Genomic DNA, 144,179 nt, shown 5'->3' with positions numbered 1-144,179 from the left:
GGAGTCCTAGATCCTAAGGGGTCGCTGAGGGGTTGTCAAAGGCAATGGGTAAAGACTTGCTTTGCGTGAGATGTCACAATCCGGGAAATATAGCCCCCATTTTCCCTTGTCCTCCAAAAAGATGGACTGCAGCCTAGGGAGGCGCTGCTCCTATTATGCCTATCCCGCCTGCAGTGTGGATAATGAGCCAGGTGATGGGCTACAGCCGTATCCCGTGACAATAAATGGAGTACTGGTGTCAGGACTCTTGGTCACAGGGAGTTTGGTGACCCTGATAAGGGCCACACTCCCCTACCCGTTGATTCCAGGGAAACATGTAGGTGTCTGCTGTATCCATGGGGATGCCAAGGACTATCCTGCTGCCAGAGTGATTAACTGTGGGGCTGAATCGCATGAGGTCAGACTGATTAAGGAATTGCTACACTCGGTGATAATAGGGCTGGGTTTTAGCCTGTTCTGGGACTAATGGGGGAGTTCCCCTGGTGTGTTCTGGCTGGTGACGAGGATGAGACTGTAACCAGTGAGGTCGAGATTCCTGAACTGGGGGTTTCTGGTGGAAATTTTGGGACTGCTCAAATGCAGGCTCTTACCCTAATAGGGGCATTGGAAAATGTGACTATGATAAATGGGGTTGCCCAAGAGCTGAGGACTGACACCAGCTTTCCACATTTTGTTTTAAATGGAGAGCTGCTATATTGGGTCACTAAGTTGAGAGAGAAAGTGATAGAGCAGTTGTTAGTACCAGGACCCTATAGGCGTAGGGTATTAGACCTGGCCCATTCCCACATCTTGGGTGGACATCTGGGAGTAGACAAAACACAAGAGTGAGTCCTTAGGAGGTTCCACTGGCCTGGGTGTCACAGAGAGTGCCATTACCCATTATAGAGGTCCCATTTGACCGAATTGCCATGGACCTTGTAGGGCCCCTTGCTAAGTCCGCCAGAGGGCACAATACATTCTAGTGGTGATGGACTATGTAACACAGTACCCTTAGAAACTCCTCCTCCAGGAGCATAGCATAGCCCGAGAGTAAGTCCTTAATTTTTCTCGGACGGGCCTGCCAAAGAAGATCCTGACAGACCAAGGCACACCATTTATGTCCAAAGTGATGAGGGATTTGTATAAGGCTCTCCAGGTTACACAACTCCACACGTTGGTGTATCATCCGCAGACGGACGGCCTGGTGTAGAGATTCAATAAAATATTGAAGTCCATGCTTAAGAAAGTCATGGAGAGGGATGGGCGAGACTAGGATTGCCTACTGCTGTTATTCTCTATCAGGGAAGCCCCGCAGGTCTCTACAGGGCTCTTACCGTTTGAGCTGTTATACGTACGACACCCTCTAGGACTTTTAGCTGTTGCACAGGAAACCTGGAAAGCAAAAGTTAAGACCCACCAGAGCATCATTGAGCATGTGGCCCAAACGCAGGACAGGATCGCAAGGGTGATGCCAATTGTGAAGGAGAGCCTCCTTCAAGCACAAGAAGCCCGGGCGGGGGGTTACAACCGAGCCACAAGGCTAAGACAGTTTATCCCTGGAGACCAAGTGTCGATATTGATCCCCACCATGGAAAGTAAGTTCCTGGCCAAGTGGCAAGGGCCATACTAGGTGGTTGAGAAGTTGAGTGATGTCATCTACAAGGTCCACCAACCGGGAAGAAGAAAACTGTACCAGGGTGAACATCATCAACCTGATCAAACAGTGGTGAGACCGGAAACTGGGGGAGGCTGCATGCCTTGGAGCCAGTCCTGAAAGACAGGGTGGAGGATATCACAGAGGCAGAGACACTGTCGCCAGCCCAGAAACAACACTGCCATGAGCTGCTTCAGTGGAATCGGGACCTGTTTACAGAGCTACCAGGTTGTACTCAGGTTGTGAAGCACGAAATCCTGACTGAACCGTATATAAGGGTGAATCAAAAGCCTATCGGAATTCTGAAGCCTACTTCAAGGTGATCCTTAAGGAGGTGAGGAGAATGATGAGCCTAGGCGTCATCGCAGAGTCGAAGTGCGGTTGGTCCAGCCATATTGTCCTTGTGCCAAAGCTGAATGGAGAGTGGCGCTTCTGCAAGGATTACAGAAAGCTAAATGAGGTGTTCAAGCTTGACATGTATCCAGTGCCCTGAGTTGATGAGGTCATTGAGAATCTAGGGTCAGGCAGATATATCACCACCCTGGACCTAACAAAAGGGTACTGGCAGATTCTTCTGTCCCCAAGTGCCAAAGAGAATGTCCCCAAGTGCCAATGACAGCCTTCTCTACACCTGATGGATGCTTCCAGTATACCTGGATGCCGTTCGGATTACAAAGAGCCCTAGCTACCTTCCAAAGGACTATCGACCGGATACTAGTCCTTCACAAGAAGTACGCCGCCGCTTACTTGGACGACATTGTGTTCTTCAGCCCGGATTGAGGAAGGCACCTGCATAAGGTCAAAGCAGTACTGGATGCGCTGAGGAAGGCAGGGTTTACTATAAACCCAAAGAAGTGCGCCCTTGGGAAAGAAGAGGCAAAGTATTTGGGCTACATCATTGGAAGGGGCGAGATAAAGCCAGATAGACAAAGTGGAGGTAATTCAAAAATGGCCCCAGCCAGTCCCCAAAAGGCAATCAGGGTGTTTCTGGGAATTGTGGGATATTATCAGCAATTTATCTTGAATTTCACCATGATAGCCACCCCCTGACAGATGTTCTCAAAGGTGCAAAGTCATCGATGGTCAAATGGCTCTCTGAAGCTGAGATGTCATGCCAGGAGTTGAAACTGGTCGTGTGCAGATAGCCGGTCTTGGTCGCACCAGACTTCACTAAACAGTTTGTGCTCCAGACATACACCTCCGAGTTTGGTTTGGGAGCTGTGTTGTCCTAGGAAATAGATGGGAACGAACATCCGATACTATACCTGAGTAAGAAACTCTCCTCCTGTGAGAAGAACTATGCCATCGAAGAAAAAGAGTGCTTGGCCATAAAGTGGGCAATTGACTCCCTGAGATACTACCTGTTAGGCAGAAAGTTCAGGCTAGTGCTGGATCATGCGCCCCTGAGATGGATGAGGGAAAAGAAGGGGAACTAGGTGGTTTCTGATGCTACTTTTCATGTGGAGCACAGGCCAGGGACGTTGCATGGGAATTCAGATGAACTGTCCTGAGTCCCCTGTTTAGCCAGTGAAGGTGCCAAAAACCCTGACTTTGGGCAGAGAGGGGGATAAGTGATAAAGTCACTGGTAAAGTACTGGAGGGGAGATACAGTATGTGTCACTATGCTTAATGGCATCAGTGATGTAAAACCCAGAGTATTTTCCTCCAGCACACTATGTGCTGTGAGGTTTAAACCAAGTTGCAAAATTGCAGGTTTTTATGCTGACATCCATAGAGTGGGTGGAAGGATGTCCACCTTATCTCAGCCTGCAGAGCCGGCACCGTCGTGTGCTGACAGGACGTATGTGGTGTCAGTCATGTGATCAGTCACATGGGCGGAGGAGTCACATCATCTAGGGCTTATGTAGCTGGCCTCCGAAGGCAGATGGGTGTCAGTAGCTGGAAAGGAACACTCCACAAAAGGGGTTTGTGTTTTGTTTATGCCTGAACTGTGCGTCTTACTAACCCTGGTTGCACTAATGCAAGGACTGTATCTAGTGCTACAGTTTTGTTTTGCTGTTTTACCCAGAGGGCAGTGTTTATTTTTGTGCTTAAACTTGGTTTATGACGTGTCTAATAAACCAAGTGCATCTTTATCCCCTTAACGACCGCCAATACGTCTTTCAGCTGACCTGAGATATAAGAGAATAGCATCTCCATACAGGTGACAATCCTGCAGCTGTTGACTGTACACTATAGCTGACAACTTGCTGCATCAGCCACGACCAGTGTTGGCACCATCCATATCTGTTTAACCCCTTAGATGCTGCTGTCAATAATGACTATATCATATAAATGGTTAAGAGTGTGGGGGCTTACTATTTATCCCCACTGGCACCCTGAGATCATGATTGTGTGGTCCTGATGTTTGCAATGGCAGTTCACGGCCAAGTAGTGGCCCTAGAATCTGCCGGCTACCATGGCCTGTTCAAAAGTTAGCAACATTTAGGTGGTAAAAATACACATTTTCATTCCCATCGTGCTACTTTGTATTAATTCCTGAAAAGCACCTGAAGGGTTAATAAACTACCTGACAGCAGTTTTCAGTGTGTCAGGGGATGTTGTTTTTAAAATGGCATCACTTTTGGGGGGTTTTACAATATACAGGACCCTTAAGGTCACTTCAAACCTGGATAGGTCCCTAAAAAATAAATTTTGTAAATTTCCATGAAAAAAAATGAAAAATTGCTGCTACAGTTTTAAACCTCCTAAAACGCTAACAAAATAAAATTAAATTTCACAAATGGTACTGATTTATAGCAGACATGAGGAAAATGTTATTTATTAATGTTTTGTGTGGTATAACTATCTGAATTAAAGGGATAATCATTCAAAGTTTGAAAATTGCAAATGTTTTTACATTTGTCAAATTTGTGATATTTTTTATAAATAAACACAAAAAATGTCAACCTAAATTTATCATTATCATAAAGGTATAATGTGCCATGAAAAAACAATCTCAAAATCACTGGGATTTGTTGAAGCATTCCTGAGTTATTACTACATAAATTGACACTGTATTACCAACAGTATATTAGCTCTACCACAAAAGATACACAATGCAACCGAAAAGGGAAAGAGGCCTTAGAGCAATTGAAAATTAATAAGTAATCACTTTATTAAACAATGTACAAACATATACAACGAATAATCATTAAAATAAGTGCAATTAGCAGGGATAGTGACTCCTGAGTACCACGTCCTGTGAGGTTGGTATATAATGCAAAAAACAATGTTGTAAAGCGTCCCAGTAAAACGATAGTCAAAAGACTCATAGGAACCTTTCAGATATTAGAGATGTCAATAAACAAAGTGGCCAAGCAGTAAACAGAGTAATATAGGAATGGCAAAAATAAGGCTGAATGGAGGCTATAAAAAGTGCAAGTTCATGAGGTAGTATTATAAACAGATAAGTGCAAAACCAGTCAGCACAAAAAACCTTATTGAGAGCCACAATCAAGTTGCCAAATGCCTGTAATAAATCCATTGCTGTGAAACGCCATCTTAGCAAGAGAGGCACACACATACACTCACCGGCCACTTTATTAGGTACACCATGCTAGTAACGGGTTGGACCCCTTTTGCCTTCAGAACTGCCTCAATTCTTCGTGGCATAGATTCAACAAGGAGCTGGAAGCATTCCTCAGAGATTTTGGTCCATATTGACATGATGGCATCACACAGTTGCCGCAGATTTGTCGGCTGCACATCCCAAAGATGCTCCATACAAGGCAGGATGGATCCATGCTTTCATGTTGTTTATGCCAAATTCTGACCCTACCATCCGAATGTCGCAGCAGAAATCGAGACTCATCAGACCAAGCAACGTTTTTCCAATCTTCTACTGTCCAATTTCGATGAGCTTGTGCAAATTGTAGCCTCAGTTTCCTGTTCTTAGCTGAAAGGAGTGGTACCCGGTGTGGTCTTCTGCTGCTGTAGCCCATCTGCCTCAAAGTTCGACGCACTGTGCGTTCAGAGATGCTCTTAGGCCTACCTTGGTTGTAACGGGTGGCGATTTGAGTCACTGTTGCCTTTCTATCAGCTCGAACCAGTCTGCCCATTCTCCTCTGACCTCTGGCATCAACAAGGCATTTCCGCCCACAGAACTGCCGCTCACTGGATTTTTTTTCTTTTTCGGGCCATTCTCTGTAAACCCTAGAGATGGTTGTGCGTGAAAATCCCAGTAGATCAGCAGTTTCAGACCAGCCCTTCTGGCACCAACAACCATGCCACGTTCAAAGGCACTCAAATCACCTTTCTTCCCCATACTGATGCTCGGTTTGAACTGCAGGAGATTGTCTTGACCATGTCTACATGCCTAAATGCACTGAGTTGCCGCCATGTGATTGGCTGATTAGAAATTAAGTGTTAACAAGAAGTTGGACAGGTGTACCTAATAAAGTGGCCAGTGAGTGTATAATGTGGGTAAGGAACGAAGAACTATATACTGAATGAATGAAAGCAGAACCAACCTGAAGGCCGAACGTGGAAGAGAAACCCCAACGTGCGTTTCGCTATAGTGCTTCTTCAGGGGGCATGGTGTCAAAGTGTGCATTGCAGGTATATACGTGTGTGCACGTATAATAAAGTGATTAGTTATTGATTTTCAATTGCTCTAAAGCCTTTTTCCCTTTTCGGTTGCATAAAGTGACACTGGTAAGATTTTAACTCAAATTCTCCAAAAAGTTTGGATGCTATGTAATTTGTAAACAAAACTAGAATGTAATGATCTGGAAATAATTATAGCCATATTTTATTTATATATATTTCAACCACTAGGGGCAGCACCTGCATGTAGCGTAGTCAGGGATAGCCAAGGAGTCGGTACACAGGAACAGCAATGTAGTTTGAAGGAATAAGCAGGAATCGTAGTCAGTGAAGTCAGAGGTTGTTACCAGGAACAGCAATGGTGTTTGAAGGAGTAAGCAGGTATCATAGTGAGGGAAGCCAGAGGTCGTTACCAGCAGTAGCAATGTGGTTTGATGAAGCAGCAGGTGGAAGGAAGCTTGACTAGAGGTTGGTAGCTCAATAATCACGCAAGGAAAGGAGAGCACGGCCATGCTTAAATAGGGTGTTCAATCAGGACAGAGCTAATCAGAAATTCAGGGTGGTGGCCAACAGGAACTTAGGGTGAATACATCTGCAACAACATAGGTACATGTATTTGGGTTAGAACAGACCTGTCCAGCAAGCTGAATAGCTCATAGGAAAGAGCTGCTGTCTGGTGCACAGGAGTTGCTGGGTTCGAATCCTGACAGTTGGTGACATATTGCAATATTTATCTTTTCTATTCTTTCAATATAGAGCAGTGTAGCTCAATCACACCACCAGCACTCATGCAGCCCCACATAAGTATACTGCCACCTCCATGGTTGACTGCATTTTATTTTCTATGCCTAAACTTTGCCATAACATACAGTTTTGAAGTGCACGTGATTCATGGGCCTACTGTGCCACGGGTCCGGGCTTACTTGGCTAAGCAGCTACCTGATGTTTACTGGAGTTCCTGATGGTGAAGTCAGGTTTGAGCTGCAGTTAGCCACCAGGTACCACTCCTAAGCAGTCCCCAATTCTGCAGCTGCTGACCCCAAGGGTCACGCAGGCAGACACAAACTCAGACTCATGCTCTGTTCAGACTGCGCAGGTTCGGGATTCTCAGGCAGAGAGATACTGATACAGAGTCACAGACAGGACTGAATTCAGACAATGGTTTTAGCAGTCCAGACATTCAGAGTACACATTCAGGCACTGGCCACACAAGGACCAGGGGAGCAGATTCAGGAACTGGCCACATATGGACCAGGGGAGGGAATTCAGGCTCTCACCACACATGGACCAGGGACTCAGGTTCAGGCACAGTAATCAGGAACCAGGGGAGCAGGTTCAGGCACTGGCCACACACACACCAGGGATTCGGGTCCAGACATTGGCTACAAACCCACCAGGAGAGCAGGTTCAGACACTGGCCACACATGGGCCAAGGGTTAGGGTACAGAACATGGACAAAACACAATTGATCATCTTTCCCTCATCTCACTCTAGCCCTCCACCAGACCTATCCATCAAGGTCAATGGCTGCTCACTTTCCCCAGTCCCGCATGCTCGGTGCCTCGGGGTGATCCTCGACTCTGCCCCGACTATGCCACATATCCAAGCCCTTGCATCTTCCTGCCATCTCAAACTCAAAAATATTACCAGGATCCGCGCATTCCTCGACAACAAAACCACAAAAACACTAGTGAACACCCTTATCATCTCCCGCCTTGACTACTGCAACCTCCAACGCTCTGGCCTCCCCTCTAGCACTCTGGCATCACTCCAATCCGTCCTACACTCTGCTGCCCGACTAATCTACCCGTCTCCCCACTATTCCCCAGCCTCTCCCCTATGCCTAGCCCTTCACTGGCTTCCTATCGTCCAGAGACTCCAGTTCAAAACCCTTACTATGACATACAAAGCCATCCACAACCAGTCTCCTCCATACATCTGTGACATGGTCTCCCGGTACTTACCTACACACAACCTTTGATCCTCACAAGATCTCCTTCTCTACTCCCCTCTTATCTCTACTTCCCACAGCCGCATCCAAGACTTCTCCCGTGCTTCCCCCATACTCTGGAACTCTCTACCCCAACACGAGACGCTTACCTACCATAATAACCTTCAAAAAGAACCTGAAGACTCACCTCATCAGACAAGCCTACAGCCTGCAGTGATCCTCAACCTACTGAACCGCTGCATAACCAGCTCTACCCTCCCTAGTGTATCCTCACCCATCTCCTGCAGACTGTGAGCCCTCGCGGCAGGGTCCTGCCTCTTTCTGTACTTGTTATTGCCTTGTTTTTTGCTCATGTTTATTGTATTTGTATATATGTATGTATGTATTTGTATTCCTCTCGCTTCCTCAAACTCAATGTGGACAAATCTGAACATCATCTTTCCTCCATCCCATAGATTTCCTTACCTCACCTATCTACCGCAATCAATGACATCATGCTTTCCCCCGTACCGGAAGTCCGCTGCCTCGGAGTAACCTTCGACTATGCCCTGTCCTTCAAACCACACATACAAGCTCTTTCCACCTCCTGTCGCCTCCAGCTCAAAAACATCTCCAGAATCCATCCTTTCCTGAACAGTCAATCTACTAAAATGCTTGCGCATGCCCTCATCATCTCCCGCCTTGACTACTGCAACATCCTTTTCTGCGGCCTCCCTGCTAACACCTTTGCACCTCTCCAGTCCATCCTTAACTCTGCTGCCCGACTAATTCATCTCTCTCCTTGCTACTCCTCTGCTTCCCCCCTCTGCAAATCTCTTCACTGGCTCCCATTACCTCTGCATATCCAGTTCAAATTACTAATACTCACCTACAAAGCCATCCATAACCTGTCTCCTCCATATATCTCTGAACTAATCTCCCGATATCTTCCCTCACGTAATCTCCGGACCTCCCAAGACCTCCTTCTCTCCTCCACACTTATTCGCTCCTCATCCAATCGCCTCCAAGACTTTTCACGAATATCCCCCATCCTCTGGAATTCTTTGCCCCAACACGTCCGACTATCAACCACATTCGGATCCTTCAGACGGAACCTGAAAACCCATCTCTTCAGGAAAGCCTACACCCTGCACTGACCCCGCTGCCTCCTCATCACTACTGAAGCTACCGCCTCACCAGAGGCTGGAGCTGCAGCAACCCTCAACCTATTGTCTCCTTCCCCATAATCCTGTAGAATGTAAGCCCGCAAGGGCAGGGTCCTCGCCGCTCTGTATCAGTCTGTCATTGTTAGTTTGTTTACTGTAAGTGATATCTGTAATGTGTATGTAACCCCTTCTCATGTACAGCACCATGGAATCAATGGTGCTATATAAATACATAATAATAATAATAATTTGTCTATATTTGCCCCCTCCTTCACATGTAAAGCGCCATGGAATAAATGGCACTATAAAAATGTATAATAATAACCCTAGCCTAACTCACAAGTAGCACACCAACTCACTAATAGTGGTGAGTACATCAGCATCCCTGAATGGAGGGGGAAGAGGAACAATTGCAGGGACCTGGCATAAGTGGTACAGTATCCCCACCTTACGCCCCCTCTTCTTCAAACCCATTAGGATTCTCTGCAGAGAAATTAGAACCCGATTTTTCTTCACGGACTCCCACAATTTCTCTTCAGGACCGCATTTTTTCCAGTCTACTGGAAGCAAAATTACATCTCTCACCTTCTTAATCACTAGGATGCTTCTCACCATCAGGACATCTCCTGAGCAGACCGAAGCGGGCATGTAACCAAGAATCTAGGCATCACCGTAGAGCAGTGTTCCCCAACTCCGGTCCTCAACAGCCACCAACAGGTCATATTTTCAGGATTTCCTTAGTATTGCAGAGGTGATGATTGCATTACCTGGACAGGCAATAATTCCATCACCTGTACAATACTAAGAAAATCCTGAAAACATGACCTGTTGGTGGCTCTTGAGGATTGGAGTTGGAGAACACTGCCCTAGAGGATTCAAAGACCAACTGATGTTCCTCCGCCTGCTTGGTGGACAGCATAAACTTGGAAGATTCCCCTGCCTTAATGCTCTCAACATCTGACCACCTAGAAACTGAAGATACCTTCTCTGGGTCAATCTTCAAACTATTCTCCATGAAGACATGTCCTCGAGGTGGGGAGGTTTCTGGGAACAAGTCATTGAAACAATCGTTGAGACTGTGTGAGGACATTGCCTTTGCTTCACCTTACTATGGAGATGCCAGCACTCAGAGAGTCGGCAACTAGCAGACCTAGCAGAGAAGATGGCAACACTGGTGGCCGAACTGGATGTATAGGGACCAAACACCTATTGTGACTCATCTGTCCCCAGTGAAATACCTCTAGAACAATTCTGAGCTCCAGACGATCTAAGAGAAGTGGATGAAATAAACCAGACAGCACATGGAAGGCAATTTTCTCCTTATGCAGCACTCCTATCTGGAGGTCTAGTTGTTCAGAAATGACTTGACTATTTTCGAGCAAGGCTTATCCCACTCTGGACAACACCCCTACTGGATTCTGAAGTTGTGTGTTAGGGAATCTGACTTTCCCGCTGAACCAAAGTCTCCACTTGATACAGATATAATTAAAGTCATAGGTGAAGAGGGACTTTTCAAACTTTTTAGGACAAAACCAGGGGAGATATTCCACATAACTGCAGCAATACCACTCCCAGCACTGAAAAATGACAATAAATCAATATCTCCATTTATCAGATAAGAGTCACTCTCACATACCTTCCCTTGGTGATCTGAGATGGGGCTAGTCAATGGAATGTGGCTTAGGTCCCCCAAAAATTAGGAGATCCCCAACCTTGAGGATATTTACCCGATGGAGGTCCCAGGGGGAGATATTAATGCCATATTTCCTATCATGATTTTAGCTTTCGAAATAAATATAGGAAACATGGCATACATAACATTATCCATTGGACATATATTCATTTGGAGCTGATGCGCAGACCACACAGTGATGTAAGTAAATGCTTTACTCTCGCCACTTTGTCACAACATTAAAAATACAGTGGGTACGGAAAGTATTCAGACCCCTTTACATTTTTCACTTTTTGTTTCATTGCAACCTTCAAAAAAGTTCATTTTTTTATCATTAATGTACATTCTGCACTTCATCTTGACTAAAAAAAAAACAGAAAAGTAGAAATTTTTGCAAATTTATAAAACTGAAATATCACATGGTCATAAATATTCAGACCCTTTGCTCAGTATTAAGTAGAAGCACCCTTTTGAGCTAGTACAGCCATGAGTCTTCTTGGGAATGATGAAACAAGTTGCCTGGATTTGGGGATCCTCTGCCGTTCTTTCTTGCAGATCCTCTCCAGTTCCGTCAGGTTGGATGGTGAGCGTTGATGGACAGCCATTTTCAGGTCTCTCCCGAGATGCTCAATTGGGTTTAGGCAGTTGGAGCGCCCCCACACCGCCGCAGGGCCGAGGGGTACCCGGAGACGGGCCTCTGAGTCTCAGTTCTGGGGTTGTCACGGTGGCTAGACCCGGTCCGTGGCCCTGTCTGTCAGTGGGGGACGTCCGGTGCAATAAGTGGTGTTGTAACGGTGCAGTTGTGGGGTGCAGGTCGCGGTAAATAACGAGGACACCAGGTTGCAGTCTCTTTACCTCTTTACTGGAGATCTCTGAGTCCTCAGTCCAGAGTACGGCTCACCAGGCTGCGCAAGTCCGGCCGGTCCAATGGCACCTCCAGAGTCCTCTTCACAGGTGGAAATCGGTGCCTTCCTTCTTAGCGCTATGTGTTGTAGTCCTCCCCTGCTGTGCTTACGGAAAGTACCCCACAACTGTTGTGTCTATTTCTTAAGTTCCCTCACAACTCGATTAAATGATGTTCTTCTAATCGTTCGTCCCTCCCTGATGTTACGGTTAGAACGGCACCCGTTTGTCGGGTAGGCCTGGAGTTCTTCCGGGACCCTAGAGACGCCCCTCTCCCGCAATTGCCTCCCAAGACTTCATAGGTGATATGTGTTAGACAGCCCGCCTTAAACTGACTGTCCTGCCGCTGTTTAGAGTATTGCTTGAAGCTGAATGTTATAATACTCCCTCGGCGTTCTGGCCACCGGTAGTGCGCCTCAGTAGGGTGTTGCTTCGGTCTTACAGCACGACCCCTGCTGGAATTCTCCTATCGCTTGATCTCGTTTCTCACTCAGCACAATCTATCTCGCTTCTAGTCCTTTCTTGGATCCCGCCGCTTCCCGGAGCTGGCGCGGACCCGTTACGTTCTTTCCAATGCCAAGCCTCTGTCAGGATCCCACCCCTGACAGAGACCCTACTGTCTCTTCCTCCACAACACCCTCTGCCACTGAGTGTTGCTTCGTCCAATCCAGTCAGCTTTCTGATCTAACTTCCTGCCTGACCCCCAGTTTACCCACTATGGTGGGGAGTGGCCTAATGAATAGAACCCTTAGCTCCCCCCGGAGGCCCGGCTGTGAAATGTATTGGTGTCTGTGATACCTGATCAGATGAACTCCTTCAGTGCCATCGGACGCACCATGGCTCCCCATAGTGGCGGAGCCACAGTACTGCAACGACCAGGACTCTGGGGCACTGCACTCCCCCCTGGTTAAACACAGTACTCCGGGACTGGGAAGAAAACAACAATACAAGTTAGCAAAAAGACATACAATTTTTGTTGAGTGTAATAACAATAAGCATATTTAAACAGGCTTCCCTTTATGGGAGGTAAGGACACTTGAACGTTACAAACATGGTTAACATTATAAATTACAGGCTATAAATAACTCCTGTTACCCAACCGGGTATTCTACTAAGTGCAAACATTATTGAACAATAATTTAACTTTGCCTTTAAGGATATACACTCTTAGTCCATTAAAGACCTTCCTATAGTCACATTATAAGGTATTTCAACTTTTTTCATTCTCCTTCTTTAAATCTGCAGGACCGCCTGTCCTATCGGCACCAGACCTACTGCCTCTCCTTTCAGTTACAGGACCGCCCCGTTCAGCCAGGGCCTACTGCCTTTTCAACTACTATACACAGTATAGAACATAACTTTTCTTTCAGTTCGAGAACACTGAGCCGGCTCTACTTGGCTCCTATAAGGACTCACCCACTAACCCTTACAGGTTCACTTTCTGTCCTTAGTAACACATTACTAACTTTCGATGGGGAACGCAGGGTTTACCTTCTATCCCCCCCCCTTTTTCTTATCAACATTATCAGCTATCTTCTTTTCACAACATTAAACTTTCTCATTATCTTTCTTCCTTTCTTGCATGCTGGACACCCCATCTATCTCTACGGGCCCACTGCATCCTTCTTCTATCTTTCACCTTTCACTTCTCAGAGCACATTATCAATACTTCTTCACATTTAACCAGTTAAACACATATAACTTTTCTCATATAAACATTATCATCATTTCCTTTGGTCAAGACATTATTGCTACTCATCTTAAAGCAATATCACCATTTACGTGCATCAGATGAACATCCCCTTTAAGAGAGGACCAAGTCTCTGTGAGGTAGCACATCTTCGCAAGCTACCAGTCCATACTCAGCAAAGGTTCCAGTGCGGTATCTTCGCAAAGAGTCCTTGTTTAAGTAAAACCAGTAGGGAGCGCCATTAATAAGGTGCAAACTATGTACAAAGAAGTTCCGATCATGCACTGTTCATGATTTCTCAGTTTTTGAATAATCATAGAAAAAATAGAAAAATAACCAAAAACAATAGGGATCCCGGGTAAACAAAGGGATCCCTTTTAGAGTTAGCCCTTTACGGGTATAGCAACAAAGTAGTGGAACAGTAACTATTTACAAATTCAGGGTATCGAGGTTTATTCTTCCAGGTCTGGGGCGGTCTCCCCCCCGGTGGAGGCAGCTCCTGAGCTGGTAGTTGGTCTCTCAGGCGACCTCAGATCAGCCGGTGCCTGAATTTGAAGGCTAATCCTGCTTGCAAGTTCTGGAGCCGTTACGAGGCGTACGGTGGTGATAGGAATAAGATCTGGCAAATCGGGATCATTCATGATCGGAGCAACAGGGGGCGCTCTTTCAAGCCCACACCGTCGAACGTTCCGGGCACACCATCCTTGTGCACTCCGATGGCGGGTGTAGGTCACCTGATCTCCCCTCTGTAACGGATCACCATTTCGGCTGCAGCAGGGGGTCTTCACGTTATAGCTAGTAACAAAAACATCAATTGGTAGCCCCGGTTCTTGTATGGAACCCCATCCCCTCTTCGGGTGGTAGGCCAGCACGGTTCCCCGCTTTACCACGTCTTTCCTACCGGGACTAGACTTCTTACGTTGTGTGTCAGGCGATTCGGTCTCCTCTCGATCTTTCCAGTGTTGAATTAAACATTGCTTATACTGTTCCCAGGTAAGTACCGCAAGGGTGAGGCCCTCTTCCCGGGTCCCATCCGGCCCGGTCCAGGGGGTGTCCCACCGAAGGATCACCCCGTCTAGGCCCACATCTAGGGGTTCTCCCATCTTGGTTGGTAGTGGGGGCACTAGCTTCCCCATCGCGTTAGAGGTGAGGATCACCCGCTCCACCAAGAAGGAACGATCATTGCTAGGGTGAGGAGCGGTCACAGGAGCGGGATCGATCGGAGGAACCGGATCGGTCGGGGGAGCAGAATCGACCGGGGGAGTAGGGGCGCTTTCCATACCTGCGCCTGATGTGATTCCACCGGTGTCGATCCGTTCCGCCGACAAGGACACTGGAGTCAGCTGCTGCTCGGACCGCGGCTCCTCCAATGCGGTCCTCGGACGCGGCTCCGCTCGCTGTGGTTCCTCCTCCGCTGGCTCCGAGGACGGGATGGGTAAGCTCAGCTCCGCGGCCGGTTCCAACGAATTCAGATCTTTCCGCTGCATTGGACATAGGTCCGCCTCTGTTGAAGGAGGGCAAGCCGGAACCGCTTCTTCCTCGTTCAGGCACTTGCTGCTCGTCGTCGCGGCCTGATAGTTGGTGGCAGTGCATGCACCTGACTCCGCCATTTCTCCAGGGATGGGCTTCCCCATCTCCTGCTTCCCGCCGTTGCAAATCAGGGTGTGGTCTTGTACTCCGAGGCAGGTCATCGCTTTGCAGCCAGAAACACAGGGGGCAGTAGCCATTTCTCGCGCCACTCTGATAGTCTCCTCCCATGGCACGCCCTTCTTCTTCTCTGGCGTAGCAATGGCGGCGGCTTTTGGCGGGAACTTCCCTTGGTCAATGGCAATACACAGTCCCTCAATAAAGTACAGTCCAAGCACAACAAATCACAGTTCCAAGGCACACATGACCTGATTCTTCAGGCTTAAGTAGATCCTGTTCGTGACGCCAAGTTGGAGCGCCCCCACACCGCCGCAGGGCCGAGGGGTACCCGGAGCCGGGCCTCTGAGTCTCAGTTCTGGGGTTGTCACGGTGGCTAGACCCGGTCCGTGGCCCTGTCTGTCAGTGGGGGACGTCCGGTGCAATAAGTGGTGTTGTAACGGTGCAGTTGTGGGGTGCAGGTCGCGGTAAATAACGAGGACACCAGGTTGCAGTCTCTTTACCTCTTTACTGGAGATCTCTGAGTCCTCAGTCCAGAGTACGGCTCACCAGGCTGCGCAAGTCCGGCCGGTCCAATGGCACCTCCAGAGTCCTCTTCACAGGTGGAAATCGGTGCCTTCCTTCTTAGCGCTATGTGTTGTAGTCCTCCCCTGCTGTGCTTACGGAAAGTACCCCACAACTGTTGTGTCTATTTCTTAAGTTCCCTCACAACTCGATTAAATGATGTTCTTCTAATCGTCCGTCCCTCCCTGATGTTACGGTTAGAACGGCACCCGTTTGTCGGGTAGGCCTGGAGTTCTTCCGGGACCCTAGAGACACCCCTCTCCCGCAATTGCCTCCCAAGACTTCATAGGTGATATGTGTTAGACAGCCCGCCTTAAACTGACTGTCCTGCCGCTGTTTAGAGTATTGCTTGAAGCTGAATGTTATAATACTCCCTCGGCGTTCCGGCCACCGGTAGTGCGCCTCAGTAAGGTGTTGCTTCGGTCTTACAGCACGACCCCTGCTGGAATTCTCCTATCGCTTGATCTCGTTTCTCACTCAGCACAATCTATCTCGCTTCTAGTCCTTTCTTGGATCCCGCCGCTTCCCGGAGCTGGCGCGGACCCGTTACGTTCTTTCCAATGCCAAGCCTCTGTCAGGATCCCACCCCTGACAGAGACCCTACTGTCTCTTCCTCCACAACACCCTCTGCCACTGAGTGTTGCTTCGTCCAATCCAGTCAGCTTTCTGATCTAACTTCCTGCCTGACCCCCAGTTTACCCACTATGGTGGGGAGTGGCCTAATGAATAGAACCCTTAGCTCCCCCCGGAGGCCCGGCTGTGAAATGTATTGGTGTCTGTGATACCTGATCAGATGAACTCCTTCAGTGCCATCGGACGCACCATGGCTCCCCATAGTGGCGGAGCCACAGTACTGCAACGACCAGGACTCTGGGGCGCTGCACTATAGATCTGGCTGGGCCAGTCAAGAATGGTAACAGAGTTGTTCTGAAGCCACTCTTTTGTTATTTTAGCTGTGTGCTTAGGGTCATTGTCTTGTTGGAAGGTGAACCTTCGGCCAAGTCTGAGGTCCAGAGGACTTTGGAAGAGGTTTTCATCCAGGATATCTCTGTACTTGGCCGCATTCATGTTTCCTTCAATGGCAACCAGTCGTCCTGTCCCTGCAGCTGATAAACACCCCCATAGCATGATGCTGCCATCACCATGTTTCACTGTTGGGATTATATTGGGCAGGTGATGAGCAGTATCTGGTTTTCTCCACACATACTGCTTAGAATTATCACCAAAAAGGTCTATTTTTGTCTCATCAGACCAGACAATCTTATTTCTTATAGTCTGGGAGTCCTTCATGTGTTTTTAAGCAAACTCTTTGCGGGCTTTCATGTGTCTTGCACTGAGGAGAAACTTCTGTTGGGCCACTGTGCCATAAAGGCCCGACTGGTGGAGGGCTGCAGTGATAGTTGGCTTTGTGTAATTTCTCCAATCTCCCTACTGCATCTCTGGAGCTCAGCCACAGTGATCTAGGGGTTCTTCTTTACCTCTCTCACCAAGGCTCTTCTCCCACGATTGCTCAGTTTGGCTGGACGGCCAGGTCTAGGAAGACTTCTGGTGGTCCCAAACTTCTTCCATTTAAGGATTATGGAGGCCACTGTGCTCTTCGGAAACCTTGAGTACTGCAGAAATTCTTCTGTAACCTTGGCCAGATCTGTGCCTTGCCACAATTCGGTCTCTGAGATCCTTGGTCTGACATGCACTGTGAACTGTGAGGTCTTAGGCCGGGGTCACACTAGACCGTAATACGGACGAGTGCTATGCGATAAAAAATCGCATAACACTCGGCCCAATGTTAATCTATGGTTCAGCTCCCATCATCCGATATTTTCTCCACCGTATTTCGGATCCGAGGGAACTCGCAGCAGGCTGCGATTGTCAGCGTATCTCGGCCGAGACTCGCCAATGCAAGTCTATGGGTGCGAGAAAAAATCGGATTCCACACGGACCATGCGTGTGCATTGCGAGAAATACGCAGCGCTGCTCTATAGAAAAGCCGGTAATTGAATTGCCGGCTTTGCATTTCTCCTTCACAAACCCGACAGGATATGAGACATGGTTTTCATACAGTAAACCATCTCATATCCCCATTTTTTTTGCATATTCCACACTACTAATGTTAGTAGTGTGTGTATGCAAAATTTCAGCGCTGTAGCTGCTGAAATAAAGGGTTAAATGGCGGAAAAAATTGGCGTGGGCTCCCGCGCAATTTTCTCCGCCAGAATGGTAAAGCCAGTGACTGAGGGCAGATATTAATAGCCAGGAGAGGGTCCATGGTTATTGGCCCCCCCGTGGCTACAAACATCTGCCCCCAGCCACCCCAGAAAAGGCACATCTGGAAGATGCGCCTATTCTGGCACTTGGCCACTCTCTTCCCACTCCCTGTAGCGGTGGGATATGGGGTAATGAAGGGTTAATGCCACCTTGCTATTGGAAGGTGACATTAAGCCAGATTAATAATGGAGAGGCGTCAATTATGACACCTATCCATTATTAATCCAATTGTTGGAAAGGGTTAAAAAACACACACACACATGATTTAAAAGTAGTTTAATGAAATAAACACAGCGGTTGTTGTAATAATTTATTGTTCTCTTAATCCATCAGGAACACCCTCGCTTGGAAAAATAATAAACGCACAAGATACATACCTTCTGGTGAACCGTCTCGTCCCACGAAGTAATCCATCTGAAGGGGTTAACTAATATTACAGGCAGGAGCCCTGCTAATGCAGCTGTGCTCCGTGCCTGTAATCCCCGGCGAATGAATGAAATGTAGGTCATTGACCTACATTTCCTTCAGTCGCGGTGATGCGCCCCCTGGTGGATGTCCTCATCTGACCTGGAGCGTGGGAAAAAGTTCCCAGGCTGCAGTTCATGAGAACATCCACCAGAGGGAGCCTCACCGCAACTCAATGTAAGTACAGATCACTGCTTTCCTTTCAGCACCCGGGGATTACAGGTACGAGCCAGTGGATTATCGCAGCTCTGCCTGTAATATTAGTTAACCCCTTCTGATGGATTACTTCGTGGGACGTGACAGTTCATCAGAGAGGGTAAGTATCTTGTGTGTTTATTGTTTTGCCAAGCGAGGGTATGAAAATGGAATGAGAGAGCAATAAATTATTAAAACAACCGCTGTGCTTATTTCATTAAAATACTTTTTAATCATGTGTGTGTTTGTTTTTTAACCCTTTCCAACAATTGGATTAATAATGGATAGGTGTCATAATTGACGCCTCTCCATTATTAATCTGGCTTAATGTCACCTTCCAATAGCAAGGTGGCATTAACCCTTCATTACCCCATATCCCACCGCTACAGGGAGTGGGAAGAGAGTGGCCAAGTGCCAGAATAGGCGCATCTTCCAGATGTGCCTTTTCTGGGGTGGCTGGGGGCAGATGTTTGTAGCCAGGGGGGGCCAATAACCATGGACCCTCTCCTGGCTATTAATATCTGCCCTCAGTCACTGGCTTTACCATTCTGGCGGAGAAAATTGCGCGGGAGCCCACGCCAATTTTTTCCGCCATTTAACCCTTTATTTTAGCAGCTACAGCGCTGAAATTTTGCACATACACACTACTAACATTAGTAGTGTGGAATATGCAAAAAAAATGGGGATATGAGATGGTTTACTGTATGTAAACCATGTCTCATATCCTGTCGGGTTTGTGAAGGAGAAATGCAAAGCCGGCAATTGAATTACCGGCTTTTCACAGAGATCGCGCTGAATGAAATATAAATACAGAATATATATATATGTGTCTCAATGACATATATATATATATATACTGTATATATGTTTTCCCGAACATTTGAGCACATAAATCCATTAGATGTCGGTTTTGCAAGCCTGCGAGAAAATCTCCGCATACGGATGCCATACGGATGTCACACGGATGTCACACGGATCATTTGATGCGAGGAAATCGCATCCTCGCACTGCACACGGATCACTGTTTTTGAAACATTTGTGCGATTCTCGGCCGTGAAAAACGGACCGTTTTTTTATACGTTAAGTGTGTCCCCGGCCTTATATAGACAGGTGTGTGCCTTTCCAAATCAAGTCCTATCAGTTTAATTAAAAACAGCTGGCTTCCAATGAAGGAGTAGAACCATCTTAAGGAGGATCACAAGGAAATGGACAGCATGTGACTTAAATATGAGTGTATTATATTTCAGTTTTTCTTTTTAATAAATATGCAACATTTTCAACATTTGTTTTTTTTCAGTCAAGATGGGGTGCAGAATGTACATGAATGAGAAAAAAAATGAACTTTTTTTTAATTTACCAAATGGCGGCAATGAAACAAAGAGTGACAAATGTAAAGGGGTCTGAGTACTTTACGCACCCACTGTATGCCTCCCATTACTATAGGACCAACGCCTGTCCTAAAAAAACAATATTCATAACAGGACATTGGTGCCAGAGCATCTGAAATCCTTACCCCAATGTTGCTTTGAAGAGAGGAAACTTATTCACCCAGGTGAGGAAAGTGTCACCTCTCAGCCTCTGTGTCCTGACCTCATGTCTGCTCTCCATCAGATTACCTACTTCAAATACCTGTTCACAGCAGGAGATCATCGCTGAACAGATGTCAGATGGAGTGTTTAGAGTGCTAGCTCTTTTTACCTTTCCAAGTTATAATGAAGCCATATTTCAATCCTCATTATGAGGTTGAAACATCCTCTCACAAAAGATGATTTTAGAGAGTGGTCCAATTTTACCATTACATTTATGACAGAGATCTATTTAGTAATGGTTGCAGTATGTATTGCTTTTAAATTGTAGTGGGCACACCAGTATTCAAGTGATGAAATTAGAGAACTGATACCATTCAGCACTTGAGTATGTGCATATCATTATTAAAATATACACGTATGCTCCTATAATTACAATTTCCCTTCACCTCATACTTTGAATAGGCTAGAAAACGTGTTGCCGCTTTCTATTCAGAAATAATTTGGTCAAAACATCTCTCTGTTAAGCCATAGTATAGAAAATTACGGAAAAACTTATTTTTCATAATAACACGCACTAGTGGTGTAACTCTGACGCCCCTCACCCCATCCCCCCAAACGAAAAAAAAAAGATCCTATAAAATTACATGACAGACATCAGTATCTGTTCTCTTCGGGCTACACGATGGCTGATGACAGATCCTTTAGGCGAGGAATTAGGACACATAAAAACATATTATTTTTTATCTCCTGCCAAGTATATTGCTGACTTTTCAAGCTGCATCAATGCAGAGTGCAGATCAATGAGCAGCATTGACCAATGGTAAATGAAGTGTGGAAACGTTCACTTTCTGAGCTGAGCTTCTCTTTTAACACCTACTAATGTAGTCCATTTTCACATTGCAGTCATGATCATTATCAAAATATCACATTGAAGGAAACATGATATGTTTAGCTCAGCGGGACCTCTATTACCATTCCAAATTTATAAATGAAGTTGTGGTATAGTTACTGAAAGTTGAAAATTGGCAAACTACTGAAACTATTTACAGTGGTTTATCTGGAAAACCAGCACGCAATCTACACAACTAAAAGTGTGAATTTGGCTATGAATATATATATATCACAGTCACATACACATATACAGTTGTGGCCGAAAGTGTTGGCACCCTTGAAATTGTTCTGGAAAATGAAGTATTTCTCACAGAACATTATTGCAATTACACATGTTTAGTTATACACATATTATTTTGTGCGTATTGGAACATCACAAAAAAAACAGAGGGAAAAAAGGCAAATTGGACATAATTTCATACAAAACCCCAAAAATGGGTGGGACAAAATTATTGGTACCCTCTTGCCACCTCCTGTCGCCTCCAGCTCAAAAATATTTCCAGAATCTGTCCTTTCCTCAACCCTCACTCTACCAAAATGCTTGTGCATGCCCTGATCATCTCTCGCCTCGACTAGCGCAACATCCTCCTTTGTGGCCTACCCTCTAACACTCTCGCACCCCTCCAGTCCGTCCTTAACTCTGCTGCCCGACTAATTAATCTCTCTCCTTGCTACACTCCTGCTTCCCCTCTTTGCAAATCCCTTCACTGGCTCCCAATTTTTTAGCGTATCCAGTTTAAACTACTAACAATGACCTACAAAGCCATCCATAACCTTTCTCCTCCATATATTTCCAAACTAATCTCTCAATATCTTCCCTCACGTAATCTCCGGTCCTCCCAAGACCTCCTTCTCTCCTCCACGCTTATTCGCTCCTCACCCAGTTGCCTCCAGACCTCTCCCGAATATCCTCATCATCTGGAATTCTGTGCCCCAACACATCCGGTTATCCACCACATTTGAATCAATCTGAAAACCCAACTCTTTAAAGAAGCTTACAACCTGTAATGACCACACGGCCACCTTAATACCATCGGAGCTACCGCAACCCCTGACCTACTGTCTCCTTCCCCACAATACTGTAGAATGTAAGCCCGCAAGGGCAGGTTCATCTCCCCTCTGTATCAGTCTGTCATTGTTAGTTTTGTTTACTGTAAGTGATATTTGTATTTTGATGTAACCCCTTCTCATGTACAGCACCATGGAATTAATAATAATAATATTTGGTTGCACACCCTTTGTAATAAATAACTGCAATCAATAGCTTCCTTTAACCATCAACAAGCTTTTTATACCTCTCAACTGGTTAACTGGAACTTCAGACAGCTCTTCTTTTGCAAACTGCTCCAGGTCTCTCATATTGGAAGGGTGCCTTCGCCCAACAGCAATTTTAAGATGTCTCCACAGGTGTTGAATAGGATTTAGATCCAGACTCATTGCTGGCTACTTCAGAACTCTCCAGCGCTATGTTTTCATCCATTTCCTGTTGCTTTTTGAATTATGTTTGGGGTTATTGTTCTGCTGGAAAACCCATGACCTAGGATGCAAACCCAGCTTTCTGACACTGGGCAATCCAAAATCCTTTGGTAATCTTCAGATTTCATGATGTCATGCACAAAGTAAAGGCACCCAGTGCCCGAGGCAGCAAAGCAACCCCAAATCATCTTTAAACCATCAGCGTCTTTTACTGCAGGAGCTGTTTTCTTTTCTTTGTTGGCGTCATTCTGTTTTCGGTAAACAGTAGAATGATGTGCTTTACGAAAGAGCTCTATCTTGGTCTCATTTGTCCACAAACACTTTCCCAGAAGGATTTTGGCTCACTCACATACATTTTGGCAGGCTGCATTCTAGCTTTTTAGTTTCAACAAGTTTTTATTTTCAAGATAAATCCAGAAAGCTTTACAACAAAATCCCGCGCAGGGGAATATACTTAAATATTATCAAATTCCAGAATAACTTTAATGGTATTTAAACAATACAAATAAACACATAGACAAAGACAGGTAAATGGAAAAAACAAGAAGGAAAGGGGGGAAATAAGAGATCCATAACTGCATCATAGTGGTACCGATCAAACAATCAATGGTCAGGTATAAGGGGCAAGTCTAATAGAAACCATCGGATATTAGATTAGCCTCATAGGGATAATGCTAAAATTTGATCAAGATTACTGTTAGGATTCCTTTCAATCCATGGTCTCCACATTTTATAATATGTCTCCCAGGAGTCTTCTCTTGTAGCTTGTATTCGTTCACATAGCATGATATTGTTCATCTTGTCAATTACTGGGGAGAGAGATAGGGTAGCTGTTTTCCATTTCGCTGCAATGTGCAGCTTAGCAGCAAGAAATAGTTGATTAACTAAATTATGAAGCTTGTTGGAGAAGCCCGGATATCTGGCCCCCAGTAGGAACACTGTTATTTCTAACTGGATCGCTCCACCATACAGCTCTTCTACAATAGATTTGATTTTTGACCAAAAGGCGGACACAACCGGGCAATCCCACCACGTATGCCTCAGGTCTCCCAGAGCGCCACATCCTCTAAAACACCGATCTGATATGTTTGAAAAGATAGCATGAAGCTTGCTCGGGACCAGATATGTTCTATGTAGAAGTTTGATAGACGTCTCAACTATAGAAGTCTGGAGACTGCCCTTAGTGAGGGAGCAACAACATTTTTGCCAATCTGATGGGGACATTATCTTATTGAAGTCATTTTCCCACTGTACCATATATTTCAGTTTTACATCTTCTGGTATTGCATTTAGGTTCGAATAAATTAAAGAGATAGCTCCCCCGCCCAGTGGGTCACTTAAGCATATTTGTTCATAACCCGATGGGCGGTGTGTGGTACCATGTCCCAGAATCTGTTCAGCAAAATGAAAAATTTGGATGATACGCAATATTTCAGAGCTAGGTGGAGAGTATTTTTGGATGAACTCTTGCTTAGTGAGTAGAGTGTTAAATGGAGAGGTAAGCTGTTTGAGGGTAATTAAACCTCTAGATGTCCACCAACTGAAAGGACGAGGATCCAACCCCGGGGAGAAAGCCGGATTGTGAAAAATATGTGTCATTAAGGAGGACCCAGATTGCAGGGAATGTTTAAATCTCTCCTTCCTCCACAGCATCAGGGAGTGTGCTGTAAAAGGAGCTGACTTATGAATCCCTTTCGGGAGTCTCTGCAGCGTCCACATGAGGCCCGGAAGGGTAAATGAGGAAAGGAGGTGTGATTCGAGATTCACCCATCTGGGTGTGCTGTGTTTATCTGCATTAGCACCTATTAGCTGGGCTAGTTGGGCCGCTCTATAATATAAGGTGAAGTTGGGTAGAGACAGATCCCCCCGTCTCCTGTTGATAAACATAGTCTTAAGCCTTATTCTAGGCTTCTTCCCCTGCCAAATGAATTTAGAAATCGTGTTGTGGATATCAAGCAACGTTTTGGCGGGGAGAGGAATGGGCAAGGATCGAAAAACATACAGAAAACGTGGTAAGGAAACCATCTTGATGGCATGGAGTCTACCTAACCAGGATAAGGGCATGGATGACCATCTGGCAAGGTCCGATTTGAGGTTAGGAATTAAGGGAGCATAGTTCCATTTAAATAAAGTCGACCTATGGGAAGTTAGATTAATGCCGAGATAGGTTAAGTATTGCTCATTTCTGGTAAATTTGAATTGCGCTGTTATGTTGTTTTGTGTGTCCTTGGGAGTGTTAATAAACAGGGCTTCAGATTTATCTACATTAATCTTGAGGCCTGAGACCAATTCAAATTCATGGAGAGCGACAAAAAGATTTGGGAGTGTAATTATGGGATTGACTAAGGATAAAAGCAGATCATCTGCAAAGAGGCTAGCCTTGTAGTGGTCACCTTTAATTGTAGGTCCATTAATGTTAGGGTTAGTTCTGATGGCTTCCGCTAATGGCTCCATGGCTAGGGCGAATAAAGCTGGGGAAAGCGGGCATCCTTGCCTGGTGCCACGTTGGATGTTAATAGGGGTAGGCTGATTTGAGGGTAACTTTAGGTAAGCCGTGGGGCGGTCGTATAGGAGTTTAAGGCAGGAAGTGAAACCGCTTGGAAAGCCAAATTTCGCAAGGACTTCGAACAAGTACGACCACGACACCGAATCAAAGGCTTTCTCTATATCGAGTGCTAACAAGAGTAGGGGCTGTTTGGAGTGATTAGCTAAATGTATTAAATTAAGGTTCCTCCTAATATTGTCTGGACCCTGTCTTCTGGGAATGAACCCCACTTGATCCCGATGAATTAGGGTAGGCAGTATTTTATTTATTCTGGCTGTGATTATAGATGTAAAAATTTTTAAGTCTATGTTTAATAGTGAGATAGGCCTGTAGTTTTTGGGGTAAAGGTGATCTTTCTTCGGTTTTGGAATTACAGTGACGTGGGCGACGTAAAATTCAGATGGCATTTGGGCTCCATTTAATAAAGCGTTACAGAAGTTTTGTATATGAGGTATAAGTATGCTGTCCAATTTTTTGTAATACTGCGCTGTGAGCCCGTCAGGCCCTGGAGCCTTATTTTTTTAAAAATTTTTGATCGTTGTTTTTATTTCTTCAGAGTCGATTGGAGCTTGAAGATGTGCTATATCAGAATTTGGGACTTTAGGTAACGTCAGGTCTTTGAGGAAATTCTGGATGCGAGTTGGAGAAGGAGGCCGTGGGAGGGAGTAAAGATTTTGATAAAATTGGTGGAACGTTTTATATATTGCATCAGGGTGGGCTGTGATACGGCCTGAAGAATCTTTAATGTGGGGGATATTATTCAGGAGCTCTCTACTCTTAAGTTTACGGGCCAGCATACTGCTTGGTTTGTTTGCATGTTTGTGAAAAGTAGATTTAGTCCAAGCCAGGGCTCTTTCTGATCTATTTGTTAGAATGGTATTGAGTTGTAATTTAGTTTCACAAATTTTCTTAATTAGATAAAGTGAGGGGAGGTTTTGGTTTGCCTGTTCTAATTTTGAGAGTTTATTTTCTAATTGTGATTGTAGCTCGGACCTTTGCTTTTTTTTGCTGGAAGCAATTTTAATTAGGGTCCCTGTTATAAATTTTTTGTGTGCCATCCACACATTTCCTGGGGACACCTCTGCAGTATTGTTGGTTTGGAAATATAGATTCAGCTCGTCCTTTATGGAAGACAAAACCGATGGGTCTACTAGTAGGGATTCGTTCAGTCTCCACCTGAAGAGTCTAGAAGAGGTAATGGCAAAGTTAAATGCAGACAGGACAGCATCGTGGTCTGACCAAGACGATACTATATGTCGGGAGAATAAAACCGAAGGGAGTGTTCTGGAGGATGTGAGGTGTAGGTCAATTCTGGAATATGATTTTTGTGCAGGTGAAAAGTATGTATACCCCCTCTGAGGGCCATTTTGTTCTCGCCAGATATCGGCTAGACAATTCACTTTCAGCATTTGTAGGATCTTTTTCCTGTCTATTTTTGATATGTCTACTCGATTCAGTGAACTGCTGTCGAGCGACGGGCTGAGAGTGAGATTAAAGTCGCCACACCAGATAAGGTGATGATATGAGAGTGAGGCTAACTTTGATAAGATTAAACGCATGACCCGAGTCTGAGTGGCCGTTGGCAGGTAACTATTAACAATGCATATATTTAGACCTTGCAGGGTTCCCATCAAGATAATGAATCTGCCCTCAGGGTCGGAATACGTGTTGGTGGGTTGGAATGGAAGGCTGTTTTTGATTAAAATAGTCACACCCCTTGTTTTACGGTCCCAAGTTGAAAGGAAAAATTTTGAATAGTGTGTGTCCAGGAATTTGGGTTGGGATGAATTGGAAAAATGGGTTTCCTGAATGCAGATTACATCCGGATTGTGCTTCTGATAGTCTAGAAAGGCTTTTTTGCGTTTTACAGGTGAGTTGAAGCCCCTGACATTATGGGAGAGCACTCTACACATGTTTGGTTAAGTGAGCATTGCTAAAAGAAGGCAAACCATCATCCCCCACCCGACCTCGGCCTACGAATTCACCATCACAGCCAAAATCTCTAAGTAGAAACAAAGGGAAAGAGACAAACAGGGGGAGGACGTCGACACAAAACATAACATAAGTTTTCCAAAGGGCATTGAGCCCACAAAATATGGCGATCTGGGGTCCCATATTAAAAGGGACGCCAAAAATCACCAGGGTTGGGCAGCATGATACAACCCTTAGAACCCCAACCCTTGAATCATATAAGGTTGACTGTATAATAAGGGGATGGAGGGGGAGAGAAGGGGAAGGGAAGAGGGATGGGAGAGGAAAGAGAAAAAAAAAAAAAAGGGAGAAGAGGGAGGAAGGGGGGGAAGAGGATAAGAAGGGGGGAGAGAGAGGAGGGGGGGAAGAGGATAAGAGGGGGAAGGGGAGAGGGGGGATAAGAGGGTGAGAAGGAAAGGGGATAAGAGGAGGGGAGGGGAGGGGGGGGAGGGAAGGGGGATGGGAAAGGGGGAGGGGGGAAGGATGGGGAGGGAGGGGGAATTACAAAAGAAGGAGGGGTAGGGAAAAGGGAACTGAATAATGCATTAGTAGGTAATACAACTGTAGATAGACCGAACATTAACTGCTAGGTGGTTAATTTAAATTCAGAGCAGGGCAAGTTCAGCAACAGGCCCCATAAACATAACCTAGAAAAACATGAATGATTTTGGGGATATCAAATCTTGAGTTATGCAGATCAGGTAATCTGAGTGTCTTGACTTCTTGTTCTGGGATGGGCTGTCCATTCCCTTGTTGGCCTGGGTTTTCTTTGCGGAAGCGAGGGAGTCTCTGAAGATAGTGGAATACTAGCCTTGATCAAAGCCTGGGTTCCTTCCTCTAGTGACCGGCATGTATAGAGCTGAGACTTGAAAGTGAAGATAAGAGCGAATGGAAAACCCCACTTGTATTTAATCTGAGCCTCTTGTAGGGAGGTAGTAATTGGCCTGAGGGCCCTTCTTCTGGCCAATGTAGTGGGCGCAATGTCTGCGTAAATGTGCACTGAGTCTGGTAGGCCAGGTAGGGTAGGTTGGTTTCTAGCCGCTGGCAAGATCTGATCACGGGTCTCCTCATAGTGCATCTTTAGTATTACATCTCTGGGCATAACAGTAGATCTTGGTTTACCCAGTGCCCTGTGTATTCTTGTAATATGGAGAAGGGCCGGGTCTAGGTCAGGCAGGAGGGCTGTAAAAAGGGCTGCTGCTGTATCTTTAAGGGCAACCACATGTTCAGGAAGTCCTCTAATTCGAATGTTGCTTCTTCTGGACCTATTCTCATAATCCTCACATCTCAATTCCAACTCAGTAATACGGTCAGTATGTCGTTTGAGGGTCTCCTGGTCCTCCTCTAGTGCGTCAGAGACAACGTCCATTTTTTCCTCCAAATTGTTTGTGCGCTGTGCCAGGTCTTGCAGCTGGGATGAGATACCCTGCATGGCGGTGGTAAGCTCCTCTCTAAAGGTTTCCTGTAAGGACCTCGTGAGGGCGGCCGTTGAAATCATTGCTTCAGAGTGTGAGGAAGTATTGTCCCGCTCTGTGCCCCCGTTACCCTGAGTTGCAGAGGCAGACGGAGGATTAGTTGCTGCAGCCATTTTGGAGGGGGTGCCGTTCGTAAAGAGGTCTGGGATGGTGCGGCCCGTCGGCTGTGCTGCGCCCCCTTTTTTCGGCATTACGGATTGCCCTGCTCTTAAAGACAGACCGCCCCCGAGAGGGGAGTTTTTAGAATGCTTCGGTCGTTGGAAAGGGTTGAATGGGGTCCGTCGGGTAGCGGAGCTCAGCACAACATGTCTGTCATTGCCGTACTCTGCACATGCGCCCCGTCAATAAAGTTTTATCTATTTGCTGATTTCACTTATTTGCAAGATGAGCCTCATGTAGGGGATGGCCGCGTGGACTGGAAGCTACTGTTACAGCTCTCAGTGCGGTCAGTCCCGGCTATAGCGCCCACTGCTTTCTGCTGAATTGAAGAGCCTCGTTCTCAGAGCAGCAGTAGGATTCTGGGGGTCTCACACTAATTAGTTTGTGTTTGTGACTAAGCAACAGTAATTTCAGGGGGGAGGATCGCGTCACCTCTTCCTATAGCTGTATCATCAGAGCCCACAGGGACTTATACCTCCCAAAATTGCACACCCCTGCTGAGAAGTGAGCCAAGCCCCCGAAATCAGGGATATGATATACAGAGTGCAGGGGCTCCGGTGTGCTGGATCCGGGACCTCTTACCTCCGGCACCTCTGATCTGGTCTGCAGCACTGAGGTGGCGCTTGGTGCAGTCTATGGGCCCTCAAGGAACTTCACCTTCCTCTGTTAATGCCCCCTGTGAGTAGCTGCTCAGCCGTATCAGGTCACAGAGCGGTCAGGGAGACTCTTTTTTTTTTTTTTTTCCTCTCGTCGGTATGCTGTGTAGGAGGAGGGAGGGGGGATGTCTGCGGCCGCGATCGTTCTCTCTGGGTCTTCTATGCTTGACCACTCTGCCGTGTCAGGCCACAGTGCAGGCAGGGAGATTCTTTACTTTCGCGGGGTGTTATGGAGGAGGGGGAGGGGGCGCTCCTGCTTGTAATGGCGGCGATTGGCGCCAAAATACAGTCCTAGAGACGGGGGAGGGACCAGCACCGCCGCCGCTCTGATTCCCCGCAGGCTTCCCTTCCTCACCCACGTCTGACAGGGCTGGGATGGAGGAGGTGAGGGTGGGGGGACGATAGGGACGGGCGGCGTGGTAGTCCTCCCCTGGGTGAGTGGACCGGACTGCTGCAGCCTCTGTGTAATGCTGGCTGCTGGAGGACGGGCGGTCTCCCCCCGCGCCGCTAATGATTTCCTACTCACCGGACCTGCCGTTAGGTGCCGCGATCCCCCTCCCCGCCTCACGACTTTGTGCTCGCCTCCGGGGCTCTGCGGTGTGGTGCTCTTCTGCTGATGGAGCTCCTTCACTGTAGGGGCTGCAGAGGGAAACAATGATGGCGCCGTCTGACTGCGGCGCCGCGTGTTCCTGCTTGCGCCTTCTCTGTGAAGTGCTGAGCTTCTCTCAGCGCTGGGTTCAGGTGGCGTCTCTTCACAGACACCCTGGGCTCTCGGTGGTGGAATTTCCAGGGGCTGGAACACGATTTTGGGGTCCCTAGGTACAAAATACTAGGGAGCTCTTGCCACACACGTCTGCTCCTCTCAAGCTCCAGGCCACACCCCCACATTCTAGCTTTTTAATGTTTCTGTGTCAGCAGTGGGGTCCTCCTGGACCTCCTGCCATAGCATTTCATTTAAATGTCAGCTGATAGTTCACACTGACATTGATGCACCCAGGGCCTGCAGGATAGCTTGAATTTCTTTGGAACTTGATTGGGGCTGCTTATCCACCATCCAAACTATCCTGTGTTGCAACCTTTCAGCAATTTTTCTCTGCTGTCTAAGTCCACAGAGATTAGCTACAGTGCCATCGGTTGTAAACTGTGGACAAAGGAACATAAAGATCTTTGGAGATGTACTTGTAACCTTGAGATTGTTGATATTTTTCAATAATTTTGGTTCTCAAGTTCTCAGACAGTTCTCTTTTCTTTCTGTTTTCCTTGCTTAATGTGGCACACACAGACACACAAAGCAAAGATTGAGTCAACTTCTCCCCTTGTTATCTGGTTTCATGTGTGATTTTCTTATTGCCCAAACCTGTTACTTGCCACAGGTGAGTGTGAATGAGCATCAGTTGTTTGAAACAAAGTTGTTTACCCACAATTTTGGAAAGATGCCAACAATTTTGTCGGGCTCTGAAAATATGTCCAATTTGAAGTACACACAAAGTAAATAAGCATGTGTATAACAAAACAAGTATAATTGCAATAATTTTCTGAGAGAAATACATTTTCTGGAAAACTTTCAAGAATGCCAACATTTTCGGCCATGACTGTATATGGAAAATACAGATGTTTTTATGGAACCTTAAAAAGATTCACAATATAATCTGCACAGAAATTATTAAATAGATCTCTCAGACCAGACGAAGCTGGAGTACTTACTGTTTGATTACATGTTAGAATAGCTGTCTAATTATTTTTTTTTTACGTTTTCTTTTCTGATATTAAAATAAGCATTTTGTGAATCCAGGATTTAAAATGTTTATAATAACCTAAGGGTTAAGCAACTGTTTTGGCGTGGTTTTTTAAAAAAAAGTACAACAGCCTCATCAAATCTAAGAGATCTATAAAATATATGCAATTGGTATCTAGTTTTTATTGTGAAGTATGGCATTTCATAAGACATTGGGAAAAATAAAGAAACATTTCTAGCCTACCTAGGACTTACATATGACACATATTGTAATTAGCTCCAGGAAATGGAAAATTAAAATTTTCTTTGGGCTTTCATTATTCATCAACCCCCATTCCTCTAGAGGTTTTCTCACAACTCACTTTTCCATATACATAAGAGCAGTTCAATGGAACATAACAATGAAATTAAAGGAAGCTTTAAATGATAAATTGCTGGATGTGCCGTTTTCTCAGCAGGTTAATACAAAACGAAACATTGTTGACCTTCTGGACACCGTTGCCTTTTAAAGGTCAACCTCATCCATTTCACATCAGTATCAGACCTTTATTATACTTTGATCAATAATGGCTACAGGATAATTACAACGAGTCTTATGTTTAGTGTTACTAGCTCAGTATATATGTTGCCAGTATCCTTTGCAATTATCGAACAAAGAGGAAAAAATCAATTTAATGTCATAATGTTGACCTTGCCAGGCATGAATTAATAGACAGCGCTTTATAGGTGTAATTGTGGCAGTGATTACTTTAATAACAATATTTCCTGCTTAACTCATGGAAATGATGGTCATCAGCCTAACGGTGGCATGTATATAATAATAGCACAATTGGCTGGTGAATGGTACCGGAGTTTCCGTAGAGGATGAGATGACAGGACACAGCGGCAGATTTATTATGAGCTTATTTGAGTGCAGAGAAGAACAGTCTTGTCCTAACCCTCTTAACCTCTCTGAATATTTAAATCTGTTACTGGTATGTGAAATATTTGTTATATACGTAGCAGCAGAGCCTCATCAATCCTCAAGAGAAAAGGCTACCACATGTTTTTCTAACCTCCCCAATTATACTGTAATATATAGCCATATGTTAGCTGGTTGACTTTAAGCAAAAGTAGGCGATGTATCTGACAGTGCTGTAACTGCGTGAATTATAAATTTATGAACATACTGATCAGCGATTCAATTATTAAACTGCGCCGAATCAAAAAAGTGCTGTTTCTTTTATTAAAAAGTTATAACTTTATTGACATAGACACAAACATCATACATATAATTAAAATAGTGCCTCTAAACCGCAAAAAATACATTTATGACAGGGGAGCGCTAGCAAATATGCAAATCTAGAACAAACACAAATTTATCAATTATTCATATAGAAACAAAGTAATTAAGTTCTTTAGTCCGGATACACCAAATAAGAAACACTGCTCAAAAAATGAATTAATAAAAGACACTGTTACGTCACTGGTTCGTAAAGCATGCTGAGAAAAACCTCAATCTTTGTGCTAATCATTGAGAATAAACGTCTTTACATAAGGCAGATCTACACACAATGTGGATTAACCATATATATAACAGGAGAAACATTACATTTTAATAACTACCAGAGAATATATTTATCAAGTACAGTATAAAAACGGCAACATGCTGTCTTTATATAAAAAAACGCACCAAATATGCAAGTTTTTAGTGATAGTACTTCATCCATATAAATGATCCTAGGATCCCTAAATTTTACAACAAACCATCACCATACAATTGATGCTGTCTACATTTTATATATCTGATAATAATTAATGCATATGCAGCGCCCCAGAGTCCTGGTCGTTGCAGTATTGTCGCTCTTCCACCAGGGGGAGTGATGGTACGTCTGATGGTACTAAAGGAGTTCACCTGACCAGGTATCACAGTCACACACTACACTTCACACTCCGGCCACCAGGGGGAGCAAAAGGTTCTATCTATTAGGCCACTCCTCACACTCGGGGAAAACTGGGGGTTGGATAGGAAGTTAGTGAGAAAGTTACCTGGGTTCGACCCAGAGAAGACCTGTCAGGCAGACAAGGGGAGAAGGAGGAACATCTGAGCTGTAGACAGAGGTCCCTGTCAGGGGTGGGATCCTGACAGAGGGCAAGAGATAGAACGCTACGGAGCTGCGCCTGCACCTCATTGCGGCAGCATCTTAAGAAAGGATAAGAAGCGAAGTATATTGTGGAGAAGTGAGAAACGAGATCACAGCACAAGGAGATAATACCAGGAGGAGTCCTGCCTTAAGATCGGCAACATCCTTCTGAGGCGCGTAGCCGGCGGCCGGAACACCAAGGAAGTAATAGGCTCTACGCGTTACTTCAAACAATGGCAGGACAGTTAATTCCAAGTTGGCTGCCCAACCTTTAACCTAATGAAGACAACGGAGGCAAATTGTGGGAGAGGGGCGTCTCTAGGGTCCCTATAAAATAGCTCCAGGCCTACCCCGTCATACGGGTTGTCCTATCCATACCATCTGGGGGACGGAGAGAAAGAACATCAGAAATATACACGACAGTTGTGAGGACTATCCCGTGGTGCTCAGCAGGGAGGTACTACAACACACTGGCGCTAGTAGGTAGGCACTGATTTCCACCTGCAAAGGGAACTCTGGATGTGCCTTCGGACCAGCCGGTCTCAGCCAGCCCTGTGAACTGTACTCTGGACTGTGGACGCTGAAGTCTTCAGTAAAAGGTAAAGAGACTGCAACCTTTGTGTCCTCGTTATTCATCGCACCTTACAACATCCACCATTACCACCTACTCATCAAGGGAAGCCCTGGGGACATACTTCACCTGTGGGAAGGTATACCATCTAGCTGCCATTCCATCACCCCAGCGGACCCCACTAGCAGCGTCGGTCACCCTGACCGAATACCACAGGTGGCGTCACGAACACTTGACAAACATCACCCTTTAATTGGGCGCCCCTTAGCAGGGCCACGGACCGGGTCGGGCCACCGTGACATCCCCAGAACCGAGACAGAGGGACCCGAGAGACCGAGTACCCCACTGCCCTGCGCCTGGGGGCGATTCACATATACACCCAAACTGGCATTTACTATCGCTAAAAACTTGCATATAAACGTGTACAAGCGCGGCGGTTTTTTGACGCATGCGTTGACGCATGCGGTTAAAAAAACGCCGCGTTTGTACGCGTTTACATGCGTTTTTTTCCTGCGTTTGCGTTTTTGGTGCGCATGATGAGAAATTTCACAAGAGAAAAATCAAGATAACCAGACACCGCCAATGGGACTACAGAGGGCGTGTATTATGGTATCTCTATATATAGACCCTAGGGCTACTGAAATTTTAACAGTTTGCTACTGTATCCTGTGTCATGATGGATCTTCGCATGGAGAGCTTTTATTTCAACCTGGATTTCAGCTTCAAGCTGTTTCTTGCCTGTGCTTTCGCTTGGGAGCAAGACAGAAATCGCCAAAGATGGAGAAGGAGACAACGTAGGCGTTTTTGGAGGCACCCCATTATCGAACTACGTGAGAGCCGTGGAGCCTACCAGACGCTCTATGCCGAGCTTAATGCCAACCCGGAGAAATTCCAGGAATACACTAGGATGTCGCAAGACTCATTCCTGGATTTGCTGTCTCGTGTCCAAGGAGCCATACGGCGACAGGACACCCAGCTCCGTAAAGCGATTCCACCCGAGGAACGTCTGCTGGTTACATTAAGGTACGTTCCAAATCTAAACCAATGATAGTCCAAATTTTGTGTTTTCTGACATGTATTTATGGGTATTTTCCTTTCTTTCTTTAGCGTAACCACACCATAAAAAGAATAGATTGTAATGGTTTTTGTGTTTGTTTTTCTTACAGATTTCTGGCCACCAGAGAGAGTTTATCATCCCTCCACTTCCAATACCGGCTTGGAATATCCACCCTGTCCGGAATAGTTGCGGACACCTGTCGGGCTTTGTGGAATGTACTCCGGGATGAGTTTATACCCCTACCCACCTTGGACATGTGGCTAGAAATTGTGGAGAAATTCTGGAGTGCGTGTGATTTCCCCAACTGTTTAGGAGCGGTGGATGGAAAGCACATTCGCATTATCAAACCAGCCAGAACAGGATCGGAGTACTTCAATTACAAAAAATATTTTTCTGTTGTGCTCATGGCAATAGCCGATGCGAACTGTTGCTTCATCGCCGTGGACATTGGAGCTTTTGGCCGTGGCAACGATTCCCAGACTTTCAAGAACTCGGATATGGGCCGCCGTGTGTATGGCCAAAAATTTCAATTTTCCCCCGCCACAACCTCTCCCCAACACTCAAGGACCACCGATGCCATTTGTTATGGTTGGGGATGAGGCCTTTCAGATGTGTGAAAACCTACTGAAGCCCTATTCCAGCCGGGACTTGAACCACACTAGAAGGATCTTTAACTACAGACTGACCAGGGCCCGAAGAACTGTAGAGTGTACCTTTGGCATTCTGGTTGCTAAATGGAGCATTCTTGCATCAGCCATTAATCTAAAAGTGGAAACAGTCGACGAGGTGGTCAATGCCTGTGTGGTTCTGCATAATTATATAATAGTTAAGGAGCAACCCAACATTAAACTGGATGAACCAGTTGCACACCCACTGCCCGATTTCCAGCATCACCCGCTGCGTTCAACTGCAGCAGTTGGTCACATGCGGGACCAATTTGCGGCCTTTTTTGATTCAGATATTGGACGTGTGTCATGGCAAGACAATGTAGTTTAAATGTCCTGTTGTAATTCGATCTGTACCAGTTATTTTCTACAATGATAATAATATTTCTCATTAATAAACTTTATAATATTTCTCATTAATAAACTTTACTTTTGGTTGAGTTGAACGTGTCTCCTATCTTTTTCCTCTCCAAACCCAGGCTGTCCTAAACTTCCAATATTTGATCTGTATTAAATATCAGTTTTTGTAATCCAAAACCAGGAGTGGGTGATAAAAGCAGATGTGCTAGTTATTATGTTAATATCATAATTTACCTCTAATTGTTCCACTCCTTGTTTTGGCTTACAAATACTGATATAAAACACTGACCACATACTGCTAGCAATGGCAGCCATGTTGCTTTATTGGTAAGCTTGTTGACGTCATTGCGTCATGATTCTCTTTTCCTGTTTCCATTGGACACAAGCTGAAGAGACAATCACTGTCACACAATCTATACTCATCAAGTCAGGTGTCAGAAATAATGAATTCATGATAAACATATAAAGGGTCATGAATTCACTATTTCTGACACCTGTGCATGTGAGCATAGATATGTAGTGTGTGACCACCATTGTCCCTCAAGTTGTGTGTAATATAAGAAGAGAAAATGGTAGTTATACAAGGCAGTTCTCTACTCAACAGGTCAGGTGTTATAACTAATGAGTTTTTTTACACCTGACCTGTTCAGTAGAGGTCTGCACTGTATTTCCACCATTTTCTCTTCAGACTGGCACACTAAGCACAGACCAAAAGAGATTATGGAGATACATGTAATATTTTTTGGGCCACCTCATATCTGTATACTAAAGACACATAAAGCTGCAGTCTTTTAATTTTAAACTAGTGGATATATGATGTGGCCCAAAAAATTAGTGTGTGGCGAAGTTTCATGGCGCACGGTGTGTGTTGCCGGCGGTATAAGACACAATAAACCAAACATAATTGTGGCAAACCAAACTTTTTTTATTTTGTAAACAATTGAAAAAATTATTTTTTACTGCACCGGCTTGGGGTAGAGTGATGTAAACGGGGGGTGTGAAGAACAGAGGCCTGGCTAACCGTGGACGACGCAGAGGTGGCAGGAGAAGGGGCAATGAAGCTAGAAGGGTCTGGAAGTTCGGGGATGGGGCTTGACACATGAGAGGCTTCAGACGCACTGGAAGGGTGAGACAAACCTGAAATTACAGACACATTGGGAGGTGAAGGGGGAGGAATGCTAAGAGTCCTCTGTTTTTTTGGCGTGGCGTGTTGGCGGGTGACCTGTCAGGGTCCGACTGCACTGTGCCAGAGTCCATTGTGCTCATAGAGCATGCAGCCATGCCAGAGTCCATAGCGCTGGTAGAGCGTGCAGCCATGCCAGAGTCCATAGCGCTCATAGAGCGTGCAGCCATTCCAGAGTCCATAGCGCTAGTAGAGCGGAAGGCCATGCCAGGGTCCTGCTACATCGTGGAGGGGGTGGTGCGGAAGGCCATGCCAGGGTCCTGCTGCATCGTGGAGGAGGCGGTACGGAAGGCCATGCCAGGGTCCTGCTGCATCGTGGAGGAGGCAGTACGGAAGGCCATGCCAGGGTCCTGCTGCATCGTGGAGGAGGCGGTACGGAAGGCCATGCCAGGGTCCTGCTGCATCATGGTGTCAGTGGAGGAGGTCCAGGCAGGAGCAGCGGATGTCATGGTGGTGGCTGTGGGATGTCCAACTGCACTCGGCATGGTGGTGGTGCTGTAGTGGTGTCCGGCTGTGGAAGGAATTGAGGTGGCCGTGCAGTGGGATGCAGCAGAGGTCGACATCAAGCGTGACAGTGAAGGCACAGGTGGATATGCCCCCACTGTCTGCTGAAAATACCGACTCTGCTGCATAGCCTGCATGTAAGCAGCATTGCAGGCCTGCATGACACTCAGCTGGAGATCAGGAGTAAGGTGTTCCGACATGCCCTGCTCAATTTGATTAAAAAAATGATGTGCTGGCCTCTGGAGATCGGCTTTCACTTGATCAAGGCTTTTGCTGGATACGTGCATTTAAGAGGTTATGCGAAACATCCATTCGGTCACCCAAAGCCTTGATCGCGTCGTGTAAAACCGAGCTCAAGTGCAAAAACTCGGGCATGAGTGACCTGTCCGAAGCCCTCTGCCGCTGCCGGGATGAGCCAAAAAAAAAGGGGGCAGTGGAAGAGGACTGCGAAAGGGGAAGACCTGATGGACCAGCTACCTGGTCTCCAGTTAGTGTGGAAGGCCCACTTGCTGCTGCACTGCTCGATGGCTGGGACGGGTCCATGGCTGTCGGATGAAGGACCACTCCAGAACCTGGGCTGACAGTCGTGCTGTATGTGCTGTGAAAAAAGGAAAAAGAAAATTACTATCAAAAATTTACCAGATGCAAAATCCTGTGGAATTTAAAAATACAGATTATGGCAATACAATACAACCTAATGCACGTGATAAATACTTACGTTCTCTGGGCAAGGACCGGTCTTAAAAATGACAGTACTCGATGGTATTTGTAGCGTCTGATCCTTGCTCCTGAACCACTGGGAACACGACTCTCTTGACGCAGGTCCTTGTTGAAGTGGTCCTTCATCGAACGCCAACGTGTTTTGACTTTGGATACTGTTAAAAAAAAAATTGTGGTCAGAAAAAGGACTTTTGGCCGTGCTCACACAACTGTGTGTGATGAGAGAAACTCCTGAGAGTTTCTTTCATCACACACAGTCGAGTGAGCATGGCCAAGGTATCTGCTGCTTCACATTGCAGTGCAATACTTACCAAATGCAGCTCGGACCCGTGTCGGGGCCTTGTCCCAGCCATCCCACATCGCTTGGGCCACCTCATTCCATAACCGCCAGATCATGATGTTGTTCGAGTGCAGTGGATCCCGGGTGTCCCACAATGGGACTCGCTCCTGTACCAGGGTGATAAGGAGGTCATTCTCGATCAGGTCATCCTCCCGTTGTGAAACCTAAAAATTAAAGAAAGTCATTAAAGTTTGCTCAATTAACATAAGGAAAAGAAAGAAAAAAGATGCTGAGAAATGGCATGAATAGGAAAGTCAACATACAAAAGGATTCCAGAAGAAAAAAGAAAAGAAATACGAGTGGAAAGAAAGGAAGATTCAAGAATAATACACTGAGGACATTCAGCCTTGCTGTCTTTCCACCGGACCTTGACTCCGCTGCTCCTGCCCTGTCTCTGCCGCAGTAGAAGAATAGCTCTATCAAAAAGAAAAATTCAAATTGTCACATGTGTTGATGTGACAGTGAATACTTACCAATCTGACGAGGCAAGTACTCACCTCACTGACATGCTCCACTTCCGACTGTCCTGGCCGAAACTCCTCACCAGATGACGAATCCGAAGAAGACATTCTGATGCATGTAGAAAGAAAGAAATGGCAGAAATTAGGAAATGTAGATACAGAAAATAGAAAATAAAGGCATTGGCTAGGATATACTCACATTGTTCAGGGTCTTGTTTTCCTCCAAGATGTTGCCTGTGTCTCGTCTGCTTCAGAGTCTGGTGAGAAGTGACCTGCAACTGTCCACACACTCCCTTTTATCACCTTGATGGTGGGGGGTGGCTTATCAGTGTCTAGACATGTTTTTCTCAATTGAAACGCATGCGTTCAAAAACGCAACCAAACGCATGTGCAAAAAAACGCATGCGTTTACATAGACAGCAATGCGTTTTTTTGTCGCAAACCTTGCGCAATCGACGCATGCGTTTCCTGGCGGCAAATAGACACCTCTAGAAATTACTACATGTTGCATTTCCGCGCCAAGCCGCAAACGACGAGACGACGCATGCATCGTCAAATGCGGCCAAACGCGAACAAAAAAAACACATGCGTTTTTAATGTTAAACATAGGAAAACACGACGCATGCGTTTATATGCGGTACAAACGCTGCGGCAACAAACGCAAATGTGAAACCAGCCTTAGAAATTATAAATGTTTCACATACAATGAAAATCTAAGAGTAGAGTGCGGAATTAGTACAAATGCCCTTTAGTGCTTATAAATAAATATATACATATGTATATGGGCCACATGGTGGCTCAGTGGTTAGCACTGTAGTCTTGCATTGATGTTGTCCTGGGTTAAAATATAAAATCCCACCCAGTACAACATATGTAAGGAGTCTGTATGTTCTCCCCATGTTTGCGTGGGATTCCTCAGGATTCATCGGTTTTCTCCCATACTCTGTGATGCAGTGACCCGTGTGGCAGCTAGGGGGCACTGTGTGTGTGCTCCTCGGGAAATGCATGGAGGCGTAGCTGTTGTTATAATGGTGGTGAAACAGTGACTGGCAGAATGGTAAGTGGCCGATATGTGTCGCAGAGGGAGTCTGCGTGGTAAGTCTGATGTAATGTTGTTGTTCTGGGACCTGTAGTCCCTCAAGTGTTTGTATAGATGTGAAGGGAGACTTACTAGGCTAGTTATGAGAGATGGGCGGGTCAAACTAGCCACACACACACTCCCACCTAGGGGAGTGGTTAAAGGTATATAATGTGACCAGGGTGTGGGTCACATGGTTCCTGTGTGGTTCCAGTGTTTGGATCTGAATGGTCCAAGTGCAAGGTCCTGGAAGCCTGTGTTGGAAGTCCTGGGAGTAGGATTCCTGAACAGCACATGGTGGGGCTTTGGACCTGGTGGCTTGGGGTGTTGGACAAACATCCTGAATAGCACCCGGACAGGCCACATGCCTGGGGTGTTGGACTAACGTCCTGAATAGCACCTGGACAGGTCACATGCCTGGGGTGTTGGACGAAGTCCTGAATAGCACCTGGACAGGCCACATGCCTCTGTGGTGGACGGTCTCAGGTGGGATGGACGTCCTGAAGAGCACAGTGTAATCGTGGTCCTGTGTTGGAAGCTCCTGTGAGTGGAGTCTTCCTAGAGCACCTGAGAGACTGTGGACCTGGACGATCTGTGTTGGGGAAGCTACTGTCCTTCGGTGGGTCTGGACTGACTAAGGTGTGCCGGCCAGGCAAGTTGGTGATCCCCGTGAGGCAGCTTTCCCGGAAGAGAGGACTGACAAGGAGTCAGCAGGTGGAGCAGGAGCTCCCGTCAGGTACTATACAGACTGTTGGTGCTTGTGATGTTCTATGAACTGTGTGGTAACCCACGGCAACTGGTCAGCAGAGGACCAGCGTGTTTAGTTGCCGCAGACTAAGGATGTGAAACTTGATGTAATGTCCTGGCACAATGTGTAAATGGACTGCTCATGTTGTGGTTTATGATACCTTAATAAACCAAATAGACTGTTTTGTGTGAAAAACCGTGCCCGTGTGCCCAAATATCGTGGCCAAGCGAGTGTCCCCCAAGACAGAGCAATCTTACAACTGCAAAAGACATACTGATAGGGAATGTAGATTGTGAGCCCCAATGGGTACAGTGATGATAATGTCTGTAAATTCTGTACAACATGACGGCAATATATAAGCAAGTAAAATACATTTTAAAATATCCCTTTGAATCCTGTTAATTGTTAAAAATAAACTACTAACACTTCTATTATCAAAAGCATTCCTAAATTGCAGCATTTTTTCCACATTCATAAACCTTTTGCAGAGAACTATATATATATTGTATTTTTCAGATAGCTAGATGGATAAAATAAAAGCAGCACCGTCTAAGGCCGCATTCACAAGTTCAGGTATTTGGTCAGTATTTAACATCAGTATTTGTAAGCCAAACCCAGGAGTGGGTGACAAGTACAGACGTTGACGTGTTTCTGTTATACTTTTCCCATGATTACTCCACTCCTGGTTTGGGCTTATAAATACTGAAGTAAAATACTGACCAAATACTGAACATGTGAACGCAGCCTACACTACTGTTCAAAAGTTTAGGGTCACTTAGAAATTTCCTTATTTTTGAAAGAAAAGCAGTGTTTTTCCAATGAAGCTAACATTAAATGATTCAGAAACACACTCTATACATTGTTAATGTGGTAAATGACTATTCTAGCTGCAAACGTCTGGTTTGTAATGCAATATCTTCATAGGTGTATAGAGGACCATTTCCAACAACCATCACTCCAGTGTTCTTATGGTACTTTGTGTTTGCTAACTGTGTAAGAAGGCTAATGGATGGTTAGTTTGGCTAATTAGAGAACCTATAAACCTGTCCTTCCTTTGAGTTAGTTGAGAATCTGGAGCATTACATTTGTTGGTTCCATTACACTCTCAAAATGGCCAGAAAAAAAAGAACTTTCATGTGAAACTTGACAGTCTATTCTTGTGCTTAAAAATGAAGGCTATTCCATGAGAGAAATTGGCAAGAAACTGAAGATTTCCTACAATAGTGTGAACTACTCCCTTCAGAGGAGAGCACAAACAGGCTCTAACCAGAGAAGTAAGAGAAGTGGGAGGCCCCGCTGCACAACTGAGCAACAAGACAAGTACATTAGCGTCTGTAGTTTGAGAAATCGACACCCCACAGGTCTTCAACTGGCAGCTTCATTAAATAGTACAAGCAAAACGCCAGTGTCAACGTCTACAGTGAAGAGGCGACTCCGGGATGCTGGCCTTCAGGGCAGAGTGGCAAAGAAAAAGCCATATCTGAGACTGGCTAATAAAAGGAAAAGATTAATATGGGTAAAAGAACACAGACATTGGACAGAGGAAGATTGGAAAAAAGTGTTATGGACAGACAAATGCAAGTTTGATGTGTTTGGATCACACAGAAGAACCTTTGTGATAAGAAGAACTGAAAAGATGCTGGAAGAGTGCCTGACGCCATCTGTCAAGCATGGTGGCGGTAATGTGATGGTCTGGGGTTGCTTTGGTGCTGGTAAAGTGGGAGATTTGTACAAGGTAAAAGGGATTTTGAATAAGGAAGGCTATCACTCCATTTTGCAACGCCAAACAGGACAATGACCCAAAGCACACCTCCAAATTATGCAAGAACTATTTAGGGAAGAAGCAGGCAGCTGGGATTCTATCTGTAATGGAGTGGCCAGCGCAGTCACCAGATCTCAACCTCATTGAGCTGTTGTGGGAGCAGCAGTATGGTACGCAAAAAGTGCCCATCAAGCCAAACCAACTTGTGGGAGGAGCTTCTGGAAGCATGGGGTGAAATTTCTCCAGATTACCTCAGCAAATTAACTGCTAGAATGCCAAAAGTCTGCAGTGCTGTAATTGCTGCAAAGGGAGCATTCTTTGACGAAAGCAAAGTTTGAAGGAGAAAATTATTATTTCAAATAAAAATCTTTTTTTCGAACCTTGTCAATGTCTGGACTAGATTTTCAATTCATTTGGCAACTCATTTGATTTATAAAAGTTTTCATTGAAAAAACAAAATTGTCTGGGTGACTCTAAACTTTTGAACGGTAGTGTAAGTGTGCAAATGCAAACCCGACCTTAACCAGATCTATAATAGATAATATCCAAAAAAATGGCAGCACTTCTCCAATAAGAGAAAATAATAATTACTATTAGATATGCATTAATAAAGTCACCTTATTTTTTTCACTTATTGGAAGAGAGTTTGCATTTTTTTTGATATTAGATAAATCAATCAATCGATCAATAGATAGACAGATAGATAGATAGATAGATAGATAGATAGATAGACAAACAGACAGACATTAGATTTGGACACTCACTGGGACCACAGCAGCAATGTGAAAATTAAAGGTGGTTTTATATTTTACAGTTGATAAAAGTAGTTTGATGGTTCAGCAACATTACACGGACACAACCATACATATTTTAGTCCATATTGGCCATTAAAGTCGCTCCATCTGGCCATACATATCCAATGATACCAGACAATGAAGGAAATATTTTTGTAGGAATATTCTTTCAAAGAAAGATTGTTCATAGATGAATATTATGGCTTTTTTGTCCAACTATTGGACAAAAAAAGTCAAACGGCTACATTTCAGACAATAACTGTTTGAAAAGTTGGCTAATATGATCATTTATCCTTAAGTTTTACCCCATGAATGATTGTTTTTGGTTGAAATACCGTAGTTTGTTTACATCAACTAAAATCACACGTTCTGAGCACTGTGAGGCTTGGTTTCCATGCTTCTGTATATAATAGGATAGACTTTTAACACAGTGAAAAAAGTGCTTGTCCTCGTCAAATGCTTGTCCTCTTCAAATGCTGACTCTAGTTCACAAACAATATGTGCATAAATGTATGTTTAGATAACTCTGACATTTCAAATCTCTGTCGGCATGTACAGTGGTGTGAAAAAGTGTTTGCCCCCTTCCTGATTTCCTGTTCTTTTGCATGTTTGTCACACTTAGATGTTTCAGATCACCAAAAAAATTTAAATATTATATAAAGATAATACAAGTAAACACAAAATACAGTTTTTAAATGAAGGTCTTTATTATTAAAAGAAAAAAAAATCCAAACCTACAGGGCCCTGTGTGAAAAAATGATTGCCCGTAAACCTAATAACTGGTTGGGCCACCCTTAGCAGCAACAACTGCAATAAAGCATTTGCGATAAGTGGCAATGAGTCTTTTGCAACGCTCTGGAGAAATTTTGGCCCACTCATCTTTGCAGAATTGTTGTAATTCAGCCACATTGGAGGGTTTCCGAGCATGAACCGCCTTTTTAAGGTCATGCCACAGCATCTCAATTGGATTAATATCAGCGCTTTGACTAGGCCACTCCAAAGGCTTAATTTTGCTTTTCGTAAACCTTACAGAGGTGTACTTGCTGGTGTGTTTTGGATCATTGACCTGCTGCATAACCCAAGTATTTAAGGGAATCTGTCAGCAGGTTTTTGATATGTAATCTAAGGACAGGATGAGATAGCAGCTGAGACACTGAATTCAACTATGTATCACTTTTTGTGTGCTGTTGTTACCTGACAATGGAGGTTTTCTCACTAGGACATTATCAGTACACAGACCAGCTGCCTCCTGCCATGTCATCCGACCACGCCCCCTCCTGTGATAAGCAGCTCACTGTCTATAGACAATGTACCTAGAAAGCCTGGCGGGGGCAACTTTCTCATCTCTGATGCATTCTCAGCTAAGAAATTTGGGTCAGATCTGCTGCACCAAGTAATCTAAGAGATACGTCATTGGAATCAGGATCTCTTTGCCTATATCACGCTGCTCTCAGATGAGCTGGAAAAAAACTGGTGATAGATTCCCTATAAATGAGTGCCAGGTGCCAGTATGCTGTGGCTGCAATATAAAGATATATATAAACTCTATGCACCAGCATTCTGCAAATATTATAAACATGAATTCCAATAATAATATTACACATATAAATAATCAGGAGGTACCTTACACACATTTAGATCAAAGTGTCTGAACCCATCTGTCAGCAATGAAATAACCTCTTTTAGAGGACCCTATGTGAAAGACTCAATAATCTCATTGCCTATGCCTCATATGAACTGGAGAAGCATGCAATGCAATTTTACTTTGCTCTAATTAAAAGCAATCTTGAAAAAAATTGGTCCCGTGGTCTTCTAGTGCAGACCCTACCTGCTTGTAGCCGCTCTCAGTCCCTCAACCTCCTTCAGTTCTGTTGCCTATATTTGTTAGAGAACAAACCAAGAATTCAAGAAAACACATGACAGAAAAAGATCAATCCAGAAGTTAGGAAACCAGATAATTGGTGAAGTAACAATGACTAGATGCTTGCAGTTAACTAAAGACTTGTAGGCAAAACAGGAATGTTTCAATTGAGGTTCAAATGATATAATTACCATTAGTTTCCAATCACTGATGCCTGGTCTGTGACAGCACTATACTGCAGTGGGGAAGGGTAGGTAAGATGACCCTCATTCTGCAATGTGTCACTTTCTGTATAATTGACAAATAAACTAAAAAATCATTATTGTTATGCTCAAGAATAGCTCCTCTGCAGTGCCTCGCATCGGACCAGCAAAAGAGCAGTCACAGACACACTTTGCGCAAGCCACCACTGCTAGGCAAGCCCTTAAGGCTGGGATATTCTTCACACACTCTCGAAGAGAAGGGGGGCTTTACAAAGCCTTTTCCCAGACTGCTATAGAAGGATAGCTGGCGTCTGGTACAAGAGTAAATCCAAGTTAGCAAAATACCCAAATGAAAACCAAAAGGAAACCATGGGCCAATAGCTAATAAAGAAGAACCAATAGCAACCTTTATCAACTACTGAGAAGTAACCAGAGCTCAACCAGGAAGCGCTCACCATACACCTACACAAGGACGCAAGGGAACAGAATAAACAGCACTGAACTGAATTAGGCTAGCTTCACATTGCGTTAAAGCAGCCCATTCAACACACGCGTTAGGCTATGTGCACAAGTCAGGATTTCTTGCAGAAATTTTCCTGACAAAAACCGGACATTTCTGCCAGAAATCCGCATGCATTTTTTCGCGTTTTTTCATGTGTTTTTGACACGTTTTTGATGCGTTTTTGACGCATTTTTGTGTGTTTTTGGTGCGTTTTTTTCCAAATGCATAGAATTGCAGGAAAAACACGGAAAATCCGCAAAATTAATGAACATGTTGCTTTTTTTTTACCGAGATGCGTTTTTTTTGCGGAAAAAATGCACCATGTGCACAAAACATGCAGCATGCATTCTAAATGATAGGATGCATAATGTATGCATTTTTAATGAGTTTTTATAGTGTTTTTATTGAAAAAAAAACGCGAAAAAACCTGAACGTGTGCATACCCTTAAACGGGCTGTGTTAACGCAAGTGCCGACATGCCATCACGCTAGCACAGATAGAGCTAACAGATGCTCTATCTGCGCTAGCGGTGACGGACCCGGAAACGCTGCAGCCCGTGTCCCAGGGCCTGTCACTCAATGTGATGCGCCCGAAATAGGGCTTAATGGCAGCGTTAACGGACTTCCTTACACAGCATTATGCCGCGGTGTAACGCAGTACGTCTAACGGACTGCTTATAACGTAATGTGAACCCAGCCTTAGAGGCAGGCTTTAAATAGCCAGCCCAAATCTAAACATAAGAATCAGGTGATGCATTCCTCCTAGTCATGTCCAGGGAGCCACTCCCTGCTCTCCTGTACAGGACGGTGAACACATTTCCACAATTGGCTAACACCAGGCAAGGCACCGTCCTGCATTACCTTAAAATCGGTAGGCATAGCGTCCCATGTCTCGCAGGCCGCAAAACCAGTGGGATACATGGCATCCCATGATCCCACATTGCTCACCACTTCCACATCCAAGGCACCACCTTGAGTAGTCGCACCACCCAAGTGAGCACTAGCTCTGCCCCCAGCCTGGACGGCCGTTGGAGCAGTCTGTAAACCGGAGGAGGATAATTGCGTCCACAGCAGGTATTCCTAACAATTACCAGTTTGGGGCGTGTGCCTGCTCACGTTAAAGGCCCCATGTACATTAAGCTAAATTCTGCTGAACCTACCAATATCAAAAGGGTTCGGACGAAAGTCTAATGTCTGTGGGGACCACCAACAGATGACTGTCGGTGAGATAAGGATCCAGCCATTCAGATTTTGGATTGCTGATCCTTTTGTTCTCTAAAAGATTAGACACCACAAAGATGTCTGACAGAAGTTTTTGTACAGAACACAGAATCTTTCAGCAGAATGAGCATTCGTGTATATGGAAGAGTCAGACAAAATGTTTGAGGGATTAAAGGGGCTGTCCGGTCTGGGAGTACATGTCTGTAGTCACTCTATGTCTGGTGCTGTAAGTGGGCAGTCATGTGACAACGTTCAAAGAGACGAACGGCACCAGGATTCAACAATGCAGTATTGGGAGCGCTGAATCAAATACACCTCTTTAGACCCACAGCGTGCGGTATCCATGCAGTACTGGAGCGTGGTGCTTAGCATCAATAGCCATAACGGGCAACAATGACAACAATAACTTGTGAATTAGCAAGGTCAGGTACAATTAGCATGCCTAGTCGGCCTAGTCGGCTTGTCACTTTCGGCATGCAAATTGCATACTTGCAGCCACGCGTCCGCGGCTTCCTTTGCCGACACCGGAGAAGCCTAACAGCGCGTACTGTGCACAATGTGAGGATTCACAACTTTGCAGTCACATAGAGTGACTGCAGACTTGTACCCTATGGCGAAGTAACCTCTTCAACACCGAACAATCAATGATACCTAAGTGTGTAGGGATGTGCCGCTTTGATAAGGTGAACAGTATAATCCAGTTGTCAATATATTTATACACTTCTAGGAGGAATAACAGAGGGACAGTACAGTGCAGAATTATAACAGAAGGAAAAATGTACTTCTTTGTAAAATTTATGTCAGAGGTGATAATAACAGGTTCTCTTTAAAAAAAATAACTGTAAATTGTCAACTTTAATTTTAAGAAATAACAAGTGGCAGGATTTTACTTGAAGAAAAGTTTTTTGTTAAATGTAATCAGATGGGCTATCATGAGGCAGCTCTAACAGCTAATCCCACGGAGAAAGATAGTATTACAGGAGTAATAGTGCATGAAATGTGTTACTGCTCTTTTCTCACACAGTGATTGTTTTTTTCCTTTGACAAAGGGAGTTATTTTTATGAGATATTTTTCCTTACTTTATGCTTCTTTTTCAGTAGATCACACAATTAATAAATCAGTTTATCTAAATTGTACCCTATTTTCCATATTTCTTTTAGCGGCATTTACTGTAGCCGTTCAGTTATTACTAGGAATCTGGTACCCTCCTGTGGACCTCATGATTATTGCATCTCATTTAGCACTCAATAACTAACTTGAAGCCATGATATTAATATGTTATATTTTAAATGGTTCGAAATAAGAGGCGCCAGTTTAACCTATCCCAGAAAAACAGAATCAGCAGGGGGGAATTCCTCAGTCTTCAGATATGTCAGTATAGCTAGCAAAATACTCTGAAGTCAACTGAGGCATAAACAACCAGTGGATTTATGGGGAAACCCTACCAGTGTTCACCAAAGAAATAAAGCCCATAAATCTTAAGAGTAACCTCAAATCATTCACAGCATTTTGTGAGGTTCTTGAAGAATAAGAATAATGTTTTGTTTGGGAAATAGTTGTTAAATCTCTGTATACCATCTGGTCATTCACAATGCAGATTTGCATCTATTTAGATAGTTAGTCTTTAGGTGCTTGAAATAATATACTAGAAACTTTCGAACATATACAAAGCAGAGAAAGATGAATGGGGAAACTTACCCTTTACAGTTAGGTCCTTTGCTCGTACTTCTCCAGGCAGTTCTTGTTCCCAGAGATTCTAGAGTTTCTCAAAGACTAAACATAATGAAAAATGTATTTTATAGAAATGAAGATAAATAATTGTGTATTAACAGCCGTGTCTAACTCGGATGCCAAGGACCCAATTGGAACATTGCCTCAATTGCCCAATGTTCCAGTACATGCAAATATTGCATTACCCTCCTTCACAAATTTACCCTTGCGCCTACATAATAACACATTTAATAGATTGTTAAATGAATGATTAGATGTCACCTTTGTGTATTTAACGTGGACCGAGACGGTAGCTGTGAGAGAGGTACTCGTCTTCCATGCCTCAAATTGCTACATGAAAATGGAGGTCCTGGTAGTGTGTGTTCTTCTTGTTACCTGGGTGATATACCTTTGCAGACTGCATGGTGCTGCTATATCATTAGGGAATGAATTGAGGGAGACCAAAGTCCAACATTAAACTTGTTTTTACTGAACATGAACTTGATAAGAACTATGTACATCAGATGATAGGCATGTTTCTTCACGAAGGTTTCTCTTGCATTAAGTAGAAATGGGCACTTTGCAGTTAAATTTAATAACACTTAATTTCTCTTGCTTTTCACACTCTTGCATCTCATGACAATTCAGCAATCGATAGTGGGATACTTTGTCTTCCTCTGAAAAGACCACACGGTGTAACATTATGACCACTATAGCGCTGCTGCCGGCCAACCCTGCATGATGTCCCCTTTCAGCTCTATACTAAATGCCCTCAGTGTCACAGGTTTACTGCGACAGGAGCCAGAAAACAGCAGTGTCTGATTTCTCCTACTCCTACACTTTTTAGAAGCACTTCACCTTCATATTAAACAGTGCAAGTTTTTTTTAGCAGTGTAGAGGTTAATCTGCTCAGTTGAAAGCTTTTGAAAGATTTCCTGCATTAAAACTCTCAGCTGTTCACTGTTAGCCACTCCCATCTCTTATATAATCTTGACCCTGGCTAGTACTCACTGCCAGAGGTAGCTTGTGCTGCATGGTTAGGAGATGGTGGTTTGTGGTTGTCATTTGAGAAAGCATTTGGTGGATTTATCTGAGACTGTTGCTAGGTTTTGGGTGTGTGCAATTCCCCTCCTTCTCCTACATTTACTCCATCCTCCACTCCCCGGTGTTTATCTCTGTTGCGTGTGTGAGTATATTTGTACGATTGGTATTTTCCTTTATCCCTGTTTGTATTTCCTCGTTAGTCTGTTTGGTGTATTATGGTACACTACTACTCCCCTGTTCCTCTGATGGTGGATTCAGGAGCTAATGCAAGGTACATGGCCCAGTCGCCTTCACCATCAAAAGTAATCCAGGGAGCAGAGTGAAATTGGGCACCCCTAGTGTTAGGGACAGCCGAACAGTCATGACACTCAGCTTGTTGCTGAGAGGCTTTTAGTATTAAGAAGTACACCTGCAAAATGGCTCTCAGCCAATTGCATGGAGCCATCTTGTATAACAGACTCCCTCTCCCCTAGGGAGTTTCCAAGCAATGTGTAGAATCATTAGTTAGTATGGTGTACTACTAGTAAGTTGTGAGGTCCCCTGGTCCTGTTGTGGCAAGTGTACGGAATCTGTATCCCCTGGTCCTGGTGTGGTCAGTCCTGTATCTGAAGTCCCCTGGTACCGGTGTGGCCAGTCCTGTATCCCGCAGCGGCCAGCATCCGCTTTGACATTCTTAATCCCAGGTCGGTAAGTGACCACAAAATTAAACCTGGTGAAAAACAAAGACCATCTAGCTTGACTGTGATTCAGATGTTTAGCAATTTCTAGGTACATCAAGCTTTTATGATCAGTTAGGACTACCTCCTCCAAAAAATGATGCCATTCCTCAAATGCCAACTTAATGGTCAAAAGTTCCTTATTGCCTATGTCATAGTTTCTTTTGGCTGATGACAACTTTTTAAAGAAGAAGGCACATGTATGCCATTTACTACGCGACGACCCTTAAGACAATACAGCCCCGACACCCACCTCCGAAGTATCAACCTTGGCAATAAATGGTTGAGAAGCATCGGGTTGCATGAGTACTGGTGCAATGAAAAAACATCTCTTCAAAGAAGAAAATTCCTGCTGAGCGAAGTCAGACCACCTTGAGAAGTCTGTACCTTTCCTTGTCATGTCAATAAGGAGTTTGACAATAGACGAGAAGTTTCGGATAAATTTCCAATAATATTTTGCAAACCCCAAAAGGCGTTGTAATGCACTCAGATTTTCTGGGAGATTCCATTCCAGGACTGCTGGACCTTATCAGGATCCATGCAGAAACCTGCAGCTGACACTAGGAAACCTGAGAACTGAACCTCCTGTATGGTGAAACACACATCTTCAACTTAGCATAGTTTATTATCCTGTAGAACCTGTAAAAGAGGTATCAATAATTTGCGCTATGAATACCTTCCTAGGAAAGGAGCAAGACAGTCAGATTGCTAGGTATTGTAAAGTCTATTGGTTAAATGTAGTGACTGTGTTACTGGGGGGCTTCTAAAGAATCAAAGGAACGTGATACAGTATGAGCCAACCAATAAATGAAACCATACAGTGGTATAAGTTCTCAATGGAACCTGCTAGGATTCATAGTTAGTATTCATAATTAAATTGCAACCTAAAAGGTGTTTATATCTTCCAAACAATAACAATATGGTGTGCTGGCGTTTGAGCACCGCAATTAAGTCCTACGTTGTTGCAGCATCTGAGGACAGAGAGGACTTCCGCGAAGTAAGAGGCACGGTAAGGACCAATTCCTACGCGTTTCGGAAATACACGGTTTCCTTCGTCAGGAATAGTCCAGGTAGTGCTGTAGCCATCTTATATCCTATGGGTCATATCCATCATAGAGGGGTTAATAAAATGCAAACAGTTTAACTTCACTGTTTAGTCCTTTTGGCTTTAAGGAGTCTAGGTGGAAAATCCACCTGCTCTCTGCCTGAGATATCTGTTTAATATAGTCCCCTTTCCTCTAATGTTTATGGACAATTTCTATGCCTGTAACCACTGTACCATGAGTTGAGCCACCGTAATGTTCAAAGTAATGCTTAAAATTTGGGCATTCACGTTATATTGAGTTATGATGATAGGTATGTCTCCAAACTCTTTGGGTTTTCATAACTTTTCTTGTTGCCTAAAAGTAGGTTTAACCTTATACTGTATCACGTTCCTTTGATTCTTTTGAAGCCCCCCAGTGACACAGTCACTACATAATATCAACACACTTTACAATACCTAGCAATCTGACTGTCTAGCTACTCTCCTAGGGAGGTATTCATAGCACATCAATCCCTGTAATCTGACATCCTTGTGGTGTCTTATTTGCAGCTGAATCCTTCCTTATTATACTTGTGCCTCCGACTACCGGTTGCACTATTTGATCCTGTAAAACCTGCCTAACATGTGCTTCTCACAAAATTAGAATATCATCAAAGAGTTAATTTATTTCAGTTCTTCAGTACAAAAAGTGAAACTCATATATTATATAGAGTCATTACAAACGGAGTGATCTATTTCAAGTGTTTATTTCTGTAAATATTGATGATTATTGCTTACAGCCAATGAAAACCCAAAAGTAATTATTTCAGTAAATTAGAATACTTTATAACACCAGCTTGAAAAATGATTTTAAAATCCGAAATGTTGGCCTACTGAAATGTATGTTTAATAAATGCACTCAATACTTGGTTGGGGCTCCTTTTGTATCACTTACTGCATCAATGCGTGTGGCACTGCTAAGGTGTTATGGAAGTCTAGGTTGCTTTGATAGCAGCCTTCAGCTCATCTGCATTGTTGGGTCTGGTGTCTCTCATCTTCCTCTTGACAATACTCCATAGATTCTCTATGGGGTTAAGGTCAGGCAAGATTGTTGGCCAATCAAGCACAGTCATACTGTTGCTTTTAAACTAGATATTGGTACTTTTGGCAGTGTGGACCTGATAAGACTTGAGATTGGATGAGAAGATCAAAATATCATGACAAGATTTTCAGAATGCCCTTCTGGAGTGCTAAAAGCCATTTTCCACTCATCTCCCTCCTTAATCCTAATCAGATTATAGGCTCCCCTGAGATCCAACTTGGAGAACCAATTTTACCCAATAATCTGATTGAACAAATCAGGAATCAGTGGGAGGGGATATGGGTCCCAAATAGTAATCCGTTTTAACTCCCGAAAGTCTAAACAGGGACGCAGGCCTCAATCTTTCTTTTTAACAAAGAAAAACCCCACAGCTACAGGCAAAAATAAGGGTCTAATATGTCCTCTCAGACTCTCAGAGATATAGTCATTCATGGCCTGTTTTTCAGGACCTGATAGATTATAAAATCTGGTCTTGGGCAACATTGCACGTGGAAGCAAGTTCTCAGGACAGTCATACACACGATAGGGAAGTAGTTCTTGACACCCCTTTTCAGAGAATACCTTATCAAAATCAGAGAGAAAAGATGGAATACTTTTAGTGGAGACATTAGAGATAACAGTAATTAGGCACTTATACTTACAAAAATCACTCCACTTAATTATCTGTCTGTCCTGCCAGTCTATGACTGGATTATGTTTAGTCAACCAGGGAAGACCCAAAACAATAGGAGTAGAAAGGCCTTCCAGAAGGTAACAAGAAAGGAGCTTCCTGTGAAGAGCACCTGGGTCGCCCACCAGGGCAGTGGGGTAATTGGTACTGGGTCCGGTCTTAAAGGGGAAGTCACGGTGGCTGCGACACGGTCCGTGGCCCTGGGCACCCAATTAAAGGGGAACGGTCTTTTAAGGGAAAAATGTTTATAAGTCTGTCGTGACACCACCTGTGGTGTTCGGTCAATAGTGGGACTGACGATGTGTTAAAGGGGTCCTCTGGGAGATGTTATTGCAGCACTGATGGTACACTTCCCACAGGTGAAGCGGGGTCCCCAGGGGTCCTAAGTTGTATGGTGGTGATGACGGTTGCCGGTAACTGAGTAAAGGACACAAGTTGTAAGTCTTTACCTGGTTTACTGTAATTGGCAGGCCACAGTCCAGGGCACCGGCAACAGGTACACAGGAGTCCAGACAGCCCTGAAACAAGTGGAATCCCCTTGGCAAGTCAGGTTGGGAGCCTTCCACTTTGCGCTTGCTAAAGTCCCTGCTGCCTGAAGTGCTCCAAGCAAGGTCCTAATTCTTTCCTGTCGTGGGACAGGTACCTGTATGGTAGGCAGCTTGAGCCGTGCCTACTCGGGTCTTTACACGTTGACTCCAGGCTCCAAGATGCTGCTGTACCACAGGTGTAAATTTGGGCAGTGTCTGTATGATCTTATGCCCTCCGGTTCTGCTAAATGTCTTGTAGTTCCACTCTAGCCCTGGGCTCCCGGTATCCGGTCTCTGCGCACTGACTCCTCGGAGGCCTATCCCCTTGTGCCCTGAATCTCTCCTCTCCTCCTTTCCTGTCTGTCCTCGCTCACAGACTGTCTGAACAAACTGAATTGACTCCTCCTCCAAACCAGGATCTTTATCCAGGGAAGCTGCCCTAAAACAGGGTTTTGAGCTCCCCTCCTGGCCTGGATTTGGAAAGTGTTGTGTGTGTGATAACCTGCCAAAGGGAATCTCACTTGTCTCCAGGCATAGCACTACCCTCCCCAAGAGGGATGCAGCACTACTGTGGTACCCAAACTCCTGGGGTGCCACACACCTACTGTACCCAAGATTCACTTTATGCGCTATTTGCGTAAAGCTTCCCTAATCAAGAAGTGCAGAGTCTATCACAAATATGGGGATCGACTTTGCCAGCGTACTACAGGTGAGACCATGGATCTGAGTGAAATGAGCATCCACCATATTGGCTCCTGCCCACTATGCAGTGAGACAGATATTGCCTCAGTTTCCGTACCCATAACCACTCCCGCAGGTTGGATAAACTAAGACACACCTGTGGAGGAGATATATATGCCCAGGTTGTAATCATACACACAACCTAGGATCAGAAGTTTTCCAACAGTTTCTGGTGTTTAGGTATAGGTGGACAAACCCCAATAAAATTACCCTTTATGCCACAGTAAAAGCGCACCCCCGTTTTGCAGCGAACCACAAGAGACCCATAATGGGCAGAAGCCTCCTTAACTGCATAGGTTCTTCAGAACACATGAGGAGAACTTCAGTCCTAGAAAGTTCCACAGGGTGTGGGGTCACTGCTGGTCTATCCCAGAGGCATCTGTTTATAAGTATGGCAAGAGTCATAGTGGCCTCCAACGATGCTGGAGCTTCATACAGCGCCAATGCATTTTTTAAGTATTCAGATAGGGTCTGACAAAACTGACTCCTAAGGTTGGGGTCATTCCACTGGGTGTCAGTGGCCCATCTACGGTATTCTTAACAAAATTCCTCTGCCGGTCAGTCTCCCTGCTGTATCTTGTGTACTTTAGATTTTGCAAGGGATACTCAGTCTGGGTCATCATAAACGAGGCCAAGAGTCAAATCCACTCACCGTTGTCTCCCTCCTTCAAGCAGACCCTCAATCCTTGGCCTTCTCACTCCCAGGGAATGGAGTGACAATGAGTCGGACAACAGTGAGAAGTCCCAGGATTAAGGGTCTGCTTGAAGGAGGGAGACAACAATCCTCACCCTGTGTACCTCACTCCCAGATGACCGCAGATCTCCTCCCAGACCTGGATTAAAGCATCCCCCAACTCCTGGACAGTCTGTGGTGCAATGTGACGCTGGTGGATGGTGTGAGATATGATGTCCCAGATTTGTTCAGTCGGATTCAGGTCTGGGGAATGGGCAGGCCAGTCCATAGTTTCAATGCCTTTATCTTGCAGGAACTGCTGACACACTCCAGCCACATGAGGTCTGACATTGTCCTGCATTAGGAGGAACCCAGGGCCAACCGCACCAGCATATGGTCTCACAAGGGGTCTGAGTATTTCATCTCGGTGTCTAATGGCAGTCAGGCTACCTCTGGCGAGCACATGGAGGGCTGTGCGGCCCTCCAAAGAAATGCCACCCCACACCATTACTGATCCACTGCCAAACTGGTCATGCTGAAGAATGTTGCAGGCAGCAGATCGCTCTCTACGGCGTCTCCAGACTCTGTCACGTCTGTCACATGTGCTCAGTGTGACCTGTTATGACCCCAATGGCGAGGGTCTCAGAGATATCAGCAAGTCTGCGAAGTACAAAAATCCAGCTCATAGGGCAGTGGTAACTGGGTTGACCATATATCTACTCCTAACGCCAACACTAGAAGTAGCCGGGGAACATGCCTACGTTGGTCGCTAGATGTCTCGCGCCAGCCGGAGTACTAACTACCCCTAGAAGAGGAAAACAAAGACCTCTCTTGCCTCCAGAGAATAGACCCCAAAAGTTGGATACAAGCCCCCCACAAATAATAACGGTGAGGTAAGAGGAAATGACAAACACAGAGATGAACTAGGTTTAGCAAAGAGAGGCCCACTCACTAATAGCAGAATGTAATTATTAAACCTATAGAGAGGGCGCTCAAAATATGCGCTCTACCATCAACATATATAATATACACCGAAAAAAGAGATGGACATTAAAGCTAAAATTAGTCAAAATTAATAAGAAACTATTGCCATATTAAATGAACTCTGTGAGGAATCTTCCCCTATGACACCGAAGGGTAAGTTTACACTTCCTAAGCCTAAACGCTTTCCCCCTTTGAACTTGTTTCCCGAAATTGAAATGTTTGTCCGAGTAGTGACGGAGGACCTCAAGAAAATTCCGGTGGGGGCACAGCACGACAATCTGACCCGTATGCAGCGACAGGCATTATCTGAATTACGTTCAATGAAGCAAATACTTATTAAACCTGCCGACAAGGGCGGTAATGTCGTGCTGTGGCCTACCGAGATGTACGAAAAAGAGGCATTTCGGCAGCTCCGCGATGGGAACACATATAGGAAGCTGAGCTTTAATCCCACCTCTATGTTTCAGGCGGAACTTTCGGATATTTTGGAGGAAGCATTTATCGATGGAACAATTACTAAGGACTTGAGAGATGGCCTAATCCCCAACTCACCTCGGACCCCGTGTCTATATCTATTACCCAAAGTCCACAAAAACCTGACTTGTCCCACGGGCCGACCTATTGTCTCCGGGAATGGGGGTTTGACAGAGAACATTGGTAAGATGTTAGACTTCTACCTCAAACCCATTGTTGAAACATTGCCATCTTACTTGCGTGATACGGGGGATATTCTATCCAAGATTTCTAATATTAACCTGGAGCCGGATATGTGGCTGGTAACATTAGACGTGGAATCTCTTTACACGTCAATTAGGCACACGGACGGCATGGAGGCGGTTAATTTCTTTTTGAGCAACACAGACATTGATGATCACCTTAGTAAGCTGTTATTATCCTTACTTGAGTTTGCATTAACTCGTAATTTTTTCATCTTTAAGGAGGCACTCTACCTACAGCTCCAGGGTACAGCCATGGGGGCGGCCTTTGCGCCGTCCTATGCGTGTCTGTTCCTGGGGCTGTGGGAGAGAAAAGTCTTCATTACCGATGCTACACATCTTTCGTCTAACATACTTATGTGGTCTAGATATATAGACGATGTGTTTGCAATCTGGCAGGGTACTGAAAGGGATTTGATGAAATTTGTGGAGGAATTGAACGACAACAACACTAATATAAAACTTACCTGCCATTACAGCCGAGATAGCGTGGACTTCCTTGATGTACGCATTTATAGGGATAGTGACAGATTGTTACAAAGTGACCTGCATCGAAAAGAAACATCAGTCAACAGTTTGCTGCACTCTACATCAGCACATCCCAGACATCTCAAGAACAGTATTCCCTATGGACAGTTTCTTAGGGCCAAACGTATCTGCTCGGAAGATGGAGCGTATCAGAAACATGCTGAGGATATCTCTCATCGATTTTTGGATCGCGGCTATTCTTCAAGAACAATTCGACGATGTAAAAGAAGAGCCTCTCAGATAGATCGGACCAATCTCCTGAAGACTAAAAATGAACCTAAAACATCCAATCAGGTAAGATTTATAACCACGTATTCCAACAACTCTACATTGATGAAAGAAATTTTGGATAAATACTGGCCTATCATTAAATATGATACAATACTTACCAACTGCCTTCCCGACACATCCTCCGTGACATATCGGAGGAATAAAAACTTACGTGATTTGTTAACCCACAGCCACTATAGGGGCCAGGTCTCTAAGTATACTTTCGGTTCAAGGGGCCCTAGGTGGGGTTTCTTTCCCTGCCGGGATTGTACGGCATGCAAAAATTTGGAGCGGTGTTTTACCTGCTCGTCTAGCGATGGATCTAAGGAATTCCGCATAACCCAACATATCACGTGTTCCACGGATCATGTGGTATATTATGCCACATGTCCGTGTGGACTCATATATGTGGGTTTAACATCTCGCCAGCTACGCATAAGGATCTTGGAACACATTCGTGATATTAAGGCAGCATCTACCTCCCTGGCCGGAGAATTCCTGAAGCCAATACCCAGACATTTCAAGGAAAAACATGGCTGTAATAGCCAATTACTTAGAGTTCGTGGCATCGACCGTATTATTATGGATGGACGAGGGGGCAACTTGAAAAAACGTCTTGCCCAACTAGAAACCCAATGGATTGTGCGTATTGACTGCATTCGCCCTAAAGGCCTCAATGAGGTCCTCAGCTTTGTCCCATTCTTATAGTTTTTAATAGTTCCTTTTGGTTTCTATTTAAAACTGTTTTTAGTCTAGTGTTTTTATACTTTTGTTTTTATTCCTGATTCTCATATTTCTCTTTTTTGTTTATTTAATAGATTATATTTATTGCTCATCATATGTCTCTGCATTCCCTGGTACTCTTGGAGGCGTCTATGGAATCTTTCTGAATTTGAGGAGTCTTCAACTATCCCTGATCCGGAATTTTGTTGCTCTTTTAGTCGCACTATTACTACTTATTATCATCACTGTGTATATGTGTGTTTTGATTATTTTTATCTTGGCATTTATGCTATAGGTATTCTTGCAATGAACTTAGCACTCGTCACTTGTATTTATTAATGCATTTGTGTGTTCATATATGTGCATGTATGTGCATACTGCTATTATTTATGCATATGTGTGTATGTATGTATGTATATATGTGTATGTATGTATATATATATATATATATATATAATTCTAATTCAATGTGCACCTATGTTCTGATTACTTTATTACTATATATTTTCTAATATATATGCACAAGCACTTTATATTTATGTCTTTTCATATCTTTCATTTCTTGCGCACTGTTCTGCATGGCTTTTTATTCATATTTATATGGGTATAATTGCCTATTAGCTATTTTAATACATATGGTTTTTTGTTCTGTGTTTTTTTACTTTATTATGCACTTTATTGGTATCGGTACAGTAGTTTGTTGTATGAATTCAATAATTTTATTATTATCTCTCCAGTATTTTTATGTATTTATGTGCATGTATTTTTCCTATGCATCCACATACATCTTGCATTTATGTTTTTATTATTAGCATATTCTTCTGCACATGTATGGGGTATATTAGCCATACATGGTTATTTGCAGAGGTATATTACATATTAACACTCATTATCCATTTTCACTTTTCGTATATTTCCTTTACTGCCTTATACACGTCACACCCCTTTCCTTCTCTTTTCTCTCTTCACAGGTTACTGTCACTGGTTTTACTTTGTGCTTTTTTACTCGTCACCTTTTTCCATCTCCACTTCAATTATCACTTTTCCGGTCAGGTATGTGTATATCTTCATACAGGCTTTTCCTCTGTATTTACTATTAGCACGGCTGCTTCCCTCTTCTATGCTCTCAGGGCTGTGCGCTTGTCCTGGCCGGCGTGTGCCGGTTGCCGTGGATACGCGTCCATACGGCGTCGCTTCTCTGGCTCCTCCCACTGGCGCGTCAGTGTGGGGAGCCTGGGAGTGACGTCGGACGCCGACTCTGCCGCTTCCGGTTGGCGCCGGGCCTGGACCAGCGCCGTTTGAAACTCTGCGAACGTATGTATATAAAGAGCTTTGTGTTCATCTTACACTAGCGCCCCCCGAGGAAGCAATAAGTGCGAAACGCGCGTCGGGGCTCCTTCTCTCCCGCATACTGTAACAGGGTGGATTTAGTGAGTGTTCGCATCTCCACATTGCTTGTAAGTACTAATACGGTTTCACCTATGTGATCTTATGGGACTTTTCCCGGTGTACCTGCACACATGTGCTATAGACATATAGGGCTCACGTGTATCGTTATACTATATGTTAGATATTCTCCATCATTTATGCACACTCTTTTGTCCCCTCGTACCTGTTCCCTATTTGGGTAGCTATACCCTGTTGGTCATGTTAGTGTATATGTGCCATTACCAATATTTATTAATATTTATATTGATTGGTTACCTTGTGGCACACTTCCTCTTCACTTATATAAATCTGGTATCCAGCAGGTGCTATTATGTCATTTTGTATGCGGCACTAGTGTTGCCTTTCTTTCATACTTTCTGTATATTTATTCTTGTTATTTGTTTTCATTTGTGCAGTTTCTAACTGTTTTAATGGTTCAGTAATAAATTACAAATTTTAGCTTTAATGTCCATCTCTTTTTTCGGTGTATAATAGCAGAATGTAGTAAGATAACTTATATGGTCAACAAAAACCATACAAAAATCCACACTGGAGATTCAAGAACCCCCGAACCGTCTAACGGCCCGGGAGGAGAACTCCAGCCTCCCTAGAGCTTCCAGCAAGGATAGGATACAGATTATGTACAAGCTGGACAAAAATGCAAACAAAAACAATAGCAAAAAGCAAGAAAGCAGACTTAGCTTAATCAAGCAGGAACCAGGATCAGTAGACAAGAGCACTACAGATTAGCTCTGATATCAACGTTGCCAGGCATTGAACTGAAGGTCCAGGGAGCTAATATAGCAACACCCCTGACCTAACGACCCAGGTGAGAATACAAGGGATGATAGACATACCCAGAGTAAAAACACTAGTAGCCACTAGAGGGAGCCAAAAGGTAAATTCACAACAGTGACCCTGCTTTCATCTGTGAAGAGCACAGGGCGCCAGTGGCGAATTTGCCAATCCTGGTGTTTTGTGGCAAATGCCAAGCTTCCTGCACGGTGTTGGGCTGTCAGCACAACCCCTATCTGTGGACGTCGGGCACTCAGAAAATGCTCATGGAGCCAGTTTCTAACCGATTGTGCAAACACATGCACATTTGTGGCCTGCTGGAGGTCATTTTGCAGGGCTCAGGCAGTGTTCCTCCTGTTCCTCCTTGCAAAAAGGCTGAAGTAACAGTCCTGCTGCTGGGTTGTTGCCCTCCTACGGCCCCCTCCATGTCTCCTGGTGTACTGGCCTGTCTCCTGGTAGCACTTCTAGCTTCTGGACACTACGCTGACAGACACAGCAAACCTTCTTGTCACAGCTCACATTGATGTGCCTTCCTGGATAAGCTGCACTACCTGAGCCACTTGTGTGGGTTGTAGAGCCCGTCTCATGCTACCACTAGTGTGAAAGCACAACCAACATTCAAAAGTGACCAAATCATCAGTCAGAAAGCATTGGTACTGAGATGTGGTCTGTGGTCTCCACCTGCAGAACCACTCCTTTATTGAGTGTGTCTTGATAATTGCCAATAATTTTCATCTGTTGTCTATTCCATTTGCACAACAGCATGTGAAATTGATTGTCAAACAGTGTTGCTTCCTAAGTGGACAGTTTGATTTCACATAAGTTTGATTTACTTGGAGTCATATTCTGTTGCTTAAGTGTTCCCATTTTTTGAGCAGTGTATATCCTTTATTTACTTTTTTATTTTTGCCCAATGAATGCAGTGTTTGATAAAAAAAAAAAATTATTTCTCTGTTGCCATTTTGTAAAAGCCACATGTTTAACACTTTTCTGCTAACAGAGCTGTAGTGCGGATAATTTTTTAAAGGTAGGATGTAGTTTTCTTTGGTACAATAGTATGTACGATATATTATTAGTTGTAACACTTATTGCGAGGCGAAATTATATATGAGATTTTTTAAAACACTTCACTGTTCAGAATAATTGATATGTAATCTTCATTCTGTAGGTCAATACATTTATGATTATATGTTATAATTTATGTAATTTTATTACGTTTTACTTCTTTTGCACCAAAAAACACTTTTGAAAAAAATATATATTTTTTTTGTTGGTTGCTATATTTTTAGTCCCATAACGTTTTATTTTTCTTATAGACGGTGCAGTTTTAGGGTTTGATTTTTGTGCGAAAAACTGTAGTTTTCATGACATATCATTGTATCAATTTTTTGTATATATACAATTTTTTGATCACCTTTCCTTACACCTTTTTTTAAAAAAGGCTGAATAAAAAGCAATAAATTTGGAATTATTTTTTATTCAGATTTTTTACAATGTTCACCCTGCAGTATCAGTAGCATAGCTACTAGGGGCAGAAAGTGTGGGCCCCACGCTGACAGGGGCCCACCAGGAGTTACGTTATCCTTAACTATATTGGCATGTGCATTCAAGAATGATTGGACAAAAAATAAATCCACAGGCCCCAAACAGAGATGAGCATAACGCACAGATGTCGTTGCGTTAGCCCTGGTGAATCAAAAGCAATGCGAGGGATGCCAAATGGTAAGAGATTTACAGGCCTTTCATCCAGGCTCCAGGTACCACTGACCTGAACGCTGGGGTCTGGAGTCCCATAAATCGATCCATTCATCTCTAACCCCCATCATTCCGGATACAGCCAAACAATCCCAGATTTGGGTCTATATCTTGCAGTCCTTGGATTCTGCTGAATGCCACCATCTCTGACATCTTCTGCCAGGGCAGAAAAATTTGGTAAATGGGTGTGACTAGGGTGTGGCTTAGGGCATGGTCAAAATTATTGCAATCAACACTTCATGGTTTGTTCCTCTTCCTGTCCTGTAAAAGTTGGGAAGTATGCGGTTATGTCTACTTACTCCTCATGCCCTGATCCCCAGATGCACCTGACTGTACAGGATCTCATAGAAGCCTCTGTGGTGAGGCCCAGGAAGGCAATGAAACAGATAATGGGACTTATTACAACCTACTTGTAATGAAGAATAAAAGGTGCTAGAATTTGAATGCCCACTATGGATTAGCAACCCCTTATTTAGAATAGAAGATATTCTGGTAAAATAGGCGTTTAGTTGAGACTTCCAGGAAGAGAAGCAGATCCTACAGACTGTCTAGGAAGAAACTTTACTACATTCCCACTTATTGCAAGTATGCCTGTTACTGCTGCTATTACTACAGTTACTGAAACATGACTTAAGAAATTTGCCTCAGTGATTATTAGACATGGAACCATCAAGCTTCTTGTACCATCATCTGCTGTTTTACATATGCTACTTTAAAGTAAAGTTTACTTCTGTTTGACAACACCTTTGCCGCCTTTCCTGTTTCCTTTCTACAGCACCATGATGAAGTACGCCACTAACCATTCTGCAATAAGGGAACAATAATGCTAGTGTCCCCCAACACATTCATCTCCATGTGCTCACCACCGCATCAGTGTACCAGGCACCGGGCATGGCCACCACTGATGACATTTGGGATCTGACCATGTACCGGGAATCCTGTGCGTATGTATAGAAGATGCACTGAAAAGCATATACCGTAATCCTATATTTCATTGTGCTAATCAATTAGATGTCAGACATGACTTATGTATTCATCGCAGAGACACCAATATGGATAAAAGTACACCCTTATGCTTTTGGCAATTGTATAAAGATAAATTCAAAGAGGAAAGCCTAAAACTATTTAATTTATTGTACAAAGTATTTCATAAACAAATTTCCAGATACAGAATGACGGCCCTTAAGGAAGGAAACGTGTTTGTTACTAGACTTGCATGGATAATTTTAGCAAAATCAGGTTTTAGGGCGTCACAGGCATCCTGTGCACACAGTCAGGTTGCAAACAAGAGAACTGGGTAACGTACTCATAAGAGTTTGGAATCCAAATCATGGACAGTGAATACAATAATAATTTTATATCATATTGCCTCCAGCAGCATTTTACAAAAACTACATCCACAATGTCTAGTTTTATTACAGAGTACCTCCAGTTACTAAAGAACATTTATTAGAAGGCAGAACTATAGTCCAGACCACCAACATTATCATGATAGTAATTTGTTGGTATGTTTAACTTCCAGACGCCCGACAATAACAAAATACGTGTACAAGATTGTGTTTTCTACTTTCAGATTTTTGGAACACTTTGCTTCTGTTCAACTTCATGTGGATCAAGATAATGGAGAACCAGAGCTGAAGAGAATCACATCTTGACTCGTCAGAAGGCTTGAACTGTAGATGCTGGCCAACTCTAGGGAATTAGTCCTTCTGTGGACTAGGGCAGTGAGTGGAGAGAAAACTACAGAGAAATGTTAGATGCATTGACTATCATAGTTTCTGAAGCCTAGTAATCTATGGAGAAGCTTAAGACCTAGACCAGAATGAAGGTTAGGTTTTTCACATAGACGTATCTCAAACCCAAGATACAGACCTTTCTACCAGCAAGGAAACAATAGAGAACACACATTATGTATGCAAATTGTGTATTTGTGGTCACACGCCCTCCATTTTCATCAGCACTGGAGAATCCTCACAGCGCACAATGCACACGATGTGAGGATTCACAAGTCCGCAGTCACATAGACTGACTGCAGACTTGTAGCCTAGGTGGGACATCCCCTTTAGTACTGTGAAGGAAGCTGTTCATCAATGGCTAAGACAGAATGTACATGATAAATGATATGCTACCTTCATTATATATTACTCCTAGTATTTTAGACTTGTAATACTTCAAAGAACTTGGTATTAAATGCAATCATGGACTTTGTTTTGAGGCTTTTTGTTTATTTTCATTGCAATGGACTGTGCTGTGTAAAAAGTATGCAAACTAAATTCTATATCATTATATTGATACAAAATGTATACTTTTTTTACGTTTAGTACTTTTGCAAAAAAAAGTTTATAGAAAAACTCATTTTGGGAGCATCACTTTATGAGAACCATAACTTTTTAAAGCATTGCGGAGAGTCCCCTCTCTCTGTCGACCTCTTTAGATTAGGTCACTATTGACTATAGCAACTAAAAAGACTAAAAAGGTAACCGAGTTGACCGTCTATACCAGCCCATCTCACTTTCCGCCACTGCAGAGCGGAATGAGCTGCCGGATATAAACAAAGGTATTCACGTCCTAATAGAGCAGCAATGGAAGGCAGGAAGCGGTTAACATTAATGTCTTAGACAGACTTTACTCAGAACGACGTGTTGCTATCTTTATTAAATACAGCCAACGTTGTAGACGTGACATACCTCAAAGATCTTGGGGTCAGACGTTGAGTGAATCACTGTGTTTTTATCTGGGTGCGTGGATACGGCCTCCTCTGATTTTCATGATATCGTCCCTGCAGCTTCTTTTCTTTATTCTTCACATCCATAAAAGCATGTTTGTAGAATAGTTCGGATCAAATAATCTGTCGATAATTAAATTGATACTTATGCTAATGAAATATAATATGTACAAACAAAAATAATTAAAATGCAGACTATGTGCTAATTGATGCCAGCTCATGGGGGCCATAATTGTTACGTCTTCCAAAGATCTAATTAATTTTGATACAACAATTCAGGCACCTAGAATTTTAATGTCCATGATAAATTCTTCTAATTCTTTGTGATCTAATTTAAGTCTCCTGTATTAATTAGGGCATAGGAGATAGTTGAATGTGTCCTTGTCTGCGTTGGCTTTTTGTTCAAATACTATATATATCCAACAGCTAGGATTCTCTAAATGAGCTGCACAACCAACAGAAATGGGCAGGTTGTCATCCAGTAACATTATGCTCTTTTCTCTCTGTAGTTTTTCCATTCTCTTTGCCTGTTCGGTCTGTTCTGAAGAGACAACAGCCACAAATCTGGAAAGTCAAGAGAAATATGAGGACTTTATTATGGTAAGCTTTTCATGTTCCACTATGATGCCGACTAGTTTATTTAGGACGGCTGACTACGTTGGCCAAACGGGTTCACATCTCCGTTAGGGAACTCTCTTTGTTCTGTTCTAGGAACAAAAAACCCAAGAAAAAAAAAAACAAATTGAGCATATACCCTATAGTAAGTAAAGAAAAAAATAGTCTATTGAGTTTAGTTAACTAAGTAGCCTATGTTATTCACATGTACTATTACTGTTTCCTTATTTACTTACTATAGGGTACATGCTCAATTTGCTTTTTTCTTGAGTTTTTCTCTGTGACGGCCACAGTGTGAACGTGCTTTTACACATTGCATGTATACCAACTTATGTTCCAGCTCATTTCTTTGGTTTTGCTGTATATTTTTGTACTTTGTACAAACATGGGCTTAGTCCCCCTTTCTGAGCGGGACATTTCATCTATATAGCTTCCCATGGACAGGCGGCTGAACAGTTGGCCCCCGATCCTACTCTGCCCTTATTCACATTGAGGTCGGCTGACACAAGGTAAGGTTTTAATACGAGAGATAGGATAGGACCGTCCCAACCGGGTATACCTTGTCGCGGTGTGATGGCTTTCATGCGTTTTTGAAAATAGCATTTCCATGTACTATTACTGTTTTCTTATTTACAAACTGTATGGTATATGCTCACTTTATTTTTTTGGCCACGGTGTGAATGTGCTCTTACGTAGTGCGCATATATCAACTTATGCTCTGGCTCATTACTTTAGTTTTGCCGTTCTAGGAACAGACAAAGTTACTCATGTCGAAATTGTATCACTTGCATAACTTACACAAACAGAAGTGGTGCAGCCAAATTGGCTATGATGTTTTTTTTCTGAACTTGGTAAAGAATCATTTATTTAGTCTGGAAAATAATCTGCATGCTGTGTTTTTTGCTAGTGTAGAGCACTTTGGAAATAGAAACGTTGGTGTATATGATCATATGAGAAATACATTTCATTTGCCTTAGGTGTGTTCTATTTCAATTTCTGTATTCCAAAGAACATGAAGGTTTATGAGATTAGATAAAAGGTGTCTACTTTCTGCAGTAAATAATAAGGCTACGTTCACATTTGCGGTCTGCGTCGCAGCGTCGGGCGCCGCAGCGTCGCCGCATGCATCATGCGCCCCTATATTTAACATGGGGGCGCATGGACATGCGTCGCACTTGCGTTTTGCGCCGCATGCGTCACTGCGGCGCCCGCGTCCGGGCGCAGAGGACGCAGCAAGTTGCATTTTTGCTGCGTCCAAAATCAATGAAAAAAAGGACGCATGCGGCGCAAAACGCAGCGTTGTGCATGCGTTTTGCTGCGTTTTTGTTTGCGTTGTGCGTTGCGGCGCCGATGCTGCGGCGCACAACGCAAATGTGAACGTAGCCTAACACATGTCCTCTGTGTCTTATTGAAGCCCACCCTGTTTAAATAGATGAGAATTAACTGAAATACCGTAATCCGTCCATGTTTGGGAGGGCCGCTGTTTCTGGTAAAAAAAGCAAAAAAAATAATAATAATTTTTAATCTTAAAGACCTAATTAAAATAAAAGAATATGTGAAAAAAGATACAGGCTATTTAGAGGTGCCATAAGAAAATGCTATTTATTTTAGGACACCTGACAGTATAACATTCTGTATATTGTTTTCCATCTCCATCACAGGAAACACTCTTCTAGTTTTCAATACTAACTAAACCATAGCAGAAATGATAAGGACAAAGAGGCCTTCAGTTATTGGATACAAGAAAACATTCTGTAAAGCTTTCCATACACATTAGATTAGATACTTGGGGAAGAAACAAAGATTGGGCATGTTGAAATTCAACATGCTCAGTCCTTGTCCTGCTAGGGAATATCGTAAGCTACTACAGTTCTGAACAAAACTTTTGTAAACTTTTTAAAATGTTTTGTTTTTGTGCACAGTCCAGAGAAGATGTCCAGAACCTGAGAAATATGAATTCTAATGAGTTTCAATATTTGGGACCAAAAAGATTAAGTGAGATGACTTCTCCCGTCATGAGCAAATATAGTAGCTTTCCAACACTTGAGAGGGAATTCCTTGAGGAGAGAGACCTGAAGCCTGCTGCAAACCTTCCACTGAGATTTGGAAGAGCATCTGATGACAAAGTGGGAAAGAGCATCCCAAACTTACCTCTTCGGTTTGGAAGATACATACCAGGAAAGATCCAGTCGGCAGCTAATTTGCCCCAGAGGTTTGGGAGATCACAATATGGTGGCCGTTTGGTGCAGTCGTTTGCTTCACTACCTCTTCGTTTTGGCAGAACACCTAATCTTCTACAGTTGCAACATGATAAGAGCTACCACGCTCCAGAAGTAAAACGTCCTGATGAAAGCAATGAGAGGTATGATGTGCGAATGTACAAAACTAGTATGACACGGTGCTATGTGTTAGATATGGGGACGTATCGCTGCGGAAAGATACAAAGCAATATGTGAAGTACTTGTTTTTATTTTAAAGGGGTTGTAGAAAATTATTAATAATGCTTTGTTTTTTTAACCAGAATAATTATCTAGATCTTTAGTATATGGTCCAGGAGTGATGTACTGCAGATGTATTTATTTTACTTGCCCATTTAGCACCACTAAAGTCCACAGCGCTTTACATACATCATCACTGTCCCCATTGGGGCTCACAATCTAGATTCCCTATCAGTATGTCTTTGAGGCGTAGGAGGAAGCCCACGCAAACACGGGGAGAACATACCAACTCCTTGCAGATGTTCACCTTGTTGGCATTTGAACCCAGACCCCAGGAATTTGTATGTTCTCCTCTTGTATTGTGAGTTTCTTCACACACTATAAAGACATACTGATAGGAAATGCAGATTGTGAGCCCCACTGGGGATGATGATGTCTGTAAAGTGCTGCGGAATTAATGGCGCTATATTAGTACAGCATAATAAATTACTTGAGTTGCAGTGTCACAACAGATAACGAGTCACAGATTGTAAACCCCGTCCTATGCTGTCCCTTAGTACAAATCCTTTTTTTTCCATTTCAGGAGCCAGATAGTGACGTATGACTAGGAGCGTAGTCTTCAGGTGTAGCGCTGGGAAATTGCCATTCATTCAAATCTCGGGGCTGTTGAAGTTTTACTTCTTACCATTAAGTATTGATGATCTGGAAAGGACTATATACTCGGATGGCGTGAATCTCACCCTTTGTACACAGTTGTGAAATCGGGTTCTTGTTGGAGACAACTATCAGTCCTGAATAACAGCAATGACTGCACAAAGTGTCGACAATGGCTAAGCCTATTTCATCTAGCAAAGTATCAAGCCAAATTGTCTTATTACCATATTGTACCGTAAATTAAAGAAATACTGAATATAAAATACCATTGTCTTTTGTTTTTTTCTCAGTTGTTTCAGTCCAGAGAAATAAATTGCATGAATTACAGGTGATTCTGTACCTGGAGTTTAGAGAGTGGTATATATTAAATTGGTGTCTGCCAGCACAAAATGACTGTTCAAACCAAGCACATGGGTTTGTGCCTTTACGTAGCCAGGAAAAATATTTAGAATTTAGAGTCCTCATTGGTTGATACCTTTTACCAGAAAAGATGGTAACAAGTTGTAAGCTTTCGAGACTACTCAGGTCTCTTCATCAGGCATAAAATAATACAAAATCTGAAGAGGCACATATTTATACACAACAGGGCACAGAAATAATGCTATAGATAAATCAAGTGACGTGAAGAGACTGCTTGTTATCTATGGCATTATTCCTGTGCCCTGTTATGTATAAATATGTGACTCTTCAGATTTTGTATTATTCTATTCCTGATGAAGAGACCTGAGTAGTCTCGAAAGCTTATAATAAAATATATGAGGATGTCACTTTATTTTCTATCTTCTCCTTGTTATTGTTGGATATTTTCAATGCAGATCCAGGATAATCCTTTCATTACTGTAGGGGACCACAGTGATAGATAATATAAGATCCACTAGAGGGCAGCGTACTCGCTTACATGTAAAGCGCCATGGAAAAAATGGCGCTATAACAATAAATAATAATAATAATAATAATAATATGACAGTATATGCTAAGCTCATATTTGTGTGTCTGCAGACATATGATTAACTATCTGGATGTAAATGTTTAAACCGTATGCAGAATTGTGCTACACATCTGCATATATTTTGACATATACATCTAACGTATGTAACATGTCTATCAATATGTCTGCATATGTTTTTGTGTTTTTTTAACAAAATTTTATTTTCTTCAGCTAGTTTTTGCTTGTCTATGAAAGCTCACACATTTGGATCTTGTGGTATGTCTAGAAGAGTAAACCTTTTTTTACCACCAAATTCATTAAAAACATACCTTCTAGACATATTGAACGGCAATGCTTTATATTTCAATATGTCTCCCATTGAAAATATTAGAGAAAAACATGAAAACATCTTTTTGCAGGGAGAGAAAAACCTGGTCACTCATGCTTTAACATCCATCCAAAAATGCAATACTATGTAATCCGACTTTGGGTATGCCACCATATACGTCTGAGTATACCTTTTTAAAATTCTGAGATATTCCGACATCCAGCACAACGCACTGCAGAAACGTGACTCTCGCCTTAGTTTAATTAGTCATGTAAATCAGCTAAAAAAGGATGAAAAAGTTCTTTAACTTTGTTTATTGGTTAATGAAGGGAGATTCTCTAGATGTGCTATAAACCGAGGGGCGGACATGTTTGCCAATTGTGTATCTACACAGGGCCCCAGTTCGGGCATATTAAAATTCAGCATACCCAATTTTCTTTTTCCTGACATCTGTTATAAGGGGGTGGTTGGGAAACACATGCAATCATTAGCCATTCGTTGGAACAACGTGCACATACCAGACAATGATGTTTGTTCTTCAAACAAATTAGTGTAACGGACCTCGGTTTCACTAGTCTATTTTTCAATCACTTGACGCTTACAGTCTTCTTGTGTACTGTCCATTCCATTTTCCTTTGTACTTTCCCAATATTCTATGCACCTACTGTATGTCTGTTCTCAGTATTTATTAGGATCAGTGGCTTAGGTATCAGGAGGCAAAAGGATTGACGCCCAGGGCCACCACCCCGCAGGTGAGAATAATAAAAGGTCCTTTTCTGATCTCGCAGGCCGGATTGGGGCAGATATACTCCATATTAGAATGCTGTATATCAGGGCATACAAGTACTTCAGCAACTGCAATCCAAGGTTGAAGAATGTGCACAAGTGTGAGCAAAATATCACTTTGACATGAATAAACTGCATTGACTGCAAAAGCGAGAAAAAGGAAAAAATGAGTGAAAGAAACAACAAATATTAACCTTGAAATAACGGAATCAGAATTTCCCATATACTGCAGGGTCTGATCCTCTTTTTTTCTTCTTTTTTTAAAAAAAAAAGAGGGTCAGCACTAGCCTCGAACCTTTGTGGAGATTAAAAAGGTCCCTGATAATGGTCTTCTATTTTTTATAAAAGTCCATGAATAGAAGCTCATCATTGAGACCATGTGGAGCAAGACTATTAAGATTTTAAGTCCACATGGACTCGACGCAAAAGCTCGCATGTTGCATTTTCCCCTTTACTGGTGGTATGAACCCCATCAACCCCCACGACTCGAAACTGATAGATTTCACTTGGTGTCATGACTTTCCATAGTTTTTGGTCCTCTACTTCTTCATGAATTTCATCTTATGGTCCTGAAAGAGATAGCAGAGGAAATTTCAGAACCACTAGCCAAAATCTTTGAAAAATCCTGGAGAGCAGGAGAAGTCCCAGAAGATTGGAGAAGAGCAAATGTTGTCCCTATCTTCTAAAAAGAAAATAAAATGGAGCCAGGTATACTAATAGCTGACAGACTTCACATGAGTGATGCAGCAGCAAAAAAGGCGAACACAGTTCTGGGACGTATTAAAAGAAGCATAGTGTGTAGATCACGTTAAGTAATTATCCCCTCTACTTCTCCTTGGTCGGGCCACATCTGATATAGTGTCCAGTTCTGGGCACCACATTTAAAAAAGACTTTGAAAAACTGGAGGTTTTGGAGCTGTCGACGTGATCCAAATGCAACCAAATGAGGCTGAGTCCAATCTGAAATACAGGTGGGTGCCAGTACCGCTGGTGAGCACAGCCTTGTAGGAAAACTGGAGAGGAATAGATCCGGCACATCATCATCCCGTTAATAAAATTCAAAAATCTTTATTCCAGCATGTCAAGCCATGGTTAAAAACATAGAGAACACCTGGCGCGTTTCTGGAGCGTTAAAAGCGCCCTTAGTCATAGTTTGAAAAGTTGGAGCAATTTCAGAGAAAAGCTAACAGGATGGTGAGCGGACTGCAAGGTATGTCCTACAAGGAACGGTTAAACGATCTGGGAATCTTTAGCTTGCAAAAAAGAAGGCTAAAAGGAGACATAATAGCTGACTACAAATGTCTGCGAGGATGTCACAGTGTAGAGGGATCATCATTATTCTCATTTGCACATGGAAACACAAGAAGCAATTGAATGAAACTGAAAGGGGGAAGATACAGATTAGATATCACAAAAAACATTTTGACAGTGAGGGCAATCAATGAGTGGAACAGGCTGCCACGAGAGGTGGTAAGTTCTCCTTCAATGTAAGTCTTCAATAGAGGCTGGACAGACATCTGAGAAGGTTTAGTAAATCCTTCTATGAGCAGGAGGTTGGACACGATGACCCTGGAGGTCCCTTCCAACTCTAACATTCTATGATTCTATACTTTTTCCCTGTGTAATTTCTCATTATTACACATAACTTATTTTATGAACATCTATGGTTTTATGTATTTGCCTGTGTGAATTGGATGGATTGTTGCCGACCATCTGGTGCGAATTTCATGTCAATAGCACCTTTAGAAATATATTTAGATAGAAAATTGTTGATGTGTTCAATACTTATTTCACCCGCTGTACCTTAGAGCAAGTAAATAGTAAAAGTACATGTAAATGACATAGGCTACTTAGTTAATACTATTATTTCCAAAAAGCATAAAAGCCATCCCTGACAAAATTTACCCAGCTTAGTCCTATTCTGTCTCTGCAAAAAAAGGAAAAAATGTTCCAGCTTCTGGTAAAATTTTCAGAGTAATCTTTATTCCATCAAAAAACAATAAAAAAATATGGTGAACAGGAACAGGAGCAAGCGACTCGTTTCGAACACGGTTGTTCTTTATCAAGCTTGATAAAGAACAACCGTGTTCGAAACACGTCACTTGCTCCTGTTCCTGTCCACCATATTTTTTTATTGTTTTTTGATAGAATAATGATTACTCTGAAAATTTAACCAGAAGCTGGAACATTTTTTCCTTTTTTTACAATTGCTACACATGAGTGGTCGGCTCGTGGTTCTGTGCACGCTGGACTTCTATAAACTTCAACGGTGAGCCGGCATTATCCTTTTCTGTTTCCTATTCTATCTCTAGTATTAAACCCTTACCTTGTGCCAGCCGGTCTCAATGTGAATAAGGGCAGAGCAGGACAGGAGCCCGACTGTTCAGGCACTTGTCCATGAAAAACTATATAGATGAAATGCCCAGCTCAGAAAAGGGGGTCACGCCACTGTTTGTACAAAGTGTGAGAAACTACAGCAAAATCAAAGAAATGACGTGCAGTGTCCTTTTCCAAAGGAAGAAGTCTGGTGGTGTCAGATCTAGCAACCGTGGTGGAAAAGCCCTTTGAAAATTACCCTGTAGTTGAAAAAGGACTCAATTCCAGCTATGCTCCTTGCTTATGTGTGACATGTTTCTCCATCTTGCTGGAAGTAACCTTCCATTAACTCACAATTATACAGTTAATTCACCAACTTTTCAAAAAATGTGCAGGTAGACATCGGTGTTCATGGTAGTGTCAAAGAAAATGGGGCATATAATGGGAAGTCGAGTGGCGTAGTGAAGTGGTACGGGGGTATGCATCTGGAAGTCGCAAACAGATATTTAACATTGCGACAGCACCTACTTCTTCTCTCCAACACGGGGCCATCCTTGATTATTTGAAGCTCCATAATGAGAAGCACATCGCAAGTTGATTTGTTTAGATTCAGATAAGTATCGACCCGTATTCTAACATATTTGCATTGTTGTTTTATTTTTTATCTATAACTATTAGTGTTCATCAAAGGGGCAGCTTCAATTTTTGATGTATATCTATAAATAGTGATGAGCGAGTATTCTCGTTGCTCGGGTTTTCCAGAGCACGCTCGGGTGACCTCCGAGTATTTATGACTGCTCGGAGATTTAGTTTTCATCGAGATTTAGTTTTCATCCCGGCAGCTGAATGATTTCTGGAAAACCCGAGCAACAAGTACACTCGCTCATCACTATCTATAAACTTTAACGTTTTAAAGATGATTTTTTTGTGTTTGTTTTCTGTGAGCCTATTGGAATTTCCCTACGCTAAAAATCCTTATATTATTCTGTGAAATGTTTGGTTGACTTTCCTCCAATATATATGGTCACAAAATGGAATATACACTAATGACATCGTAAGAAATCACAGTAAAAAAAAAATACATTAATATAATATAACATTATCTTACAAATAAAATTAATGCAAGAATATTTGGTTATATAACAGTGCAATGTTGTTACTGGGAATAATAAATACAGGCAGCTTCTCTGCCTGTTAATTAATATACATAGGTGTATTTTATGATGGTGTATGCCATCTTCTATATACGGGTATATATGTGTTTTTCAGCATGACTGTCTACAGTTCTCTTCTATTATAGAAACACTGATATCATAAAAAATATGTCCAATAATACACAGATGTTGGGAAATTGTTCTTTTGTTGAATCGTGTTACATTTTTCTAATATACTGTATGTTATAAATGTAGTATTGTAATGTGTAAACTATGTTTAGCATCTACTATTCAAATGTAGCAACAAATAAAACTTTCAACCACAAGGAACAATAAGTTCAAACATAGTAAAAAAAACTTTATGAATTCTTAAAAGCAATTTGTTAATCCAACTACAGAACCTTATTGACTTGTGGTGCCTTCATTCATACGGCACAATACAGGCTGCTCCTAGAGATCACTGAGCAGACACCTTTATAATTGAAAAGTAATGTTAGGTTTGGACAGGCTTTGGCTATTTCTATGTCCTGGGAAACAGTATCTATGCCTATGTGTATCAGGCTATAGAACCCTAAGGAAACAGTTTCCTGGACTACACACTCATCACATCGGCACAGAAATGCCAGAGGGAGGACGTCTCATTCACAGCATTACTGAGATTCTGCAGGACATTTAAAGAGATTAGTAATGGAGGTTGTCCACGCTCAGGAAAGTGTGCCCCAAATCATATAGAGTACATAAAATAACAAACTCAGCAGGTACCCACCCTCCCTGGTTTGTTTCGGCGCCACCTCCCTGCCTCATACTGCGTGTGGGGGACCTGTGGGAACTTTATACTGTACAGGGGAGTTGTTGGTGCCTTCATCCTTTGTGTGGTGCTGTGGGGGAAATCATACTGTGGGCCTGTTATTCTGTGCTGGAGGCACTGTGGGGACATCATACTGTCTCGGGAACACTGCAGCAGCAACATAATGTGTGGAGGGCTCTGTGGGCATGACGTGTTGGGGACACTGTAGCAGCATCATACTGTTTTGGGGCACTGTAGGTTCATCATACTTTGCTGGGGGTACTCTAGGGTGATGAGAATGTGAGTGTTTGGCAGTACTGTGGAGGCAAATTGTGTGCGTAAATTCACTGTGGGCATATTGTACTCTGTGCATATAAAGGGGCAGCATAGTGGGCACAATAACTGTGCACATGTTGCAAGACATATCGCACTTTATTCCTTTACAAGTTGAAGGGTATGCTCTTCTGTGACTGTGTAAAGGTCGGCCAGGGCAGTAGCCGTGGCTGAATATCTCGGGCATTGCATACCCTGGCCACACTCTACAGGAAAACGGTACCTCTTCTCTTGCATGGCACGAACAGTACTCACAGTGCTGTCAGCGTCTCCTCTTCTGCGCTGACTTGTCGCTGTACCTGGATTCCAATGAATGAAGACACAGTCCAGGGCAACTCTTAACTGAACAAGTTTATTTCCTTCAGGACAGAGCACATCCACTTAATTTCCAGCATTTTCATCACAGTAAAGACGGCACATCACTTCATCTTTCCCTTCACTGTTCCTTGCATCACTAAGTGTTTCCGTGGATCGGGACATCCCAAACGTCCCCTCAGTGTCCTCCCGGTGAAGCACTATTACGGTGAATCCTTCGACTGCCCGCTTCGCCTCGGACATCAGAAATCTAGCCCACGTAGCTATACACCACATACTGGAGCGACCTGCCCATACACTTTTACAGTGACCAGTGTGCCTTCTCTACTTTTTCCTTTCTTCTCCTTACATAGGAAACTGCTGTACTCTCTTCCTTCATTTGTACCCTGAATGGCTGGGCGCTCGCTTACATGTTGCGGGGTTATAGGGCAGCTCGGGCATATAACCAACCCAAGTACACAAGGGTCTGGGCCCAGACTGACTACTGACTACAACTAGGAGGTCATTCCTGAATTATTCCCCCATGAACCCCTCCTACAGGTACCTAAGTTCTATATGTCCTACAGTGTATCTTACATGTAGTGAACTCAGTGCCTCCATCTAGTGCCTATAATACAGACTGCACTGTCCCTATTAAATACATTGTGCAGCAAAATCACAACATTATACTGGACATTATATATACATATCAAAGCAGTATTAATATATACATTTGTCACATATAACATCAAACAGGACACAGTAACTGGGACGTAACCCCTAAGGCTGCCGTCACACTATCAGTATTTGGTCAGTATTTTACATCAGTATTTGTAAGCCAAAACCAGGAGTGGGTGATAAATACAGAAGTGGTGCATATGTTTCTATTATACTTTTCCTCTAATTGTTCCAATCCTGGTTTTGGCTTACAAATACTGATGTAAAATACTGACCAAATACTGATAGTGTGATGGCAGCTTTACAACTGCGCGTTTATGTTGTGATTCCACTGAATAATTTTCTTTGGAAAGGGGTGGGAAGGGTAAAGTCTGCCAGACTACTGTTTTTTTATGTGTGCTAAAAAAGGAAAAAAAGAAAAAATCCATCCTTGTGTTGTGTGCTGTGTGTCGAAGAGATCATCCCAGCTAGTTTCCAACTATTATAGGTTCAGGGCAGATTGCAAATCACAGACAGAAAGTGTGTGCAGAGTTGAAAACTATTGAAAAAGTAGCCAATGACTTCTAATATTATTCATGTACTCACACTGGGCAGTTAATTCTGAAATGTTACTTGAAAGCACAGTTACCCTTTGCATATGTCCATATAAAAAAAATGCAATCAAAGCATGGAGTTTTTCAGATAAACGTTATGTGTGAAACCAGCCTTAGTATTTTATTACTATTTTCAGAAAATCTGGCTCTCCATGAAATCATTTTCTTTATTTGTATAAATTAAAATAAGTACATATCATGACATGAGTCTATTTTGTTTTTTTTCAAATAAAGAAAATGGTTTCATGGCATGCCAGATTTTCTAAAAACTTAACTTGATTTGGAGCCAGCAAGGGACTCAGAGCACCCATCATACAATGAACACCAACTTATCTACATAGGTAGAACCCACATTACCCAAAATAAGGGTATAATACCATCTAGGGATATAAAGTGATTCCAGTGACAGTATAAACGTTCATAATTTACTGAAATATACGTAATTAAAAACATCAGAAAAAAATAATACATAAAGAAAAGATGAAATATAGAGTAAAAACAGGGTGGGAACAACCTCCAAGCGGGGGATGTGCTAAAAAGTAGGCTGGGCCAACTAAACAGTTCGGGATCTTAAGGCACAGGAGTGTAATGCACTACACATTTATTTAACAAATAGACCAAGGCATTCAGTTTTAGTCTCAAATAAGAGAAAACAGTTACAAGAAAGTTCTTAGTGCAAAAAAGGAACTTAATAAGTACCGTAAATACTTTTTGACAAACTGATTAAAGAACAACCACAAGACGGATTTCATCACCCTAGGTACCATTGTAATCAGTATAACGGTGTCGACCTGACACTGTCTGTAGGTTACTGTGCACAATGCTGCTGACAGGTTCCCTTTAAAGGACAGAAATAAAAAAATTAACTATATGGACCTATATATGGCTTAGAGGTGCAGCATAAGCGCATCTATGGGTGAATTTTACAACTCTGTACCATCACCGGGTCATATTATAGTAGCATGCATGATCCCTATTGCATTTGCTGAAAACATTTTAAAGCATTGCTTCCATCCAGCTGCATGTGCCTGCTCAGAAACTCTCCATGCTGGTGGCTGGATGACATTGTAATGCTATCTTGCAATTGTTAGTGTCAGTAAGTGACAAATCAGAATAGTGTAGGCGGATCGTGCTGTAACCTGGATGCCTCTGCTGCTCAGTTGGTGTTGGTTATAGAACGTGTTCCCAGCCCAGAGACATATCTGATTACAATGTCCTTGTGATAGAGGATCCAGCTAAAACATGAAGGATGGCAGTGCAGTGCGACCTGTCCTACTACTACAGGCAAAATGAGGGAACACAGGAGCTTTCTCCAACCCTACAATCATCTGAACTGCTGACCCCTCAGCAGGTTCCTCAGCGCCCCACCACAGCCCCAGAAAGGTAAGAACTTTAATATGAGAGGTGGGATTTTTATTATATTTACTTCCAAACTTTTAGAACTTTTTACTGATGTTATGTAATTGGTCATTGAGAAATTATAATATCACATTTTGTCATAGATTTTATGCCTTTTTGAATCAACAATATAGATTTTTTTTACGTAAAATTGTGATTGCATTTATATTTAATATACAGTGCAGATTATATGAGTCTCAAGCGAGCACAAAAATTACATTTCATCAAGCGTCTGTTCCCAGCACTATGATCAGAAGACAATTACCACTGGGACAGGACAGCGATCAGGAAATCCCCCCTCACCGACAGGTGCTTTAAATGGTGCTCATATTTTACTGTTCTATAAAGAAGAGCAGGTGTTTTGCATCGCTACAATATCCACCTTTCTCATAACCATTCTGGGACACCGACATTATTGTACTGTGCCTGTTGCCAGTGGCGTACCTCCGATGACAGCAGACCACATGACTACAAAGGGACCTGTGAGCCAGGGGGGCCTGGTGCCAGTGCCCGCACCGGGACCCCCTCCTCGGCCATCATTGCGAGCAATGACGATGGAGTAGGGATCATCAGTTGACGCTCCCTCCCCTATCATTCTTTCTTGGCGCCTGATGTCTCAGTGCAGCGGGTGCGTTGTCAACATTACAGCGTGTCCGCTGTACTGAGATGCGCGGCACTTCACACCACATGCTCAGGAGATCGGAGCATTGGGTGGAACGAGGAGGGGTGAGTATTGTTGTTGGGTTTTTTTTAATCAGTAACTGGTGGCCACAATAGAGTATGGAGGACCATGGGAAGAGCATTATATTCTATGGAGGACCATGGTGAGAACATTATATTCTATGGAGGACCATGGGAAGTGCATCATATTCTATAGAGGACCATGGGAAGTGCATTATATTCTATGGAGGACCATGGTGAGAACATTATATTCTATGGAGGACCATGGGAAGTGCATTATATTCTATGGAGGACCATGGGGAGAGCATTATATTCTTTGGAGGACCATGGAAAGAGCATTATATTATATGGAGGACTATAGGGAGAGCATTATATTTTATGGAGGACCTTGTGGAGTGCATTATATTATATGGAAAACCATGGGGAAAGCATTATATTATATGGAGGTCCATGTGGAGTGCATTATATTATATGGATAACCATGGGGAGGGCATTATATTACACGGAGGACCATGTGGAGTGCATTATACTATATGGAGGACTATGGGGAGGGCATTTAACTATGTGGAGGATTATGGAGAGTGCAAAATACTATATGGAGGACTATATGGGGCACATTATACTATATGGAAGGCTATGTGGGGACCCTTTTACTATTTGGAAGGTTATGCGGGGTCCATTATAATATTTGGATGGCTATGTGTGGACCATTTTACTGTATGCAAGCAATTATACAATTATACAGTGTGGAATCCATCATACTGTGTGGAGGGCTGTGTGTGGGCCATTATATTGTATGGAGGGCTAGTGCGGGCCATTATTTAGTGTGGAGAGGTGTAGGGCAATTATAATGTATGTAGGCCCATTATACTGCATGGAGCGCTATATGGGGGTCACAGAGGATCATACCGTGTTGGGGTCACCATACTTTGCCTTGGGAGTTGAGGTGGGGTACAGTAGGGTCATTATACTGTGCATATGGAGGCTAATGCGGAGGAATTCATCATGGGGGTATCATACGGTGTTTGGGGGACACTTTTGTTGGCATCGTACTTTATGGGGGCAATGAAAGAGAAATCTAGGGCTTCAGCAGGAGAGGAATAAACTTACTTTGCAGAGGCTGCAAAGTTGTGAGATATCATCTTCTGTGACCCCAACAATTATTTTTTTGGGGGGGGCAATTAGAACTTCTGCTATGGGGCCCCATAATTTCTTTGTACGCCCCTGCCTGTTGCAAAGAAAACAGAGAAAGAACTGTGGAGACTGTGAAATTGTATGGAAATGCATATTCGCAAACTTTTGAAACGGGTTTTGTAACAAATTATGTAGTTCGACACCCCCTTTTACAGAACAGACCCCTTCTACAATCCTGTTTCCACCTGCTGAATATGCATTTGGGTGCTGAGGATCCATCTGATGACGCAAAATAACAGGAAGCCTCTGGAAGCGCTGCAATCCGTGAAATTTTGTGAAGTTTATCAAAATTTCTGGGGGTCTATGAGGTCTCCCCTTCTTCTGGGATTCCCTCCGATGTTCTAAAAAAGGGGTAAAGTTTGGTAAATGCAGTTCCGGATAACATTAAACCGTAAGACACGTTGTAATTCAAGAAAAACAATGTATTATTTTTCTTATGGATTCGTTGGCAATTTGTGGTGCCTCCGTAAGGCACCATATACTTCTGCAAAGCACTTCTATATGAAAATATCCTTGTAATATGACCTTTTCTTGCAAATTCTGAGCAAATGCTGGCATTTTTGCTGAATTCTTATGGATGCAAAATCCTCCGGACATCAGTGTGGTTGCAGCCTGGAATCTGCAATGTCTTTCTCCATTTGTTTGCCTTTTCCATACCTATTACTGTATGTTCACAATACAATTTAACACGTCACATGGAAATAACTAATCCATGTATTAATATATGAGAAAATTTTGAGCAAATCAAAATGATGCAACCAAATTAATTATTATGACAGACTATTGTTATTGTGGTGGAGGAGTTGGAGAGAATTAATTGCCTTTGATCCTATGAGTTCTAAAACACTTGCTCTTACCGAGGGATTACTCAGTAATTTAGCACAATGCTTGTGTCTGTCACTGTGAATGATTTATAAGTGAAGCCTGAAGGCTCAGTTGTCACCCAACAGTCCTGTGATTTGATACCACTGGAAAACGTATTAGGCTTAGATGAAGCATGAAGGCCAGTAACGACACCACTGTGTACAATAGACTTTCATATTGTGGTGTTCAACAATGCAGTGTTACTGATTGGTAGCTCCGGAATTCTTACTCACACATTGCATGTCCACTGAGCTTTTAGTTTTATTCTCTTTGTGGTTCAATTCAATACAACATGGTCCTTTTAAGGGGTTTTCCATTTGTGGGAAAACTCATGTTCCCGAGCGCAGTTTGCTAAAAAAAAAAACCGAAAACTGTGCAACTGTATCTTACTCACCTTCCCTGGGTCCAGCAAAAAGTTTCTGTCGCTACATTCAGTGTCTGCTATTGTCTGCCGTGCCGATATTATGTCTACAGTGTTGCAGTCAAAGAGTGAACAAGCCGCTCAGAGTCGCTGAGTTCAGTGATTGGCTGCAGAGGTGGCGACGTGACGTCAGCACTCCAGACAACAAAACAAACCGGGAGTAGCAGCGGAGTCTCAGCGCTAGAGCTGGGGAAGATAAGTAAATCGCAGTTTGCTTGTTTTTACAAATATACTACAACAAGTCTATTGCATATGAATATACAATGGCATGTAAAAGTTTGGACACCCCTGGTCAAAATTACTGTTATTGTGTACAGTTAAGCAAGTTGAAGATGAAATTATCTGTAAAAGGGCTAAAGTTAAAGATGACACATTTCCTTTGTATTTTAGGCAAAAAAAAAATTATATTTTCATCTTTTACATTTTAAAAATTACAAAAAAGAAAATGGACTGATGCAAACGTTTGAGCACCCTGTATTTTTATTACCTAATAGCACTCCCTTTTGAAAATATCACAGCTTGTAAACACTTTTTGGAGCTAGCCAAGTATTTCACTTGATGTTTGAGGGACTGTTATTCATTCTTCCTTGGAAAATTCTTCCAGTTCTGTGATATTCCTGGGTTGTCTTGCATGCACTGCTGTTTTCAGGTATGTGGTCACAGATTTTCAATGATGTTCAGATCAGGGGACTGTGAGGGCCATTGTAAAATCTTCAGCTTGTGCGTGTTGAGGTAGTCTATTGTGGATTTTGACGTGTGTTTAGAATCATTATACATGTGTAGAAACCTTCCTCTTTTCAGCTTCAGCTTTTTTACAGATAGTGTTATGTTTGCATCAAGCATTTGTTGAAATTTCATTGAATCCATTTCTCCCTCTACCCGTGAATTGTTTCCTGTGCCATTCACTGCAACACAAACCCAAAGCATGATTGATCCACTCCCATGCTTAATGGTTGCCGACATGTTCCTTTCCTGAAACTCCATGCCCTTCTTTCTCCACACATACCTTAGATCATTGTGGCCAGAGGGTTCTATTGTAACCTCAGCAGTCCACAGGACTTGTTTCCAAAATGCATCAGGCGTGCTTGGATGGTTTTTTGCATACTTCTTGTGCTGAAATTTATGGTGAGGACGCAGGAGAGATTTTCTTCTGATGACTCTTTTATGAAGGCTATATTTGTGCAGGTGTCACTGAACAGTAGAACAATGTACCACAATTCCAGAGTCTGCTAAATCTTTCTGATTGTCTTTTGCAGTCAAGCGGGGGTTTTGATTTGCCTCTCTTGCAATTCTAGGAGCAGTTCTCACTGAAATTTTGTTTGGTCTTCTAGACCTGATCTTGACCTCCACTGTTCCTGTTAACTGTCATTTTTTAATCACATTTCAAACTGAAGAAAGGGTAAAGGTACCTTCACACTAAACGATATCGCTAGCGATCCGTGACGTTGCAGCGTCCTGGATAACGATATCGTTGTGTTTGACACGCAGCAGCGATCTGGATCCTGCTGTGACATCGTTGGTCGGAGCTAGGAGGCCAGCACCTTATTTTGTCGCTGGATCTCCCGCAGACATCGCTGAATCGGTGTGTGTGACAACGATCCAGCGATGTCTTCACTGGTAACCAGGGTAAACATCGGGTTACTAAGCGCAGGGCCGCGCTTAGTAACCCGATGTTTACCCTGGTTACCAGCGTAAATGTAAAAAAAACAAACACTACATACTTACATTCCGGTGTCTGTCCCCCGGCGTCCGCTTCTCTGCACTGTGTAAGCGCCGGCCGGAAAGCAGATTACAGCGGTGACGTCACCGCTGTGCTTTCCGGCTGGCGCTTACACAGTGCAGAGAAGCACAGCGCCGGGGGACAGACACCGGAATGTAAGTATGTAGTGTTTGTTTTTTTACGTTTACGCTGGTAACCAGGGTAAACATCGGGTTACTAAGCGCGGCCCTGCGCTTAGTAACCCGATGTTTACCCTGGTTACCAGGGGACTTCGCATAGTTGGTCGCTGGAGAGCTGTCTGTGTGACAGCTCTCCAGCGACCACACAGCGACGCTGCAGCGATCGGGATCGTTGTCTAGATCGCTGCAGCGTCGCTAAATGTGACGGTACCTTAACTTGGAAACACTTTGCAATCTTCTTATAGCTTTCTGCTTTGTTGATCTCCATCACTTTTATTTTCAGAGTGCTAGGCAGCTGCTAAGAAGAACCCATAACTGCTGTTTTTTTGGCACAAGGTTAGAGGAGGCTGGGATTTTATAAAACTGGGAAATTTGCATCACTTGGCCTTTCCTAACAATGATAGTGAACAAGCCATAACCCTAACAGGATAATTTAGCTCAAAGTTATCTGAGCACACAAATCTCCAAGGGTGCCCAAACCATTACATCGGCTCATTTTTTCCTTTTTGTAATTTTTCAAATGTATAAGATGAAAATATATGTTTGTTTGTTTGGTTTTTTTTGGGGGGGGGATGAGACTGGTGTGCAAAATGGCATTCTTAATTAGTTGGATCCTTTGTATTTCCAGATTCTATCAGTGCAATCCCGATGAGGAAAGATTGCCAAGATATTTTTTTTTCAATAAGGATACCAATAAAACTAATTTTAAGCACAAAAAGTGTCCCCTTGAGAATGTCAATGGCTCCAATCTACATTATTGGATCTAGTCTGAGTTATTATATTACTTCAGACTTACTGGATGATTGTTAATAAAATACCCTTCCTATATGAGCTGGATAAATGAAACTGAGGGCAGTGTTGATTTACGACTTTTGTGTTTTAATTACATGGTTGGTACTAAGTACATAGATTTCCAAAAGAAAATAAAAATCTTGTTCATTCTTGTTTGCAAATTACATTTGAATTTCTAATGTCAACGCTGGTTTCCCAAAGGAAATGTACAAAATAATTGCTTCCTTAGAGACTGCTCATCAAACCACTAATCCAACGACATAAAAAAGGCGATAATTCTCAGACTGATTGTCAATTATTAATATGAATATCATGTATCCATTTTTAGTGCATCATAACATAGAAAATATTAGCAATGCACATCTCAAAGGGAGAATGTCATCACATTTTTTCAAATGGAAGTAATGATACAGCTCTGTAAGAGGTTCTCCCCCCAATAAAAATGATACCATTACTACTTCTTTGTTATTTCTGTTATTAACTGCATCCCTGCTGGAAGATATCAGATTGATATTGACCAACTGTTCCCATGATCTAATATTCTTGTGTGTCACATCTGCCTCTGCTTCATCTGTTTATTATTACTCTGCGTTGTTTGTCTGCCATCCTCCATATCCCACTGTGCCTGGTCCTCAATAATCTATGTGCTATCTGCCAAGACACGTTTGGCTGCTCCATCGCCTGCAGTCCCTGCTGCTTAACCTGACCTACGGCTTGAAGACTCCACTTCAGCAGGTGAGCCCACAAAAGAACACTTTTGTTAGATATGGAGGGCTTATCTAGATTGGTTTTGCAACTTGCTGTAAGTCCACGGGAGGCTGTAAATGTTGTGTGTAACTTCTCAGCCCACATGGAGCACTGGCCAAAACTTTTGGTGCTATAACTCCAGCTCCTCAAAACCTCCCCACAAAAGTGGCATATATTTGCCTTATATCTCTGCTATGTGGAGAAGCTTTGTTTTGGACCAAACCATTATAAGAATGTGACAATCCAATGATGCATTCTCTACTATCCTTCCGGACTGCCTCCCTTAGGGTATTTAGCATTGACTCTATACGCTGACATAGACAAGGGACTAACTCAACGTGACATTACGACAACCAGTTCTGGACTCTGTTTGCTGAATAGGCATGGAACAATGATGTCATTGCTATCTTATTTATCAGCCTACTCACTCGGATCAAGTATGAAAGTACCTGTAAGAATTTTCTATTTTCCCTTCATATAGTTTTTTTTTGCCACCGAATGGACTTACGTTTGATAGAGGGGTCAAGGGAGAGCGCTCAAGATTCCAGTGTCCCATATTCTTCAAAATCTCATCCCATGGCCGTACAAGAACCCAAGAAAATTGGCAGGAAGAAATTGCAGTCATTTGACTATATTGTTTATATTGTGCTTAAAACCCACTATCTCATAGACTGTTCCAAACCCATGATGTGAGCTGGTATTTATGATGTTGTTACTCGCCACTGCTTACTCAGGTTTGCATCAGTCAGTCAGGAGCACAGTTTACTCTTTCCGATGGTGATTTTAAAAAGTACTGCTCGCAACTGTAGGTTTCTCTGAACTCAAATGCATATTGCAACGTATGTCTCCTCAAAGTAAGAAATTCAGAATTGCTCACATAACAGTTATAAAACTCAAGAAGTGGGAGGTCTGCTGTATACATCACATAGGAGACATCGAGACTCTACCGTATTCACTTAGCATATGATACAATGAGATTCTGCTGTATATCCACACATAGGATACACTGAGACTGCTGCATACATTACATAAGAGACACTGAGACTGCTGCATACATTACATAAGAGACACTGAGACTGCTGTATACATTATATAGGATATACTTTCCTTGTGGAAAGAGATTAAGGCCTAATTCGGACTGTAGAAAACCTGGGAAGATCTGCTGTGGTTTATCGCGGCCATTCTCATGCTCTTGATAGTTGTGCCCTCCAGCCCACTGGCCTTGATCTTCTACTATCACAATTAATCTCCAACTCCCCTTATTATAACCTTGCTCCCTCCCATAGGCTAGGCTTTTCCCAACCACTTAACTGTTCCTAAACTTGTGCATTTCCACTTCCTGAATCTACTGTGCCCACAACTGCACTTTCCCTAGCTTATATCTGACAATAATACTAAATCCTATATCCTATGCTATACCTCATATCCTAAGCTTATCCCTACACTTTACCTTATTCCTAATATGTCAATACATTATACATTCATCAAAAACACATTAGAGAGATCCACATAGTACTTATAAAACTATGAAATTGTACATACTATATCTATTATATCACAATACATTAACCATGCACTTTGGTGCCTATAAGGTTCTACGCATAATGAAACACATTTTCCTATAGATTAATTGTAACAGTTTTCTTATTAAGGCAGAAGCACATGACCGTCCCAGTCATACTCTTACACTGCTGCTGGGATTGATGGTGGGGATGGTGTTTTCAGGATGACGTACAATGTTAGTTTTCCGTCACACAAAGCGTTTTGCATTTAGCCCAGAGCATCTTTGGTCTCATCTGACCAGTGCCCCTTCTTCCACATGCCACGTAGCTAATATGTGGAAGAAGGTGCTGTGTTCAGATGAGACCAAAGTAGAACCTTCTCCATCCAATCTCACTGAGCCATCATTTCCTTTACACTTCTCAAATACTTGCTACTTTGAGTTGGTGCATCACATAAAATCCCAATAAAATACTTTTAAGTTTGTGTTTGCAACGTGAACAAATGAGGAACAATTCATGTGCTGTGAATACTTTGTCAAGGCACTGTACGTGGTCTGTACTGGGGCTGGAAGTAAAGCTAGCCAAAGCTGCAGACACAGCATAAGAAAGAAGGAAAAAAATATTTCATCCAACAGATCCAACAGGTACAATATTCATGTATTTCTACAGAGTCTAAGACCATCTAAAAACACTTATGGCTGATGACATACTAAAAATTATTGGACAGGAAAATGCAACCTGTCCATTTGCCATGGTTTGCATTTACATTTTTGACTATGTATGTAGCCTGGTTGCTACTTTTGATGAGTTTGAGTTTATTTGTACATAGCATAAAAATATGGTACATTTAAGTAACTAGGCTGCAAAATGTAGATAACTGTACAACACATACTATATATATATATATATATATATATATATATATATATATAAACACACACAAACACTGTACATATAAGATTTATTTAGGCCCCTTAATAAATACATCCCTTCATGCTTTTCTGCATACAGGAATGCTACTCCTATATGTTGGAGAATCATGTTTGCGTATCTGTTGCTAGCACATTTGTGACCCATAGAAACCGTGAACGTATTGATTGACTCATGACTGCTCAAGGCTATAAGTGTAAGAACGCTGGATGCTGATAGGATGAGTCACTTAAAGAGACAGAACTACGCCAAACTTACATCTATTGATTGCTTTATTTTGGTTTTGGTTTCCCAAATATCCTCTTACTATTTCACAGCATTTTTATTTTGTCAGCATCAATTAATGCAATCTTTTGAAGCCAATGAAATTATTTCCAATGTGAACATGATCCATGATTCTAACTATCATGCAGATATAATGAGTATCGTTCATCAACACCCATTATACCAAGGCTTCCATGGGGCAGAGAAAGAGAATATGGAGGAATCGGAGCTGTGGCTCTTCCAGAGGATCGGCGACCGAAGACAGAACCCCCATCACAAGAGGCAAAAGGGCATAAGCACTATGGGTATGGAGGAGACCCTTGGCCCAGGTACGCTATCGATACTTACTTAGTTAAAACTCTATTTTTATTCTTTAGTATTATATTTTGGACATGTATAAGTCATATTCTTGGGCAATTGCAAAGTGATTCTAAATTAAAGGCCAATACCAAGTTCAGATATTTTGTAACTGAACAGTAACTTTTCTATATTGGCTGCAATTATTGCCCTGTATGTTTTATCTTTATTTGATGAACCATATGGAAAAAAATCCAAGTAAATTGTCAGATATTATATTTTATTAAAATTGAATTTGTGGTTTTACCAACATGTGAAATATATGATGACACTTATATTGGGTCTTTTTAGCAAGTCATAAATTTATTAGGATAGTGTATCCTACGGAACTTTTTTATCCACTTGAAAATGTTATAACATGTCAGTTTCTGTAACAGACAAAGCCTGAGGCTGAAACTTAAGTTATCTCAACTGTCTGCATTTCTCATCTGCTCAGCCAGTGAAGAAGGTATCATGTAACTAAAATTCTAGTCTGTATAGAAGAACTTCCTATATGACCACTAGAGGTCAGGATTTCTCATATAAAGTCACTTCATTTACTGCAGAATTCAATTACACCTGTTATTTTCATATTCCACCACTAGATGTCACTAGGTAGCAGAGGTAGGTAGAATCTGTCTCGAATCCCTCCTCATAATACATATTATATATTAATAATAATAATCTTTATTTTTATATAGCGCTAACATATTCCACAGCGCTTTACAGTTTTGCACATATTATCATTGCTGTCCCCGATGGGGCTCACAATCTAAATTCCCTATCAGTATGTCTTTGTAATATATTGCCAGTTTCCAAGAACAGCAAAATTCCGCAAATGACCGAACACCTAATAATTTACACCAACCATAACATATGCAAAAGTAATCACAAATGAATAGCCACTCCTTAAAAAAGAACAAAACCTATAAACAAGGGTACTATTCCACATTATTATACAAAATCAATTATATTTATTATACCAGGAGACACAGAAGGAAATAAAAATCATAAAATGATTAAAAAACTTAGGCATGAGATAAAAAGGTAAAAAAAAGTCCTATTGTGCATCTGGTTAGCCTGAAGTTCCACCACTGTGAAGTGCTATTGTATGTAAAGCCCGAGTACAATACATTAATAGACCGGTCAAAAAAACTCTAAAGTTCATAATGCTTCAATTTATCAATAATACCAGAAAACTTCTCAAGTTCCAATAAATCCAAGTGGAAAATTATACTAAATTTATTAGAAAGCTAAAAGCAGCATCATAAAGCAAAAAGAGAAGACAGGATAAGATTGTATATACCAGGGTGTGTAATGCACAACCAGGACCACGTTTCGCGTGAGCTTCTTCAAAGGGGCACACATCTAATAATCCACAAAAAGTGAGTCTGGATTATCAAAGGGATTGTTACCTTACTAAAGTCGAATCCTTAAAGGGTTTGCCCACTACTCGGACAATCCCTTCGCAATCTGTATGTTTTAAAATAATATTTTATACTCCCCTCCGGTGCCAGAGCTGTTCCAGCGGTGTCGGTACTGCCTCTCCTGGTGATTGTGTAACAATGTGACGTCACATTTCACTGAAATCGCTTTTATCTGGAGGAAGTGAGCGCTGCTGCTTTCTATCTACCTTCAGATGTACACTATGTGATACTTCCGAATGCGGGGAGAGTGAATCAAATGCTGATTGGCCGCAGGTTTCGCGTGACGTCATACTGTTACGTGACTGCCAGGAGAGACAGTGGCCACACCGCTGGAACAGCTCCAGCACCGGAAGGGAGTATAAGTCCGAGCAGTGGACAACCCCTTTAATTTTCCAAAATATTTTATTAATCAATAGTCTGGCAGCAAAATAAAGTGTATTTTGCATGTGCAGGTGCATCTCACAAAATTAGAATATCATCAAAAAGTTAATTTATTTCAGGTCTTCAATACAAAAAATGAAACTCATATATTATATAGAGTCATTACAAACAGAGTGATGCATTTCAGGTGTTTATTTCTGTTAATGTTGATGATTATGGCTTACATCTAATAAAAACCCAGAAGTCATTATCTCAGTAAATTAGAATACTTTACAACACCAGCTTGAAAAATGATTTTAAAATCCGAAATGTTGGCCTACTGAAATGTATGTTCAGTAAATGCACTCAGTACTTGGTCAGGGCTCCTTTTGAATCAATTACTGCATCAATGCGGCCTGGCATGGAGGCGATCAGCCTGTAGCACTGCTGAGGTGTTATGGAAGCCCAGGTTGCTTTGATAGCAGCCTTCTGCTTGTCTGCGTTGTTGGGTCTGGTGTCTCATCTTCCTCTTGACAATACCCCATAGATTATGGGGTTAAGGTCAGGCGAGTTTGCTGCCCAATCAAGCTCAGTGATACTGTTGTTTTTAAACCAGATATTTGTGGCACCCCAGGAGTTCAGGTACCACAGTGGCGTTGTTCCTCTTGGGGAGGGTGATGCCATGCCTGAGGACGAGGGGAATCCCTTTGGCAGGTAAGCTGTACATGCAACATATTCTGACACCAGGCCAGAAGGGGGACCTCTAAACCCAGTTTAAGGGGAACTTCCCTATATACATTCTGGTCTGGAGGAGTTAGTCTGGTGCAGACAAGGAACAGTGAAGGAGCACAGGAGGACTAGAGAGCTGGAAGGGAGCCGTAAGTGGGCTCCTTCCAGGCTGAGGTGCAGAAACCAGGCACCGGGAGCCCGAGGCTGTGTGGAACTACAAGTCCCATGGCAGAACCGGAAGGCAGGAAACTGAAGGGGACTTGCCCATATTACACCTGAGGTACAGCAGCACCCAGAGCCTGGAGTCACCGTGTATAGAGACCTCAAAGGAGACGGCTCAAGTTGCCTACCATGCAGGTACTGTCCCAGGAAAGGGAGTAAGAGAGGACCTTGTCAGGAAACCACAGGCAGCAAGGGACTAGTATCCAGCGCATAGTGGAAGGTTCCAAACTGACCTGGCAAAGGGAATCACACTCGTCTTCAGGCTGCCTGGACTCCATCAACACCTATTGCCGGTATCCTGAACTTAGGCTGACTAACATCAGTAAACCAGGTAAAGACTGCAACCCTATGTCCTCCGTTTATTTACTGGCAACACACCATCCTTACCCACTACACCGGGAGCCCTAGGGCCACGGACGGGGTTGCTGCCACCGTGACCACCCCTTTAATTGCGACCGGACCTGATACCGAGTACCCCCAGGCCCTTGGTACTTTTGTCAGTGTGGACAGGTGCCAAGTCCTGGTGGAGAATGAAATTTCCATCTCCAAAAAGCTTGTCAGCAGAGGGAAGCATGAAGTGCTCTAAAATTTCCTAGTAGACGGCTGCGCTGACTTTGGTCATGATAAAACACAGTGGACCTACACCAGCAGATGACATGGCTCCCCAAACCATCACTGATTGTGGATCAAAACTAACATCAGCATATATTATGTACCAGTTATGGATTGCATTTGGGCAGCGTGCTAACTCTCATAGTCACCACTTCTTCTAATGAACACTGTGTTCTGATGCTGGAACCAAACATTACCTCTTTTAACACAATTTTTATGTTGTCCAGGGGGCTACCGATTGAGCAATACTATGACCTGACTAAGCTGAAAAAGAGTGCTGTCCGTGTGAGCGATGATCTGTAAGTAACTTGGGCTTAAAAGGAATGTCTGCTGAAAACCTATGCACATGACAGGAGATACAGGTGCTTTTCACAAAATTAGAATATCATCACTTTATAACACCAGCTTGAAAAATTATTTTAAAATCCTAAATGTTGACCTACTGAAATGTATATTCAGTAAATGCATTCAATATGAAAATTGCTGATGAAGCACTGATGGTAAAAGCTGACACACTGACCAAACTGATCCAAAACACTGATGACACTAGGATCATTTTTTTGCACAAGTGAACAAACGCGGACATCTAAATGAGGCCTTAGAGGGGAATTAAATATTGGACTGTGTCGGATCCACTCTGGGCCTCTGAAATATATAGGATTGGGCTGTAATAAAAGGCAAACAATGAAACCTCGTAAACTCAGCAGGGGACGAAGTGATCGCTGGCTCTTCAATCAGCTGACTGGACCCTCACATTTTGGTATAAATTACCTATTCTAAGTATAGGCCACAATTTTGCAGTCAATGAAAACCTCTGTACTTACTTCCTAAATGCAAAGTTAAGCAAATCAAAATAGATTTAATTAAAAATGTATCTTAATTTTGCTGCTGCATCGTGTCTGTAATTCTTTTATGTAGCTGAATATTTTTTTAAAGAAAATGAAAGGCAGCACAGGCAGATAGCGTTCTTGGGTGCCGTGCCTTCAAGGCAGTGACTAAAACCTCCATATGCAAACAAAAAATGAAGACCGCACACCAGTTCAGGGTGAAAAAACGTGGTTATTTAATTGCCCAAAATGGCGACGTTTCAGCTCAGGATTGAGAGCCTTTCTCCTAATTTTTTTTAAAACCTCAAGTAGCAAAAAAAGAATAGTGCCGCACTCACCACTGATGCAGAAATGTCTTTTGACTCATCGCATAAGATGTAACAATTCGGTAACAGCAGTTTTGCCATAATGGCTAAGCAATACAATTAATTAAGAGAAGTAATTACAGCAGTGGTGAGTGCCGCACTGTCCTTTTTTATTGCGTGGGAGTCCAGCTTTTGCTTGTCTTGTACTGAGAAATCCCAGACTATAAAAAGAGTGAGATTAGTTGGGAGCAAGGAGTCTATTATTTTGCTGAGTTAGAGAGCAGAGAGCCAAGGTTTCTGTTTTCTTTTGTGGTCGTTGGGTTTTACAAAAATTTTACAAGAGTTTCTCCTATTGATTTGGATACCTCCTCTCTGCTCCTCCACCCTTCTCTCAGTGTTAGCGATAGCAAGAGGAAACGGGATGGTGTTGCACTCAAATCTCATTGTGGAGAGGGGAGAAAGTATGTTAAGACTAACAGACAAAACAGGCTATAGACAAGAAGGAAAGCAGAAGTACAGCTATTGAAAACATGGTTCGAGCTGTGCTGATAAGTAAACACAGAAGACAGCATGATCCGGAATACACACATAGCTCACATCCATCCTATATTACTGGGAGAAACACTCCCACGAGAGAAGATCTGAAACTTGAATCAGGCTGCAAATCATATATCAGGGGAACTGAAAATGAATGAAGGAATCAAGGTTGCAGACTGAAACTTAGTGCAATTTTACTAAAGGTAAGCTCTAGAGATGAGCAAATAAATTTGAGAAGTTAATTCTACTTGAATTTTACAAAAAGAGTTGCAATTTGCTGCTGCGTGGAATAAAAAAAAAGCAGTTGTTGGCTGTCATTTTTTTTAAACTGTAAACGACACCCAAAATTTTAAAGAAAATCTTTACATTCACCTCTCTGACCCCTCTGCATCACCCATCCGGTCCTCGCTACATTTTCAGATTGACGCCGCTCGTGCTGAAATCACCAAGTTTCATGGTTAGGACATGGCTAATGTCCTGTTCTCTCAGGGTTAATGTTGTTGGCATCTCTTTCAATATGGGAGGGGTATTTATACTCACTCCAAACTAGGTTTCACTGTCAGCTATATGTTCTGTTTTAGTCTGTGTGCCTGACCCCTGGAGTGTGTCCCCGGTTTGCATAGTGTTTCCCTTGCTTTCCGTGTGTTACTCTGTTTATTCTTCTGGATTACTGACCTCTGGCTTTGCTTCTGACTATCCCCTGTCTCTCCCCTTTGGTACTTCGTGATCTCCTGGCTCCGATCTTTGCTTGTTTGACAACTCTTTTGTGTTTATCTCTTCTCTGCACCTTGGCATCTGGCTCCACCCCTGACCACCTCCCACTCTGTCATATGTCTCAGGTCCTGTTTGTACCTGGTTAGAAACCCGACGTTTTTGTTCAGCTCTATTGCTGCTGTGTGCAGTGTTTCTCACAGCAGTATTACCCAGAATTCATGACATTATAGCTGACCGTGCAGTTTTTTCCCTCATGGGGGGTGTTGGTAAGCCATGGATCTGGTACAGGCTCTCACTGGGCAGATTAATGAACTCTCCCAGCTTATGCAGAAGCTGTCCATGGAGCAGCAAGCCCTGGTCCACTCGCACCAACAGGTGCAGAGAGATGTGGCAGGTGCTTTACAGAGGTCTCCTCCGTTGGGGTTCTGGGAGGGGGGCCCCACTGATGTATCCCTAGCAGACCCCGAATCACCGGTAAAGTTGCCCGACAGTTTTTCCGCAGATAAAAAATTGTTTAGGGTCTTTAAGGAGGGATGCAAGTTGTTCTTTGAGTTGCATCCCCAGGCCTTTGGAAATGAAAGGCAGAGGGTGGGGGTAATTATGTCCTTGTTAAGGGGGGCTCCACAGGCATGGGCTTTCTCTCTCTCTTCCTCTGCTAATGAACACATGTCTGTGAACCTGTTCTTTGAGGCTCTGGGGCACATTTATGATGAGCCTGATAGAGTGTGTCTGGCAGAGGATATGGTGATGAGTGTGACACGGGAGGCACTCCGCTGAATGGTTCTGCTCAGAGTTTAGGCGTTGGGCAGCTGAAATTTCTTGGAAAGACGCAGCCCTGAGGGGATTGTTCCGCAAGGGTCTGTCTGACCGTCTGAAGGACGCTCTGGCACTTCATCCTCCTCCTGATACCCTGGAGGGCACCATGACACAGGCGGTCCGAATGGACCGGAGACTCTGTGCTAGAGGAGTTATGCAACAAGAGACTTCCTTGTTCTCCAAATTGTGTGACGCCGCACCTGTATCTGAGCCCATGGATATTGGGTCAGTCTCGGTTATGGAGAAAGAGAGAAGACACCGTAGAGACAACTAACTATGCTTTTACTGTGGAGCCTCTGGACATAGGAAAAGGAACTGCCCCTCCTGCCCTTCTTCGGTGAAACCGTCAGAGAAACGACTGAGTCTGGGCAACAATCGAGGAGGTTGTCCAGACTTCCAGGTACATTTTTTCTCGCTTGCAAAAATTGTGCTACAAGTCGAATTGGAACTTGCTGGCAGTCCTGTAGTGACCACCGCCTTGATTGATGCCCAAGTTGTGACTCGTAATAAGATAGGGACAGTCAGGCTGAAAGACACTGTTAAGATTGTTTCAGGACTGATGTCTTTTTTCTGAAAGTGGGTTCCACTCACTTGGAAAAATTAAGTTGTTTCGTTATGAATAATTTGCCTGCAGGACTGGTACTGGGAATGCCATGGCTGCAACGCCACAATCCTGTCATTGATTGGGTGGCAGGGAAAATCACTCAATGGGGATGTAAGGGTAATGGTCCGTGTTGTAACCTGGGAACTTTTGTTAACCCGGTAAAGTCTGTATATGTGTCGTCTGTCGGTCTGGAGGATATTCCGGAGTACCGGAAAGACTTCAAAGACGTGCTTTCCGAAAGCAAGGCTGAAGCGCTTCCACCACATCGACTCGGTGATTGTGCTATTGATTTAGTCCCAGGAGCCAAATTACCCAAAGCTCGTCTGTACAATTTGTCAGGGCCTGAGCGCCAAGCCATGAAAGAGTACATCACAGAGAGTCTCCGCAAGGGGCATATTCGGCCTTCTGTCTCACCAGTGGCAGTGGGGTTTTTCTTTGTGAAGAAAAAAGATGGTGGATTGCGACCATGCCTCGACTTTCGGGAACTGAATAAGATTACTGTGAAGAACACGTATCCTCTTCTTCTGATTCCTGATTTGTGTAATCAACTCACTGGGACCAAATGGTTTTCTAAGCTTGATTTATGAGGGGCTTATAACCTTATAAGGATCCGAGAGGGGAATGAATGGAAAACAGCGTTTCTGACAACCGAAGGCTTGTTTGAAAATGTGGTTATGCCCTTCGGTCTCACTAACACCCCTGCTGTTTTCCAGAATTTCATTAATGTTGTTTTTTTCGACCTGATTGGGTGATATGTGGTCATGTACCTGGATGACATCTTGATATACTCAGAGGACAGTCAGTCACACTTACACCATCTACGTTCGGTTCTTATAAGACTCAGGGAGAACCATTTATACGCTAAGCTGGAGAAGTGTTCATTCTTTATGCAAGAACTGTCTTTTCTGGGTTTAATTATATCAGAGGAGGGATTCCGCATGGATCCGGGGAAGGTTCAGGCCATTTCTGATTGGGTGCAACCTCGTGACCTGAAGGGGTTGCAACGAGTTCTGGGCTTCACTAATTATTATAGGAAGTTCATTAAAGGGTTTTTGCAGGTGGTGAAACCCTTGACGGACCTCACTCTCAAAGGGGCGGATGTAAAAAATTGGTCCGAGACCGCAAAAAATTCCTTCCAGACACTGTAAAAATGTTTTACTTCAACACCCGTGATGATACAACCCAATCTGTCAAGACCTTTCATCATGGAGGTCGACGCTTCGGAGATGGGGGTGGAAGCAGTGTTGTCTCAGGGTCCATCCACCCTTACTAACCTTAAACCCTGTGCCTTTTTCTCTAAAAAATTCTCTTTGGCCGAGAGAAATTATGATGTCGGCAACAGGGAATTGTTGGCGGTTAAATTGGCCTTCGAAGAATGGAGGCATTTTTTGGAGGGGGCTGTTTATCCCGTTATGGTCATCACTGATCATAAAAATTATATTGAGTCCGCTAAGAGATTGACAGGCTCGGTGGGCACTTTTTATTTTCTCGGTTTCATTTTACTATTACGTTTTGACCAGGGTCTAAATATGTGACGGCAGATGCCTTATCCCGAAGTTTTTATTCTGTGTCCCCTCCAGAACCTCCTTCCTCCATTCTTCAACTGGGAGTGGTTGTGGCAGAAGTCTCATCTGAGTTACAGAGAGAGATTTTAGAATCAATGCAAAAGAGTTTATAATGGCGGCGCAAAGTGTCACCGCTATAGTAGATTCCTGCAGCACTACCAACAAACCTCCACAATAAGTTTGTAAAAATTAACAAAATATATGCATATGTATATATATACACACGGTATATATAGGTATGCTCTGGAAAAAATAGCAGAACCAGAAGAACAAAAGTTAAAATATCCCCTTAAGGGGAAAGACTGACAGTAGAGGTCCCTTTGTCCAATAGACCGCGGTTATACTCGCGGTGCATACACTGCAAAAAAGGTTTATGGAGGCACTTAGAAGATTTTCTTACCTCCGTTGCTTTTCTGAACAGTCTCGGACGTTGGACCTTTTCAAAGGCTTTCCGGTGAGTAGAAATGTTGTAGGCTGGTGGCTGCCCCGGCCGGCGGCAAGCCACCATACAATATCTCCGGGTGGAGACGGGGTCCTGCAGAGCCGATGCCGCGTGTGCTAGCGGCGGTGAGTATAACCGGTGCGCAGGACCTGAGTGACGTGGTGTGTCACGTGACCGTAAGCCCCGGAGAGTGAGTACGAAGTGCAGCTAGGATCACACAACCAACGCGTTTCGGAGACACCTGTCTCCTTCCTCAGGGTTGATCCCTGCCTCGTACTCATTATCCTTTATAGCTGCGTGTCTGATAAACTCATCTATTGAAAGCCAAAGAGTTCCACGCCCATATTCAGACCTCTTGGTGCGATAGTATCCAGAAGAAAGATCCATTTTGTCTCTGCCCGTGACATTGTTTTTATAAAGTCGCCACCTCTCCAGTGGCGATGTACCACTGCTATGCCAGTCATTTTCATCCCTTGTACTGTCCCGCCATGATGTTCTAAGAAGTGTTGAGAGAGTGGGTGACCCGAAAATTTATTCTTAATATTACAAATATGCTCACTTATCCTGGTTTTTAAGGATCGTTTAGTTCTTCCCACATAGAATTTGCCGCATGGGCATTCTATAGGGTAAATTACCCTATACAATTACTGACAAAAAAATTCCTGGCAAAAGGATATAACGAAAAGTTGCTAGAGAAATCAAAAGAAAAGGCTGCTAGCAAACCTAGACAGGAACTTATTAATCCAATCCTAAAGCCCAAAGGAACGTTTGAATCCATTCCAATCATTACTAGGTATAATTCAAACTCATACTTTTTTCGTAAAATAGTCAGCAAGCACTGGCATATTTTAAAGAATGACAAAATTCTGGGAGATAATATAAGTAACCAGCCGTTTTTTGTATATAAAAAAGGTCAAAATTTGGGTAATATGATTGCCCCCACGGTCCAGAAGAAATCTTCCCTTGTACAGTCTTCTCTGATGCACACAAAACTGAAAGGTTTTTATCCATGCCATAGATGTAAAGTGTGCAAACAAATAACAACACAGAAATGTACGAGTATTATAAAAGGAGAAAGGACAATCCAGATTAGGGACTGTATTACATGCTCCACGACAGGGGTAATTTACACTATAGAATGCCCATGCGGCAAATTCTATGTGGGAAGAACTAAACGATCCTTAAAAACCAGGATAAGTGAGCATATTTGTAATATTAAGAATAAATTTTCGGGTCACCCACTCTCTCAACACTTCTTAGAACATCATGGCGGGACAGTACAAGGGATGAAAATGACTGGCATAGCAGTGGTACATCGCCACTGGAGAGGTGGCGACTTTATAAAAACAATGTCACGGGCAGAGACAAAATGGATCTTTCTTCTGGATACTATCGCACCAAGAGGTCTGAATATGGGCGTGGAACTCTTTGGCTTTCAATAGATGAGTTTATCAGACACGCAGCTATAAAGGATAATGAGTACGAGGCAGGGATCAACCCTGAGGAAGGAGACAGGTGTCTCCGAAACGCGTTGGTTGTGTGATCCTAGCTGCACTTCGTACTCACTCTCCGGGGCTTATGGTCACGTGACACACCACGTCACTCAGGTCCTGCGCACCGGTTATACTCACCGCCGCTAGCACACGCGGCATCGGCTCTGCAGGACCCCGTCTCCACCCGGAGATATTGTATGGTGGCTTGCCGCCGGCCGGGGCAGCCACCAGCCTACAACATTTCTACTCACCGGAAAGCCTTTGAAAAGGTCCAACGTCCGAGACTGTTCAGAAAAGCAACGGAGGTAAGAAAATCTTCTAAGTGCCTCCATAAACCTTTTTTGCAGTGTATGCACCGCGAGTATAACCGCGGTCTATTGGACAAAGGGACCTCTACTGTCAGTCTTTCCCCTTACAGATTTTAGAATCACAAGCCCCCAGGAATAAACCCCCAGGTAAATTGTTTGTACCCTAACATTTCCGTCTCGCACTCCTGCAGTAGCTAGGAATTTTTGGTGGCCCTCTATGGGTACTGATATCAAAAGGTTTGTAAATACTTGTGGGGTGTGTGCTCGCCCTAAGAGCTCTCTGGTCCGGTCGGCCAGGGAATTGGTACCTTTGCCAATTGTGGATAAACCATGGACACACCTGTCCATGGACTTTATCACTAATCTTCCGTCTTCCAAGGGCAACTCAGTAGTATGAGTAGTGGTTGATAGGTTTTTGTAAGCAAGCCCATTTTGTGCTGTTATCTGCGTTGCCTTTTGCTGCAACCTTAGCTCGCTTGTTTATTCAGCATATAGTTCGGTTTCATGGGGTACCTGTGAATGTGGTTTCTGACAGGGGTGTGCAATTTGTGGCCAGGCTTTGGAGGGCTTTTTGTAAGAAGTTGGGGGTTACGTTGTCATTTTCCTCTGCTTATCACCCGGAATCTAACGGACAGACTGAACGCACCAACCAATCGTTGGAACACATTTTGAGATGCCTGGCCTCTTCCAGACAGGAGGCCTGGTGTGAGGTATTACAAATGGCAGAATTTGCATTCAATTGTCATATTAATCAGTCTACTGGCAAATCTCCCTTTCAGGTCAATTATGGGTTTGTTCCTCAGTTTGGAGAATTTTCCCACATGGATTCTGGTTGCCCTGGTGCTGAGGGTTTGGTGCAACAGTTAAGAACTCCTTGAGGGAGGTTCAGGGGAACATCTCCAAAGCTCAGAAGAGGTACAAACATTTTGCGGATAGGAGGAGGGGGTCAGCTCCTGCATTAACTGTGGGGGAGAAGATGTGGTTGTCTACCCTTAACAGCAAACTTAAGATACCCTCTATGTAGTTGGGCCCCAGGTTTATAGGTCCATACAAGATTATAGAGGTGATCAACCCAGTGGCCTATAGATTACAGTTGCCCACCTCCTTCAATAATCTAATGTCTTCCACAGGTCCCTATTAAAACCTGTGGGGATAGTTAGAGAAGATTCCTCATCCAATGTTCCGCCAGTGTTGGTAGAGGGTCAACTGGAGAATGAGGTAGGGTACATCATTAATTCATGGTGGGTGCGCTGAAGGCTTCAGTACCTAGTACATTGGAAGGGATATTCCATTGAGGATCGGTCATGGGTTCCAGCCGCCAGTTCTGTGCATGCTGATCGCCTGGTGCGGGCTTTTCATGTCAGGTACCCTGAGAGGCCTGGGGGTCCAGTGGCCCCCCGTTAAGAGGGGGGTACTGTCATGGTTAGGACATGGTTAATGTCCTGTTCTCTCAGTGTTAATGTTGTTGGCTTCTCTTTTAATATGGGAGGGGTATTTATACTCACTCCAAACTAGGTTTCACTGTCAGCTATACATTCTGTTTTAGTCTGTGTGCCTGACCCCTGGAGTGTGTCCCCGGTTTGCATAGTGTTTCCCTTGCTCTCCGTGCATTACTCTGTTTGTTTGTTCTTCTGGATTACTGACCTCTGGCTTCACTTCTGACTATCCCCTGTCTCTCTCCTTTGGTGGTTCATGATCTCCTGGCTCCAATCTTTGCTTGTTTGACAACTATTTTGTGTTTATCTCTTCTCTGCACCCCGGCGTTTGGCTCCGCCCCTGACCACCTCCCACTCTGTCATATGTCTCAGGTCCTGTTTGTACCTGGTTAGAAACCCGGCATTGCTGCTGTGTGCAGTGTTTCTCACAGCAGTATTACCCAGGAGTCACGACACCAAGCCTCTCACCCTATGCTGGACTTCCAGCTTTGATGAGGGCCCGGGAGGGATCTGTGCAAACATTCAAAAGATAACAGCATGCGCCATGACCTTGTGCACATACCATATGTTAAGAACCTTTTCGGTCCTCATCAGATCTGAAAGTCCTGGCCTAGTGTAAGAGGCCCCTCGGACTTCAGCAACAGTGGAGGTCATCTGAAGATGCAACGAGAACCGCAGAGATGATGGTGAGCAGTGGAGAGGCCATTGACGTGAGTGATCAGGTGAGTATAAGTATTTTATTTTTATCATATATGATGTTTATAATGTTTTGGGATCTGGAGAAACCCATAAGAATAATAAGGGACATTAAATTCAAGGAGAAGTCATTCTCCATGAATTTAATGTCCCTTATTATTCGAATTTCCCAGGAAAATCTGTGCAAACAGGTAAATTCGAATTTTGCCAGATCCGTCTAGTTATCACAAAACGTATGTCATAGATGTCCATAGCCTTTAAGTCTACAATGTGACGTGTACACAAACAGCTGAAGTGGATATCAATAAATCACCTGATAACTACATCCATTACAGTCAATTATAAAATTATATAGAAAACAACAATTTATATTGCACCATTATAATTAGAGGCAATCGTCTCCATGAATTATTATGGTAGTGGTATGTTGTGTAATATGTTATAATAATATAGTAACATATAAAAGGAATCTAGGTACAAAGGAAGAACATCTAATAGGAAACTCTTCTATATCTGTAGGTGTCCAAAACCACCAGCTGCTTCTATAAGGTAAGCAAAAAAATATAATACACTATAAACAGGATTAAATGCTGGAAAATCCCAGAAAAACTAAAGTATGTGATCTTACAACATAGTGAGAAACAAATCTGTGAGGGTTTTCCAGCAGAACATCCATATCATTCCCACATTTCCAAGTATGCGGTGTTCCCCAACTACACATCTTCGGAAGAAGCTTCACGTTGTTCTACTCCACTGCGGCCACAAACACCAGCAAGCGGTTATCCCACCATCATCTTACGCAAAACTAAAGGCAAGTATGATCAATTCTAGAAATACTGGACCTCATGTATGAGAACTCATGCAGACAAGAACTGGAGCAGTTGGCCATAGCTACGACCTGAGCATTGGAGTAGTTTTAGACTTACTTTACCAAAAATAAAAGCTGAATCCTGAATTTCTGCTATGGTATACTGATAAACTGGGGTTTCATTTCTGGACATTCCACTTTTCCATAGAATGGGAGATTCCTGATCCTCTATTTGGCCCTTAAGAGAAAGGAGTCAAAATGGTCACACATGAGTGTCCCTATTTCCATTACAGTCAAAAGAGTTAGGGAAACATACAAATTTTTCAAATCCTCTATAAACCACAATAGAAAAAAGTGAAATTCATGCACAAATACTCAATTTTCTTTATGGAGTACTAAGCAGAGAGCCTCTGAGACTCACAAATACGAGGATGCAAGGAATGGTTAGGGGGCATATGTGGCCTATGGGCCATAGGTTGGACAAGACAGCTACAGATGGATAAAATGGAAAAGCACAGAAAATCTGGACTTCATTACAAAAAAATATACTGACCAGCAGGCTCAGACTGGCCCACTGGGGAGCAGTTGAATCCCTAAGTGGGCCCATTCCGTCTTCTTAGGATTAGTCTCATGACTCATGAGACAAATACCTTCTATCAAGCAACAGTTATGGTGTTGCTGAGAACATACCGGCACTTCTGAGGCCAATGCTTGTAGGAATGATAGAAAACTTGTTTGTGTATCTGTAATATACTGAATGGTGCCTTTGATAAAATCCTATTCATGATAATTAAAAGATAGAAAAATCGTCCTATAAAAATATTTGCATATGTCATAGGATTTAGAGTCCAAATCACAAGAAAAAATGTAACAATCTACAGTACATGCAAAATTGGTGAAGAACAGCGGATGTAAAAATGGACATATAGATGGCACACGGATGTAAGAATGGACATATAGATGGCACACGGATGTAAGAATGGACATATAGATGGCACACGGATGTAAGAATGGACATATAGATGACACACGGATGTAAGAATGGACATATAGATGGCACACGGATGTAAAAACGGACATATAGATGGCACACGGATGTAAAAACGGACATATAGATGGCACACGGATGTAAGAATGGACATATAGATGGCACACGAATGTAAAAACGGACATATGGATGGCATACAGATGTAAAAATGGACATATAGATGGCACAGGGATGTAAAAATGGACATATAGATGGAACACGGATGTAAAAACGGACATATAGATGGCATACGGATGTAAAAATGGATATATAGATGGATAAAAAATTGACAATTTTTTCTGGGTGTAAAACATATGATTTTGCACACACTTGTGTGAACCTGGCCTATGTATTCAGTGTCTAAATGGAGTTTCAGACAATGCTCCGATTTCCCACACGGTGGATGTTCTGCTTTCTGTGACTTCAAGCCTAGGATCCAGTTTCAGGATGCCATAAGATGTAGGCCACTGCCTGTAGTTGGAGAAAGGAGAGCAGCAGACTTGGAAATTCCTCTGCTGACAGGTCTGTTCTTGCTTCCCATTGTCAGCTGCGTACATGTGATGATTATAGAGCGGAGTATTTTCCATTATATGATATCCACAGTGCGGATAATGTCTCCTGTTTATATTATTTTACAGGTAATCCATACAGGCATGAGATAGTCACCAATACTTCTGATGCTGAAAAGTTTCCCCTGACATGGCCCGGACAGGACGGATACTATCATGTAGGTAGTAATGCCCATCATATTTATATACTACCTATTCCTTATATACCTATTATTATATCTATTTGATCACAAAAGTCAATCAGAAATGCAAAAAGATCATAGATGGATGCAACAAGATGCCATAAGGAAAAAAACCCTAGAAATTAAAAGACTGAATAGTCATAGCAAATAGAATAAGTATGTTCCCCCACCCAGCGCAAACCCTACGAGCGCTTTGTGAATGATTCGTCTATGATCTTTTGCATTCCATATTGACTTTTCTAATTATCAAATAGGTGTATAAATATTCTCTGTCCGGGTGCCTACCCAATTATATGGGACTTTTTAGTAAAATTTTTTGTATGTGTGTTAAGACAAAGAGATCATGAGCATGATTATTGGAAGATACTGCTCAGTAAATGATCTAATTAAGGCTTTTGCTACCCCATCTGATAGCAGCATGGTGTAGAGGCTGAGACCCTGATTCCAGCAATGTGTCACTCACTGGGCTGTTTGCTGCAATGTTGATAAAACCACTGTATTATCTCCTGCGGATCTACTAGTTCCCTGAGCTCTGAGCTTTCTATAACCCGCCTACACCACTCACAAGTAATTAAAGGAAAGGCAGAAGCACTGGCAACTTGAAAGATGGGAGAAACACCTCCAAGGACTGAATGCCACAGACACCAACAGTCAACCAATATGGAGAGTGAGGCATTGTTAGCCCATGTATAAATATACTAATTACTACTACTTTATTGTTATGCTAGAGAAAAGATCATTGGAGCAAATTGTTGCATGGGTTAATAAAAGGTTAATTTCACTGGATTGCTGCATCCCTCTCCGTATTGTCTGCACATACCACTGATTGCCAGCTTTGTGTACACTGTGCATAGGCAGAAAGTTGTGGAGGCAGGGTAATACAGAGCTCATGAATATGGAAGACCACATAGCAGCATAGGAAGCAGCCCAGTAAGTGACACTTCAGTGGAATCAGGGTCTCTGTCTCTACATTATGCTGCTCTCGGATTAGGTGGCAAAATACTGTTGATGGATTCCCTTTTAATTATTTATCAAAAAGCATCATTGAGTTTAGTAAGTGTATAATGTACCCACTGGGGTTGTATGCTCGTCAGTCCCCTGTGATTGGCGAGGGATGACCAAGTGTGCGATTAGGAGATTCTCATATTTTCTAAATGGTGATCAAAACAAGTGAGGAAGATGTGAACTACATGTGTGTGCACTATGTGTCGTCTCGTCGTGTCTTCTGTTTTAATAATAAAAGTTACGTATTATGGGTTATTCATTGAATTTTTGATCTCTGGGATTTATAGACAGTACGGTCAAACATCAGTGATTTTGTTTTTAGCCTTGGGGTTTTAGCTTCAAAAACTACATTACAAAAACTGATCAAAACCAGCACATGTACAGGCAGCTTTGAGACATATGTGGCATGCCGCATTTTAACAGTTTTTACATATTTTTTACATATTTTACTCCCCATGTCTCTATCAATAAATCTTAGCTTCTTCACTGAAATGACGACGTCTGTCATCTTCTCGCCTGTAATGGACAGATATTGTCCGTCCTAGTTGTAATACATAAGGCCTAATGTTCTCATGTAACTACAAGCCATTTGACCTTAGTATATAGGACAGAACTTGTTGAGCAGTATCATGTAGGATTGTCTTTAGCTACAAAGTACACGCAGCTGAATAAGTCCCTAAGAGCCATATAATTAGAAAAGCAGAATGCTTACCCTTCCTTCCGGATTCCTGTTACTATGGAGATCACACGTTAGCCGTAGATTTTATAGTCCCGGTGTCATGTTTCTTCAAAGTCTAGTAATGGAGATCTTACAGTAACATTCATTAGTTTCCTCCATTAATAATGGAAGACACAAAAAAACACAACATGGTAATCTCCTTCTAATCACAACAATCTCAATATTGTATGATCGGAGCTACTCATCAATATAAGAAGGTACAAGAAATCTAAATAGTCAGGGATAGGATAGAAGGATATGACTAGAAAGCATATAACCTCTGTGTACTGCCACGCAGGTGCCATGCCTGAGTGTATAAGCCCTAGGCCATGTTCACACGTTCAGCATTCGGTCAGTATTTTACCTCAGTATCTGTAAGCCAAAACCAGGAGAGGATGATAAATACAGAAGTGGTGACATGTTTCTATTATACTTTCCCTCTGATTGTTCCACTCCTGGATTTAGCTTACAAATACTGATGTAAAATACTGACCAAATACTGCTAGTGTGAACGTGGCCTCAAAATGCAAACATTGTTTTAACTTTTATTTCATAACTCAAAAGTACACATGAAAATAAGCAACTTTGTAATATATCTTACAAGAGAAATTTACTTCTTTCCCTGCCAAAATTGATCAGTAATTATCAAAATTCTCAATTCTGAGGTAAAATCTGTTTTCAGTGAAGACCGACTTTCCCATTACTGAGGTAGGAGATGGCGGCTGCTATGGATACTATTCTATATAGATGGGAGGATGGAGGGTCTCATCTGGTGTTGAATTCAGAACACGGACTTCTCCTGGAAGTCTGTTTTAGGCTATGTGCACACGTCAGGATTTCTTGCAGAAATTTTCTGAACAAAACCAGACATTTTCTGCAAGAAATCTGCATGCGGATTTTTTGCTTTTTCTTTGAGTATTTCTCGCATTTTTTTTGCTGATTTTTTAAGTTTTTTTCCAGAGGTTCTGGAATGCAATAATATAGTTGGAAATCCACACAAGAGCCCCCTTACCTCTTGGGCCCCTGTGCGGCCACACAGTTTGCACCAATGATATGTCCATCCCTGGCCATTATCTCCCTAGATAATATGATGGAGTTTGTTAATTAAATGCATTTAGGAAATGATTTATAATGACATTACCTTTAGATATTTTCCCTATTTTTGGAGAACCGATTTCAAGGAGGTTTCCACTACTGGGGACAATAGCTGTTTTTATTTTTTTATTTAATTTTTTTAATGAACGTATGTATTTTAGGCTGAAAACAATTTTTGCTCTTTTTTTTCATTAAAAATTCTGGACTGTTTGGCTTTTACAAGCTTTTTGTTTCCCTGCACATTCATTGAACTCAATAATGAATTCTCAGTTAATAAGCAGAAATAGTGCCATTCAGAGGCTATAAAAGGCAAAAAACACAGCATTTATAGTGAACCCAATTGCAAAAATAAGCCCCTAATTCGCATTTACTGTAAATAAAACAAAGTAGGAATATGGCCCCAAAGATGGACAACACTACAATGTGTATAAGCCCAAGTAATTCCTTTCCAACTCTGTTTTTAGCTTCCTAAATATCATATTGAAAACGTCCAGATCTTCTATCCAATTCCCCCCAAGACTGTGGCTCCCAATGCGCTACATAAGAAATATGAAGAATTGCTCTCTGAGAGGACACTGAACTTACAAAGAAATCTGATAAAATCCCACTGGTTAACATCTTATAATCGCAGCTTTACAGGTGAGTAAGGGGTTCTTACAAAGAAGACTTGGTTTCAATAGTGGTCAAATAAAGAGGTTATAAGCTCGGGGCAATTCTTATTTTATTGAGTCCTGCTCCTGGGACCTAAATAGATCAACTATAATCTGCAGCGCTACCAGTACCAAGGTTTCAATTTTACGATGCAAATCGTATAGAACTTGGACATTTTTACTAGCTGATACAACACAGAAAGTGATGAAATAGGACATAGAAATGTCTTACCTATTAAATATGAATAAAAAGTGTCCTTGGATACTCTATAGGCCATCTCTTACCATGCTTCCCTATTTTCCACAGCTTCTTTCACTTGATTAAAGGGGTTGTCCAGCCTAAGGGCTCATACTCACTTGCGCGAGACTCGGATGAGTCTCGCACGGCAATACCCGACACTGCACCTGGCACAGAGGAGCGGAGCATGCGACTGCATGTATTCCTATGCGGCCGCACGCTCCGATCTGAGTGCCGGCAGCAGCGCCCGGTATTGCCATGCGAGACTCATCCGAGTCTCGCGCAAGTGAGTATGAGCCCTTAGAGTACAAGTCTGCAGTCATTATATGTGACCGCAGACTTGTGAATCTTCACACCGTGCGCACATAGCGTGACAGTAGACTTGTAGCTTAAGATCAGACAATGCCTTTAAGAGTCATTCCTATGTAAATTAGGTCAATTTCTGTCTGGTGATACTACCCTCCTAAGTCGGCCACCAGGGCCGTGGGGTACTCGGTACTGGGTCCGGTACTTAAAGGGGATGTCACTGTGGCTGCGACCCGGTCCGTGGCCCTGGGCGCCCAAATAGAAGGAAAGGTCTTTAAAGGGGATTTGGAATAAAATTTGTTTTTGTGACGCCACCTGTATTATTCAGTCAGTGGGGACCGACGCTGCTTAAAGGGGTCCTCTGGGGTGATGTTATGGCAGCTAGATGGTATAACTTTCCACAGGTGAAGTAGATCCCCAGGGCTCCTGGTGTATAGATGGAAGATGGTGAATGGTGCAGTAAAGAACGGAGGACACAGATTTGCAGTCTCTTTACCTGGTTTACTGAAGACTTCAGGCAACCGCAGTCCAGGGCACCAGATCACAGGTACAGGCAGGGTCCGGCCGGCTTGGAAGCGAATTCAGAATTCCCTTTACCAGGTGGAATTAGAAGCCGTCCTGTTAGCGCAGTGATGTTGTAGTCCCTTACTGCCTATGGCTTCTGGCAAGATCCTCACAGTTCTCTCTGTCCTCCATGAAGGTTAGGACACTAACCCGTATGACAGGTGGCTCAAGCCTTTTTACAGGGTCTGTATCACGACCCGAGCTCTATGTGACACTGTGCCTCCTGGGTATTAGGGCAGACAGGTTACATGTAGTCCAGCTGTCCTGCCGGTTTCTGCTGTGCCTCTTAGAGTCTGACACAACCTCGGTCTTCCGGCTACCGGAATCTGCGCTCGGCCAGGGAGTTAGCCAAACGCTGCTATTCTCCCCTGGTGTCTCTCTCCTGTGCTCCACTCTCCTGCATGCTCACTAACACTGTTCTTCCTTCGGTATCTTTCAAACCTGGAGCTGCAGTAACTCTGGCTGCACGGCCCCAAACACGTCTCTCTGCCTCAGACTGTTCCAGTCTGCTGTCTGGCACTATTTACTTTCCTCCAGACCAGAATGTATTTCTAGTGGAGTTCCCCTTAATCCGGGTTCAGAGCTCCCCCTTCTAGCCTGGAGTGTGAATATGTTGTGTGCATTGTGTTTACCTGGTGAAAGAGATCTTCCTTCGCTTCCAAGCGTGACATCACTCTCACCGTGAGGAAAGCAATGCCACTGTGACGACCAGGACCCTGGGGCGTCACACTCCCATTCTATAGCTGACAAAAATCGAGCCAGGAGGGTAGTAACATATGAAATACTGTAATGGGAGTGGTGGAACCGCTGTGCCATGGTCCGCGGAGAGCCTGGAGGGGCGAACTAGATGAGCACCTGACTCTTCATTAGAGCCCCTGATGGTGGGGTTAAGCTTGGCTCCAGATGGACACGAGGTGCTACACCAGGACAGACTACGGATGTGCGGCAGCTGATCCCAAATGGACAGGTAGCTGGAACAACCCAGAAGGAGCGTACACCTGGTACAGGCATACACGGCAGGAACACAGGAACCATAGGTGCTAGCAGCAACAGCTAGTATACAGGCAGGCACTGGCAGGTGCAGTGCGCAGACCCTGGGCAGCAGCGGAAGGAGGAGCGGGCAGGGCCGCAGTAGTGAGCAAGTCAGCATCCCTGCCGGTGGAGGAAGCATGCAGGGACGCTAGCCCTACAAATACCAACATGTGATCGTGTGACTACCCCCATAAAACCTTTGTCATGAAACTCTATAGATCAGAATCAATATAAAAAGTTATAAAACTTATTTACTAATATACTTTTATTATGGCTGCCCCAATTTTGTCATCCCATCTGTTTGACAGCTCCACTTCAGCCCTGTGCTCAAACAGTATAGCATTTCCAATGTCAATACATGTCCTGACGCTGGCTGATCTGCGCGTTTCAATAGCCAAGGCAGGCCACCTGGAATCAACTGTGACAGAGAACGGAGATGACTTACTTATTGAAAGGAAGAAAGCAGCCAGCTCCCCTCACACTGATAGATCTGTGGCAATTGCAACCAGCAGAATGGGGCAACTGTCTATTAAAAAAATACAGCGTCAGGAAGTAAAAAATGCATACCGTAGATATGAATGGCTTTTCTTTATATGCTTCGTGGTTTGTTGCCTGCTACCTGTAATAATACTTTTATGTAATTCACACAGGACAGTTGTATGATGCCACAAAAGAAAAAAAAATACCGCAATTGCATGATTTGTCATTGTGTCTACTTGTGTCGATTCATTAATAGGTAATGGTGAAATGAATCCACTGCAACTGGATGATTTTTATGACAGGGTTATTGGCAACATAACCGGCACAACAGATGAACATACAGAAATGGTAAGCTAATAACAAAGCAGCATGCGTCACGTATTTTCAGATCGTGGCCTGCATTTTTTATTTTGTGTAATCCTTTATAGGAACTGAAAAAGTAAAATAACAGAAATTCCAGTTGTGTTACATGGTGTCCATTTGATTTGCATCAAGGTGTCTGAATTAAAAAAAAATATATAGTGCAGTTTGCTGCACTATTCTTTGGCTTTTTTTCTTGGCAGTTTGCTACAAGGTGTCTATGGCCGAAGTCACACTTGCGTGTGCAATGCAAGAATCTCGCACGTCAATACCCGGCACTCGGGACCGGAGCATGCGGCTGCATAGAAATACATGGAGCTGAACAATCTGGTCCCAGGTGCCGGCAGCAGTGCTGGGTATTGATGTAAGAGACTCGTGCAAGTTTCTCGAATTGCACTCGCAAGTGTGACCCCGGCCTAACAGAACAACTAGTGAAAAATAAAAGATTAAAAAAGATCTTTTTAGGGAATCACTTGTTAGTGGGTTATACACAGATGTGGGAAAGTGGATCCTTATCGGGGTGTAGATCTTAATTGGGGTGGATCTAAAATCCAAGATAGTGGGAGACACTCCTGGAGCGCCCCCACTGCCGCAGGGCCGAGGGGTACCCGGTACCGGGCCTCAGAGTCTCTGTTCTGGGGGTTGTCACGGTGGCTAGGCCCCGTCCGTGGCCCTGCCTGTCAGGGGGGACGTCCGGTGAAAGAGTGGTGAATGATGGTGTAGTTGTGAAGTGCCGGTCGCAGTAAATAACGAGGACACCAGGTTGCAGTCTCTTTACCTCTTTACTGAAGATCTCTGGGTCCTCAATCCGGAATACGGTTAACCAGGCTGCGCAAGTCCGGCCGGTCCAATGGCACCTCCAGAGTTCTCTTTGCAGGTGGAAATCTGTGCCTTCCTGCTAGCGCTATGTGTTGCGGTCCTTCCCTGCTGTGCTTACGGAAAGTCCCCACAACTGTTGTGTCTGTTTCTTAAGTTCCCTCACAACTCGATTAGATGATGTTCTGCTAATCTTCCGTCCCTCCCTGATGTTACGGTTAGGACGGCACCCATATGACGGGTAGGCTCAGAGCTCTTCCGGGACCCTAGAGTCGCCCCTCTCCACAGGTTGCCCCCTATGTCTTTGTAGGTGATTTAGGTGAGACAGCCCGCCTATGACTGACTGTCCTGCCGTTGGTTTGAAGTATTGCTTGAAGCTAGATTTATAAATACTTCCTCGGCGTTCCGGCCGCCGGTTGTGCGCCTCAGTAGGATGTTGCCTCGGTCTTACAGCACGACTCCCACTGGTATTCTCCTTGTTGCTTTTATCTCGTTTCTCACTCAGCACAATCTATCTCGCTTCTAATCCTTCCTTGGGCACCGCCGCTATGCTGAGCAGGCACGGTCCCGTGACGTTCTCTCAAATTGCCAGGCCTCTGTCAGGATCCCACCCCTGACAGGGGCCCTACCGAATCTTCCCCCACAACACCCTCTGCCACAAGGTGTTGCCTGGTTCCAACCCAGTCAGCTTTCTCATCTAACTTCCTGCCTGACCCCCAGTTTTACCAGACTGTGAGGAGTGGCCTAATGAATAGAACCCTTAGCTCCCCCTGGAGGCCCGACTGTATTGAATGTATGAAAATGTATGAAATGTATTGGTGTCTGTGATACCTGGTCAGATGAACTCCTTCAGTGCCATCAGACGTACCATGGCTCCCCTTAGTGGTGGAGCCACAGTACTGCAACGACCAGGACTCTGGGGCGCTGCACTCCCACTATTGCTTCTCAGAAATCCATGAGAGGAGAAAAAATTAACCATATTTAGTTTGTAAGTAAATGTGTAAGGAACAATTTAGGAGCTGTGGTTATTCGTTCATCAGATACACTATGTGTCACATCCACAATGTATTATGTCGTATGTAGTGTTAAAGCATCACTCCAGCACTAGTGTTGAGCATTCCGATACCGCAAGTATCGGGTATCGGCCGATACTTGCGGTATCGGAATTCCGATACCGGGATTCCGATACTTGCCGCGTATCGGATACCGGAATCGGAAGTTCTAAGATTCAAAAAGCAGAAATTCAGCCAATGAGATTGATTCCAAGTGTGGGCACATCCTGTTTAGCATGGAGGGCATGAAACTACTGGCAAGGCTGTGATTGGCTGGTGTAATGATGTCATGATGCAGTTTAAAAGTCGCTGGCGCCATTTTGCGATCACTCTGCTGTGAATTCAGTTAGTGACAGGACGCTGTTTGCTGACTGAGGGACAGTTTAGAGATAGCGATTTGCTTCTTTGTGCTTTCCAAAGGCTAATTTAGCAACCGCTGTGTTCACCTACTATTCACCTTGCTTTTGCCTTGTAGCGCTGTTTTCACAGCGATCTGCAGGGTCTGTGTGTGTGTGTGTGTGAGTGCAGCCCAGTCTCCAGTCTGAGTGCAGCCACATAGGCCATCCATAGTTGGTTGTATTCAGTTCAGGGAGGGTGGTTCATTGCCTCATACTGTTCCTTTTTTTTTTTTTTTCCCAAGTAGTGTAGTCTGCTGCTAATTTATTCAAAAAAATCCTATTAGTGTCTTTCCACCCGTCTCCAGCTAATTTGTGGAAAAACACTACATAGGATAAAGTAGAGGAGGGTTTTTGGGCCTTGCAGCGCCGTTTACGGCTGTCTGCACGGTCTCCGTGTGACTGCAGCTCGCCCTGTAATCTGTGAGCAGCTGTAGCCTGGTTGTCTCCAGCTCAGGGTTTTTCACTGCGTCATACCGCCAAATCAATTTTCTTTTTTTTCAAAGTAGTGTAGTCTGCTGCTAATTAATTTTAAAAAATCCTATTAGTGTCTTTCCACCCGTCTCCAGCTAATTTGTGGAAAAACACTACATAGGATAAAGTAGAGGAGGGTTTTTGGGCCTTGCAGCGCCGTTTACGGCTGTCTGCACGGTCTCCGTGTGACTGCAGCTCGCCCTGTAATCTGTGAGCAGCTGTAGCCTGGTTGTCTCCAGCTCAGGGTTTTTCACTGCGTCATACCGCCAAATCAATTTTCTTTTTTTTCAAAGTAGTGTAGTCTGCTGCTAATTAATTTTAAAAAATCCTATTAGTGTCTTTCCACCCGTCTCCAGCTAATTTGTGGAAAAACACTACATAGGATAAAGTAGAGGAGGGTTTTTGGGCCTTGCAGCGCCGTTTACGGCTGTCTGCACGGTCTCCGTGTGACTGCAGCTCGCCCTGTAATCTGTGAGCAGCTGTAGCCTGGTTGTCTCCAGCTCAGGGTTTTTCACTGCGTCATACCGCCAAATCAATTTTCTTTTTTTTCAAAGTAGTGTAGTCTGCTGCTAATTAATTTAAAAAAATCCTATTAGTGTCTTTCCACCCGTCTCCAGCTAATTTGTGGAAAAACACTACATAGGATAAAGTAGAGGAGGGTTTTTGGGCCTTGCAGCGCCGTTTACGGCTGTCTGCACGGTCTCCGTGTGACTGCAGCTCGCCCTGTAATCTGTGAGCAGCTGTAGCCTGGTTGTCTCCAGCTCAGGGTTTTTCACTGCGTCATACCGCCAAATCAATTTTCTTTTTTTTCAAAGTAGTGTAGTCTGCTGCTAATTAATTTAAAAAAATCCTATTAGTGTCTTTCCACCCGTCTCCAGCTAATTTGTGGAAAAACACTACATAGGATAAAGTAGAGGAGGGTTTTTGGGCCTTGCAGCGCCGTTTACGGCTGTCTGCACGGTCTCCGTGTGACTGCAGCTCGCCCTGTAATCTGTGAGCAGCTATAGCCTGGTTGTCTCCAGCTCAGGGTTTTTCACTGCGTCATACCGCCAAATCAATTTTCTTTTTTTTCAAAATAGTGTAGTCTGCTGCTAATTTATTCAAAAAAATCCTATTAGTGTCTTTCCACCCGTCTCCAGCTAATTTGTGGAAAAACACTACATAGGATAAAGTAGAGGAGGGTTTTTGGGCCTTGTAGCGCCGTTTACGTCTGTCTGCACGGTCTCCGTGTGACTGCAGCTCTATCTGTTGTCAGTTCAGCCCCCAAAAAATAAATAAATAATAAAGTTCACCAAACACACCAGTTACACCACTTTACATTTCTGTAGGCCACATTAGCTCATATTTGTGTCTAGTCCACACTTTAGATAATTAGTGCTTCTTATACCTGTTAGGAGGAGTTGCTCAGGAATAAGCACACAAATCCGTTAGTACTTTTCTGCTTATCTTTATCAGTCAACCAAGATGAAGAAGGCAGTGAGTAAGGCACGGGGGCGTGGGAGCCGTCGCGGAGCAGGGAGGGGACGTGGGGATTCTGTGCCTGCTGCGGGCACCGGTGACTCATCAGCACCCACTTTCACCAGGCAACAGTCGTTCATGCGAAGCTTTGTGTCCGAGCGCCGTACACCGCTGCTGCGTGAAGAACAAATTGAAGCTGTTGTCGGATGGATGGCAGCTAATGCATCAACTTCCATTAGTGCCACATCCTCTCAGACACAGAGCACTGGAGAGCAGCCATCTGTCTCTTCACCACCTGCCAAATTGCCCAGGCAGACAGAGAGCCCAGGACAGGAGCCGTCTCTACTTCTGTTCTCTGAATCTCTTGGCTTGGAAACAGGGGGCCAGCCAAGCAGCATTGGAGAAATGGAAGAAGAGGCAGGGTGCAGTGATGCCCAACAGCTTTTTCTGTCTTCCTCTGAAGAGGCGGGTGGGCCAGTGGCTCCGGTCACCACATCGCAGGCCGCATCAGCTGATGATGACACTCAGGTGCCACTTACTGGTGCGTGCTCTGCTGCTGAGACTACCCAGGAGGAGCAGTTGGGGGCAGAGGGTAGTGTAGATGATGAGGTCCTCGACCCATCTTGGCGTGAGGGACAGGAAGGTGGTGGGAGCAGCTCTGAGGAAGAGATTCCCCGTACGGCCCAAAGAGGGAGAGGGAGGGGGAAGACTGCGGATCCTGCAGCCTCCGCTTTGGCACCCGTTAGGAGCATGTCTCTTCCAAAAGCCAAAAAGGGCGCTCCCAAGACTTGCAGTGCCTGGTCCTTTTTTGACACAGTTGCAGATGACATTTGCTATGTCAGATGCAACGTGTGTCATCAAAAAGTCAAAAGAGGTCGAAATGTCAGCAACCTCAATACCTCCAACATGTGGAAACATGTGCGCAACAGGCACCCGGCGGAGTTAGAAAAACACACTGAAGAGGTAGGCCAACCAACAGCGGCAGCTACCACCTCTTCAGCTCGTGTTGCCTCTTCCTCTACCTCACACGCAGCTGGTTCGGCGTCCTCCCAGGATCGCCGTGGAAGAACCTCTGCCCCTGTTGTCCAGAGACCCGCTGTAATTCCACCCGCAGCGCCACTTTCCCAGTCATCCACACACTCCCAGCCCAGTCTACAGCCATCGGTAGTACAGGCATGGGAGAAAAGGCGGCCTTTCTCGTCAAACCACCCACGAGCACAGGCTCTGACTGCAGGCATTGCCAAACTTCTGTCACTGGAAATGCTGTCATTCAGGCTGGTGGAGACTGACAGCTTCCGTGACTTCATGTCATTGGCAGTCCCACAGTACAAAGTGCCCAGCCGCTTTTACTTCAGCAGGCAAGCCGTCCCTGCCCTGCAGAAGCATGTGGAGGGACACATAAAACACGCGCTACTGAACGCCGTCAGTAGCAAGGTCCACCTCACCACCGATGCGTGGACCAGTCAACATGGACAGGGGCGATACCTTTCCCTCACTGCCCATTGGGTTAATGTCGTTGAGCCGGGTACAGACCGTGCGAGTGGCGCAGGACGTGTCCTGCCCACTCCAAGGATTGCAGGAATCCATTCTGTACGCATTGACTCCTCCTCTTACACCAGTTCCTCAGAATCATCGCTGCAGGAGCCGTCACAGTCCACCTCCACATGGACCCGTGATGAACGTGTACCTGTTACGACCGACATGAGCACAGCCGTGGCCAAACGTCAACAGGCCGTCTTGAAATTAATTTTCTTGGGGAATCGTAGCCACACAGCGCAGGAGCTCTGGAATGCCATCAAGCAGGAGAGCGATGTGTGGTTTGTGCCAGCGAATCTCCAGCCAGGCATGGTAGTGTGTGATAATGGCCGAAATCTGGTGGCAGCTCTGGGCCTCGGCAACCTCACTCACATCCCATGTCTGGCACATGTGCTCAATTTGGTCGTGCAGAGCTTTTTGAGGGACTATCCGGATCTTGATGCACTGCTGCACAAGGTCCGCCTAGAGTGTGCTCACTTGCGGCGTTCCAGCACGGCAAAAGCGCGCATTGCGGCTCTGCAGCGCCGACACCGCCTGCCGGAACATCGCATCATATGTGACCTACCTACCAGGTGGAATTCCACGTTACATATGTTGGAGCGGTTGTGTGAGCAGCAGCAAGCTGTAATGGAGTACCAGCTGCTTCAGGCGCAAAAAAGTCGCAGTCAGCGCCGTACAGACTTCACAACCACAGAGTGGGCCACTATGAATGACGTCTGCCAGGTTTTGCGTCCCTTTGATTATTCCACGCGGATGGCGAGTGCAGATGATGCACTAGTCAGCATGACTGTCCCCCTTATCTGCCTGCTTGAAAAATCACTGCAAGCGCTAAGGGATGATGTTGTGGAAGAGGTGGAGGATGAGGATTCACCATTTCCATCATCTTCTGGACAGTCAGCGCCACGTGGTTCCTCACAAACGCGTAGGCAGGGGACCGTTTGTGAGGAGGATGAGGAGGAGTCAATGGAGGAGGAAGACATCCGTCCAGAGGAGGGAGTTACACAATTGTCCAGTACTCAGTGTGTACAGCGAGGGTGGGGTGATGACGAGCGGGCAGAGATCACGCCTCCAGCAGGGGACAGCGTTTCTTGGGCAGTTGGCAGTCTGCAGCACATGGTGGATTACATGCTGCAGTGCCTGAGAAACGACCGCCGCATCGCCCACATTCTCAACATGTCTGATTATTGGGTGTTCACCCTCCTCGATCCTCGCTACCGGGACAACGTAGAAAGCCTCATCACACCGTTGAACCGGGAGCGAAAAATGCGGGAGTACCAAGACACACTGGTCAATTCCATCATCTTCTCCATTCCAACTGAGAGAAGTGCTGCTAGTGCATTCCAAAGCAGCTCAGTGCGTCCAGGCCGTGGTGGAGGCTCTGCACAAAGAGGGAGCAGAAGCAGTGCCTCTGCCCAAGGCAAGACCAGTATGGCCGAACTGTGGCACAGTTTTCTGTGCCCGCCACAAAAGTCTACACCATCACAGACGGCTCCAGTCAGCAGGAGGCAACGGTTCCGTCAGATGGTGACAGACTACATGTCTTGCCCTCTTGCTGTACTCCCAGACGGCTCTTCCCCTTTCAAGTTTTGGGTCTCAAAGCTGGATACATGGCCAGAGCTAAGCCAGTATGCATTGGAGGTGCTGTCTTGCCCTGCGGCCAGTGTATTATCGGAACGTGTCTTTAGTGCTGCAGGTGGTGTACTAACTGACCGTCGCATGCGACTATCCTCCGATAACGTTGACCGGCTTACTTTCCTGAAAATGAACAAGGCCTGGATCTCGCCGGAATTTGCCACTCCTCCTCCTGATTGAATAATTAGGTCACTGTATACGTTATCCAGGTCTCCTGTTGTGTTCATCTTTCTACCACCTGAACTTAAATTCCTGGGCTCCAACACCGCCAGTTGAGGCTCAGACGTGCCGTCTGCACAGTCAAAACATACGACCCAGTGTTATTGGGTTTCAGTAATGTCAGCTGATCCCCAGCTGTGTAGCCGGCAATGTGTCCTGCGACCGCCACGCTGACACAACAACTGAAATGTAAGGGAATCTGTCCCCCCCCCCCCAAGGCGTTTGTTACTGAAAGAGCCACCTTGTGCAGCAGTAATGCTGCCCAAGGAAAAGGTAGCTATTTTTGTTTAGCTCCTTGCACACGCAGAACTTAACACTTATAAAATGTGTCCACTGATACCGTAAAACCGTCCCGGAGGTGGGACTTTACTTCGTAATGTGACGCAGCCCAGCCGTCATTCCTACCCCCCCGGCGCCGCGCACCGGCTCCTCAGCGTTGTTTTATTCCGTCCTGGAGCCTGCGCTGTTATGTTATCCCGTGGCCAGGCACACTTAGCGCTGCCCGTCTTCTGGCATCATTTGGTGTCTGGATGGCTGCGCCTGTGCGGCCGCGCTGGCAGAGAGCCCGCCTCGCAGTGTCTTCTGATTTAATCCCACTGGGGGCCTGGGATCCATGGACATGCGCAGTGCATATCTGAACCTCCACCTCTCACTCATTTCCCTATGGCTTCTTCAGACTGTTCGGTGTCAGCTGGTCCCTAACAGCATGCCACGGCCGTGACACCGCACAGTCTGAAGAAGCCATAGGGAGATGAGTGAGAGGTGGAGGTTCAGATATGCACTGCGCATGTCCATGGATCCCAGGCCCCCAGTGGGATTAAATCAGAAGACACTGCGAGGCGGGCTCTCTGCCAGCGCGGCCGCACAGGCGCAGCCATCCAGACACCAAATGATGCCAGAAGACGGGCAGCGCTAAGTGTGCCTGGCCACGGGATAACATAACAGCGCAGGCTCCTTGACGGAATAAAACAACGCTGAGGAGCCGGTGCGCGGCGCCGGGGGGGTAGGAATGACGGCTGGGCTGCGTCACATTACGAAGGAAAGTCCCCCATCCGGGACGGTTTTACGGTTGCAGGGGACACATTTTATAAGTGTTTAGTTCTGTGTTTGCAAGGAGCATGATGAAAAGAGCCACCTTTTCCTTTTGCATCTTTTGTGCTGCACAAGCTGGCTCTTTCAGCTACAAACGCCTTGGGGGGGGGTTAAAGGTTCCCTTTCGACTTTCTCAGGCTTCGGCCTACATTGTGTTCCTCTGCTTTTCCACCTGTCCCTGGGCTCCAACACCGCCAGTTGCCGTCCAGAAGTGCTGTACGCACAGTCAACAGTCCCTCCTCTGTTATTGGGGTTCAGTAACGTCAGCTGTTCCCCTGCTGTGTGTGTGGCAATCCCTCCTACCTCCTCCAACCTCCTCCTCCTCCACCCGTCCCTGGGCTCCAACACCGCCAGTTGCCGTCCAGAAGTGCTGTACGCACAGTCAACAGTCCCTCCTCTGTTATTGGGGTTCAGTAACGTCAGCTGTTCCCCTGCTGTGTGTGTGGCAATCCCTCCTGCCTCCTCCAACCTCCTCCTCCTCCACCCGTCCCTGGGCTCCAACACCGCCAGTTGCCGTCCAGAAGTGCTGTACGCACAGTCAACAGTCCCTCCTCTGTTATTGGGGTTCAGTAACGTCAGCTGTTCCCCTGCTGTGTGTGTGGCAATCCCTCCTACCTCCTCCAACCTCCTCCTCCTCCACCCGTCCCTGGGCTCCAACACCGCCAGTTGCCGTCCAGAAGTGCTGTACGCACAGTCAACAGTCCCTCCTCTGTTATTGGGGTTCAGTAACGTCAGCTGTTCCCCTGCTGTGTGTGTGGCAATCCCTCCTACCTCCTCCAACCTCCTCCTCCTCCACCCGTCCCTGGGCTCCAACACCGCCAGTTGCCGTCCAGAAGTGCTGTACGCACAGTCAACAGTCCCTCCTCTGTTATTGGGGTTCAGTAACGTCAGCTGTTCCCCTGCTGTGTGTGTGGCAATCCCTCCTACCTCCTCCAACCTCCTCCTCCTCCACCCGTCCCTGGGCTCCAACACCGCCAGTTGCCGTCCAGAAGTGCTGTACGCACAGTCAACAGTCCCTCCTCTGTTATTGGGGTTCAGTAACGTCAGCTGTTCCCCTGCTGTGTGTGTGGCAATCCCTCCTACCTCCTCCAACCTCCTCCTCCTCCACCCGTCCCTGGGCTCCAACACCGCCAGTTGCCGTCCAGAAGTGCTGTACGCACAGTCAACAGTCCCTCCTCTGTTATTGGGGTTCAGTAACGTCAGCTGTTCCCCTGCTGTGTGTGTGGCAATCCCTCCTACCTCCTCCTACCTCCTCCTCCTCCACCCGTCCCTGGGCTCCAACACCGCCAGTTGCCGTCCAGAAGTGCTGTACGCACAGTCAACAGTCCCTCCTCTGTTATTGGGGTTCAGTAACGTCAGCTGTTCCCCTGCTGTGTGTGTGGCAATCCCTCCTACCTCCTCCAACCTCCTCCTCCTCCACCCGTCCCTGGGCTCCAACACCGCCAGTTGCCGTCCAGAAGTGCTGTACGCACAGTCAACAGTCCCTCCTCTGTTATTGGGGTTCAGTAACGTCAGCTGTTCCCCTGCTGTGTGTGTGGCAATCCCTCCTACCTCCTCCAACCTCCTCCTCCTCCACCCGTCCCTGGGCTCCAACACCGCCAGTTGCCGTCCAGAAGTGCTGTACGCACAGTCAACAGTCCCTCCTCTGTTATTGGGGTTCAGTAACGTCAGCTGTTCCCCTGCTGTGTGTGTGGCAATCCCTCCTACCTCCTCCAACCTCCTCCTCCTCCACCCGTCCCTGGGCTCCAACACCGCCAGTTGCCGTCCAGAAGTGCTGTACGCACAGTCAACAGTCCCTCCTCTGTTATTGGGGTTCAGTAACGTCAGCTGTTCCCCTGCTGTGTGTGTGGCAATCCCTCCTACCTCCTCCAACCTCCTCCTCCTCCACCCGTCCCTGGGCTCCAACACCGCCAGTTGCCGTCCAGAAGTGCTGTACGCACAGTCAACAGTCCCTCCTCTGTTATTGGGGTTCAGTAACGTCAGCTGTTCCCCTGCTGTGTGTGTGGCAATCCCTCCTACCTCCTCCAACCTCCTCCTCCTCCACCCGTCCCTGGGCTCCAACACCGCCAGTTGCCGTCCAGAAGTGCTGTACGCACAGTCAACAGTCCCTCCTCTGTTATTGGGGTTCAGTAACGTCAGCTGTTCCCCTGCTGTGTGTGTGGCAATCCCTCCTACCTCCTCCAACCTCCTCCTCCTCCACCCGTCCCTGGGCTCCAACACCGCCAGTTGCCGTCCAGAAGTGCTGTACGCACAGTCAACAGTCCCTCCTCTGTTATTGGGGTTCAGTAACGTCAGCTGTTCCCCTGCTGTGTGTGTGGCAATCCCTCCTACCTCCTCCAACCTCCTCCTCCTCCACCCGTCCCTGGGCTCCAACACCGCCAGTTGCCGTCCAGAAGTGCTGTACGCACAGAGCCAAACACCTCGCCAATGTGTTAGTGGGGTTCAGCACCGCCAGCTGTTCCCCTGCTGTGTATACGGCAACGTGTACTGCGACCGCCACGCAGACACAACAAGTTAAATGTAAGGGAACCTGACCCCCCCCCCCCCAGGCGTTTGTTACTGAAGGAGCCACCTTGTGCAGCAGTAATGATGATGCAAAGGGAAAAAGTGCCTCTTTTCGTGATGCTCCTTGCACATGCTGAACCAAACACTTATGAAATGTGTCCCCACACAGCGTTACACCGTCCGGTAGGTGGAACTTTCCTTTGTCGTGTGACGCAGCACAGCCATCATTTTTACCCCCTTGGCGCCGTGCGCCCCCTCCTCAGCGTTGTTTGAATCTGTCCCGGAGCCTGCGCTGTTAGGTTAGCCCTTGGCCATGCACACATGTTGCGCTGCCCGTCTTCTGACCTCATTTGGTGTCAGGCTGGCTGCGCCTGTGCGGGTGCGCTGGCCGAGATCCCGCCTCGCAGTGTCGTCTCATGTAATCCCACCGCGGGCCTGTGATCCGTGCCCGTGCGCAGTGCATATCCTCTCCTCTCACTCCCCTCCCTACGGCTTCTTCAGACTGTGCGATGTCAGCTGGTCCCTAATAGCATGCCACGGCCGTGACACCGCACAGTCTGAAAAAGCCGTAGGGAGGGGAGTGAGAGGAGAGGATATGCACTGCGCACGGGCACAGATCACAGGCCCGCGGTGGGATTACATGAGACGACACTGCGAGGCGGGATCTCGGCCAACGCACCCGCACAGGCGCAGCCAGCCTGACACCAAATGAGGTCAGAAGACGGGCAGCGCAACATGTGTGCATAGCCATGGGCTAACCTAACAGCGCAGGCTCCGGGACAGATTCAAACAACGCTGAGGAGGGGGCGAACGGCGACAAGGGGGTAAAAATGATGGCTGTGCTGCGTCACACGACAAAGGAAAGTTCCACCTACCGGACGGTTTAACGCTGTGTGGGGACACATTTCATAAATGTTAGGTTCCGCATGTACAAGGACCATAATTAAAAGAGCTAAGTTTACCTTTTCCAGCATTAGTGCTGTACACAATGGCTCTTTCAGCTACAAACGCCTGGGGGGGGGGGGGGTTAAAGGTTTCCTTTCAACTTGCTCGAGTGCAGGCTTCGGCCTACACTCCGCTCCCCCTGCTCCTCCTGCTGTCCCTGGGCTCTAACACACCGCCAGTTTTTGCCCAGATGTGCTAGCTGCACAGAGAAAAACACCAGCCAATGTGTCAGTGGGGTCCAGCACCGCCAGCTGTTCCCCTGCTGTGTAGCCGGCAAAGTGTCCTGCGACCGCCACGCAGACACAAGAACTGAAATTGAAGGGAACCTGTCCCCCCTCCCCCAGGTGTTTCTATGTTTTACAGCTACCTTGAACAGCAGTAATGCTGCATGTGTTCAAGGTGGCTCAGAAACTTATTCTCCTTGCCCATGTTGAAGTGAACACGTCTAAAATGTGTCCTCTGTGACCATTAAAACGTCCCTCAGGTGTGATTTGACTTTGTATTGACACACGCAACAAGCTCCTTGGTAACGCTGCCCGTCTTCTGGCATCATTGTTTGGCTGGCTGCGCTTCTGCGGCCGCCCTGACCCACACAACGCCCCTCGGTGTCTTATTTATTGGGACTGCGAGGGTGTGATTGATGGGCAGGATCAGTGCATCAGTTCGCCTGTCCCTCCTCTCCTTCCGCCTTGTTCGGACTGTGCGGCTTCATGGCCGTGGCATGCGATAAGGGATCAGATGACGCCGCACAGTCTGAAGCGGGTGTAAGGACCCGAGTGTGAGAGGCCAACATATGTGCTGCGCCAGGCCCTGAATCCCAGCCCCGCAGTGTTTTAACAATGTTAAGACACTGCGGGGCTGGGATTCATGGTCATCGCGAACCGCACCGGCCGACATTACATGATGCCAGAAGATGGGCAGCGCTAACGGCGCTAGGCCAGGGGATAACACGACAGCGCAGACTCCTGTACAGCAAATAACAACGCTCGGGAGGCTGCACCCAGCACCAAGGTGGGATTCTTGACACCTGTGCTGCGTCTCATTACAAAGGGAACTCGCGCCTCCATTACACAGTTTGACTGTATAAAGGGCTAAATGTTATACGTGTTTCATTCAGCGTGTGCAAGGAGAAAAATTAAAAGAGCAACCTTTGACTTGTGCAGCACTACTGCTGCATAAGCTGTGGCTCTTCTACTTTCTAACCCCTGAGGGGGGGTTAAAGGTGACCTTTGAAATCGGTTCAAGTAGGCTTCGGCCTACACTCTGCTCCACCTGCAGAGCCCGGGCTCCAACAACGCTAGTTGCTGTCCGGAAGTGCTGGCTGCACAGAGCCAAACACCTCGCCAATGTGTCAGTGGGGTCCAGCACCGCCAGCTGTTCCCCTGCTGTGTAGCCGGCAACGTGTCCTGCAAAAGCCACGCAGACACAACACACCCAAAGCTGCCGCCAGTGCAGGCTTCGGCCTACACTCCCCTCCCCCTGCTCCTCCTCCTCCTGCTCCTCCTCCTGCTGTCCCTGGGCTCTAACACACCGCCAGTTTTTGCCCAGATGTGCTAGCTGCACAGAGAAAAACACCAGCCAATGTGTCAGTGGGGTCCAGCACCGCCAGCTGTTCCCCTGCTGTGCAGCCGGCATCGTGTCCTGCAAAAGCCACGCAGACACAAGAACTGAAATTGAAGGGAACCTGTCCCCCCTCCCCCAGGCGTTTTTACGTTATCCAGCCACCTTGTACAGCGGTAATGCTGCATGTGTGCAAGGTGGCTCAGAAACGTATTCTCCTCGCACATGTGGAACTGAAAACACGTCCGCAATGTGTCCTCTGTGTGACCATTTAACCGTCCCGGTGGTGTGACTTTCCTTTGTAATGACACGCTGCAACCCCCTTGGTAGCGCTGCCCGTCTTCTGGCATCATTGTTTGGCTGGCTGCGCCTCTGCGGCCGCCCTGACCCGCACAACGCCCCTCGGTGTCTTATTTATTGGGACTGCGAGGGTGTGATTGATGGGCAGGATCAGTGCATCAGTTCGCCTGTCCCTCCTCTCCTTCCGCCTTGTTCGGACTGTGCGGCTTCATGGCCGTGGCATGCGATAAGGGATCAGATGACGCCGCACAGTCTGAAGCGGGTGTAAGGACCCGAGTGTGAGAGGCCAACATATGTGCTGCGCCAGGCCCTGAATCCCAGCCCCGCAGTGTTTTAACAATGTTAAGACACTGCGGGGCTGGGATTCATGGTCATCGCGAACCGCACCGGCCGACATTACATGATGCCAGAAGATGGGCAGCGCTAACGGCGCTAGGCCAGGGGATAACACGACAGCGCAGACTCCTGTACAGCAAATAACAACGCTCGGGAGGCTGCACCCAGCACCAAGGTGGGATTCTTGACACCTGTGCTGCGTCTCATTACAAAGGGAACTCGCGCCTCCATTACACAGTTTGACTGTATAAAGGGCTAAATGTTATACGTGTTTCATTCAGCGTGTGCAAGGAGAAAAATTAAAAGAGCAACCTTTGACTTGTGCAGCACTACTGCTGCATAAGCTGTGGCTCTTCTACTTTCTAACCCCTGAGGGGGGGTTAAAGGTGACCTTTGAAATCGGTTCAAGTAGGCTTCGGCCTACACTCTGCTCCACCTGCAGAGCCCGGGCTCCAACAACGCTAGTTGCTGTCCGGAAGTGCTGGCTGCACAGAGCCAAACACCTCGCCAATGTGTCAGTGGGGTCCAGCACCGCCAGCTGTTCCCCTGCTGTGTAGCCGGCAACGTGTCCTGCAAAAGCCACGCAGACACAACACACCCAAAGCTGCCGCCAGTGCAGGCTTCGGCCTACACTCCCCTCCCCCTGCTCCTCCTCCTCCTGCTCCTCCTCCTGCTGTCCCTGGGCTCTAACACACCGCCAGTTTTTGCCCAGATGTGCTAGCTGCACAGAGAAAAACACCAGCCAATGTGTCAGTGGGGTCCAGCACCGCCAGCTGTTCCCCTGCTGTGCAGCCGGCATCGTGTCCTGCAAAAGCCACGCAGACACAAGAACTGAAATTGAAGGGAACCTGTCCCCCCTCCCCCAGGCGTTTTTACGTTATCCAGCCACCTTGTACAGCGGTAATGCTGCATGTGTGCAAGGTGGCTCAGAAACGTATTCTCCTCGCACATGTGGAACTGAAAACACGTCCGCAATGTGTCCTCTGTGTGACCATTTAACCGTCCCGGTGGTGTGACTTTCCTTTGTAATGACACGCTGCAACCCCCTTGGTAGCGCTGCCCGTCTTCTGGCATCATTGTTTGGCTGGCTGCGCCTCTGCGGCCGCCCTGACCCGCACAACGCCCCTCGGTGTCTTATTTATTGGGACTGCGAGGGTGTGATTGATGGGCAGGATCAGTGCATCAGTTCGCCTGTCCCTCCTCTCCTTCCGCCTTGTTCGGACTGTGCGGCTTCATGGCCGTGGCATGCGATAAGGGATCAGATGACGCCGCACAGTCTGAAGCGGGTGTAAGGACCCGAGTGTGAGAGGCCAACATATGTGCTGCGCCAGGCCCTGAATCCCAGCCCCGCAGTGTTTTAACAATGTTAAGACACTGCGGGGCTGGGATTCATGGTCATCGCGAACCGCACCGGCCGACATTACATGATGCCAGAAGATGGGCAGCGCTAACGGCGCTAGGCCAGGGGATAACACGACAGCGCAGACTCCTGTACAGCAAATAACAACGCTCGGGAGGCTGCACCCAGCACCAAGGTGGGATTCTTGACACCTGTGCTGCGTCTCATTACAAAGGGAACTCGCGCCTCCATTACACAGTTTGACTGTATAAAGGGCTAAATGTTATACGTGTTTCATTCAGCGTGTGCAAGGAGAAAAATTAAAAGAGCAACCTTTGACTTGTGCAGCACTACTGCTGCATAAGCTGTGGCTCTTCTACTTTCTAACCCCTGAGGGGGGGTTAAAGGTGACCTTTGAAATCGGTTCAAGTAGGCTTCGGCCTACACTCTGCTCCACCTGCAGAGCCCGGGCTCCAACAACGCTAGTTGCTGTCCGGAAGTGCTGGCTGCACAGAGCCAAACACCTCGCCAATGTGTCAGTGGGGTCCAGCACCGCCAGCTGTTCCCCTGCTGTGTAGCCGGCAACGTGTCCTGCAAAAGCCACGCAGACACAACACACCCAAAGCTGCCGCCAGTGCAGGCTTCGGCCTACACTCCCCTCCCCCTGCTCCTCCTCCTCCTGCTCCTCCTCCTGCTGTCCCTGGGCTCTAACACACCGCCAGTTTTTGCCCAGATGTGCTAGCTGCACAGAGAAAAACACCAGCCAATGTGTCAGTGGGGTCCAGCACCGCCAGCTGTTCCCCTGCTGTGCAGCCGGCATCGTGTCCTGCAAAAGCCACGCAGACACAAGAACTGAAATTGAAGGGAACCTGTCCCCCCTCCCCCAGGCGTTTTTACGTTATCCAGCCACCTTGTACAGCGGTAATGCTGCATGTGTGCAAGGTGGCTCAGAAACGTATTCTCCTCGCACATGTGGAACTGAAAACACGTCCGCAATGTGTCCTCTGTGTGACCATTTAACCGTCCCGGTGGTGTGACTTTCCTTTGTAATGACACGCTGCAACCCCCTTGGTAGCGCTGCCCGTCTTCTGGCATCATTGTTTGGCTGGCTGCGCCTCTGCGGCCGCCCTGACCCGCACAACGCCCCTCGGTGTCTTATTTATTGGGACTGCGAGGGTGTGATTGATGGGCAGGATCAGTGCATCAGTTCGCCTGTCCCTCCTCTCCTTCCGCCTTGTTCGGACTGTGCGGCTTCATGGCCGTGGCATGCGATAAGGGATCAGATGACGCCGCACAGTCTGAAGCGGGTGTAAGGACCCGAGTGTGAGAGGCCAACATATGTGCTGCGCCAGGCCCTGAATCCCAGCCCCGCAGTGTTTTAACAATGTTAAGACACTGCGGGGCTGGGATTCATGGTCATCGCGAACCGCACCGGCCGACATTACATGATGCCAGAAGATGGGCAGCGCTAACGGCGCTAGGCCAGGGGATAACACGACAGCGCAGACTCCTGTACAGCAAATAACAACGCTCGGGAGGCTGCACCCAGCACCAAGGTGGGATTCTTGACACCTGTGCTGCGTCTCATTACAAAGGGAACTCGCGCCTCCATTACACAGTTTGACTGTATAAAGGGCTAAATGTTATACGTGTTTCATTCAGCGTGTGCAAGGAGAAAAATTAAAAGAGCAACCTTTGACTTGTGCAGCACTACTGCTGCATAAGCTGTGGCTCTTCTACTTTCTAACCCCTGAGGGGGGGTTAAAGGTGACCTTTGAAATCGGTTCAAGTAGGCTTCGGCCTACACTCTGCTCCACCTGCAGAGCCCGGGCTCCAACAACGCTAGTTGCTGTCCGGAAGTGCTGGCTGCACAGAGCCAAACACCTCGCCAATGTGTCAGTGGGGTCCAGCACCGCCAGCTGTTCCCCTGCTGTGTAGCCGGCAACGTGTCCTGCAAAAGCCACGCAGACACAACACACCCAAAGCTGCCGCCAGTGCAGGCTTCGGCCTACACTCCCCTCCCCCTGCTCCTCCTCCTCCTGCTCCTCCTCCTGCTGTCCCTGGGCTCTAACACACCGCCAGTTTTTGCCCAGATGTGCTAGCTGCACAGAGAAAAACACCAGCCAATGTGTCAGTGGGGTCCAGCACCGCCAGCTGTTCCCCTGCTGTGCAGCCGGCATCGTGTCCTGCAAAAGCCACGCAGACACTTGCTCTTGTACCTTCTGCTCCCCATCCTGGTTCCAGTACCGTCAGCTGGTTCCGGGCAGAGCCTTTGGCTTAGGTGCCTCCCTCTGGGTATCTGAGTTCCACCAACGTCAGGTGGTCCTTGGTAGTGCTTTCAGGCACGGGTACCTCCTGCTTAGTAACCGGGTTCCAGTAACGTCAGCTGGTCCTCGGTAGTTCCATTGGCTCTTGGACCTTCGGCTACCCATCCGGGTTCCAGCACCGTCAGCTGGTTCTCGGCAGTGTCTTTTGCTCTTGTACCTTCTGCTCCCCATCCTGGTTCCAGTACCGTCAGCTGGTTCCGGGCAGAGCCTTTGGCTTAGGTGCCTCCCTCTGGGTATCCGAGTTCCACCAACGTCAGGTGGTCCTTGGTAGTGCTTTCAGGCACGGGTACCTCCTGCTTAGTAACCGGGTTCCAGTAACGTCAGCTGGTCCTCGGTAGTTCCATTGGCTCTTGGACCTTCGGGTAGCCATCCGAGTTCCAGTTCCATCAGCTGGTTCTCGGCATTTTCTCAGCCTTCTTGTACCTTCTGCTACATTTCCAAGTTCAAGAGACTAAACACGATGACCCGGAAGAACACCCCTAAGATGACGACGACACCAGAGACGACAACCACCGTGATGACGACGACCCTGGAGACGATGACCCTGAAGACCACCCCGATGACGACGACCCCGGAGACCACCCCGATGACGACGACCCCGGAGACGACGACCCTGGAGACGACGACGACCTGGAAGACCGAGAAGCAGAAGAACAAGAGGCTGCAGAACAAAGAGCAGAAGGACATTAAGCATAACACAAAATATCAGAGCAAAAAAATATTATGTAAATTATAAGCAGAAGAAGACTAAGCAGTGTATGGGGGTGAGTCCGTTCCTCCTCGTGGTGCCCCTGGATAAAGCCTGATGCTGCAGGCCAAACTGAACGCGGACAAATGTAACTGGTTTGTGACAGGCAGAACGGAAGGTGTAATCTTCAAACTTTTATAGATAACAACTACGGGAATGCCTGTCACAAATAAGAATATGATGAAGAAGTTGAATATGATGAAGATAATAGTAAAATAAAAAGAATATGAACAATGTAACCCAAAAAATAATAGGTAGAAGATGAAGAAGAAGATGAATAAGGTGAAGAAGTTGATGTCAAAGAAGCTGATGATGAGGATAATGAAGAAGAAAGCGTGGGAGAAGTAAAAAAGAAGGTGAAGGGCGTGGAAGTAGTGAAACATCAATATCTGACATAAAAAAAAAAAAAAATAACATAGTCAAATTCTTTCTAACGCCGAACTTCATAAAAAAAAATTAAAAATCCTGCTATTCTATTACATTGGGCTAAACCTCTGTCCCTTTAATATCTCCGCCACGTCCCCCAATACATCCTACATTATTCTTAGTTGTTTTCCTTCATGTAGAATGAACCTACAAGTTTATAAAGGGTTTATTTTAATTCCGATATTTTCGTCCCATTGACTTGCATTGGGATCGGGTATCGGTATCGGATTGGATCCGATATTTTGACGGTATCGGCCGATACTTTCCGATACCGATACTTTCCGATATCGGAAAGTATCGCTCAACACTATCCAGCACTTTTTTATTGCAGCTCTAGAGCGGTGCTACCAATCTAAGTTCCCTGCCCCTAGGCTCATACTTACCAGGTACCGTCTTGATCTTTTATCAGTGCCGCTCCAGTCAGCCTCCAGCAGCTTGTGACCTGCCAGATTGCTTCAGTGTTTCCTGGAGAACAAGGCTCTCATAGACTTACATAGAGAGCTTTTGACAGTCAAAAACTGCGGTCACAAGATGGCACTATGGGGCCTGAACAGTGCTGGGAAAAGCTGAAGATGGCAGCTGGTAAGTATAAGAATAAGCTCAAGGAACTAAGATTACTAGTACTGCCCTAGCGCTAAAATAAATTAAAAAAAACACTGGTGTGATGCTTTAAATATTGTATTTTACATTGGTACAAACTTTGGGCTTGTTCATAACACAAAGAACCTTTGTAATCATTGGTAGGAACATTTCACTGCAGCAAAAAGCCCTGAGCACTGCACCTGGAGTGTAGATTAATACAGATATGTAGACAATACATCAATATACACAGAGCAATTTATTATTATTATTGTTATTATTATTATTATTATTGACGGCCTTCTGCTCGATCTCGAGCCATGGCGATTTAATATATGACCGCTCTGTAGGAAGATCAATCTTGTGCAAGGCTAGATAGGTTCACCAGGGTTTTCTCTGCCATTATCTTGATTGTATCAGGCCATCAGGTTGCTGGTCTTCCTCTTCGCCTTTTCCTTCTATTGTTCCGACCAAGATGTCCTTCTCTAGTGATTTCTCCCTTCGTAAGATGTGTCAAAAGTAGGCAACTCGTAGCTTGGTGTTTCTTTGAGTGACATATCTGGCATGATTTGTTCCAAAATGTAATTTGTTTGTTCTTCTTGCCATTCATGGTATTGATAAGTTCTTTCTCCAGCACCACATTTCAAAGGCGTTGATTATCCTTCTGTCTTGTTTCTTTTTATGGTATGAAAAAGGTTTTTGGGTAGAACTGACAAGTGGGAGAAATCTAAGAGTAATTCCAAAAAGACAGTGACTTGTAGGCCCTATATTGGCCATATATTTGCATCTGGGTGCTAATACAGCTCAGAAGAAATACCGTATTTTTCGGACTATAAGACGCACCGGACCATAAGGCGCACCCCAAATTTGGGGTGAAAATTGCAGAAAAAAAGATTTTTTATAAGATGGGGGTCCGTCTTATTGTCCAAATTTACAGTATCTTACCTGAGGGCTGGTGGTGGCAGAGCAGGGTCACAGGAGGCATGGTGGCGGCAGAGGTGGGGTGATGCGGTACGGCGTGCACCTGAGCAGGGTCCCTTCCTGCTTAGGTGGGCGACGCCACGGCCTGGTGTCCATGGGAGGGTGGCAGCAGTGGTTACCGACAGAGGTGCTGGGATGAGGAGGCACAGTGAGAGGTATGGCGTGAGAGGGGTCCCTTTCCCCGGTGAGGTGATGGAAGGATCTCGTGGGCACATGGACTGGAGATGATGGAGGTAGTGGTGTACATTGTGAAGCAAGTATTCCACAGGAGCTCATATGTCTGAGTCCTTGCCGCTTCCCGGCACTCCTCAGTGCAAGAATTATTTCAGAAGCCGGTAATAAGTGAGGAGCTCCGCTACCGAGACACAGCCGCCATGACTGGACACTGCGGGAAAAGCGCCTCTGTACTGCTGCGAGCCCTGCTGGAGGCGGAGAGCCGGCCGTGCCATGCGGTGCTGAGGAGCGCCGGGAAGCGGCAAGGACATCTGAGCGCCTGTGGAATACTCTCTTCACAATGTACACCACTACCTCCATCATCTCCAGTCCATGTGCCCACGAGATCCTTCCTGAACCTTGCTGCACCCATCCTGGGAAGCAAAAGGATACAGGATACAGAGTCCAAAGTCTCGGTGAGGTGATGCAGCAGCCCGGTAATGTAGCAGTGCCGGGTGAATCCTGTTGATATCGGTGGGCGCGGCCATCTTCCTGAGGCCGCGCGTTCGCAGATGGAGCTCTGCTGCCCGGTGCTTCAGGAAAATGGCCGCCGCGATCCCCATCTGCGCACGCGCGGTATCCCGCGGCCATTTTCCTGAAGCCCTGGGCAGCAGAGCTCCATCTGCGAACGCGCGGCCTCAGGAAGATGGCCGCGCCCACCGATAACATCAGGATTCACCCGGCTCTGCTGCCTTACCGGGCTGCTGCATCACCTCACCGGGAAAAGGGACCCCGCTCACTGCGCCTCCTCATCTCAGCACCTCTGCTGCCACACCTCTGCCGCCGCACCTCTGCCACCGCACCTCTGCCGCCACGGTAAGCCTGCATTGCGACTATTAGACGCACCCCCCATTTTCCCCCCTTTTTTGGGGGGGAAAAAGTGCGTCTTGTAGTCCGAAAAATACGGGTAGGTTATTTTTTGGAATAGCCACACACACTTATGGACCTATTGGTTCATAGTTTTCATTTTTACCTAAAGCTATCACTTAAGAAATCCAATATTCTGCAATTTCTTGTTTGTTCTTTTTTGTTTCAGAAGCCAACTTTTGTATCAACTGTTCTCCATGCACGACCACTAGAAGGACGCATTGCACGTTTACGAGATGGTAGATGTCCCCTTGTGAGGGAGGAAAGAAATATTGATCTAGAAAGTGAAATTGCAGCCTGTGCCGAACATTCAGATAAAACAAGTGTTACCGACTCACCATCACCATGTATCCATGCTACATATGCTAACTTGGATGCATACACTACAGCAAAGAAGCAATCCCATCCACAGTACACAAAGTATCAATATAAGGAACGAGATATACACAAAATTACTGATACCGAACGGTCAAAGGCTTTGTACAGAAGGCAGCTGACGCTACAGCCCAGTTCTCTGGATTCCAAGCCAGTCTACAATGACAGTTGTCAACCACTTGGATATCATCAATATATGGAAAGTCCATACAGTCTTAGTAAACATGCACAGCAAAATGATTGCACCAGTAAAGTAACTGGTTTTGGAAAAGTACAAAATAATAAAAGTCTGAGCTATTGTATCAAACAAAACACATTACAAACACATCATCCAACAAATAACCATGGGAGGACATTACCTCATCCATCTCTTCAAGAACTTCAGGACTCGTTCTCTAAGTCTCAAGCACATAAAAATTTACATGTGCACTTTCCAGAGAATGCAAAAGATCTGAGAGAAAATTACAATTCTGGGAAAAAGCAAAGGTTTTATGGCTTCCATTCTTTCTATTTCCACAACTAAAATGAGACATTAGCTAAAGGGAACCTGACAGCTGATACATGCTGCTCAAACTACAACAGCATGTATCAGACACTAACGCTATGATTTCAGCCATGTACCCTTGACTCTGAAACGCTGTTTCAGAAGAAAACACACTTTATAATCTGCCGGTGACAGAGCCGCACAGGAGAAAGACCGGTCTCTAGCAGCTTCCCCCGCCTGCTGCCAATGACTGTTGGTCTCTCCCTATACAAGAAGAGACCCATCGCTCAATTGGAGAGGGCAGGGAGAAGTCGACGGGACCACCTTTTTTGACTGGCTACCCGTGCGGCTTGGTCCCCAGCAGCTTTTAAAGTATTATTAACATACATGGCGGAAATCATACGGCCTGTGTCTGATACATGCTGCCTGTAGTGTGGGCAGCATCAATCAGTTTTCGCTTTCCATTTCAGTGCTTCAGGGGGTTTACCAGGGCGCAAATGTTAATGGTCTGTCCTCACTTAATACTGTTTCTTGGTTGTGGGTCAGATTCATATTGATAAAATAATTTATGACCCTAAGGATCAGTCAGCAATGTTATTGTGCCGAAAAACTCCTTTAAAGAGTATGTCCACCATTGAATCAAGGTTATATGTACAATAAATCTTCTGATAAAGTTAAATAACCGATAGTCATCCTGAGTTCTAGCCCATTTTTGGGTACATAGCTGCATCTATAATCCTTTTGTCATCAGAGATTAAACCAATGGGCCCAAGTCATTATTGCATTTGCGCCTGTTTTTTGTCTAGTTTTTGGTGTTTTTTTTTCTTTTTATATTTGTGCCTTTTTTAAACACCATTGTATAAACCTGCTTTTTCTTATTTTCACAATTGTGGACTGAATTTGGTATTTTCCAGATGTGTTCGGCTGATTCATCAGTTACGGCTTCTTAAAAAGTTTCAAAATTTGTTGCAAATGTACGGAGTTGAATTTATACTCGCCAGATGGCACAAATTTTGCACCTTTGCGAGTTAAAAAGTCACATAACAGATCAAAATAAAGACCACTTTTGATTTTGCACAAAATTCATGGACTGCTTGTGTCATATTGAAAAATGTAGAACTAAAACAGCAACGAATACCACAAGAAAACAAAAGAAAAGTGACTTAATAAGGCCCACTAATGTTATATGTGACCACTGTAGTGGTGATCTGTCAACACCACTGAGGTCACTCACTACCATGACTGGAGCAATCATGTCACATTGGAGCTGAGTGAACCGAGATGGGCGACGGAAGTGTAGACAAGGGATTGTTAAAGTATTTCTGCTATTATTTTCAAGCATTGTGAGATGTCTCCAACAGCAATCAAGAGAACAAAGGGCCCATATATTGCTGAAATAAATCCAACCATAAGAAAACTGAAGTAGGGTTGATCTTCACAAACATTCATACTTGTGTTTCGTTATCACATTTCATGCTCAATGTAAGTTGATTCGGAGTTGCTGTAATAGATGAAACACTTTCTGTATTTTCGACGTTCGGTAGTTTTTAACGCCGTTGCTTATTTTCACATTGAACATATTTACGCTGTAACTGTACTGTATTTTCCAGTTGGGAACTCTCCTCTTACCTATATGTTTGATGTGATGATGCAAACTTTTGTAATGTTTCCAAAAACTGCAATTCAGGTTTTTACAATATGGCTATGGTTTGTAAGACATGCTGACTCACCACGATTCTTTTGCATGCTCCATAGCTATAAATAAGCTTGTTGTTATTAAACACTACTGAAAACATGCTCATGATTATTCTTCATAATCAACTATTTTATTAAAAATATGTGCCATACTTATGTGTTGGACATGGATGAAAACAGATAGTTGCACCATGGACAGGGGATGACCTATGAGCTTAACCTGAACCTCCTCAATAACACCATGCTACCAAGACTTGCGTTTTGTCCCTGGTACTACTGGTATGCCTTTGCCCGATTCTTGTGCTCTCTTGGCTGAAACATTCTGTAAACCTTAGAACTGGAACAGAGGCACGACAATGACATTCTGAAAGGGTGATCCACCGTTTTCAGACATTTTCTCAATGTTCTCAGAGTGGGGAGAATGAAAAAAGGATACAGTACATCCGTACTGCAACGTCATAGCTCCACCATACTCGGTGCGGTGTCCCTTGCTGCAACCAATCAGCACCAATGATCGGCTGCAGCATTCATTATCAATCCGAGCTGATTTCTTTCACGCAGTGCTGAGTGTGGAAAGCAGCTTGGCAGTAATAGTAGAGGTTTTTTTTTCTCTTATCCAGAGCAAATTAAGACAATGTTCAAAAGTAGTGGACAACTCTTTTATAGAAACTGTTTCACTTTATTACACTGGTAAAATTGCAAAGTGTTTATAAAAACAAGCATCTTTGCCATTTACCTGTTATTAAATATCCTCTCTGATCTCAAGGGAAGAAGGGATTTTTTTTAATTCTATTAATCACAGCTTATCGCCAAGGCTATGGGTTGTTATACAGCTTGTCATCCCACTATATCCTGGCATTGTCAATGCTCCTGTGCTCCTCTGATGCTGTAGAGGCAAATCCTCTTCTGCGAGCAGCAATGGAGAGCGCACATATCGGAGTGGCGACTTGGCCATGATGCCAGTAGTGACATGAATCTTTTTTCCTCCAGGTGTTTTTCAAAACCTCTTCAGGAAGAAAAAATGCTCAAAATCTCATTATATAGACAGCAAAGTGGATTTTCCATAGAAATAAATTGTAAGAGTTTACCATGCATTTTTTAAGCAGTTTTTGACAAGGATTTTGGAACAAAGTGGCTCTAAAAACACCTCAAAATCTCCATATGAACCCTCAACCCTATGATTAAGATGTGATTTCTGCTGACTAAACTGCTTGCTAAAACGCCATTTTTTTAGAAGAAAAAGATATCTTAATGAATGTCGATGTAAATGTATTTCAGATCCATGTCCAATACATTTCCCCAAACTGGCAGATGGGTCTTCTACTAACTCCTACTTCTGATTTTACAGAAAGTTTTTACTTAATGATTCCAAATTAAAAAGTAAAATATTGTTATATGGTCCAACACATGCAATTTAATGATCTTAATTCTAAGGTGCTCAGAAATACCAGAATACCAGATGAAGCTGTGATATGGGAATCTATTATAGCCACAAAGAGCAGTTTAATGGGAAGTTATTAATCAAATGGATAGTTTGCTATGAAATGAATTGATGAAAACTGTTAGATTGATGTGTGTCCCATCTATCTCCAGATCACTGAAGCCAGGAAAAATTCAATAGAGCGGTAGGTCAACGTTCCATTCAAGTCTATGGCACGGAAGATACTGGAGGATAACAGGGTGCTGTCCACATCTATTTTTGTCAGGGATGCATGGCAGGGGACACATTGGTCTACCACTCTATTCTAGTCCTGGATGGGGTCTTCTGGGCAGATCAGCATTTAAGACCCCTGTTCTGTAGATCACTGCAGGACCCCAGGTAGGATCCACTCTTATTCAACAGTTATCAACTATCTAATATTTAGGCAAACTCATAGAATATCTATTGTTTAGGCAAAAACACATCGAGGATCAATCTCTATGACTACATGTTACCTGCCTGAACCACACAGAGATGGTCTAATCCTTTACAAATTAATGAGAAGCTACTTCTATGAAATGGGGACAGTCAGACCTGACCTTCATGTGAGCTACGTATTTACAGTGTGTGTGAATATTTGCACTGTGAATATTAATTTCAATAAATCATTTCAGTTCTTTCTATCAGCCAGGCAAAGAATAGGACTAATCACAATAGACTTATGTCAGAAAGCCTGAAGCATTATAGAGAAGATTTATTCTGTATCCGTCAAGTGTCTCTCCAGTACAGGCAACATTGATCGAAGTAGTGTTGTGTCTGTCGAGCATTAGTCACCGTGTCCTAATTTCCAGCCACAAGAGTGATGCAATGTAGGATCCAGCAAAAATAGTATCAGGGTAGGAGAGGATGAAAATACTATTACTGAACCTATAACCAATCAACTTCATCAGTTTGATAAAGTGATGGATGAAGGTAAAGAAAACATTTCATGATTGGACATAATAATGACAACCCTGTCCTTCAAACCGCACATCCAAGCTCTTTCCTCCTCGTGTCGCCTCCAGCTCAAAAATATCTCCAGAATCCGTCCTTTCCTCAACCGTCAATCTACTAAAATTCTTGTGCATGCCCTCATAATCTCCCGCCTTGACTAGTGCAACATTCTTTTCTGTGGCTTCCCTGCTAACAGCATTGCACCTCTCCAGTCCATCCTTAACTCTGCTGCCCGACTAATCTCTCTCCTCTTTACTCCTCCGCTTTCCCCCTCTGCAAATCTTTTCACTGGCTCCCATTCCCTCAGCGTATCCAGTTCAAAATACTAATACTGACCTACAAGGCCATCCATAACCTTTCTCCTCCATATATCTCTGAACTAATCTCCCGATATCTTCCCTCACGTAATCTCCGGTCCTCCCAAGACCTACTTCTCTCCTCCTCACTTATTCGCTCCTCACCCAACCGCCTCCAAGACTTCTCCCGAATATCCCCCATCCTCTGGAATTCTTTGCCCCAACACATCCGACTATCAACCACATTTGGATCCTTCATACGCAACCTGAAAACCCACCTCTTCAGGGAAGCCTACAGCCTGCACTGACCCTGCTGCCTCCTCACCACTACCGAAGCTAACGCCTCCCCAACACCGGAGCTCCTGCAACCCTCAACCTACTGTTGCCTTCCCAATAATCCTGTAGAATGTAAGCCTGCAAGGGCAGGGTCCTTTAGCTCTGTACCAGTCTGTCATTGTTAGTTTGCTTACTGTAAGTGATATCTGTAATTTGTATGCAACCCCTTCTCATGTACAGCACCATGGAATCAATGGTGCTATATAAATAAATAATAATAATAATGGGGTTCAATATATTCAATAAACGTTGGATTTTAACTGAATACACATGCACTTCAATGTGAATGTCAGACAAATATCCGACCTGCATACCAGACACGTTTGCTTTGCCTTTCTTGGAATATGATCATATATGAAGGTTCCTGTACATGTTTCCAACATTTCACACAATTTAGTAAAAAGCATCATTGTATGTATTCCACAAGGCTATACACGCCCTACTCCTTGCAATCAAACAGTTGTCAAATAAGGAGAACCCACCTTTGTAAAGCCATATTCACATACTGCAGATTGGGTAGATATTTTGCATTAGTATTTTAAAGCCAAAATCAGGAATATATGTGATAAAGAAAAATAAACCTATCCTGTTTAGGATGCTAATTGGGGTCTAAAATACTAAGACAAAACACTAACAAAATCTCCAATGTACAGTTAGGTTCACCCTGAACTTTAAAAAAAATATACATATAAAGGTTTTTCAAGATGAATCTAAGTCAGTTTTTTATTTTTCAAAAGCGTTTTTTCCCTTATGTTTCCTGAAGTGGTTTTGAAGAGTTTTCAGTAGTTGAAGTAGTTGAAGTGATTTTATATGTGGACTTTAGAGCGGATTTCGTTCAAAATCCTCCTTAGAAAAAACTGTACATGAATCTAGCTTTGATGGCCTTCTGGGGAAAATTATGCAGAAGATAACATAACTCACTACCATCAGTGATTCACAGTTCATAGTTGGTAAACACATATCAGAAGATGGCGTCTGTAGTGGTTTAGGCCCTGGGACCCTCACCAATAACTACAAAAAAGCACTGCAATCCCTTTGTTCCATTTACTTCAATAGGAGCTGAACTGAAAATCCCATGAACGGGCACTAAGTGGTGTATGGAGTTGTGCTGTGTCGGCTCTCTACACAGTGCACCTTCAACAGCTGGTCACTGTGGTGCTCAGTGTACGACCTCCTCCACTTAGATATTAATGACTTATTCATCAATATTGTAGTCCTGGAAAAGCTTTTAAAAGGAACCTGTCGCCAGAAAAAAAACGTTATTAACCTGCAGATATGGAGTTATTCTGCAGGTTAATAGCGTTACTAACCTGCACGGCGCCTGCACGTAGCCAAACGCTGCAGGGAGAAAATGACTTATTCTCCTCGGCAGCATTCAGTTTCAGTCACGGGGGCGGCATAGGGTCCAGTGTCAGTCAGGGTTGGAGGAGCTGTTATAGCCCCCGCTCTGTATTCTCAAGAGAGGTGACCGAACCGAGCTGGCGCCGTCTCCATGACTGAAACCTAATGCTGCTAGGGAGAATAAAATTTATTTTCTCCCTGCAGTGTTCAGCTAAGTGCAGTCGCAAGCAGGTTAGTAACACTGTTAACCTGCAGATTAACCCCATATCTGAAGGATAATAGCTTTTTTTCTGATGACAGGTTCCCTTTGAATTGTAAAATAAAAAGTGCAAGTCCCACTGCAGCCTGCTTGGCTATGTTTGAACTCTCCTAGAAGTGAATGGAGCTCGCTAAGCGTGGGACTACCTTTCCCAACAACACACAAGTTAAAGATATCACATTTCCTTAGCATTTCAGGCAAAAAAATATATATTTTCACCTTTTACATTTTAAAAATTACAAAAAGTAAAATGAGCCTATGCAAAGGTTTGGGCACCCTGGATGGTTAGTACCTAGTAGCACCCCCTTTTAAAAGTATCACAGCTTGTAAACGCTTTTTGTAGCGTCTTTTAATTCTTGCTTGAGGGATTTCCACCCATTCTTCCTTGGAAAATTCTTCCACTTCTGTGAGATTCCTGGGTCGTCTTGCATGCACTGCTATTTTGAGGTCTAGCCACAGATTTTCAATGATGTTCAGATCAGAGGACTGTTGGGGTTATTGCAAAACCTTCAGCTTTTTTACAGATGGTGTTATATTTGCATCAAGAATTTGTTGAAAGTTCATTGAATTCATTCTTCCCTTACCCATGAAATATTCCCCGTGCCATTGGCTGCAACACAACCCCAAAGCTTGGTTGATCCACCTCCATTCTTAATAGTTGGTGATATGTGCTTTTCCTGAAATTCTTTGCCCTTTTTTCTCCACAAATACCTTTAATCATTGTGGCCAAAGAGTTCTCTTTTACCCTCATCAGTCCACAGGACTCTTTTCCAAAATGCATCAGGCTTGTTTAGATGTTCTTTTTGCATACTTCTTTTTATAATGAGGGCACAGGAGAGGTTTTCTTCTAATGACTCTTCCATGAAGGCCATATTTGTGCAGGTGTCTTTGAACAGTAGAACAATGTAACACACTCCATAGTCTCGATTTGCCTCTCTAGCAATCCTACGAGCAGCTCTCACTGAAATTTTGCATGATCTTCCAGACTTTAACTTGCCCTCAACTGTTCCTGTTACCTGCCATTTCTTAATTTTATTTCAAACTGACTAAAGAGAAAAACTTTCTCCTGCTTTGTGGGCCTTCACCATTTTCAGAGTGCTAGGCCGCTGCTTAGAAGAACCCGTGGCTGCTGTTTGTTGCCACAAGGTAAGAGGAGGCTGGGATTTTTTAAAGCTGGGAAATCTGCATCACCTGGCCTTTCCTAATGATGATAGTGAACGAGCCATAACCCTAACAAGCTAAATAAGGTCTGAAACCTTGGTCAAAGTTATCTGAGCTCACAAATCTCCAAGGGTGCCCAAACTATTTAATCGGCCTATTTTCCAATACAATACAATATATATTTTCTTTTTTGCCAAAAATACAAAGGAAATGTGTCATGTTTAATTTTAGGCCTTTTAGAGATCATTTCATATTTAGCTTGCTTTACTGTTCACAATAACAGTAATTTATACCAGGGATGCCCAAACTTATACATGCCACTGTAATTCACACGGCAACCTGTCCTAATCACTGGTCACCAGCCTAAAGACACACATCTCCCGAGACCTGTGTCTCAACTAACAGAGGAGCTGTATTATAAGCACAAGTACCAGGGAAAAGGGCTGTGGTAGGAGTGTCTCTGTGCATCAGTAGCTGTTTTTCTTCAGACTGCAGCCCATCCTGATGCAGCGCCCCAGGGTCCTGGTCGTTGCAGTAATATCATTCTCCTCTAGGGGGGAGTGATGTTACGTTTGGAGCCAATAAAGGAGATCTCACTACCAGGTAACACCAATACACAACACATTTCAAACTCCAGTCCACCAGGGGGAGCTATGCTCCTATTTATTAGGGCACTCTTCACAATTAGGTAAAACTGATGGTCTGGATAGAAAGTGAGGCAGATACTAGCTGGGCTTCGGCTCAGAGGCAGATGCTAGCTGAGCTCCGCTCAGTTAGTTGGTCCCTGACAGGGGTGAGATCCTGTCAGAGGCCCAGACAGAAGGTCACGGAGCTGCGCCTGCCCCACATGAGGCAGCTTCCAGAAAGAGACACGAACAGAGAACTGTATTGTAGAGAGTGAGAAGAAGTCATAGCAAAAGGAGAGGAAACCAGGAGTTCTGCCCTACACAGGCTGCCTCCTTCTGAGGCACAGGATCCCGGTAGCCGGAACACCAAGAGAGCAACAGTTCTTTATGCTCCAGAGACCGGCAGGGGCATGATAGAGTCCCTGTAAAAAGCCTCACGCCACCGGTCATACGGGTTTCTCCTATCCATCTGGGGGACAGAGAGAGACACAACATCTAGAACATCTACAACAGTTGTGAGGACCTTATGAGAGGCTCAGCAATAAGGTACTACAACGCCCAGGCGCTAGAGGAAGGCTACTGATTTCCACCTGGATAAGGGGACTCTGGATTTGCCTCCAAACCGGCCGGACTCTGCCTGCCCTGTGATCTGGTGCTCTGGACTGTGGATGCTGAAGCCTTCAGTAAAAGGTAAAGAGACTGCAACCTTGTGTCCTCATTCTTCACTGCGCCTCACACCATCCACCACCTACACACTTGGAAGCCCTGGGGATTTTCTTCACCTGTGGGAAGGTATACCATCTAGCTGCCATAACATCACCCCAGGGGACCCCTAAGCAGCATCGGTCACCCTGACCGAATACCACAGGTGGCGTCACGAACATTTCCCCTTTAAAGACCTTTCCCTTTTAATACAGACGTCCCAAGGGCCACGGACCGGGTCACCCACCGTGACATCCCCCTTGAGAACCGAAGGACCCGGTACCGAGTACCCCTTGCCCACGGGGGCACTCCACTGACCCATGACTGTGGTTTGAATTACACGATGGGGCCATTCTTTTAAATTCTAAGAAAAGCTCTTTAGCCCATTAATGACCACCAATACGCCTTTTAGCTTTGACAGTTAAGGGTACTTATACCTTCCTTTTTTAACAGCACTGAGAAATAAGGGTATAGCACCCCCCCCCCCATCAGAAAATCTCCAGGGTCCTTGCCACCGGGGGTAGCCGAGGCCCTGGAGAACATGATTAGGGCCGGTTTTTAAGGTCCCAAAATAATGGCGATCACAAAAAAGTCTGATTTAACATTCATTTCTCTCCTTTCTGATATGATCTAGCATAAAAGAGAAAAGAGAAATTGAATCCCCAGAATCCTTACTCTGGCTCTCTGTGTCATCTTCTTGAAAAAAAATGGCGGGTGCATGCGTAGTGCACCCGCCAAGATCTGCCGGTCGGTACCTAGCAAAAATAGGGAATTTTTCCTATTAGTTCCTTTTGAACACTGTGATAGACCGTATCACAGTGATCAAAATAAAAAAAATAGTAAATCAACTCCTTCTTTGTCGCCACCTTAGTTAGAAGAAAGTTATAAAATAAAAAATTGAACTTTTTTCCATTCTTTGCAGTTAGGGTTGGGGTTATGGTTTGGGCTAGGGTTGGGATTAGTGTTGTGTTAGGGTTAGAGTTGGAGATAGGGCTGTGTTAGGGTTGGAGATAGAATTAGGGGTTTTGCAAAAGTTAAAAAAAAACCAATGATGATGATATGACGGCTAGTGTTCAGCGCAAGTGCTTGCTGCTCGAGTTTGCATCGGGTGCTCGGGTATACACGGAGTATCGCAGATCCCCGCATTTTTTTGGGGGTGTCTGACAGCATACCCGAGCATCCGTTGCAAATTGTAGTAACGAACACTTGCGCTCAACACTAATGACGACATATTTAAAAGGAACCTGTCACCCCCCTCTGGCGTTTGTAACTAAAAGAGCCACCTTGTGCAGCACTAATGCTGCATTCTGACAAGGTGGCTCTTTTAGTTAAGTTGCCTGCACACGCTGAAATAAAAGTTTATAAAATGTGCCCCCTCATACCGTGAAACCGCCCCGGAGGCAGGACTTTCCTTCCTAATCAGACCTCTCACATCCGTAACTCCGGGCCTGTGCGTGCCGGGCGCCGCCTCCTCTTGCAGCATTATCGTCCCCGGCGCCTGTGCATTAAGTTTTTTTTTCGGGTGTGCGCAGTTGCGCTGCCCTTTGTACTTACAGCGCAGGCGCCGATAATGCTGCAAGAGGAGGCGGCGCCCGGCGCGCACAGGTCCGGAGTGACGGCTGTGCTGCGTCTGATAAGGAATAATAATTTTTATTTATATAGCGCCAACATATTCAGCAGCGCTTTACAACTTATAGAGAGGACTTGTACAGACAATAGACATTACAGCATAGCAGAAATCTCAGTTCAAAATAGATACCAGTAGGAGTGAGGGCCCTGCTCGCAAGCTTACAACCTAAGAGGAAAAGGGGAGACACGAGAGGTGGATGGTAACAATTGCTTTAGTTATTTGGACCAGCCATAGTGTAAGGCTCGGGTGTTCATGTAAAGCTGCATGAACCAGTTAACTGCCTAAGTATGTAGCAGTACAGACACAGAGGGCTATTAACTGCATAAAGTGTATGAGAACATGATGCGAGGAACCTGATTATGGTTTGTTTTGTTTTGTTTTTGTTTTTTTATTTAATAGGCCACACAGGGATAGTTAGGTTAATGCGTTGAGGCGGTAGGCCAATCTGAACAAATGAGTTTTTAGGGCACGCTTAAAACTGTGGGGATTGGGGATTAATCGTATTAACCTGGGTAGTGCATTCCAAAGAATCGGCGCAGCACGTGTAAAGTCTTGGAGACGGGAGTGGGAGGTTCTGATTATTGAGGATGCTAACCTGAGGTCATT

The 144,179-nt window shown here is 44.5% G+C and overlaps 2 protein-coding genes across 2 annotated transcripts; both read left to right on the top strand.

Moving 5' to 3' along the window:
- The first annotated feature begins 65,749 nt into the window (after positions 1 to 65,749).
- On the top strand, positions 65,750 to 69,361 carry NPVF (neuropeptide VF precursor). Its single transcript, XM_077271874.1, has 3 exons — positions 65,750 to 65,996; positions 67,934 to 68,373; positions 69,033 to 69,361. The coding sequence occupies exons 1-3, from the start codon at positions 65,859 to 65,861 to the stop codon at positions 69,055 to 69,057; spliced, it is 603 nt and encodes a 200-aa protein (XP_077127989.1). The 5' UTR covers positions 65,750 to 65,858; the 3' UTR covers positions 69,058 to 69,361.
- Positions 69,362 to 78,465: 9,104 nt separating this feature from the next.
- On the top strand, positions 78,466 to 134,903 carry SPMIP4 (sperm microtubule inner protein 4). Its single transcript, XM_077268791.1, has 9 exons — positions 78,466 to 78,683; positions 88,142 to 88,321; positions 91,906 to 91,977; positions 101,941 to 101,970; positions 102,057 to 102,232; positions 103,895 to 103,983; positions 107,290 to 107,464; positions 110,352 to 110,443; positions 132,425 to 134,903. Exons 1-9 carry the CDS (start codon positions 78,550 to 78,552, stop codon positions 133,151 to 133,153), a joined length of 1,677 nt encoding a protein of 558 aa, XP_077124906.1. The 5' UTR covers positions 78,466 to 78,549; the 3' UTR covers positions 133,154 to 134,903.
- Positions 134,904 to 144,179: the final 9,276 nt, after the last annotated feature.

The sequence above is a fragment of the Ranitomeya variabilis genome, chromosome 6 (genome assembly GCF_051348905.1).
Source record: "Ranitomeya variabilis isolate aRanVar5 chromosome 6, aRanVar5.hap1, whole genome shotgun sequence".
Classification (NCBI taxonomy): Eukaryota; Metazoa; Chordata; class Amphibia; order Anura; family Dendrobatidae; genus Ranitomeya; species Ranitomeya variabilis.
The sequence above is the reverse complement of the archived record's forward strand: the minus strand, read 5'-3'. Positions and strand labels throughout refer to the sequence as shown.

Bases quoted from the DNA above. Each gene is read 5' to 3' on its own strand.
- NPVF (XM_077271874.1), top strand. From the start codon at position 65,859: ATGGGCAGGTTGTCATCCAGTAACATTATGCTCTTTTCTCTCTGTAGT. The intron at 65,997-67,933 runs GTAAGCTTTTCA...TTTTGTGCACAG, and splicing joins AATATGAGGACTTTATTATG to TCCAGAGAAGATGTCCAGAA. The intron at 68,374-69,032 runs GTATGATGTGCG...TTTCCATTTCAG, and splicing joins CCTGATGAAAGCAATGAGAG to GAGCCAGATAGTGACGTATG.
- SPMIP4 (XM_077268791.1), top strand. From the start codon at position 78,550: ATGGCAGTGCAGTGCGACCTGTCCTACTACTACAGGCAAAATGAGGGA. The intron at 103,984-107,289 runs GTAGGTAGTAAT...CTCTGTTTTTAG, and splicing joins GACAGGACGGATACTATCAT to CTTCCTAAATATCATATTGA. The intron at 110,444-132,424 runs GTAAGCTAATAA...TTTTTGTTTCAG, and splicing joins CAGATGAACATACAGAAATG to AAGCCAACTTTTGTATCAAC.